Source organism: Narcine bancroftii, chromosome 7, assembly GCF_036971445.1.
Source record: "Narcine bancroftii isolate sNarBan1 chromosome 7, sNarBan1.hap1, whole genome shotgun sequence".
Lineage (NCBI taxonomy): Eukaryota > Metazoa > Chordata > Chondrichthyes > Torpediniformes > Narcinidae > Narcine > Narcine bancroftii.
The window spans coordinates 56,778,507-56,900,402 of record NC_091475.1 but is presented as its reverse complement, the minus strand read 5'-3'; the positions used below and the strand labels follow the sequence as shown (position 1 = coordinate 56,900,402).

The window sequence follows — 121,896 nt, the reverse complement described above, 5'->3', positions numbered from 1 at the left end:
TTGCGAAAAATAGGGAAACCCAAAAGTTGCAGATGCTGGAATCCTGAGCAGATAAAGAATTGCTGGGGAGAGGGGCTCAGCAGGTCAGATAGTGTGTGTGTGTAGAAATGGTCAATGTTTCTAGGCTGGACAGTATCAAAACTTGTGGGAACTGGATAATATTACACATGTAAATGGGGAAAGAAGCTGGGAGAGGGTCCCAGAAGTGAAAGGACAGAAGGGAGACTGATAGAGGAACAGATCACTATGAAAGGGCTTGGTGGGGGGTGGAAAGAGAGGGGGAAAAAAAAGTACAGGAGGAGGTGAAGAAGTGATGGAAATTGTGTAACCAGATGGGAATGGGAAATTTCCTAAAATGAGAAAAATTGCTGTTTGTGCTTTTAATTGTGCACTTTATTGATTTAAAATAAAATCTCTGTATTGCAGTTTGTTTACATTCATTATCTGTTTACATGTATATGCTGTGTAGTTATTTTTTGCACCTTTGAGAAATTCTGTGGTAATTCTGCCTTTCCCACAGAAAAAAAAAATCTCAAGGTGGTACTCTGAAAATAAATCTGGTATCAAATCAAACTCTGGGATCAATTGCATATTTATCATTGCTAACTGTAATGTGATTGTAACAGTCAATTATTTGTGCTGGTTCAAGCATTACATTGTTTTGTGCATCTTCACAGCGCTTTCTGATCATGCAAATTTGGCCAATTATGTTAATTATCCATGATCTATCCTTTACAATCGAGGCTCACTGAGTGAAAATTTATTTTTTTATTTCACTCCTCTATCGTGCTTTGAAGTTAGCTGAATATATTTTGGAAAGAAATATCTTCCTCATTTTGAACAGAAAAATTGGCGGGAAGGACTTGGCACACACGTCAATCAGGTGCAGCTGACTTGTTTCAAACATTTATTGTTTTCATTTGCATTTTTACAGTCAGTGTATTTCAATAAATAAAAATTACATTGAGGGATTGACTAATACAGTAACCAACTTAAAAGATCAATATGATGACAGAAAAACCATTCATCATGTAGACCTTCATGTAGTTCATGAAGTGAAGTGTGGATCAACATTTCAGTGAACATGATGCAAGAGCCTCAAATAAAATGGTCATAACATTACCCAGACAAGACAGCTCAAGGAAATCAGAATAGAGGCTGGCTTTTGGTCAACTTTTGGGGTGAAGAGAACAGGCAATTTATGTTCTTGTTGCTAAATGATCTGAAAATTGGAAAAGCTGCCATCCAGAAATCTTTGTTTCATTTTGGGACAAAACTTGAACAAAACTCTCTTCTCCATTTTCCGGGCTACTTTTCTAAACCGTGGTAACAATGAACTTTCATTACATTTTTTAAATTTCTGATTTTGCCTGGGCAACAATTTGGAGAATAAAATACAAGTTAGGTTGTTTTTTTTAAGTAAAGTTTTCTTTGCAAAAAACTTCACGATGAATGTAATTTTTTTGGTTTACATCTAAAAGTTCTGCATTAAATTAACTTGAAAATTGGAAGAGTACAGTACAGATTTACCAGCGTGATACTGGCTCTAAGGATCATATTCTGAGCAAAGATGAGGTTAAGGGTTGGTTTGATCAGTATTCCAGATCATTAAAGGTACATGGAAAAAAAGCAACAATTTCTTTTTTTAAAGCAAAATGCTTTTCCATTCAGGCAACAGCTATGAAGACAGTTAACATTTCAGGTGAATTCTTTCCATCAGAATGATTTTCTACTCTTTAAGAAGCTCAAGCTCAGGGAACAGACCATAAAAATTAAAGTCTATGCTTTTCAGTATTAAGTTAGGAAACATCTACACTGAACATCTTCAAAAGCAATCATCGCTCAGTCAGTTCATTTTAAATGGAATCGATAGCGTTTTGCTAACCATAGCAATTCAGAGAAATGGCCAAGAAGTATATGGAGTTACAGCACAGATCAATCTTATTCAAGATGTGACATGATTTATTCTTCTTTCATTTGCCGAGGCAGATAATAATGGCATTAAATATTAGGATTAATGAACTCTATTGGTATAAGTGGTAAACACCAGGTTAGTTTTATTTCTATTAGATTGGTTTTTATAGGATTCAAAATAATGAGAATATTCCAAGTCACCAGCAATTGCCAATAATTTGTATTGAATAAGTTTGACAGTATTCCAATTTTAAAATGGAATTTATTTCAATTCAAGACCTTCACAGGCTGAGCCCTTTGTTTTGTGTGATAATTGCTTTTAAGGGCAGTAGAACCCCCAGGTCTTGGAAAATCCTAAAGTAGGAATATCAGAAATTTAGAATCTTTTCTCATTGCGAAAAATAAACATTACTGATGAGTTCAAGGCCTTCTTTGTGTTTTCATAAGGTATAAATAGGTGAAGTGAAGCTATCAGCAACTTAATCAAAGATCAGTGTTGCGTTTAAACTAGCCATTCTGCAAAATAAACTGCATGGCGATACTTTTTTGTGTTACCAGAAAATAAGTACATATTTTGAATGATTAAAATAGCACAGCTACTTGTTTCATCAAGGTAGAAAGCTAAGAACAGATTTTGGTTGTTTTGGACAAACCTTTGAGAAATCTAATGCACATAATCCTCAGTCAACTTGGGCACAAGTAACAGAGCGGAATTTCAAATGATATAGGATTCCTTTTCTTTTTGTCGAACCAACCTACGATTTGCCACTTTTGACAAGTTGAATTTTTTTCAGCTTTGAGCAGTTTCCACATAAAACTGAATGTTCTACGATTCATGTGGTCGCAAGAGCCAAGGATGCTCTCCAGCAGATTTTGGTTCCATTTGGGTTACTACTTTGTATGTGTGTGAGTATTATTTAAACTTAATATAGTGATCACTGTGTCTCAGTCAAATGTGTTTTGTATTAAATTTGAAAGCAGTATCCATTTTGCCTTGTGTAGAAAAAGTTTAATTTTTTTTAACATATTAAATGGAATATTTGTTTAATTCTGCTGTGTTTCTGTAATTCCAAAGAAAGATCCAGGTATGAAACCCTGTTGTCATGTTCTCTGAATTTTGTAATAACATAAGGGCCATTTAATCTTTGGAAATAAAAAGAAATTGGCTCATGGGATATTTGGATTTATTTTCTTTTGGGCCAGCTTCAGCAGTTTCACTGTTCAGGGTCAGTGAAATGTTGTTGAAGGATTGGTGACTTTGATCAGTTGATGAAAAATGTATCGGCTTAGTATAATACCATGTCATAATTTACAAAAAGTAAATATAATGCTCCAACATTGTGATCAATTATTGTCAAAAATTTAGAATCAATTTGAAATGAGCAAAGTTTGATTTTAAAACCTTCGGACTCTAGTAGTTCATATACCCAGATGAACTTCCTGTTTTTCTGAAGGATTTCCAGAGTTTTTGAACCTATTAACTTCTTTACTGCTGTAAACAATCCCCTTTTTCATGGGCATCCCAGTTAATTGGCCATGCAGCGTCCAGGGATAGGAAGCCATTTCCTATCCCATCACCATTTCCACCAGGTCACCCTTAACTGGGACACTAATTGCTTTTCCACTGAACACAACTCATCTGGGGCTTGGAGTACTCTACCTGTAATGGGTGACTTCCTGCTGTCCCTTGTCCACTGGTTTTATCAGCACGCCACCATCAGCAAACACTGGGGATATGAGTGGAGGTAGAGATGTGAAATGATGTCATTTGACGCTGGCGTTGGGACAGTGTTTCTTTTCCACTGGACCCTGTCCCAGTTGATTCCTGGAGCAGGATGCCAGTGGAAAAGGGGCTCGTGTCAGTGATAATTTGGAAAAAAATGTTTGCACCTGTTGTGCTTGATGCTGGAATGTGCACGATCTGGACATGTGACATCCCTGTTATAATTCCAGAGCAGGCTACTTCAATACCCAGAAGCCACAATAGCACTGGTATGTTTATATTACTCTCATCCATTTTAATGCCTGCTGCTATTATGTATATTCAGCTTTCCCCTTCATTCAGAAGGCTAAGGAGGTGTTCAGCACCAGTCATTTCATAGATCAATACGAACATCTAATAAAATGTTCCTTGAATGAGACTAGCCATTTTTCTGATACTCTCTTTGTAAGAGAAAAATAGGGCATACCATCATAAATTAAAATTTTTGATTTAGAGGTGCAGCATTGTAATGGGCCCTTCTAGCCCACGAGCCTACATGGCCCAAATACACCCAATGAACTTGCCAACCTTGTATGTCTTTGGAACATGTGCAGTACCCGTGGAAAACATACAATCTCCTTACAGGCAGTGCCAGATTTGAACTGGTGCTGTAATAGCATGGCAATAACTCAGTAAAATAGAAATTGTGTGGCCAATAAATTAGACTTTGCCAACTGTGGGGCTGGTGTTCCATCCTAACTCACTGAACCACCACACAAATGTTGAAATTGAACATTTGTATTTTTAACATTTATCAATCTGGTCTTATTTCAGATTGATAATGAAGATTGCATCTGCTCCAAATTTACCTTCTCAAATAGTGCAAAATATTTCAACAATAAAGTAAACATGTTATTTGAAGTGTAGACCAAATGTCTAATTTTAAGGTTGTAATGAATTCCATCTCTCCACTTGTTTGTTACTCTTTCACTCCAGTTGACTGAAGATTGCACCCAACTTTTCTGTGTCCAACATCACAGTGCAGCAACAAACAGAGGGTAAGACAGTTTGTACATTTATATTGACACTTCTTTATCACTGAGAAGTAGTTTATACTTTATAGATACGCTAGTGATACTTGAATTAGGTCCTGTTCTGAATCTCCTGACAGAGGCCATTTCCGATTGAGTAGACTGGATACCATGAAAAGGATAACTCTCGTATTACTGCGAGACCAGAAGGTTTATATAAAAAGTGTTTTGAGAAAATGAAATTCTTGTGTCTTTACTTTTGATACCAAACATTACAGCATCTGATCTTGGATTGGTGGCCCAGAATTTGCTTGTATGGGATATATGCACTGTGTCCCATTTTCCCAATGTGCAAGAAGATATGAACCTCTATGATTCTGAAAAATGAGAGAACCAATATTTATTTCATTAAATATTCAGTCTCATTGAACCATCAAGTTAAGTGGCAGCAACAAGTGAGAAGGACTGGAACGCATTAGACAGTGTTCAGCTGATGGAGACCAGAGACGGAGGCAGCGGTGTGGTGAGTTGCAACGAGTGGAAATTTCTACTTTTACTTCCCAATTACTGAAATAAAAACAAAAGGCCAGGACTTTACATTGTAGCTGCTCGTGTGTAGAGATGAACAAGGACCATAGCAGTACTGTACTTGAAAGTGAGTTAGTACGGTCTCAGTCCAATTAATAGCTGGAGAACTTGATACCATTTCATGCTCCTCCAGCAACAGGGAGACTTGCAGGGGGTGTGCCAAGGATGTGTCGGGCTGCAGTTTCTGACTGATAGGTTGGAGCTGTGGATGGACTCGCATGGATGTAAGAAAAAGAGGATTATGGGTGCGAGGTCAGAAGGATTAGATTGTGGTGGAGTAGTTTTCATCGGTCGGGCCTGCAACTGCAACTGGCCCAAAAGAAAATAAATCCAAATATCCCGTGAGCCAATTTTTTTGATCTCCAAACATTCTATGTTTGATGATGAAGACACCTAATTTATTGAAGCTGGTGGGAAGCGACCAGAAAATGCAGGAGATCCCTGCGGCCAATCTCCCTCAAAGAGATGTAGCACGTTGATAATGTTGAGCAAAGACCAGGTGGCCTGAAGCAGCCAATGATCAGGAAACATTTTCAGACCAATGACAAAGCAAGAAAATGGGGTGAGGCCTTGTAACACAAATGTAATGAGTTAGGTGACAGATTAAAGAGCAGGTCCTTAATCTCTTGCAATACAGCTTGTGTCACCTATTATTGACCCTAGGTGCAAGAGACAGAGCTTCAGAATTTTGGATCATTTGTGGGAAGGTCTAATCTGTACAATTAGAATGAGTTGCACCAGGACCGAAACAGGGCTAAAGAACTTGCAGGGAGTTTTTTTCCATAAGAACTAGGAGCAGGAGTCAGCCATCCGGCCCACCATTCAATAAGATCATGGCTGATCTGATCATTGACTCAACTCCATCCACCCTTTTCCCCATATCCCTTAATTCCTTTTTTTAATGTAAAAATCTATCTATCTAAATTTAATGAAGTAGCCTCAGCCGCTTCCCTGGGGAGAGAATTTCACAAAGCCTCCCTGTAAGGGTAAAAATGAGGAAGGCAAGTCCAGGGAATCCTGGATGTCACTGGATATTGAGGATTTGATGAATAAATATTGGAAATGGCAAGTTTGAGTGTATGAACGAGGGACTTCAGGAGCACAGAATGTACTGGGGATACTTCAATTAAGAAGGCAAAAAAGGCCAATAAGATGAAGGGAAATTTCAAGGGATCTTGTGCACATCTTGGCCAAAGGTAACCAGGGAAAGAGAAGGGGCAAAGAGGGGTCAAAAGCACAACCAATGCATTGTAAACCAGTGGTTTTCAAACGTTTTCTTCCACTCACCCTTACTAATCACAGAGCACCTATGGCACAGGGATTACTTAAGGTGAGAGGAAAGAAAAAAAAAAACCCTGATGGAAATGATGTGAATAAAGTCTTAAATGAATTACCCTCAACAATATCCATGAAACACAGTGTATTTTCAGATTTCAAGGAGACAGGGATGTTCTTGAGCATGTTAAGATTAGAAAGAAGTATGTATTAGATGTTTTACTGAGCATAAAGGTGAACTAACCCCCAGAGGAGGATGAGATGCATCTTGGATGTTGTGGGAGTCAGGAAGGACATTTCTGGGGCCCTGACAAGATTTTTAAATCTTCACTGGTACCAGATGACTGGAAAACAGTAAATTACCTTTTATTCAAGAATTGTGGCATAGAGAGAAACCAAGTCATTAGAAACAATTGAGTCTAATGTGACTGGTAGAGAAATTATTGGGCGTAACTGTTAGTATGACACTGTTACAGCACCAGCGATTGAATCCTGCACTACCTGTTAGGAGTTTGTACATTCTCTCCATGTCCTCATGGGTTTCCTCTGAGGGGCTCCAGTTTCCTCCCACCGTTTGAAACTTACCAGAGTTTGTTGATCAATTGGGTGTAATTGAGCAGCACGGTTTTAGCATACCGTGCTGTCTAAAAAATTTAAAAAGGATTAATTGGGGAAAAAATAAATGATACAGAATGGTAAAAGGCCCTTCTGGGCCATGAAATCCACACCAACCCAATTAACTGACCAAGTATTTCTGTTTTGGAGGGTGGGAGATCACCAGAGCATCCACACAGCTCATGGGGAGAACACACAAACTCCGTGCAGGCCAACAAATTTAAACCCGGGTTACTAGTGCTGTACTGAATGCTACACTAACAGTGCCACCCTAAATCGACACTTGGAAAGGCAGGGATCAAACAGAGATAGACAACATTACTTTGTTACTAGAAGATCATGTCTCACTGCTTCATTAAATTTTTCGAAGTAGCAGCAAAATATATTGATGAGGTACTTGATGGAGTGTACATAACTTCCAGTAAGGTGTTTGACATGGAAAGTTAGAGCCCATGGGATCTAGGGAAAGCTGGCTGGTTATTAAGAAACAGAGGGTTGAGGTTGTGATTGGGAGCTTGTGATGAGTCGTGTTGATAATGAGAGGTTCAGCAGTTCAATCTTGACGAGTGCAAGGAAATGCATTTTGGGAGGTCTGAAAACTGGCTGGTCATACATCCTGAAGGGTAGGATGCAAAGGAGTGCTGAGGGAACTTTGTGTCCAAATTAATTGATCCCTAAAGATGGCAGCACAAGTAAGTAAGCAAATGAGATGAGTGTCTTTATGTGCCAGGTCATGAGTAAAAGATGTCATGATGCAACTTCATACAATTTCACCATCTTCCTATTGTGAGGTGGTAATGCACTGGAAATGGTGCGGGGGAGGTACAGTATATCAGGATGTCACCTGATGGAATTTTAATTTTGGTACACAGTACGGTAACAGGCCAATTCAGCCTCTCAGTCCGTGCTACCCAATTTACACCCCATCAACCTAGACCCTTGGTATGTTTTGAATGGTGGGAGGAAACCGGAGCCCCCGGGGAAAACCCACGCAGACATGGGGAGAATGAACAAACTCCTTAAGAGCGCAAGCTTTGAACCCAGTCCTTATCGCTGGCGCTGTAAAGGCGTTACGCTAACCGCTACGCTAACTGCTATGCCAACCGTGTCGCCCTATATTTGAGGCAAGGTTGGATTTGTTTTCCTTAAAGCGGAGGGTCTGAAGGAAACCTGATGGAGTTGTACAACATTATAAAAGGCACAGATTGGGAGGGAGAAGGAGACTTCTCTACACAGCAGATAGGTCTAGAACCAGAACACACATGTTAAGAAGATTTTTTTTCCACCTGGTTCAATTCTGGACTGCACAGAATAGGTGGGTGCTGGAGGGGGGAATACTCTAAACGTTCAAGGTATATCTGGAAGAGATCTCAAATCATCATGTCAGAGAAGGTTGTGGACGAAGAGCTGGTAAATGGTGTTAATGTAGATGGGTGCTTGATGGTCAGCATGGAGATGATGGGTGAAGAACTATGCTGTGTAACTATAATGCAAGAAAGAACATGATAAATTAGAGTTAAATTCAACACAGAAAGAAAAGTGAGATTTATGTAAAAATAAAACCCTCCAAGAACAATTTCCTATCCACAGGAATGAGATGAGTTTCATTTGTTCTTTTTTGGGTTTGAAAAGATTGGGGGAATTGGTGGAAAGTAAATACCACCAGAAATCAATCTGGAACTGAACAGGTAGCATTGTGCTATTGATCTGATTAATTTCAATACCACAAATTAAGTCTTTAAATTTAAATTTAGGTCATTTTTGGCCCACAAACACATGCCCCCCGATGCATTTTGATCAGTGAGTGGAAACCAGAGCCCCCGGGGAAAACATGCAAACTCCTTACAGACAGTCCCAATCGCTGGCGCTGTGACAGCATTGCGCTAACTGCACTTTCTTTCAGCATTTCTTGGAATTCTGAGGGAGTTCATAGCAGGCTCTTGTTTTCTTGAAGTTATTAGCAGAGTAGTGATTATCCACAAATCATGAAATTCCGTCATCACAGATTCCAGAGAAATTTAGAGGCTAATAAAAAGAGGGTTATGGGTATGAGGAAGGGAAAAATTAGATTGTTGTGAAGTAGGTTTATAGAGGTCAGCACAACATTGTGGGCCGAAAGGCCTGTTCTGTGGTAATCTTCTATGTTAAGAACTGAAAATAAATTTTAAACAACAAATTAATACAGATTCTGGGCCTATTTTCCACAATCAGATTTACAAGTTGCATAACTTAAAATTGAAGTAAATTCTATGTCTGATACAGTTAAGAATCTTTTTCTACCTACTCATTATTTCAGAAGACAGCAAATATTACACAGGAGTCCATTATGATTTTACTCATCTCTTTGTTGTCATTTTTATATATTTTGTAGACGGGTGACTTTTTAAAAAATAAATGTCAAGCTTGCCTAAGGTGTTTGTTGTTCTGAGTTAGGGCATTAACAAGTCTTTAAAAAGTCTTAAAATTTGCCTTTAGTCTTTGTGTATTACGTTGGCTTGTGCCAGTATGGTAATGATGCTTGTTTTGGCAAATTTTCAAGGTACCAGCTTGAGTCTATTTCCTACCAAATCCTCTTATGGTTGCCCTCTCAGATTACTTTGGTTTTGCATTGAGGGATATCTCGTAGGGTATTCTCCAGCAACGTGGGAGCCATTTATATTTTTGAATCAAGTATAGAGCTAATTCTGGAAATGGGGGAGTATGGTACAATCTAGTAACTGATATTTGTGATTGTGCACTAATAACTTGTAGTATTCGGATTCTCTATTAAGTGCCTGAGAAGGATGGAGAGCAAAAGTGAAAGGTCAAGGTTCGCCTGAGATTGTATCAGTGCTGATCCTGTTCGTATGCTCACGTGCTGGCCGTCCTCTTCAGTTTTCATCTTCCTCTCCATCACTGTTGCTGCTAACAGAGGCAGAAGCAGCTTTTGGGGAAGATGGGGGTGAGGTTTTACCAAATGGCCATTGGAATGTTGGCGATTGTGACCGTTCTCGTGTGGGGCTGCTTGAGGGACTTTGTCTTGGAGACAAAGCTTGAAGCATCCGACCTCCTCTCTCCTGGAAAACCTGTTTCTGTGAAGTATGAAAGTAAAAATTCTAGTAATTTGGGAGAGTTGTTGAATATAAATCATGAACATGCATTACAGTAGAAACTTGAAGCTAAATGCATGGTACTTGCTGTTCATTTAGAAAGGACTGATAAATTTGTGCAGCTAGAAGCAGAAATTGGCCTTTTAGCTAATGTCTTGATAATAAAGACAATGTACAAAAATGAGTCACAAACTCTGAGCATGAATGTCCCCATAAATCTATTTGATTTGTTGAACCAAGTACAAAATTTATGGCAATAATAACCTTTTGAATATTTGCAGAAATTCCTAATCTTCCTCTAAATGACAGTCCTGGACAAACTAATTCTCATTTTACTTTGTTTTTTACAAATCAATATTTTGTTATTTGCTAACAGAATAACCACAGTTGACTGATATAACAAAGTTTGCATGAGGAAGTGAAGATGATTTTTAAAAATGTTTTATTTAACCTGCATCATTTTATTTATTGTGCATTTGTTGGCTTTTTTTTTGACCTAACTTGCTCTGAAAGGCATTCACCGGACTGTCAGGATTCAAGTCTCAGCCTAAACAGCAACCTTCAGCAAGGGGTTAATGTGGCCAAGTTGAATACAGGTACTCCCCAACTTACGACCGTAATTGGGATCGAAGGATCGGTTGCATCTCAAAATGGATGCAAGTCAGAATTTTGCCTGCACATGGAGAACCAAAGTCTTAAAACAAACTTTTAAAATCAAATCTTTTCGTCATCGTAAATTTGACGATAACAACTTGAAGCTTCCTGAATTTGTCGATCAACCTTGGTAAATCTTTCCACATTCTGGTCCATGCTTATCTTGTTAGTCGGCGTCCTGGGGTCCATGGCTGAGGGAGCCATCTACCTGTGCACAGGCGTGAGTCTTTGGTTGGCGGATGTGTGGTGGGTTTGTGTATTGGAATTCAATTGGTGTTTACACGAAAGTTAAGTGGCCTAACGATATTGAATTCATGCCTTAACTCGCGTATGTGCCAACAGAACTCCAATATGTGAACCCACCACTCAAGCGCTACCAAAGACTTGCACAGGAATCAAGATGGCCGTGTCCAGCCTAAGGAGCCCGAAACACTGACTAACAAGGTTAAGTATGCACATTTTGGTCCTTACATGCCCTGTATCCCTGTTATAGTTTGTTAAATTCAACATAAACTGCGTAAATTTTATATTTTTTATTTATATTTTTTAAAAACTTTGATTGTATGTGTGGATGGGTCGCAAGTTGGGAAGTACCTGTAATATCTTCACCTATCATGATCTCTCACATTTTTATCAGGAGACACCATTGCAGAGAGAACAAAAGTGAATAATTTTCCCCCCACATATCATCAGTTAATCCAACATCAACTGAACCTGAAACATTCCTGGTTTCTGTGACTCAATCACTCCATGCAAACTTACTGAACTTTTGGAAGAAGTCCATGGCAATATGAACCATTCCAAATTCTCATTACACAACTATTCTGAACCCAAGATCATGCTTTTGCAATTATTTGTTGAAACTGAGAAGTAATTCTTCAAAAATGAGTAACATCAATATTTGTTCAAAAGTGTTTCATCCTTCAGAAAATATTTAATGCATATTTTTATGGATGATAGAACATTACCAGCAGAGTCAAGGCCCTTCACCCCATGATGCAACAACTGGTAACAAGCCACTCAACAAACTAAACCTTCCCTACCCTGCACCCATAATACTCTTTTTTTAAATATATATCAATGTGCTTAAGAGTCTCCTAAAACAAAAAAAACTTACCCTTGATGTCTCCCCTAAACTTTCCTCCTCTCACCTTGTTTGGATGTTCTCTGGTGTTTGCTACTCTTACCCCAGGAAAAAGGTGCTGGCTGTCCACCCTACCTATGCTTATAATTTTGTGGGACCTCTTATACTTCCTCACTCCAGAGAGAAAAGCCTTAGTTCTACTAACCTTGTCTCACAAGGCACATACTTCAATCCAGCCAACATCCTGGTAAATCTCCTCTACACCCTCACCACAGCTTCCACATCCTTCCTGTAATGAGGCAACCAGAACTAAACACAATATTCCAAGTATGGTCTAACCAGTGTTTAATAGAGCTGCAATATTACCCCGCGACTCTTGAACTCAATTCCTTTACTAATGAAGGCCAGCACACCATATTACACCTCAACTCCCCTCTCAGCCTGCACAGCAACCTGCAGAGAGTTATGTGGACCACACTTAAGAATCCTGCCATAACTCTGCACTCAAGTTTGACCTACCAAAATGCATCACTTCACAATGATGTTAAGTTACTTCTCTCCTGTCCAAAATGACTCTGACTTTAATTGGTCTTGTGGAGGAATCGATGGGCTCATTTTTTTATTAGAGCAACCGAAACAAAATCTGGTTCTGTGTTACTGGCAATGCTCATTGCTTAGTACCAGAACAGTGGTTGAAACTTCAAGGTTTCGGCCACAAAATCTTCCCTTCCATGGTACCCAAAACTAGCTTTCTTTTACTTCAAACAACAAACATTGCATGCTTTCCCTTTGTGCAAATTATGAGGAACCTCTTTGCCTTTTACTGGCCAGAGAAGCATTTTAATAGCAAACACAAACTCCATAATATTACATCATGAGGTGTCTGCTGAAAAAAACCAGGGGTTGCCACTGGCCTTCAATGAGCTGTTCCAGTTTGGCTCTTACTGCTGTGCTTGAAGCGTCAACTTTCAGAGCAGTAAGTGCCAGGAGGGTAGTGTTGGCCAGCACATCTTTGGCATTCTGGATTGGAAAATAAGTCTTATGAGGCAAGGTTAGCAGAGCTGGGACTTTTTTCCTTTGGTGTGTAGAAGACGAGAGGAGACTTGATAGAGGTCTACAAGATTATGAGAGGCATAGATAAGGGTGGACAGTCTGTACCTGTTTCCCAGGGCAGTATCAGCAAATATCAGAGGACATGAGTATAAAGTGAAGGGAGTGAAGTTTAGTGGAGACATCAGGGGTGTTTTGTTTAAACACAGAGTTGTGGGTGCCTGGAGTGCCTTGCCAGGGATGGTGGTGGAGGCTGGAACATTGTGGGCATTTAAGAGACTCTTAGACAGACACATGGATGAAAGAAAAATAAAGGGGTAAGGAGGGTTTAGTACTTGACAGGTATGAAGAAACCTTATTCTCTTTGGGAATTATAAAGATCTTAGCCATCCCAGTAAGTGCAGCTGATAATAAATTCCTGGTATTTAACCCATCTACCATTTTTGGAAGATGCATCAAAAACATACCCAAGTTCCATCTGGTCCAAACAGCTCCAAAAAGTTTCCAATAAATTCTCGTGATTTCTCTTCCCATTTTTGAATAAGATCATGGCTCTTTTCCTCTACTTTGTAAACAAATTCTTTTGATTTTTCTTCCACATTTTTCACCTTTTCTTTCATTTTGTCAACCTGATTTTGAAAACGATACTTCTTTTCCTGATGGAAAAAACACAATAGGTTCAGCTTAGTAACCGAAAGCAAGATAAATAGAAATGAGATATAAAGTTACCATGTAACCAATATAACCACTTACAGCACAGAACAGGCCAGTTCGGCCCTACTAGTCCATGCCGTAGCAAATCCCCACCCTCCTAGTCCCACTGACCAGCACCCGGTCCATACCCCTCTAGTCCCCTCCTATCCATGTAACGATCCAGTCTTTCCTTAAATGTAACCAATAATCCCGCCTCGACCACGTCTGCCGGAAACTCATTCCACATCCCCACCACCCTCTGTGTAAAGAAATTTCCCCTCATGTTCCCCTTATAATTTTACCCCTTCAATCTTAAACCATGTCCTCTAGTTTGAATCTCCCCCTTTCTTAATTGAAAAAGCCTATCCACATTTACTCTGTCTGTCCCTTTTAAAATCTTAAACACCTCTATCATGTCCCCTCTCAATCTTCTACGCTCCAGAGAAAAAGCCCCAGTCTGCACAACCTTTCCCTGTAACTCAGACCCTGAAATCCTGTCAACATTCTCGTGAACCTTCTCTGCACTCTCTCTATTTTGTTTATATCTTTCCTATAATTTGGTGACCAAAACTGTACACAGTACTCCAAATTTGGCCTCACCAATGCCTTGTTCAATTTCATCATAACCTCCCTACTCTTGAATTTAATACTCCGATTTATGAAGGCCAACATTCCAAATGCCTTCTTCACCACACCATCTACCTGAGTATCAGTCTTGAGGGTACTATTTACCATCACTCCTAAATCCCTTTGTTGCTCTGCACTCCTCAATTGTCTACCATTCAATGTATTTTTCTTTGGCTTGGCTTCGCGGACGAAGATTTATGGAGGGGGTAAAAAGTCCACGTCAGCTGCAGGCTCGTTTGTGGCTGACCAGTCCGATGCGGGACAGGCAGACACGATTGCAGCGGTTGCAAGGGAAAATTGGTTGGTTGGGGTTGGGTGTTGGGTTTTTCCTCCTTTGCCTTTTGTCAGTGAGGTGGGCTCTGCGGTCTTCTTCAAAGGAGGCTGCTGCCCGCCAAACTGTGAGGCGCCAAGATGCATGGTTTGAGGCGTTATCAGCCCACTGGCGGTGGTCAATGTGGCAGGCACCAAGAGATTTCTTTAGGCAGTCCTTGTACCTTTTCTTTGGTGCACCTCTGTCACGGTGGCCAGTGGAGAGCTCGCCATATAATACGATCTTGGGAAGGCGATGGTCCTCCATTCTGGAGACGTGACCCATCCAGCGCAGCTGGATCTTCAGCAGCGTGGACTCGATGCTGTCGACCTCTGCCATCTCGAGTACCACGACGTTAGGGGTGTGAGCGCTCCAATGGATGTTGAGGATGGAGCGGAGACAACGCTGGTGGAAGCGTTCTAGGAGCCGTAGGTGGTGCCGGTAGAGGACCCATGATTCGGAGCCGAACAGGAGTGTGGGTATGACAACGGCTCTGTATACGCTTATCTTTGTGAGGTTTTTCAGTTGGTTGTTTTTCCAGACTCTTTTGTGTAGTCTTCCAAAGGCGCTATTTGCCTTGGCGAGTCTGTTGTCTATCTCATTGTCGATCCTTGCATCTGATGAAATGGTGCAGCCGAGATAGGTAAACTGGTTGACCGTTTTGAGTTTTGTGTGCCCGATGGAGATGTGGGGGGGCTGGTAGTCATGGTGGGGAGCTGGCTGATGGAGGACCTCAGTTTTCTTCAGGCTGACTTCCAGGCCAAACATTTTGGCAGTTTCCGCAAAGCAGGACGTCAAGCGCTGAATTCAATGTATATGACCTATTTAAATTTGCCTTTCCAAAATGCAGCACCTCACATTTATCTGTATTAAATTCCATCAGCCATTTCTCAGCCCACACCTCCAGCCTTCCTAAATCATCTTTTAATCTACGGTAATCTACCTCACTGTCCACAACACCACCAATCTTTGTGTCATCCGCAAACTTGCTTATCCAATTCTCTACCCCTACATCTAGAACGTTAATATATATAACAAATAATAGTGGACCCAGGACCGAACCCTGAGGAACTCCACTAGTCACCGGCCTCCAATTGGACAAACAATTTTCTACCACTACTCTCTGACACCTTCCATCCAACCACTGCTGAATCCATTTCACTACCTCCTTATTTATACCTAATGCCTCCACCTTTTTTCCTAACCTCCTGTGGGGAACTTTGTCAAAAGCTTTACTAAAGTCCAAATAAACAACATCCACAGCTTTCCCTTCATCAACCTTTTTTGTAACCCCCTCGAAGAACTCAATCAGGTTTGTCAAGCATGATCTACCCCTGACAAAACCATGCTGATTACTCCCTATCAATCTTTGTATCTCCAAAAATTTGTAAATAGCATCCCTCAGAACACTTTCCATCAACTTGCCCACCACAGACGTCAGACTTACAGGCCTATAATTCCCAGGTTTGCATTTGGACCCCTTCTTAAACAGAGGAACCACATGCGCCACCCTCCAATCCTTTGGTACCACCCCCGTGGCCAGTGACATCCTAAATATCTCTGTTAATGGCCCCACTAACTGTCCACTAGCCTCCCTGAGTGTCCTAGGGAATATTTTGTCCGGTCCGGGAGATTTATCCACCTTTATCTTTTTAACACAGCCATCACTACCTCCTCGGTTATCCTTATATGCTTCATGACCTCCCCACTATTTTTCTTTACTTCAACTGGTTCAACATTTTTTTTTCCCCTAGTGAATACCGAGGCAAAGAAATCATTCAAAATTTCCCCCATTTTCTCAGACTTCTCACTCAGCCTACCCTCGCTATCTACAAGGGGTCCAATTTTATCTCTCACTAATCTTTTACTTTTAATGTACTTATAGAAACCCTTTGGATTTATTTCTACTCTGTCAGCCAAAGCCTCTTCATGCCTTTTTTTGGTCTTTCTAATTTCTTTCTTAAGATTCCTTCTACACTCCTTGTAGTCCTCCTTCAACTTCTCAGCTCCCTGCTCTTTATACCTCTTGTACACCTCCCTTTTTCTCCTAACCAAATTTCCAATATTCCTCGAAAACCAAGCCTCCCTATGACATCCAACCTTTCCTTTGATCCAGACTGGGACATAACTACTCTGTACCCTCAAAATTTCTTTTTTGAATATCCTCCATTTTTCATTAACATCCTTACCTGAAAATATCCTGTCCCACTCAATACTCCCCAAATCCCTTCTTATTCCTACGAAATTTGCTCTTTTCCAATTCAGAACCTCAACTTTAGGCCTCTCTTTGCTCTTCCTTAAAACTACCCCAAAACTAACAGAATTATGGTCACTAGACCCAATTGGTTCTCCAACATTAATGTCCGCTACCTGACCTAGCTCGTTCCCTAACAGGAGATCCAGTATTACACCATCCCGAGTCGGTCCTTCTACTAACTGATTTAGAAAACAATCCTGAACACATTTAATGAACTCCAGCCCATCCAGCCCTCTAGCCGTATGGGTATCCCAATCAATGTGTGGGAAGTTAAAATCTCCCATGATCACTACCCTATGATTTTCACACATATATGTTATCTTCCTACAAATTTGTTCCTCTAATTCCCTTGGCCCATTTGGTGGTCTGTAATACACCCCTATTAGCACCCTCTTGCCTCCTCCACCCCTCAATTCCACCCAAAAAGCCTCACTGGTCGATCCCTCCATACCATCCTGCCACCTCACGGCAGTAATGTCCTCCTTAACAAGCAGAGCAACTCCTACTCCTTTTTTACCCCCTGATCTATCACATCTAAAACAAATGTATCCTGGAATATTAAGTTGCCAGTCCTGCCCCTCCCGTTGCCAGGTCTCACTAATTGCCACAATATCGTGACCCCAAGTATCTATCCATGCTCTCAGCTCATCTACCTTGTTCACTATGCTTCTTGCATTAAAATATATGCATCTCAGAGAATGACCCTCACATATATTCTCTTTTTTTACCTTCTACCCTAATCTCCATCCTACCTTTCTTATCTAATTTTTCAAAGGAACTTCCTCCATTCTAATATTTCTTGCTTCCCCCCCCACCTCTCCTTTTCTGGTCCAATAAGTGGTACCATGGCAAAATAGTGGGGAACTTTTTTCTGGTTCGATCCAAGGATAATCTCTGATTAGATATACATCTTATTCTCTCCAATAGAATGTAAAGATTTATTCAGCGCCTTTCCAACTCGGCACATTTCACGCTGTCAGCAGTGCAGCAAGGGTCTTGGTGCACACTTTCTCCTGTCCTGATCTCTATTGCTTTGAGGAGTTCTGCAGAATCTGTGACATTAATACTATCAAACTGATTGACAGTGAATCACACTGTACAGACAGCAACTTGGATGTCAAAAACATTAACTTTTAACATTTTTAGAGAATGAATTTAAGATTAGACATTGTATTATAGCAGATGAATCACTTAAAAAATCTTGCACCCATTGAAATGTTTCTGTATATTTTTTTCCTTGGATCAGAAGTTATTTGAATTGAAGCTTGACTAATGAAACGGGTCCCTCTCATTCAACAAGGCACAACATTTTCAAAGTTTTTCCTTAAAGATAGAATATTCTGCAAAAGTTCAAAGCTCTCTTAACTCAGTGATTATATGGTTTCTGCAGAGAAGGTGCAATGAAAAAACATACACAAGGGAGACAGATCAGCTCGTTGAATGGTGTAATGACCTAGCCTTGCGTTCAATGACAGCAAAACCAAGGAGACTTCATCAAGGGCTCAGTTGTGGAGAGGGTCAAGAACTTCAAATTCCTGGGTATCAACATCTTGGAGGATCTGTCGTGGAGCCTCCATGTTGATGCAATCACAAAGAAGGCTCGCCAGCAGCTTTACTTTGTGAAGTGTTTGAGGAGATTTGGTATGTCACTGAAGACTCTCATAAATGTCAACAGGTGCACCGTGGAGAGCATTCTGGCTGAATGTATAACTGGTTGATATGGAGGTGCCAATTCTCAGGACAAGAATAAACTCCAGAGGGTCATTAACTCGGCCTGCGACATCACAGGCACCAGACTTAACTCCATCAAGGACATCTACATGAGGCGGCATCTTAAAAAAGCAGCCTCTATCCTCAAAGACCCCCACCACCCAGGCCATGTCCCCTTCACTCTGCTACCATCGGGGAAAAGGTACAGGAGCTTAAAGATGAGCACTTAGTGGCACAAGGACAGCTTCTTCCCTGCTGCCATCAGATCCTGAATAATTAATGAACCAAAGACACTGCCTGACATTTTATGCTCTATTATTGTTTTTGTATAGTCATGTTGTAGCAGAACCTTCCTGCTCCTAAATTCAACTATAATATGAATACTTTCATGATGCTACTGCTCCAAAACACCAAATTTCATGACAGTAGATTACGATCTTAACACGCATCCTGTGCAGGAGCAGGGAATTGCAGTTGCATCTTCTGGAGTTCATTGCTTGCTTTTGCTTACTCCAGCAGTCACTCTCACGTGTCCTTCATGGTGGTGAGTGTTAACAATCTCAATATTCCTCTATAACAATTTTTGAGGTACGGTGAAGAACTAAGCCCAACCTGACACAACTAATAAACACCAGTCTAGAACTCGAGTAAAAGTTGACTTAAGTACCAAAAACTAAAACTTTCAAAGATGACAAACTTTAAAAATCAAGTGATAAAGGCTTGCATGTAAGGGAGCTGAGTAAGCATGAACTAAGTGTTCATGCTTACGATCAATTCATTATGTTTGCTGATGACTTGGCCCAGAAGGAATCACGTGTTATGTACACGGGAACAAAAAGTTAAAAATATATGCCCTGTGGGTAGATGAGTTAGGGTTGGATGATTTTACTAGTCACAAGTCTTGGAGAGCTTTTGGACATTGTTTTTCAGCAGAAGAGTTTATCTTTTTGAGGCCACTGACAAACATTTGACAATCTACCAATATAACAATTTGCTTCACCACAAATTGAGCCAACCATTAATCATAGCTGCAGCTAAACAGGAATTTTCCTGGGGAACTGGTTAATATATCACAGCAGCATTAAAAAAAATCTTTCACTACCAGTCCTGATGAAAGTAATTGTCAGACACGTCTCAAAATTTCTTTGAGTGCAAAAGAGTCAGCTATTTGGCTCATCAGCCTGCTCCGACATTCAATAAGATCATGGCTGATCTGACCGTGGACTCTGCTTCACTTATCTGCCTGTTCTCCAGAACACCCAATTCCCCTATTCAAAAAGTGATCTGCTTTAAACATTGTACATGCATTGGGGTAGCCTCTAGTTTCCTGTAGGGTAGAGAATTCCACAGATTTTTGGAGCAATTCCTCCTCATGCCTATTTTAAATTTACTCCCTTGAATTTTGAGACAATGTCTTCAAGTTCTCATCTCACCTGCCAGTTGGACCAACATCCCTGCTTCCATCTCATCTATTTCTTTCATCATTTTTAGTCTGTCTTTATTTAAATCCCCCCCCCCCCCTTCATTATTGTGAACTCCAGGCTGTTCATGAGGTAACTTCTTCACTTTCAGAATTTGCCTGGTGAATCTTCTCTGCACTGCCTTCAAAGATAGTATGTACTTCCTCAAGCAAGACCAAGTCATTCTGCAGACTCCCTGCTTCCCTGCCCCTCTAGATTTGTATCAAGCCATCAATTCCATCATCTGTATCATTTACATGCAGTGTGAAAAGTAGTGGAGCCAACACCAACCCCTGCAAGGTTTGCATAGTGGTGAGCATCATGGTGTTACTGCACAATGAACCTGGGTTCAAATCCGGGGCTATAAGGAGTTTGTACGTTCTCCCTGTGTTTGCATGGGTTTCCTCTGGGTGCTCCGGTTTCCCGACCTCCTTTCAAAATGCACAGGGGTTGTAGGTCAATTGGGTGTAATTGGATGGCATAGGCTCATGAGCTGGAAGGGCCAGTTACCATGCAGTAAGTCTAAATTTAAATTTAAAACTTTGCTGGTCACCAGCAGCCAGCAAGAAAAGGCCCCTTTGTTCTTACTCTTTGTGCCCTGCCAGTCAGCTAATCTTCTATCTATGCTTGTACCTTTCCAGTAATACCATGGGCTCCAATCTTGTGTGTGGGATAAAGCTCTTCTGACTGAAAATCCAAGTAAACAACATCCACTGGCTTTCCTTTGTCCATCCTGCTCATTACTTCCTCAAAGAATTCTAACAGATTTGTTGGGCAAGATCTTGACTACAGCCTATTTTATCTTGTGCTTTCAAGTACTCTGTAACTTCATCCTTAAAGGACATGATAATCTTATCAACTACACATTAGGCTATCCAGCCAATAATTTCCTGTTTTTTTTTGGCTCTCTCCCTTCTAAAAGAGTGGGAGTGATATTTTCAATGAACAATGCTGTACAGTGAAGACTGACAGAAAATATCTACTCAGTTCATCCACCATTTCTTTGTTCCCCAAAACCATTTTTCCAGCAGTTCCATCTCCACTCTTGCTTCTCTTTTACTCGCGAGCCAACATGGCAGTCACCAAGACCAGCTATCACTCTCACAAGAGACGTTATTTTGCATTGATAAGGCCAATTTTCACCGTAATCGAATAAGTTTTATATTTTTTCTTTTTTTTTTTTAAAAAAGTTTTGGTTGTATGTGTGGATTGACGCAAGCCACATAGATTGCAAGTTGGGGAGTACCTGTATCTGAAAAATACTTTTGGTATCCTTTTTCATGTTACTGGCTTGTCTGCCTTAATATTTCATCTTTTCTTCCCTTTTGCTTTGTTTTTTAAAGTTGCCTTCTGATGGTTTTCAAAGCTACCCAATCTCTAACTTCCTGCTTTTTTTTTGCAATACGGAATGTTGTCTCTTTTGCTTTGATGCTGCCTTTGACTTGTCTTCCACAGTTGTCTCACCCTCCCTTTTAGAATGTTGCTTCCTGATTCTTCCAAACTCCTGCCATTGTTGCTCTTCCAATCAACTTTAGCCAGCTCCTCTCATGTCTCTGCAGTTACCTTTATTAAAATGTTACACTGACACATCCGATTTTAAATCTTTCAAACTGCAATGCGTTTTACCATATTGTGATTACTGCCTTCTCTAGGTTCCTTGACCTTAAGCTCCCTGATCAAATCCAGGATTGTTTTTTTATCCTTATGGGCTTGATGACAAGCCAGGGTCTATCTTGCAGGAATTCCACAAATTTCTTCCCTTAGGATCCAGTGCCACCTTATTTTCCCAATTTGCATATTGAAGTCCCCCATGACTCTATAGCTATTTGTATCTAGCACTATTTTTAAACTTCTGGTTGGATGCTAATTGTATTTCATTGGCTTTACACAAGGGCAATAAAGTTGAATCTAATCTAATCTTTTTTGTATTCCTTTTCCAACTCCTGTTTCAGCATATATCATGGCTACTATTTAGAGATCTGTTGGTAACTCCCATCAGGGTCCTTTTCCCCCTCTAGTTTCTCAAATCCACCCACAAGAATTCCACATCCTTTGTACCTTCTTGCAAAGGATTTGATTTCCTTATTTAAAAAAAAATCAACAGTCACCCCCGCCTCCACCTACCTGTCTTTTTGATAGGAAATGTATCCTTGAATGTTTAGCCCCCTAGCTGTGATTCTCCTTTAACCTTGGCTCCTTAATTCCCAAAATATCATACCTACCAATTTCTAAATGCATCAACCTTGTTTCATACACTGCATGCAATTAAATACAACACCCTCAGTCTTGTGTTCACCACTCTTTTCACATTTATCTCCATGTTGCCCAAGATTAAATTCTTATTATTTTGTAAACTTTCCTATTTTAATTCTAGAGATTTCTCCTGCAAGCTCTTCCCTTTAACTTTATCCATACTTTTACAATTTGTTGAATTCCCCATCCTGCTATTTAGTTTAAAGCCCTATATGCAGGTTGAGTTAAGTAATTCACCAGGACCATGGACCAAGCATGGTTCAGGTGGAGTCTGTCCCATCGGTGGAGCTCCCTCCTTCCCCAATACTGGTGCCAATGTCCCACAAGTTCAAACCTACTTCTCCCACATCAGTCTTTGAACCGCATGTTTAACTCATTGTCTGTCAGGAGCTGTAGCTGGACAAACAGAGGAACAGGTAGCATCCAGGACTTCCCACTTTGCACAGGAAGAGAGGGGTGACAGCTCACATGCCATGACTAAAATCTTTGAGAGGAAACAAAAGCTGGCTGTGAAAGTTGATGCTTTACCTTGATCTTATCCAAATTTTGTTTGCCTCATCATACGAACCAAACCCTGTGCTCAGGCAACCAGCAGGACTTGGACCCTTCTCCTACTGGGTGCTCTGCTTTCATAGAAATATAGAAACAGAAGATAGGAGCAGGAGTAGGTCATTCGACCCTTCGAGCCTGCTCCGCCATTCAACGAGATCATGGCTGATCTTAAAGTTCAGTACCCCATCCCCGCCTTCTCTCCGTAACCTTTAATACTCTTATACTGAAGAAATATATCTAATTCCTCTTAAATATATTTAATGAACCTCCCTCTACTGCCCTCTGTGGCAATGAATTCCACAGATTCACCACCCTCTGGGTAAAGAAATTCCTCCTCATCTCGGTTCTAAATGGTTTGCCTATTATCCTCAAACCATGGCCCCAGGTTCTGGATTTTCCCATCATTGGAAACATCCCATCTGCATCCACTCTGTCCAGTCCTGCCAGAATTTTATATGTCTCTATGAGATCCCCTCTCAATCTTCTAAACTCCAGCGAGTACAATCCCAATTTGCGCAATCTTTCCTCCTAAGTCATTCCTGCCATTCCAGGTATCAGCCTGGTGAATCGCCTCTGCACTCCCTCCATTGCAAGAACATCCTTCCTTAGATAAGGTGACCAAAACTGCACACAATACTCCAGGTGTGGTCTCACCAAGGCCCTGTAAAGCTGCAGTAAGGTATCCTTGTTCCTAGACTCAAACCCTCTTGATATGAAGGCCAACATACCATTTGCCTTTTTAACCGCCTGCTGTACCTGCATGCTCGCCTTCAGAGACTGATGTACAAGTACCCCTAGGTCTCTCTGCACTTCCCCATCTCTAATCTATTGCCATTCAAATAGTAATCTGCCCTCCAGTTTGTATTACCAAAGTGGATAACCTCACATTTATCCACATTGTAGTGCATTTGCCATGTATCTGCCCAGTCCCTCAATTTATCCAAATCACACTGGAGCTTCCTGACCCCCTCTTCCGTGCACACAACCCCTCCTAGCTTAGTGTCATCTGCAAATTTGGAGATATTACATCCAATCCCCTCATCCAGATCATTAATGTAAATTGTGAACAGCTGGGGTCCCAGTACAGATCCCTGTGGTACCCCACTGGTCACCGCCTGTCACTCAGAAAACGAGCCATTTATCCCAACTCTCTGTCTTCTACCTGCCAGCCAGTTCTCAATCCACATCAATACTTTGCCCCCCATCCCATGAGCCTTGATTTTGTAAGCCAGTCGTTTATGTGGGACCTTATCGAAGGCCTTTTGGAAGTCCAGGTACCCCACATCCATTGGCTCTCCCCCATCTATTTTACCTGTCACCATCTCAAAGAATTCCAATAGATTTGTCAAGCACGATTTACCTTTTGTAAATCCATGTTGACTCCGTCTGATCTCTTCTCTGCTAGTCATATGCTCCACTATTACATCCTTAATAATGGATTCCATCATTTTGCCCACTACTGATGTAAGGCTCACCGGCCGATAATTCCCCGCTTTTTCTCTACCCCCCTTTTTAAATAGTGGGGTAACATTAGCTACCCTCCAATCCATGGGTACTGATCCTGAGTCTATCGAGTTCTGGAAAATAATTCTTAAAGCATCTGCTATCTGAATGGCCACTTCCTTGAGTACCCTAGGATGGAGATTATCAGGCCCTTGGGATTTATCTGCCTTCAATCCCATCAATTTCCCCAAGACCATGTCCTTAGAGATACTGATTTCTTTCAGTTCCTCCCTTGCATTAGTCTCTATGTTTCCCAACATCCTTGGGAGGTTATTTGTATCCTCTCTTGTAAAAACAGAACTAAAGTAAGAATTTAATTGGTCTGCCATTTCCTTATTCCCCTTTATATATTCCCCTGATTCCGACTGCAAAGGACCTACTCTGGATTTCACCAATCTTTTCCTCTTGACATATTTATAAAAGCTTTTGCAGTCGGTTTTTATATTTGCCGCAAGCTTACTTTTGTAATTTATTTTTGCTCTCTTGATTAATCCTTTTGTCCTCCTTTGCTGCATCTTGAACTGCTCCCAGTCTTCGGTTGCGGTACTTTTTTTGGCCAATTGATATGCTCTCTCTTTGGACCCAATGCTGTCTCTAATTCCCCTTGTTATTCACGGATGAGTCACCTTTTTTGGTTTATTTTTATGCCAAACCGGTATAAACGATTTTTGCAATTTCTCCATTAGATCTGTGAATGCTTTCCATTGTCTATCCATAGTCAACTCCCCCATAAACACCACCCAATCAATCTTACTCAACTCCCGTTTCATACCATCATAATTCCCTTTATTTAAATTCAGGACCTTAGTCTCGGTTTTAATTTCATCACTCTCCATGTTGAGTGAGAATTCAATCATATTGTGATCACTCCTACCCAAAAGGCCTCGCACAACAAGATTGCTGATTAGCCCCTTATCATTGCATAATACCCAATCTAAAATGGCCTACTCCCGAGTTGGTTCCTCGACATATTGGTCTAGATAACCGTCCCATAAACATTCAAGGAATTCCTCCTCCTCTGTATTTTTACCAATTTGACTAGTCCAATCTATATGCAAATTAGGCTCCCATGATGACAGCTGTTCCCTTATTACACGCTTTTCTAATTTCTCTTTTAATGCCTTCCTTCACCTCTTCACTACTATTTGGAGGCCTATATACCACCCCCACTAATATTTTCCTCCCCTTGCTATTCCTCAGTTCTACCCATATAGATTCCGCATCTTCTGAGTTAATATCCTTCCTGTCAATCGTGTCGGTCCCTTCTCTCACCATTAATACTACCCCACCACCTTTTCTTTCTTGCCGATCCCTCCTAAATATCGTATATCCTGGGATGTTAAGTTCCCAGGCTTGCCCACCCTGCAGCCATGTTTCTGTAATCCCAATCAAATCATATTTGTTTATCTCAATTTCCACAGCTAATTCATCTACCTTGTTCCGAATGCTTCTTGCATTAAGATATAAAGCCTTCAGATTTGCTTTTTTTCACCCTCCTTGCTCTTTCTGATTTTTTACTTTCGCTGCCTAACCTAACTTTTCCTGTTTCATCTTTTCTGTCCTTTGCCCTATCATACAGGTTCCCACCCCCCTGCCAAATTAGTTTAAACCGCACCCGACGGCTGTACCAAACCTAGCTGCCAATATATTGACCCCTTTTGGGTTTAGGTGTAACCCATCCTTCTTGTAGAGGTCATGCCTTCCCCAAAAGAGATCCCAATGATCCAAGAAGCCAAAACCCTGTCCTTTACACCAGCCCCTCAGCCACACATTCATTTTTCTTAACGTTTTATTTTTGTCCTCAGTTGCACTTGGCACAGGTAGCAAACCAGAGATCACCACCCTGGCTGTCTTAGTTTCTGTCCTAGCTCTCTGTAATCCTTTTTCAGTACTTCCTCCTTTTTATCTATGTCATTGGTACCCACATGTACCAAGACATCAGGCTGTTCGCCTTCCCCTTTTAGAATACCCTGGACCCGATTTGAGATATCCCGCACCCTTGCACCAGGGAGGCAGCATATCATGCGGGCATACCTATCTGGCTCACAGAATCTCCTGTCTGTATTTCTGACAATGGAGTCCCCAATGACCACTGCATTTCTCTTTACCTTTTGGTCCACCATGCCAGGCTCAGTGCCAGCGACCTGGTCACTGCTGCCAGCTTCTGTCAGGTTATCTCCCTCAACAGCATCCAACAAAATTTACCTGTTATTGAGAGGGATATTCACAGGTGTGCTCTCCATTTTCCTGGTATTTTTCTTCCCACCCCTGACAGTTACCCACTTACCTGACACATCTGGTCTTGGGGTAACTATGTCCCTGAAAGTTGAATCTATCAACTCCTCACTCTCCCTTACCAGCCGTAGGTCCTCAAGTTGCAGCTCCAGTTCCCCAACTCGGTCCTTAAGGAACTGCATCTCGGTGCACCTGACGCAGATGTGGCTATTTGGGAGGGTGGGACTCACCTATGGTTCCCACATCTGACATCCAGTACAAAACACTAACCCCATAGGCATGACTGAGCTAAAATAATGCCACTTACCCTTCTCCTCGCCTGCTTTTGCCTAAGCCTGTTGAGCCAAAGGCTGGAAGTCCCACTCCTTCAGTACCCCACTCACTCAGTGCGCCGCTCCTCGCTGGCCACTCCCTCCCCTTTTACTCCTTTTACTGGCCCCTTGACTAATTAACCTTGACCAATTAACCCAGTCACTCTCTCCAAGCTCCTACTCCTCTGACTCAAAGCTCAAACTCCAGCTGCTGCCTCCTCAGACTCCCAGCCTGATTTGAGTAGGCCCAAGCCCCAGTAAGCCCTTGTATTTAACTGCTTACCTCCACGTCACTCTCTCCGAGCTTCTCCTCCTTCGACTCCCAGCTTGAATTTCGGTGCCTCCTGCAAACTAACAAGCACTTTGCAAGGTTCCTGCTCTACAGCTCCTCCTTGCAGCTCTGGTCAAGCACTCAACAAGTGCTTTTGTAACCCTTGCTAATCATCAGTGGAAGTTACAATTGCCTCAGGTTTGCACACAGCTAGGAGGGAGAGAATGGAGTTGATTGCTTGCTTCAAGGGCCCACAGTCCTCTAATATGATCGGCTGCCACTGATCATTTCCAGTCTCAGAAACAATCAGAATTGTCTGGCAGAGACTAATCAGTTAAAACTGTTCATATATAAACTTTCCATTATACAACAGATGGAAAATAATATTTTTAGAAACTTCTTGTGGAGATTGGAAGCAGAAGAAACTGACAAAATCTTCCACCACTTTCATACTTCAATTGAGTTGGCCTGCACCGATGGAGTAAAGAGTACAAGAGCGCAAAATATCTGGCTGAAATGCTTGTAGTCATCTTCAATCAGAAGCGTCACGTGGATTATTCCTTTGGCTTCCTCCTTGAGTCTCCAACATCACGTCAGTTTGTTTGCAAAGATGGAAATGAATAAAGGGCGTGGAATCCAGCAGAGGCTTTGGGAACAGGTGTCATTCTGCAGGAAGACAATCATGATCCCAAACTAAACCCATCTCCAGCCATGTTATAGCTGTTCCAGTGGAACTAAAACACTGCTATGCTTAAACACAAAGTTCAACATCCACCCTTTCGTGGGTTCAACATGTTCATACCTCAGACTTCTAAATTCCAAAAATGACAGATTTAACTTTTTTTTAAGCTGTTCATGATAAAATAACCTATCGTACTGTTAATATTCAACAGTTTTTATAACTGTCATACCCTGCACAAGTAATCTGCTGGGCATTACCACAGTCCAATTACTTATTTGCACCATACTGTGAATTTTTAAACATTAATACGTGACGAGGACATTGAATGCAAGGACACTCTTCATTGTCCTCGAGAAGACAGCAGAAATGTGTTGGAGAAACTCAGTAGGCCACGAAGCATCCATATTGAACGGTCGGAAGCGGAGTATTCTGCATCAAAGGCCTCCCTTGATCTATGTTGCAAGGAGCTCATCCTATACAAGTGGGTCTCAACCTTTTTCTTTCCACTCACATATCACTTTAAGCAATCCCTACGCCATCGGTGCTCTGTGATTAGTAAGGGATTGCTTACGGTAGTACGTGGGTGGAAAGAAAAAGTTTGAAAACGACTGCTTTAATCGTACCTCATTGACTTGTCATGTCCACCGTTTCATTACTCCAAAGGAAATGGGGCAATTACTATGTTTCTCAAGCCAACTTTTTCAATAACAATTGGGTCTAGAGCAGTGATTCCCACCCACAGACTATCTTAAGCAATCCCTTACTAATCAGAGAGCACTGATGCGAAAAGCATTACTTAAAGTTTGATGTAAGTGGAAAGAAAAAGGTTGAGAACCACTGGACTACATAAAAAACAAAAATAAATTGCTGATTTCATTGCCTCCCCCCCCCAAATGTGATCTAGTCCCCATTGAGAATAGCTGCTCCTGACCTGCAATAACTCGTGAAGATCAGGGATGCTGGTCTTGCAGGTAATGCTCATTTCTTGAAGGATCAAATGACCTTCAATTGCCAGCATCTTTGACCACGAGAGTAAATCACAGTGGCTGAAATCTCGATATTCTCTGCCAGTCAAAGCCATGGCGTGCTGCCTGTTAGTTGGAAAAGTGGTTCAAACACAACTGCAAAGGCAGAGGAAGGGTAAAAAAAAAATTGGCAGAACATCCTGGTCAGTCGAGGAATTGTACTGACAGTTGCACAAGTGAAGTGATGAGTCGGCAATCAAGGACCAAAAAGAAGAAGACCGCACAGCAACACCATCAAAGAAAACAAGGAGAAATCAAATTAAAATAAAACTGGAAGAATGTCCAGTGAGAGCTCACTCCTTTACCCAGATTCAATGGCAGCAACGTTACTTTCCCTTCTTTGAGGGTAATAACATGAAGTCAGAATCATTCATCAAATTGTGTGCAAAAGGTGACAGCTTTTTATTATTGCTAACAGGGAGTCTGTTGCCAAGCGCCACTGAATCTTTGCAGGCAAGCAATTTGCATTGTAAGCAAACCCTTCAAAGTGTGAGCAGACAAAGCCAGCATTCAGTTGGAACTCTGTACAATAGTCGTCTCATGGTTGGAAAGGTCACAAGATAATAGGAGACTCACATTTATGAAACTAACATTCAGCTCTTTGGCTGTGTAACCTCTCTGGAGGTTACGTCGGGCATAAACATCATAATCTCGCACAATCCTGGTAATTAGGTCAGAGGTAGAAATGCCCTCTGTTCTTTGTGTCGGAACAAACATACCTAAAAAAAACATTAAAATAGATTGCAATGTCAATAAACAGAATTCAAACACATTATCTATCAATTGCAATACATTGGAGAGTCCCAAAATATGGTTCAACAACTGAGACGACTTAAGATATTTAATTGTAATAAAGCATTTTGAGTGTCTGATTGGGTGCAGATCTCTTTTTATCTTTTTTTTTACATGTGTTCAAACAATTACAATCCCCAAAGTGTGTGGTAAATAGGTGTGCCGATACCATATGTGCAATGTTTGGGTATCATATCTGTTTTTGCTCTGTTGATACCAAGCTGCTAAACATGTTTTTCCAATGTTCAACTCTCTACAGTACCTTTTTTAAAAATCATTCAACGGTGGGGTCTGTGCCTAAGATGGCAGCACCTGTGCTGAGCAGTGGACCCAAGGTTGCAAGGGGCTCAGCAACTGAAGGACCCCACACAGGTTGTGGGCTGCTGGAGACTGGCTCATGGGGAACAAGTATTGAACCAAGATTCGGAAGGGCACTGAGGGCAAGAAGGGCCTTGGACGCTGAAAGCTTCCTCATCATATTGGATGTGGAGCATGGGTGGTGAGTGGATGGAACTGGGATCTGTTTGACTAGGGAGGCTGTGGGAACACTGGTGGCATACCAAAGACACCATCTCTGAAGGAACTCTTTTGCTGCTCTCATTGATAGGGGTGCTGGGCAATGCTAATGTTGACTCTTTGTTTGCCTTACAGCAGGCAAAATGAAATTTCATGGATATTACATTTTTTGTATCTTTAACCTTGGTAACCCAAAGACAAAACCAGGTGGCACGAATGGCGCAGCGATTAGCACAACATCTTTACAACACCAGCGATCGGCACCGGGGATTGAATCCCGCACTGTCTGTAGGGTGTTTGTATGTTCTCCTCGTGTCTACATGAGTTTTCCCCGGGGGCTCCGGTTTCCACCCACACTTCAAAAAGTACTCGGGATGTAGGTTAATTGGGTATAAACTGGGTGGCACAGATTCGCGGGCCAAAATGGGCCGTTAGCATGCTGTACATTGAACTTCTTTAAAAATTGTACTCCAAGCTGTGGCATCTTATGCAATGCCTATGTGCCCTCTGCTGGTTGATCACAGTGCTGCACTGTCAGACACTGGCATAAGCTAAAAGTTTTAATTCTCCTGACAAGTCATCTGTAAAATGGGGGAGGTGGGCAGGATCAACTAAGATTTCAATAGAAAAATATAACATTGCACTTTCCATATTAGTCCACTCATGTTTCACTTCAGCAGATTTCTGATTCCTTCCCCTATTCTGTCATGAAAGTCTTAATAAAGGGCTTGAATTGTATCCTCCATTAAGATGAACATGCTCACATTGGGTCAGTTCCACGTGTCCACAAATGAGGTGAAATCAACCTCTTGCCTCTGCTGTGAACTGTTCCACCTGAACTGTAAAATTATTTTTAAACAAAATTGGTCTCCATGAATGGACCTTTTGACCCAAAATCCACACCACCTGGATCATCCTGATTTTCAGAACATCTTTCCTGCCCCGGTTCATTGACGCTGAACCATTCGACCTTCCAAATAACTTTGATTCTGTGAACTCCATAGAACCAAGACAAAATTCTGCAATTTATAAATGTGTTGGAGAAACTCAGTAGGCCACGAAGCATCCATAGGAAGTATCTGACAAAGAGCCCAGTCCCAAAACGTTGGTCTCCTTGTAATTCCTGTGGATGCCACACGACTTCACCAGCACGTTATGTGTTACACTTGACCCCAGCACTTGCAGCAATGAAGACAAAATTCTGGTGCTTGAACCTTGCCTATTTGCAGATTGGCACCTGTTCCCAACCCACCTATCCCTTATTAAAAAAACTTGGTAATCCAATTTTGATAATTTCCTCAAACTCTGCAAAATTTCTAACTCTTCATTCATTCACCTGGACACTGGTCTCTTCTATATCCCTCATTAGCAGCCACATCTTCACTGGTAATTTCTCAACACCACCCCCCGCCACCACCCATTTAATTCTCTCCCACACTTGGTACCTCTCCACCTCTCTAATCTCTGCCTTAACTCCAAAGCACTTTGGACCATATCTCTACATTGAAGATAAATGCAAATATATTAGGAACAAATGCATCAAGACAAACACTTGAACAGAGACATCCACCAGTGCATTTTAGGCATATTTGATTTCACTTGTGATCAGATAACAAACTTTATCAAAACTTAGAGTGGGATTGTCGTCAACATACCAGCTTCCTTGATGTGTTTGTAGACATCATCTGATCCAGCAGAGGAGTACGGAATGTCATCATGTGCCACAAAATCAATCTGAAAAAGAGAGTAGTGACAAGTTGGAATATTAATCATTTCAGATCAGTTAATCAAAGATTCAAATGCACTTTGTTTCGGGGCTGGTTTTCCATTATCGTCCAGCACCATAAGGAAGGTTGGCCCTGTCCAGGAGAAGCATCCTGCACCAAGGACACAATCTCCACATCCAGAACCACAGTGTTGCAGAGTGTAGAAACAGGCCCTTCAACTCATTTTGTTCATGCCAACCATCGCCTCTGTCAGAGTTGCTTGCATTAGAACATCCCCCGCACCTTGGCATTCCAGAGGCTGCGTTCAAATTTATTATCATCTGACTGCTCATATACAACTGGACGAAACAGCATTTCTCTGGACCACAGTGCATCCACATATTGTCTCCAGCACAACTCCAGCAGTTCAATCTAGACACCAACTAAATTTGTGTATTAAAATTTATCCCTCAGATCTCCTTTTATTCTTATCCCTATCATCTTAAACTTAAGACGCCAGGTTCAGACACCACAACATTGGAAACAGACATTGGGCAACTAGCCTGACTATGCTTCTCATGATTTTATTTACCGCCATCTCGTCACCTCTCAGCCTCCTTTGTTTCAGGGAATGCAAACTTAGTCCATTCCATGTCTCCTTCCAACTAAAGCTCCTTGATGCAGGCAACATCCTTCTGAATTAATCTCATCTTTCCTGTAATGTAAACTGCACACAATACTCCAAATATGGTCTAACCAATAATTTGTATAAGTGCGACATGAATTCTTAACTCTTGTATTTGATGCTTTGGTTTAAGATGGCAAGCAAGTCAATATGCCTTTGTCACCAGTCTATCTATGAAAAAGCAATGCACTCATACCCTGAGGTCTTGTATTTACAAAACTCACCCTGCATTCGCCATGTGGGTCCTCCCCTGGTTCAACTGGTCAAAATGCATCACTTCACATTTGTGAGAAATAAATTCAAAATGCCATTCCTTTTCCCACTTTCCCAGTTAAGTTAGATCCTGTTGTACCTTAGAGCCCCTTCTTCAATGTCTATGCTACCACCAATTTTGGTGTTATCTGCATAATTACTGACCATGTATGTACTATGTACTCATCCACATTATTAATTGGTACAACCAATTGTTGATAGTCAAAGTGATTATCTCCTCATTGTGGAACTCTCTGAAGTTTCATTGCAGGAAAGGGGATCTGCAATCTACTTGGTTAAACTATGCTAAGTCACAAAAGGCTAAAATTACCTTCTGTTCCTTGAGATGACGATCATATTTACAGTTTTGTGACTGATTCAAAAGCATTTTTTTAATGTAGTGGTTGTTGATTTGAGAGCAGGAGGGGCTGGTATTGGAAACCTAGTCAACCTGGGCTACCTGTGTACATCCCCTGAACTATTTACGGAACAAGTTGTACTGGAAATCTAGCTCGGTCAGTCAGTACTTGAAAGACAGGAGTGGTGACCATTACTCAAGACCAAGAGGCAGGCATTTTGACAGGTGAAGCTCTAAAAGGTCTGGGGCTGAGGGAAAAACAGAGCGGAGGCACAAGCAAGCTAACATCCAATTCAATGGCAGCATTGTCCTGAAGACTGAATGGCCTCCAAATGCCATGAAACAGAGTGTAGAGCAACTCATTAGAAAAGGTTCAGTACACACTGATGTAAATCTACTGGCGCAGTTCAAAAGCAACATAACCATTGACTATTGTAAAAGATTGTGAAATGCTCTCATATACTTCAACAAGGGGAAATGGTTTTACACAACAGTGAGACAATTAGAACATTAAAGGTATTTTACGTTTCAGGTTGTAAGGTCCAGAACAGAACTGAGGTGTCCACACACCATGCCTCAAATGACAGAATGGTGAAGATGAGATGCACAAGAGGCCAGAGGTGGAGAACAGAGTGCTGCTTGGATGTAATTCACCTGGCAGAAATTGAAGACTGGAGTTGGGTAAAACCTGAGAGACTTGGAACCAGGACAAGGATGGTGATGAATTTATTGTGGGGCATACCGTGTGCTTTAGAACTTGGGAGAAGTTGAGATTTTAGGGAGCTGATGAAATCTTAGTTCCAGTGGCATCCTCTGGTCTGACAGTCATGGGATTCATTGGACCACCCCTCCCTTTCAGTTGGATTTCTACTGATATGTTTTTGGACCCTCTTCCTTGTCTGGTCTGCCACTATTTACTGTAGAACTTTGATCAAATCTATGGGCCATGAGATCAGTGGAGGGATCCAGAGTTTTGAGTTTGATGACATTTCTTTTTAATTAGTTTTGCAACGTGGACTCTATTAGTGAAAAAGATTTAGCATTTCTCTGATACTTCCTTACAATTAAACATTTGTTTGGGGAAGCAACCCACAAGTCGACATTAAAGAAAAAAAACTCTGACCAGGGAAAAGTGGCCGGAGTTTGATATGGAATATTGGAGAGCGTGGAGCAGCATGTACCATTGTGACATCTGGTGGTGGAAAGATTTGCCTCCATATTGTGAAAGGCAGATAGGATTTTACACATCTCATGGCTTTTTAGATTGTCCTTGATTGCTTTACAATGAGGAAATACATTCTGAAGTGTTGTAACTTCTGTAGGGAACACAGCAATTATTTGCACACAGGATCTTATGAAAGCAACCAGGTCAAGAGAGAAATATTAGTCAGGTACCAAGGTATCTGCTCTCTTCAAAGGGACTGCAATTTTGCCATGGGATTCTTTGTCGCCACATGAGAAAACAGTGGAGGATTTGCCTTTAATGTCTTGTCTGGGAGATATCACCTCTGATAGTGCATCAGGACACTGAACAGGCTAAAACATCAGCCCTAGTTTTTATTGGTTGGTAACCAACCAATTTTCCCTTGCAACCGCTGCAACCGTGTCTGCCTGTCCCGCATCGGACTTGTCAGCCACAAACGAGCCTGCAGCTGACGTGGACTTTTTACCCCCTCCATAAATCTTCGTCCGCGAAGCCAAGCCAAAGAAGAGTTTTTATGCTTATGCTCTAGACTCCAATTTTAATCTTACGACAGAGGCACTTCCCAACAATACTATATCATGGCCAGATTTTGTCCTTCAAATTGTTTATGACATTAAATTGATATTATCTATGTTTGTGTCTGGGGCCTCATCATGTACAATTGGTTCTCTAAGGGGTCCTCAAATGCTCCTTGAAGTTTTGACCCCAATGGTGACCACAGAGCAGGAACTTGGTCTGCAGTATGAGAGTGCCAGGAAGTGAGGTTGAATGGCAGTGGGGAAGAAATCTGATTGACCATCTCAGAAAGAAAGCAGAAAGATTTAGGAGCTGGGAAAGGAAATATTACTATGTAGTGAGGAGTCAGTGCTGGGGAGCATTGGGCACCAAGGATGAGATCAATGTGCAGCATCTAAATCCTGACTGGATTCTCAGATGATGTAGGAGGCAGCCTTAAACCTGGCCAATGTTATGTCTACTTTCTTAAATTTGTGGGTACCACCAAACAAAAGAAAACAAAGTTGCACACAGTTGGGCAATTCTTGCTGCATCACAACCACTGGTAACTCAGATACGATGTGCATGGGGTTTTACATTATATTAAACGGATGAAATATCTTTCATATCTTTTCCATCATAAATGTTGGCACAAAAACTAATAGCAAACTCCTTACAACGCGAAGTGAGCATGGTTTCGAGGAACTACAAAAAAAATTAATTTGACCGATGATTCTCGTAAACTTCTACAGGTATACCGTGGAGAGCATTCTGGCTGGTTGCATCACTGCCTGCTATGGAGGTGCCAACTTTCGGGACAAGAATAAACTCCAGAGGATTGTTAACTTGGCCTGCAACATCACAGGCACCAGATTTCACTCCCTCGAGGATATTTACATGAGGTGGTGTCTTAAAAAAGCAGCCTCTATCCTCAAAGACCCCACCACCCAGGCTGTGCCCTCTTTGCTCTGCGACTATTGGGGGAAAGGTACAGAAGCCTAAAGACGAGCCCTCAGCAGCACAAGGACAGCTTCTTTCCCACTGCCATCAGATTCCTGAATGATCAATGAATCAAAGACATGGCCTTACTTTTTGTGCACTTATTATTGTTATTTTTCGAGTAATGTGGAAAGGTGGTAATATTATGCATGTTAATATGTATGTTAATATTATGCATGTTAATATGTATGTTAATATTATGCATGTTGATATACATGTTAATATTATATATGGTAATATTATGAATGTTAATATGTATGTTAATAATCTTCGTCTGCAAAGTCAAGCCAAAGAAAAGAAAAATATGATGTATAGTAATATTATGTATGTTTGGACCATGATGCTGCTGTCAGAAAACACTGAATTTCGTGACAATAAATCCAGATTCTGATTCATATGGGATATGAGCAGAGGATATTTGTTTTAGCAACAGACCACCTACAATTTGGAGGAACAACATCTCATCTTCTGACTGGGCAGCCTCCAACCGGATGGCATCAGTATTGACTTCTCCGGCTTTTGTTAACTCCCCCGCAATTTCTTTCCCCCATCACCTTTCCCCAGCTCTGTCTCTCTCCCTTTTCCCTGTCTCCTTTCGCACAGATATCATCAGTTATCACCTCTTCCCTTATCATCCAATGAACACTTTTAGTTGGTCTGGACTCTTCCCTCTGCCGGCACTTTCTGTATTTGGAGATTTCCTGTTTTTTGCTTATGCTGTTTATTCCTTGAAAAGGGGCTCAGGTCTGGAACATCAGCAATATATCTTTGTCTCCTATGGACACTGAAAGACCGGCCAAGCTCCTCCAGCATTTTGGTGTTTTAAACTACAGTCACAGCATCTGCAAACTTTGTGTTTCACTCATGATTGGGTAAACTCCCTGGCAACGAATGGGACTGATTTAATGTACAAAATTAATTTGTAAATGTTTTTCACTCACTGCATTTCTCTGGAGAAATTGAACTACTTTTACTGAGAAAAGTTGCAATATCTTGTTTCTTCTGCTCTGTCAAAAGAATGTAATATGAACTGCGTTTGCCACGTTAGACAGTTTGTGGTGAATCACACAACCATTTAATTGATTGACACAGCTTTGGCAATATATATTGCTTCTAATATTGTTGAAAGTCCAAATGAGTATTTAAATGCAGTGGTGCTTCTGAAGGAATATTGCATTACAAATTTACAAAATCAAAGGCATAAAAGTTATAGCACATAGACCCTTGACAGAATTCAAAAGGACAAGAGAGAAACATACCTTGTGTTTTTCCAGAAACTCTGGAGATAGCGTCCACGGCGCATCTCTGATAACCTCATCAACATAACGGCAATGCGTCAGGGCATCGTACCGCTCAATTTCATTCATGACAGTGAAACCTTTGTATTGGTGTGTTAGATCATCACTGCACACTGAAACAAAGCACATAGAATCACGGAACCATAGAAGATTACAGCACCGAAATAGGCCCTTCGGCCCTTCTATTTTGTGCCAAACTATTACTCTGCCTAGTTCCATTGAACTGTGTCCAGGCCATAACCCTCCATACCCCTCCCATCCATGTACCCATCCAATTTTTTCTTAGATGTCAAAATTGAGCCTACATTCACCACTTCACACTCCCAACACTCTGTGATGAAGTTATCTCTAATCTTCCCTTAAATCCTTAACCCATGTCCTCTAAATTCTTGTCTCATTCAATCTCAGTGGAAAAAGCCTGATTGTATTTATTTTCTATATCCCTCAGGATGTGGTATACCTCTGTCAAATCTCCTCTCGTTCTTCTGCACTCCTGGAATAAAGTCCTTAAGATTTTTTTTCAAAATATGTACGTGTTAAGAATTCTAGATCAAAATAATTGCCTTTCAATTCAATGGCATTGCCACAGTAACACATGGTACTAATGGGATATTATACCACTCACTCATTATTTCTCACTTGTATTCCCAGACGAAGCATTGAGGCATTAAATGAAGATCTGTTTCTTATGTTTGGGAATAGAAAGAAGAAAGTCAGGGACTCGGTTTCACGCAAATGTCCAGATGAACAGATGCAAATATGGATTGGAAGAGCTTAGGATTCTGGACCAAATGCAGGCATGGCATGGATGAACAAGTGTGGCTAAATAGCCTGTATGTCTCTTTTCAGCTTTTGGTTAAAAAGGAGTGGTGTGGAGTGAGTGAACCAAAGGTTAGATGCAAAAAGAATGAGGGTTTATGTGGTCAGAGGGATTAAAGTGGGAAATCGTGCAAAATAAACAGACTGTTCAGAAACAGTAATCTGATTTCATAGGCCTTCTATGCAATCTTTCTTGTCCATGTAAATCTTAAAGACCAGTTACATAGCAAATAATCTTCATGTCTGCTGTGGCAGAACTCTTCCTTTGCCTTCATGTCGGATGTTTTGGGTACAAGATTGATTGTGTGTGCTGTTATTTAACCATCACTTGCAATGAAAGATCTATAACTTTATCTTACCATCAAACTATTAATATACCCAATGGTACTTTATCTTGTCATTAACAATAATGTATTCCTTAATACTTGTATCAAAGAAAAAATTGCTGTTATAAGAACATTTTGATTTATGGGCAATGGATCTGTAGGAGGATATGAACAGAACTGTCAACACTGAGCAAATAATAGAAGTGACATTTGCAGAGAGAAAGAATGACACAGATTGCAGAACCATTTAAGAATTCAAAGCTCTCCTCATCTTCCAGAGAGGCATCATCATCAATGGCTATATTTTTAATCCAAAAACTGAGTGACACTTGGCAAATATGAGTTTGGGAGCTGTTGTGTCAGGAGAACATCAAGTGCTCAAGATCAACGATGTAACGGGATTAATATGCAAAGCGGGCACATTTGCTAACAGTTTTAAACTAATGCACTATTCACATCTGGAATATTGTCAGTACATGATGACTGAGTGAGACAGGGGAATGGAGATGGAATCAGAATTAGCACTGCTTCTTTCAGGGAAAGACAGAGCCCTCAGCCAAGGCTGACAGAAATCACAGAAGGGTTTGTGAAGCAGACAGCGTTGCCCTTCGAACAGAACCTGTCAGCAGGCCCTTTCAAATTGCCTCGTAAAATGGAGTTAAGCGAGCAATTTACTAGGTTGAAGACCCAAATGCAGGACTATTTGAAAGGTCTGAACAGGGCAAATTTAGACAAAATCGACCTGGGTCCCAGATCTATCTCGAAGGTGGTCAGGGGAACCCAATAAAACTTACCTGGGTGTCTCCCTCTGCCTATTTGAAAGGGGAAATGGCTCACCTGATTACTCTGGAATTTTAAACAGAAAGAACACAGGGATCAGGGGATTCCCTCTGGCTGTGTGACGCGTCACTCACAACGTCATCGCAAGGGCAGGATCCCCCTTAAATTGCCCAGTTGGCGATTTAACAGGTAGGTTAGGCCACTATTTGAAAGGTGCAGGAGGTACCTCACCTGGGCCCCAGGAGGGCTACCCAGGTGCTACAATTTGAAAGCACCTAGTGAATGGGGGTGCTGCAGAATCCAGGGTGAACAATTGAATCTGAGGTGGGCAGCCTCCAGTTTCCAAATGCCTCCATGGGTAAGTACTTTACTGAGTACAGTTTTAGTCTCTTCAGCTGAAGCATTTTCTTGCTATTGAGGGAGTGCAGAAGAGGTTCCCGTGATTCCTGGAAAGGCAGGAATGACATTGGGGAAAGACTAGGTAATACTCATTGGTATTTGAAAAATGAATGGGGATCTCATGCAAAATTCTGAAAGGGTTAGACAGGTTAGATGCAGGAAGAATGTCCCGATGTTGGGAAAGTCCAGAGCAAGGGTTCATAGTTTAAGAATAAGGGGTGTCTTGAGGGGAAACCTCTCCACTCAAGGAGTTGTGAAAATTCTGGCCAGAGGAGGTTATTGAGGCCAGTGTGTGGGATATATTCGGAAGTGAGCTGGATGGAGCCCTTATGGTTAAAGGGATCAAGACGTATAGGGATAAAGAAGTGCCAGAGCTGCTGTAACAGCAGTGCTGCCATTGGAACCAGGAGATTAGAGAGCAGAGACACAGCGCTAGTCCGAAAGGTTCAACTGCCCGGTCGTAATGCTGGCAGCACCATACAGGCTTTAAAAAGAACTGTTAATAAGGGAGCCAATAGCGCATGTAGAGGCCTGTGCCCAAGATGACAACGCCTGTGCTTGGCAGCGGCCACGAGGGATTACAGACTCTGGGGGAGCAGCTGATCAGCGCAGAGCACCAGAAACGGGGAGAATACCCCTTTATGAGAAGCAGAAGCAGAGGAGATGACCCGAGAGGATAGTGACCACAGCGGCGGATGAGCGAAGGGCTCAGCGGATGAGAAACTCACACAGACGACTTGCAGTCAGGGCTGCAGAAGACTGGCTCATGGGAGCCAGGTCTCATATCCAGGATTTGAGATGGGGCAGAGGGCAAGAAAGCTCCCAAAGGGCCTCGGGCCCTGAAGGTTTCCTGGTCATGTCGGAGGTTTGGATCTGGAGCTCGGGCTGCTGATGATTTGAACTGTAGACTGTGTGGCTGCAGAGGCTGCGGGAGGTGAACCCAGAGATAGTCAGTGACTCTGAAGGGATTCCTTTTTGTCTCTATTTTTCCTATTGCTTGGGCATCAGGCTCATGGCGACTCTTTGCCTTGCAGCAGACAAAAGTTGACATATATCATGTATGTTGCATCTTAATGTATTATTACATAACAATAAAAGGAACCTTGTATCAAATGGTGGTGCTGGCTCAGTGATCTACTCCTGCATCTGTTCTCTGTAATCCTGTAATGCCCAGGAATAGTTTATCTTCAGTTGGCTTCCCTCTCCCCTCCCCCCCACCATCGTTAATTTTGAGTGGATTTCCCCTCTTGTCCAATCAGTTCTTACCTCCCACCAATAAGTAAGTGTTCGGGAAGAGGTTTTTTGCCTGCATAAGAGCCCGGGCGTGACCTGAGTGAAAGAGGTCGAATATTCCATCTGCATAAACTCTCACTGGTCTGTCAACTGTGAAGGGTTAAAGCAGCACAGAATTAGAAAGATACACAGAACAACCAGCCATTAAACAACTTGCATTAAATAAATGAACAAACTACAAATAAAATTCAGTAATGTTTCAAGCAAAATAATAATTTGTTTTAAAAAATTTTATAATTAAAATTTAAAGTTAGACACTCAGCACGATAACAGGCCCTTTCAGCCCACAAGCCCGTTCCACTCAATTTACACCAAATTGACCTACAACCCTCAGTAGGTTTTGAAGGGTAGGAGGAAACTGGAGCCTCCAGGGGAAACCCAAGCAGACACGGCGGGAACATGCAAACTCCTTACAAACAGCGTGGGATTCGAAACCCAGTCCCGATCGTTGGCGCTGTAACAGCATTGTGCTATCTGCCTCGCTAACTGTGCTACCCACATATTTCTTTTGCCAACACCCAAGTCATGGGCGAGGCCATATTGGATAGCCTTTGAAAATGGACAGAGATCACACTTCACGCAAAAACAAGGTAATGCAGCGTCTTACTAATGTCAGCGGGGCCAGTGGTATTCTGTGGCTGAGAGTTCATGGAAGGCCGGACGAGCTCACAATTTCAACCCAGCAGAAATCGCACAGCCTTCCCAGCATGGTAGCCACTATAAATGGCACCTAGAGAGGCCCGATGTTCATTGGAGAATTGCCACAAGACTTCCTTTATGCTGTACCAACTCAGCAGCATCAGCAAGTATAACCTGATGCACAGGCAGCTCATCAGTTATAGTTTAGAACAGATACAGACCCTGAGCAACAGATCATCACAGTGGTTCAGGCAAAACTGGCAAAGAATTATGGAATGACACGTATCGATCCATGTTGTAGAATACATTTTGGATATGCTGTATATAAGACATGCAGAACACGATGGGGCCAACAAGACAAAATGCAATAAAGTAATACAGCGTACTGTGCTGCATGGAATTGATTTACTTTACTTGGAGATATTTGACAGCAAGCTTACTTTATGGATGATGGAATTGCTTGGAGCCACATAACTATCCTGGAATCGCTAAAGGAAGGGAAAATGGTGGATGAATGGTACAGTCTTAATGGGTGATGACAAAGGAGGAATGATCCCCATATTATGTCTTATGCAACTATGCCACCAAATAAATTGGTACAGCCATGGCCAGTAGCACTGATGCCTACTGCCAAGTACAGATTTGCCAACTGTCCACACAAGGAATGATCCCTATTGGAGCACCATACATTTCTGCTCCACAAAGTGTGTACAATGAACAAGACCTCAGATCTATCCAGGGTATGTTCCCCAATATGGACAGAGCAGTGATCCACTCAGTATTAGAAGCACAGAGAAGGATGCAGCAATTAATTCCTTGCTTCAGATGAACAAAGAATTTTAGGAATATATGCTGTCATTTTTGCCAAGATCCCTTTGCTGCCAAGACTTTGAGCTTTCGCTCTGCAGACTTATCTGGTTGAAGAACCCACATTGTACAAAGTTTGAAATGGTATTAAGCATTAAAAAAAATTCCATAATCTTAAGCATATACTGTCCCTACATTCAGATCACAGGCTAATGAACTCACTTTGTGGATATTGCTTATCAAAAGGTTCCCACCGTACTTTTAACGATTTTTTTTGCAGTGGGTCTTTTGTACAACATTGTACATGTTATTCACCAGTCAAATGCTAACAGAATTGTTTCAAGAATTTATTTTTTAAAAAACTGTTTTTTAAAAAAATTCTGTTCCACTTTTGATCGTGATTGAATGTAGAACATAGCACAGTACAGGCCCTTCAGCCCACAATGTTGTACCACCCAATGTAAACCTACTCCAAAACTCTCTAATTTTTCCACCCACACCCATTTTTCTTACATCCATGTGAGAAAAGAGGCTTTTAAATATCCTGATTGTGCCAGCCTCCACCCTCACTCCCAGCAATGTATTCCAGGCACCCACCACTGTCTGAGCAAAAGCTTATCTCTGACATCTCCCCAAAACTTTCCTCCGCTCACCTTAAACAGACGTCCTAAGGTATTTGTTATTGTTGCCGCAGGAAAAAGATGTTGGCTGTCCACCCTATCTAAACCTCTCATAATCTTAAATATTTCTATTAAATCACTTCTCATCCTTTGTTGCTCCAAAGAGAAAAGCCTCAGATAACATTCTCCAATTCGGTCAACACCCTGGAAAATCACTGCACCCTCTCCAAAAGCATCTACCTCCTTCCTGTAATGAGGTAACCAGAACTGAACTCCTTGTATTTTTTTTTATTTTTCTTGAAGTGTGTGAGGTCTGTGCCAACTACATTGATTAGCAGGGTCTCCCAAAGTGTGAACTGCCAAAGCTACTGAAAGCCAGCAGAATCTCGAAGATTGAAGGTAGGCTGCAACACCCTGAAAATAGTGTGTGCAGAGCATCTGGCCCATGGGAAAGGGGAGAAGGGAGATGAAAGAAAGCAGCCAAATGGATTTTCTACACTTAATGGTTTGGATGGAAAAGAGAGGGCTGTTGTGTTCCTGTAAGGGTTGGGAAACCATTCTGAAGACAGCATATGGGGTTAATGTCAGGACTGAAGTCCAAGGATGTGGATGCAGTGTCACAAGGACTTGAATGACTTAACATCAGTTACTAAACTCAGTCATGACCAAATACACCATTAACTCCAGAAATTTCCCAATCTGTCCCCACTCCCAAGAACCTATACCAAATAGATCTCTCGTCCTTCATCTTCTCAGCACTTTACATGCACCTGTTCTGTTTCCTCCTCTTCAGTTTTAGGGAGAAGTGGTGTCAAGAGTTGTAACTGCACAGCAACCAGCTCTCACAAGCAGAGCCCCACAAGTTCTGAGATCCGTCTTCAGAACAGCCAACTGCACCATGACAATCCAACCTTTGGCACCACTCCAGACATACATGAAGCGTTTCCCAATTCGGATTCATGGTGGAGGAAGGAGCTGATAAATTTGAGGACCTCTCCTTTATTTTTTTTCTATAACTATTTTGAAACCATCAGCATTATGGTCATCAATCCTGAAGTGCTTTTCCACTGCCACTTACCCACCCTTATTACCTCAGAAGGGGATTTAAGGTCATTCCTTCTCTGGTCAGGCCATCAGAAAACTTTCCTGGGCACATTTAGAAAATATCCACATATATTTGCACATATATTTAGGGACCTTTGGTGAAATTCCATCAAAGTGATCACCTCTTTCTGATTTCTAAGATCTACACACATAAACTCACTGGACACCCTTATGTTCTCCTTTATTAATAGTGCAACTCCCCCTCTCACCTCTACCTCTGTCACACTGGCAGCTTTAGTACCCTAGAGCACTGAGATGCCAGTCTAGCCCATACCTTCACCCAGTGTGCGTATTAGGTCCAATATTTCCATCTTGTGCGCTGTTTCATTTCCTTGAGTACAACAGCCTTATCTGTGAGGCTTCTTACACTGGGACGCAAGGACAGCATCTGGAGATCATTGGAACTGATGAAACAATTGCTGAAGAAATTGTAGTTCTTATTACACAGGTAAGTGTAAACCAACAAACACCAGCTTCACCGATTTGGGAAATGGAGGAGGGTGGGGGTGTGAAGGATGATGGTCTGGTCACAATCAGGAAAACACATCAGGGTTGGTCATTGAAATTTTTGGTTGAAACTTTGATCAGGATCTTCCAGGAATAAAGGTGCGAAGAAAACAGTGCTGGAGAAACTCAGGAGGACATGCATCATCCTCAGGAAATAGAAAGCAATCATGGTTTCAAGCCTGGAGCTCTTCATTGGGAATCTGGAAAAACAGGTACACGGCTGAATGAAAAGATGGATCCAGCTGTTTTTCCAGATTAGTGATGAAGGGCTCAGACCCGGAAAGATGATTACATTCTACTTCCTGTGAATCTGCAGCTCTTGCTTAACTCCATCAAGGTGTGAAGACCCTGACTGGATAATGTCAGGATTCAAGTGTGGGAATTGGCATCATCTGTTGGGACAGTTAACTGGACAAGAGTGTTGATGGGAGGACTTGGCCTGATTCACATTAGAGTCTGAATGGGCAGCTGACTGTATAAACATCAGCATTCTCAGTGGCAAAGAATGACGTCTTTACACTGTCACCAAAGGTGAGGGTCGCGAGAAAGGCTCCAGGAATTGAGATTAAATAAAAGTAATCTTTTCCCTCCAATGCGCAGAAATTATCATGAAATTAGATGGTGCAGTGAGATCACAGTTTGTAAGAGCCGGTCATAAAGATTGCCTCTAGAGAATATCAGGAAAGGCATAAAGATCGGACATATATTTCACTCATGGTTGTTTCCATCTGCTCTTAACATGTCAATTTTTAAAAAAATTCAGATCTTATTCTTAAAGCCCTACTTCCATCAGCCCATATTAACTGTTAACAGCTAAGAAATTAAAGACTAACTTGGTGTTCCAAAGCGGGCCTGAGCAATCGTCAGCCTTTCGTGAGGAGCTTTGCACTGACAGCTCGTTTCATCTGCAAATGCAGCAGGTTCAGTTAATGTCTGCAGAGAAAAAAAATAAAAAAATAGAAAGATTAGGACATGCCTCGAGTGCCTTTGCATGGATTATGCCTTGAATTACATCTGACAGCTGTATAAAAGCTGCACAATACCGAGTGATTTGTTCAATACATTGGAGGCTTTTCTTTTGCAGAAAATCTTTGGTTTAAATCACAGAAGAATATTCTCCTTTATAAATCTAATGCATGCTACAGAGAAAATTGAAAACTCTATTTAATTCAGCATAATTTACAAAAATAAAATGAAGATGAAATAGCTTTAATGGCCTTAAAGAATTACTAGGAAATTTACATTATTTTTTCATTGATGTAATGAACGTCTTCATGAATTTTTATTGTAACAGTTTTTCGAATGAAGCAAATTATACTGAGTGTTCCTGCCACAAGCCAAATGCCTCGTGCTCTTGGAAGAACAAAGTGGATGCAGTCCGTAGCATTTGACCAGAAGTCGCCAGTCAGCCTTCCAAGCCTTCTCCGGTTTCCACTGAGACCACAACTCAACTCCGTTCTCTTCCCCTGCTCCATCTTTGCTAATGCACAGAAGAATTGTAGCTCGGAAGGAGGAAATTTGCTCCTGTCACCTCAACACAAGTACAATCTAGTTACTCCTCATCCCATAACCGCCCACCAGTGTAATGCATTTCTTTCCATTTCAACGGTAACAGGCCCTTCCGGCCCATGAGCACCATGCAAATTCACCCATGTGACCAATTAACCTACTAACCCTGCAAGGCTTTGGAATGTGGGAGAGAACCCATGCAGACACAAGAAGGTACAAACTCCTTACAGACTACAGTGGATTTGAATCTGGGTTGTTGGCACCCTTTTCTTTCCAAGAACTTAACCAGCCCCTCAGAACATCATAGCTGCATTTGCCTCCCCTCCCCTTTCTACCACTCTCCATTTTATCATTCTGTAAATAAAGACTTTCCTTGCCCCACTTTCACTTATTCTGGCAATTAGCTTGAAACTACTTCCTCTGCTTCTTGAATTTTCAGTTAATGGTACAGGTTCTCCATCTCCATGACTTTCAACTGCCAATTGTCCAAGAAAAAAAAACTCCAGCAATGATTACTAGTCAAGCTTGTATCTATGCTGATATGGAGATCTTGATTTCTCTTGGCTTCCGTGATCATTCCGGAGAAAAAAAATTCAAACTTCCATTAGCATTGATATAAAATAGTGCTTCCTGAATGTCACTTCCGAATGGCTGGTCTCTCATTTAAGTAATATTAATTCCTTGCACATATCTATTGGATAAATTGCTTCTCTTTATGTTCTGTCAAACCATTTTAACATTTTAAACAGCTCCAGTTCAAAGATCAATCTCTTGGAATTGAGGACATAAAATCTGACATCTTAACTCAGGGGTCTCCAATGCGATCAACATCAACCCCTGTGGGTTGATGGGACTATCCAAGGGGCCAATAAATCCCAAGGGATTGAAAGTGGGTTGATAATGCTGGTGGGGGGGGGGGGGGGGGGGTGGGGCTCGATTTAACTTTTGTGATGGAAAGCAGAGGTGGAGCAACAGAAAACACCTACAGCAGTGGTGGCCAACCTCTGGCGAGAGCAGGCCTTGGTGGCCGCCATGTTGTATTTGGCTTTGGCCTTTAATAAGTTGTGAGTGAAGAGGAAGATGGACTGAATGTAGAAGAAAGGTAAGTATTCTTTGTAACTTTGGTAGTGACACCAACCCCACCCCCTGTCTAGTGCCGCCACCACCCCCCCCCTCACCCAGCTCCAGGATTCCATGCCTGGGGGTCGATGATGGATCAAGTATTCCATAAATGGGGTCAATGGTCTAAAAGGTTTGGGGAATCCTGTACTTAACCTGCCAAGACTTCGCTCTTGTTGCTGTGTGTCTGTGCCACAGGTGACGTTCAGTTCCATTGAAAAATAAGTATTTGGGCATCTGATGTGAGAGCATCAATTCTCAGTGGCATGAGAAAATGGTCCACTACTGTATTTCTGGGGATTATTCTGGGGAATTCAATCAATAAAGGCATCTGACTGCAGGAAGCTATAATGAACAAATTGTCTTAAGTTTTCAAGGTTGAAGTTTTTTTTAAAAATATATTTGACTGTGTAAAACAACAAATGGTGGTGGCAATTTGTCTTGTGTTCCAAAATGTGCATGGTCATTGAACTCCATTTCTGAAATTTGGTTCCTTTGACCTCAATCAATGAATTTCTCCCAGAAGAGCATCAGACATGGGATAGCAGTGGGCCATTCACCTCATAAAGCCACATCCATCATTCAGTGGGATCATAACTGATGATCCAATGTTCCTCCTCCTTAGCAACTTAGTTGCTGTTTTCCCACAACCCTGGACACCTTTACAAAATCTATCTCAGTCTTGAATATATGTAGTAGCTGACCACAACAGTGCTAAACACACATAACCTTCAGAGAAGAAATTGTTCCTTATCTCAGTCCATATTAAGGACTCCCTTATACTGAGACTAAGTTCTCATTGGGATGTTCTTTTGCTGAGAGTCATGAATGACCTTTTTTTTTTTTTAAACGTACAACAGAGTGGAAGCTAAATTTTAGCCATTGAAACCCATGCTGCCCAATTACACCCGATTAATCTACCAACCCTGCAAGGTTTGGAGGTTGACAGGAAACCTGAACACCCAGGAAAATCCCACGCTGATCATAGGGACAGCGTACAAACTCCTTGCAGACAGCTCCTGTTTCAAACTGGATTTCATGTCCACTTTCCTGCTTAACCACTAAATTATCTGCTCAGTTCATTTTTGTTGACTCTATACTCATTCCATTGTAATTCCCTTTATTAAAGAGGTTTCCAAGACAGGATTCGTGGTTTCAAATTATATACAAGCTTATATGAAGCTGGGAGCACAATTTCTGAGGAGAGCTATTTGTTTGAAGCCACTTATGCAACTTGATCTGATTTCCCACGACCAGGTCTGTGGTCACATCCATGATGTTTTGCATGAGGAAATGATCCTGAATCCGTTCCATGAATTGATTCTTACAACCTCCCTCCCAACTTCATTAACCTGATCTATATGAAGATGGATGCCTAACTCAATTATTGCACTGAACATTTTACAAGCCCACCCCTCCCTCACCATCAGTATTTTATAATAATGGTGACTGTACAAATGGTGTTCTGCAATGAATACAGTATGTTTCATTTATAGTTGCACACTCAGCTCTACATTCCACCATTTTAAACTTAGTCCAGCAAACAAATCCTCATTCTACCTGAAATTTGGTTCCTTGATCTTCAATCGATGCATTTCTCTCAGAAGAGCATCAGACATGAGATAGCAGTGGGCCATTCACCTTGTCAAGCCATGTCCATCATTCAATGGGATCACAAGTGATTCAATGTTTCCTCTTCCTGATACATAAACTGTTCTGCCTTTCCAGTAAATATCTGAAAATCTTCACTTAAAGTGATTTAGTTTTTAATACTGTTGGGAAAATATCCCAAGGCATTCCGAACCACATTCACTACCCGTGTTGCCACCTATGGGCTTGTTCTCCAATGTTCCTGTGTTCCTCTGTACTTGCAAAGTCCCTTCCATTCCTGGTACAGTAAAACAGTATCTGGCACTTTTGGGGATTGGTAGATGATGATATCCTAATTTTTCTGTTAATTGAGACTCTTACAATGCCTACCTAATTACACCAACATTTTTAATGGAATATTTTATTTTAATTTTCATAGGCTCGTAAGATTCAAACAAACATTAATATTTTGCCAACATTTATGAAACATACAGAGTCTGTATTTACCCCCCTCTCCCACACCCGTACAACTGAAAATACAGTCAATTACATTACATTGATACAAATTCCAGTGGGGTCAAAGAGTCCTACAGAAACCTAGGAAAAAAAAAATCAGAAAGGCTAAGTAACAAAGGATAAAAAATTAAAATAATTTAAATTAAAAAGAAATTTAAAAAACTCAAAACGAAACTGAAAAAAAACCCGTCTCCTGCACCATGTCCCACTTCCTTGATCACATTCATTTCCTTGCTGGGATGGATTGCTACAGCACTCCTATTTCGAAAGGAGGGGGGCTAATCAATCTGTGTGCCAAACTGTGTCGTCACACCTTAACGAATGTGCCATGTTTCTTCCTTAGATTGTATGTGATTTTCTCCAGGGGAACACAACTCTGCATTTCCACATTCCATCGTCTGGTATTTAGTTGGGAGTTGGACTTGCACAAAACTGTTATACACTTCCTGGCTACTGCCAAGGTGACCTTCACAAGCAAAATTTGGTATTTGGACAGTCTAAAACTCACGTCTTAATGTCATCCAATGGATCCTGTGGAAAATCCACTTTTGTAATTTTTTTTAGTTGTCCCTCAAGTCTTCCCAGAAAGATCTTACCTCTGTACATAGACAGGTGGAGTTGACAAAAGTTCCAACCTCCACACTACATCTAAAGCAAATTTCTGAAATGTCAGGCTTTGATTTGTGTAATTTTTGTGGTGTGAGGTACAGCTGGTGCAAGAGATTATATTGCAATATCCTGTATCTGGCACTGATGACTTCAGTTATGCTATCCAGACACAGATCTTGCCAACACTCTTCATTGATTGTTGTGCCCCAGTCCGACTCCCATCTCTCCCTCGACCTGTGTAAGCCCAGCTTCAGGCCCTCACTTTGGAATATGTAATACACCTTAGAGATAAATTTAAATACATTCCCGTTGAATTAGAATCTCCACGTTACTACATCTAAGTAGGTTGGTCATAAATGGTCCCAATTTTTCCCTTGGGAAGCATCTTATTTGCAGATAGCAGAATGTTCTGTGAGACAAATCGTATTTGATCCTCAACTGCTCGAATGACATGAGCTGCCTTCACTTGTAACAATTCTCAATACATTTGGTCCCATTCTGGCACCAGTTGTCCAGGATTTTATTACCCAAAGTCAAGGGTATTAAATTATTCTGGGTCAAAGGTGTTTTTGGAGACAACCCTACTTTCAATCTAATACATTGATTCATTCTTTGCCATGTCTGAAGTACATGCTTTAGTATGCAGTTATCAATTTTCTTTGAAACTAATTTAGTGTCCAATTTATAAATAAACTCTCCTGCTATCTTTTCACCTACTGCATGTAGTCCAATTTGTGCCAAGGAGGGGGAATCCCCTCCCTTAAAGAGTGAGGTGATAAACCTTGTTTGGGCTGCCCAGTAATATTTTTTTTGAAATTGGGTAATTTTAAACTCCCCAAATTATAGTCCCCCGTCAACTTTTTCATGGAGATTCTAGCCACTTTACCATTCCACAGGAACCTTCTGACACATTCGTTGAGTATCTTAAAAAAGCCCTGGGGCAACAAAATGGGTAATGACTGAAAAAGATACTGGAGCCTTGGCATTACCTTCATTCTGACACAGTTAACTCTGCCCATCTGTGTTATGGGCAGAGTCCTCCATCTAGAAAGGTCCACCTCAATCTTCCAGAGCAAAGGGAGATAAATCTTTGTCTAGTTTTATCCACAAATATTTAATACCTTCTTTGCGGCCATTTAAATTGACTTCTCTGTTGATGTTGTCTAATTCCAGTTCATCAAAGGCATAATTTCACTTTTGTCCAGATTTAACATACCCTGAGACCTTCCCATAATCCTCCAGTGTGGTCCTCAGCCTAGATGGCGTTTCTCCAGGGTCATCAGTGAAAAGGTTGATTTTGTGTTCCACCTGGCCCAACCTGAACCCATTTTTGTCTGGATTCTGCCAAATGGATTCTACCAGCGGCTCAATTGACAGTATGAACAGCACTGGGACAATGGACAGCCCTGCCTACTGGACCTGCTGAATGGGAACACTGGAGTCATCTGCCCATTTGTAGTAACTTTAGCTTGCTGTTTACAGTAAAGTTTCCTCACCCAATTAATAAATGTTTGACCCAATCCAAATATCTCCAGTGCCTTGAACAAAAACTCTCACTCCAATCTGTCGAAGGCCTTCTCCTCATCCAGAGCAACGGCCACACCTGGATACACCCGATTGTGCCAAATGTTCTATATTAATCAATCAAGCTATGTTGTTTGTCAATTGTCTCCTTTCTACAAATCCAGCTTGATCTGGATTTGTTAATTTTGGCAAATATTCTGCCAACCTATTGGCCAGTGCTTTTGCAATGATTTTATAATCTGTGTTTAATAACGAGATGGGTCTATACGAAGTGGTATTCAATGGGACCCTGCCTTTTTTTTGGGATCACCATGATAATTGCTGTTGAGAAAGACTCCAGGATGGCATGTGTCAGAAGGGGCATTAAAAAATCTATGAACTTGGCGGGGAAGCCATCCTCCCCCGGTGATCTGCCAGCCTGCAAAGAGCTCAGGATCCATGCAATCTCCTCTTTAGAGAAAGGGGCACTCAGGCCCTCTCGCTCTTCCTAATCCATATTTGGTAGTTCCAATGAAAGCAATAAATCATCTATTTTGGTGGGATCACCCCCTGACTCAGATTTATACCTTATAAAACCTTCCAAATATTTTCTTTATTTCTTTTGGTTTGTTTGAGATCTTTCCTTTCCCTACTTGAATCGCATTGATTGCTCTTGAGGCCTCTTCCGCCCTTACCTGCCAGGACAAGTCTTTATGGGTCTTCTTCCCCAACTCATAGAACTGCTGTCTAGATCTTAAAATCAACTTTTTTGTCTTATATGTTTGTAATGTATTATATTTGATATTTTTATTCACCAGATTCATGTATTTTTCTTTTGTGCCCGTTCTTTGATAATCCTTTTCCAGCTGAGATATCACCTGTGCCTTCAAGTGCCCTTTTTTAATGGTATATCCAATTATGTGGCACCTTAAATAAGCCTCAGTGCATCCCATATTATGAAGTTATCCTCGGTAGAGAGGCTGTTCGACTCAGAACAATTCTATCCGAGCTCTAACAAAGTTACGAAATTTCAGTTTTCCCAACAGTGATGTATTCAGGTGCAATCTATACACCAAGGCCTGCTTATTTGGCATTATAATGGATAAAGTCAAGAGAGAGTGGTCCGACAGTAGCTGAGCCGTGTATTCGGTTTTCACTATCCTACCCTTAAATTGGGCTGATGCCAAAAATAAATCAATTCTAGTGTAGGAATAGTGTTGTTGAAAATAAAAGAATAATCCCTTTCTCTTGGATTCAGCCTTCTCCAAACATCTATGAGATTCAATTCTTTCATAAAGGCTAGTGTACACTTAGCAGCCTTAGCCCTTGTTAGTTTACTTACTGACTTGTCCATGACTGGATCCAGACAAAAATTTAAATCCCCTCCAATCAAGACATTCTCATACCCTTCAGTTACTTTAATAATTTTTTGTATTCGAACTTCAGGGCATATATATTGATATGCATCCTGAGTATATTTGACAATGTATCATCACAAATCCCCCAGCTGGTTCAGTGACCACATCGGGAGCATCAATGGAACATTCTTCCCTATCAGGATAGCCACTCCTCTGTCTCTGGAATTAAAGGAGGACAACGCCACCTGACCTGCCCATCCATCCCTTCTTCAACTTTATGTGCTCTTGACTTGTAAGGCGAGTTTCTTGTAAAAATACAATGTCTGACTGGATTTTTTTTTTAAAGGTGTGTCAAGACTCTCTTTTTCAGACCATTCATCCCATTCATGTTAAAATCTGCAAATTTAATTGTCTTAGCCATTGCCCCATAGTCTTTCTTTCATTCCCCTCCCCTTCCTTTTTTTTCCCTGATACTTATCTTCCATCTCTCTTATTTGTCGTAGATCTCTGGCGCAGACAATCGAGCTCCAAACCAAAACTAAACAAACTAAAAGAAACTAAAACCCACAATTCATTAAAAAAAACCCGCCAAATAATTCCTCCACACCACCCCCACTTCTCTTCTCTCCTTCCTGGGGCCAATACCCAAGATATTGGTGCAAACTCCCCTTCCATTTTGGGGTATGTACATTGCACCAATCTGCATCTTGCTTGTTCCCTCCCCTCCTTCTTCAAGCGCCCTGTAATCATTCTTCATTTAACTTGAACAGTTACATTTAAACAATAATACAACAAACACATTCCCCACTATATTCATAGTGCTTACATTATGTACAGACAGTCTTTCCATTAACTTCCATTTATCCCTTTATTTATATTTAGTCCTGAGATGGTGGTAGGATTTTTACATAATTCATTGCCTCATTTTCTCCCCTTCAGAGTTGCTGGGTGAAGGAGGGTATACTCAATTCCCTTTGGCCTAAGATTTCTTTTTACTAAATCAAATTCCCCCCCTGCGCTTTAAGAGCGCTGCACTAAAATCTGGGTAGAATTTTTTTTTTTAACTCGCTCAGGTACCACCGGACCCTACCTTTCCTTCGCTCTCAAAGCTGCTGCCCGTAAAATTCACTCTCTTTCCCGGTAGCGAAGGAATCTAACTGGGACCCGAGCAGGGAGTGGTGGGGGGGGGATGGGGAAGGAGGAAAAAAAGACCGGTGGGCTCCCTTTAATTCCAAATACACCCACATTAAGAATAAACAGTTTAAAAGACAAAGGAAATGTAAAGTAATTTGAAAATAAAAATCAGTATTGTCCTTAATTATGTAAAGATCACTTTAATCAGGTAATTCCCATAACTTACAAAATTTTAATTCAAATCCCAGTTGCTGGTGCTGTAACAGCGTTGCGCGAGCTGCTGTGTTACGGTGCCACTGTTATAATAAATCCTCCTTCAAAGTTTACAGATAAAACTCTACTAATATACCTAATCTTTCTTTGGCTTGGCTTCGCGGACGAAGATTTATGGAGGGGGTAAAAGTCCACGTCAGCTGCAGGCTCGATTGTGGCTGACAAGTCCGATGCGGGACAGGCAGACGCGGTTACAGCGGTTGCAGGGGAAAATTGGTTGGTTGGGGTTGGGTGTTGGGTTTTTCCTCCTTTGCCTTTTGTCAGTGAGGTGGGCTCTGCGGTCTTCTTCAAAGGAGGTTGCTGCCCGCCGAACTGTGAGGCGCCAAGATGCACGGTTTGAGGCGATATCAGCCCACTGGCGGTGGTCAATGTGGCAGGCACCAAGAGATTTCTTTAGGCAATCTTGTACCTCTTCTTTGGTGCACCTCTGTCACGGTGGCCAGTGGAGAGCTCGCCATATAATACGATCTTGGGAAGGCGATGGTCCTCCATTCTGGAGACGTGACCCACCCAGTGCAGCTGGATCTTCAGCAGCGTGGACTCGATGCTGTCGGCCTCTGCCATCTCGAGTACTTCGACGTTAGGGATGAAGTCACTCCAATGAATGTTGAGGATGGAGCGGAGACAACGCTGGTGGAAGCGTTCTAGGAGCCGTAGGTGATGCCGGTAGAGGACCCATGATTCAGAGCCGAACACGAGTGTGGGTATGACAACGGCTCTTTGTGAGGTTTTTCAGTTGGCTGTTTTTCCAGACTCTTTTGTGTAGTCTTCCAAAGGCGCTATTTGCCTTGGCGAGTCTGTTGTCTATCTCGTTGTCGATCCTTGCATCTGATGAAATGGTGCAGCCGAGATAGGTAAACTGGTTGACCGTTTTGAGTTTTGTGTGCCCGATGGAGATGTGGGGGGGCTGGTAGTCATGGTGGGGAGCTGGCTGATGGAGGACCTCCGTTTTCTTCAGGCTGACTTCCAGGCCAAACATTTTGGCAGTTTCCGCAAAACAGGACGTCAAGCGCTGAAGAGCTGGCTCTGAATGGGCAACTAAAGTGGCATCGTCTGCAAAGAGTAGTTCACAGACAAGTTACTCTTGTGCCTTGGTGTGAGCTTGCAGGCGCCTCAGATTGAAGAGACTGCCATCCGTGCGGTACCGGATGTAAACAGCATCTTCATTGTTGAGGTCTTTCATGGCTTGGTTCAGCATCATGCTGAAGAAGATTGAAAAGAGGGTTGGTGCGAGAACACAGCCTTGCTTCACGCCATTGTTAATGGTGAAGGGTTCAGAGAGCTCATTGCTGTATCTGACTCGACCTTGTTGGTTTTCGTTGAGTTGGATAATCATGTTGAGGAACTTTGGGGGGCATCCGATGTGCTCTAGTATTTGCCAAAGCCCTTTCCTGCTCACGGTGTCGAAGGCTTTGGTGAGGTCAACAAAGGTGATGTAGAGTCCTTTGTTTTGTTCTCTGCACTTTTCTTGGAGCTGTCTGAGGCCAAAGACCATGTCAGTAGTTCCTCTCTTTGCGCGAAAGCCGCAATGTGATTCTGGGAGAATATTCTCGGTGACACTAGGTATTATTCTATTTAGGAGAATCCTAGCAAAGATTTTGCCTGCAATGGAGAGCAGCGTGATTCCCCTGTAGTTCGAGCAGTCGGATTTCTCGCCTTTGTTTTTGAACAGGGTGATGATGATGGCATCACGAAGGTCCTGGTCCCAACAAAGCTTGAAAAACTCATGCAGAGTTTTGCCGCCAGCCTTCCAGACCTCTGGGGGGGATTCCATCCATACCTGCTGCTTTGCCACTTTTCAGTTGTTCAATTGCCTTATATGTCTCATCCTGGGTGAGGACCTCATCCAGCTCTAGCCTTAGGGACTGTTGAGGGAGCTGGAGCAGGGCGGAATCTTGGACTGAGCGGTTGGCACTGAAAAGAGATTGGAAGTGTTCTGACCATATATACCTAATAATACACTAATAAAGATAAAGATGCTTCATTACCTGATGATCTGAACACTTTTTATGTCTGCTTTGAGAAGAACCAAACAATACCTATTAGAATCCGTGAAAAGGCTGAGGACCCATACTACCTGTTTCTGAGGGTGACATCAGAACACTATCAAAAGAGGGTGATCCCTCACAAGGCATCAGGCCTTGAGAGTGTACCCAGCAGGGTACTGAAAATCTGCACCAACCAATCAGACAGAATGTTCATGGACATTTTCATCCTCTCACTGTGGCAGTCAGAGGTTCCCACCTGCTTCAAAATGGCATCAATCATCCTGGTAACCAAGAAGAGTAGCGTGAGCTGCCTCAACGACTACGGCACTAACTTCTATGATGAAATGCTTTGAGAGGCTGGTCATGGCCAGAATTAACACATACCTAAGCAAAGATCTGAACCCACTGTAAATTCACCTATCGTCACAATTGCTCTGCAGCAGATACTATATCACTGGCTCTCCACTCAGCTCTGGATCACCTTGAAAACAACAATTCAATTGACTAATTTGACTACAGTTCGGCCTTCAAAACCATTATTCCCTCAGTGCTGGTCAAGAAGCTACAAACTCTAGGCCTTTGTACCCCCCACCCCCCGCAACTGGATCCTTGACTTTCTCATCAGAAGACCACAGTCATTACGAATTGGAAACAATATTTGGATTAAATTCCACCAGTCATTTTTCAATCCATTTCACCAACATGTTGATAATACTCTTGCAGCTTTCCACACCATCCAATCTTCATATCATCCTAAAACGTATTGACCTTTCCTCCTACATCCACATCATTCACACATGTTACGACACCAAGGGTCCCAGCATCAATCCTTTTTGGACATGACAGACATCAAAGTATATCTCTGTCTCCAATTACCAAGTCAACTTCAACTCCAGCTTGACAACTTGCCCTAGATCCTAGGGGCTTAACATTTTTCAATCAATTGCTGTTTTCTAATCAATTAGCATCTCACTGTGTCCAGTGAAAATTTAAAAATCTCAGCCAGAGCCTCAGCAATTTCATTACTTCTTGAAATACATTACACCTTTCAATTTCACAATTCAACTATTCTTCAAACAAAGATATTTCTTCTGAATTCTTTATTCAGTTTAATAAGTCTTTCTAATACATTTGTTTTGCATTCCCACAATCTCCATGTCTATCATATCAAAAGTCACCATTTCCTCAAGACTGATCAGCAAACTCCAAGACCTGGGACTCAACACTCCACTGTGTAATAGGATCCTGGATTTCCTCACCTCCAGACCACAATCAGTTGGGATTGTTAAGAACATCTCCTTCACAATTTTCCATCAGTATTGGAGCAGGACAGGGCTGCATTCTTAGCCCCCTGCTCTACTCGCTTTACACCTATGACTGTGTTGCTTAGTACAACAACAACGCCATCTACAAATTCGCTGACGTTACCACAGTAGTGGGTTGTATAAAAAGGGGTGATGAGTCAGCATACAGGAAGGAGATTGAAAACTCTGTTGGATTAAGGAGCTGAATTTTGTACTTCAGGAAGGGTAAACCAGATGTTTGTAGAGGTTTGGTATGACACCAGAAACCCTGGCAAATTTATTCAGATGTGTGGTGGAAAGTGTGTTGAATGGCTGTATCACGATCTGATATTGGGATACCAATACCCCAGAGTGTAAAGTCCTGTAAAAAGTAGTAGACACAGCCCAGGATATCACAGCCAAAACCCTTTCCACTATCGAGAACATCTACAAGGAACTCTGCCATTGGAGGGTAGCAGCGATCATCGCAGATCCACATCACCCAGCATATGCTCTTGTCTCACTGCTGCCATCAGGAAAGAGGAATAGGTGTCACAAGACTTGCACCACCAGTTTCAGAAACAGCTGCACCCCCTCCACTATCAGACAACAACAAACTCAATCAGGGACCCACTTAAGGACTCTTACTTATGCACTTTGTTTTTATTTCTCTCTTATTGCACAGTCAGTTGATTACATTTCTTTATTTGTTTACATGTGCACATTATGTACAGTTTTTTTTGCACTACCAATAAGTGGTAATTCAGGCAAAGCTGCTGCATTGTGTGGGTTCCTTTGGTATGAAAGAACTTTACACGCGTCTCCCTCAGAGGAGCTTTGGACGTTCATGTAGTAAACCATTATTGAATATAATTGTCTGATCAGGCATACCTATTGGCCGATTGTACCTGTGGTCCCCACAGGTTCCTGTATAAAGGTGACTGTTCCACAGCCCCCTCCTCAGTGTAGGACAGTCGAACAGTATGGATGTGCCTTTGTTCTTAAGTGAATAAAAGCCTATTGGTTTCTCATCCTCAGTCTTTTGAGTTATTGATTGTGCATCAGAGAATATAGAGAAAGGAGTAGGCCCCAACCTTACATGCAGTTGGAGCTCAACAACAAATGATCTTCTCAGTCACATCCTTGCACTTAATGAATGTTTGGTTTTTGTGAAGATAAAATTAGGAACTACATTTTTACTGGTTATAGCATTTTCAAGACAAAAGAAAGGCAAAGAATGGAAGTATTAGCAAAAAAAATCATTGGTGAAAAAACCAGGTAGAGGTAAGAAATAAGTCTATCTGTTAACAATCTATTCTGTGCAACAGCCTGATCTCTAATCACGGGCAGCACCAACTCCAACCCAACATGACTGAAGGCTTTTATGACCTTTCTCCAGCATCCCCAACCTACTAAATTTCAGAATCCCAAGCAACTCAATACAACATCCCCTCCTGCATTACTCAATGCAATCAGACTAACATGTTCCTACATTATCCCAGAGAAACACGTCGTTAGGATGAGTAGTGGCTTCAATGCTATGTAAGTGCTTGTGAATTGTGAGTAACTCTGTGTGTGTGTGTTCCTGGACTGGAAATACAGAGGGCCAGAGAAACGATCGAGAAATTTGAGTTGAAATCCTGGTAGAGTGGCAGGGGAGTTTTGATTCAATGAATTAAATAATCTGGAATTAAAAAAAAATAAAAAATAATGTCTGAAACAGCTATATGTTACATCCATTCTTTTGGGGAAAACAAACCTGTTCCTTCAACCTATAACTTCAGAACTGTGGCCGACCACTGGCTGTTTGAAAGGATGTAGGAGGCCATGTAGTTGTACCAATTCACTATAAAAATCAATAATAAATGCATAGATCAATAGGCACAAGCTGGACATTGAATGTCAGTCTATCTAGTATAGTCCCTTTACATTAACAAATCAGGCCATGCCTAACATTGGAAATGGCTGGTCAGAAATTTTTCTGACCTCGTCGCATTCACAAATGCATTCTTTTCACATTGCAACATTAGATGTGCCCTGTCTCACTGGCATACCACAAGGTCTGGCAGGGTTTCCGGCCAAGAACTAAAAATGTATTGATCAACTGGCCAATGTATTCAAGGATACCTTCAACATCTCACTCTGGCAGGGCGTGGTACCTAACTATTTCAAACAGGCCTCAATGGTACTGGTGGCTAAGAAGAGAGGAGTAACCTTCCTAAATCACTACCAATCAGTGGCACTCACATCCACAGTGATGAAGTGTTTTGAGAGGCTGGTGTTGAAGCACATCAGCTCCTGTTTGAGAAGTGACATGGATCTGTTCCAATTTGTCGACCACAGCAAAAGGAGTGCAGCAGATGCCACCTCACTGGCTCTACAAAAAACCCTGGAACACCTGGACAGTAAAGAAGCAAATATCAGGATGCTTTTTATCTACAATAGTTAGGCATTCAATGCCATCATCCCCCAAAAACTGATCAGTAAAGTCCAAGACCTGGACCTCAACACACCACTGTGTAAATGGATTCTGGATTTCTGCAATTTCAGACCCAAATCAATGTGGATTGGTAAGAATATCTCCTCCACAATCTCCATCAGCATGAGAGCACCACAGGGCTGCATACTTAGCTTCCAAGCTACTTGCTTTATGCCTATGACAGTGTGGCTCAGCACGACACCAACACCATCTATAAATTTGCTTATGATACCTGCATTGGGTTGAATAAAAAGGGGAAATGAGTTGGAATATAGGAGCTGATTGTGGACTTTAGGAAGGGAAAGCAAGAGGTTTATATTGGGGGATCAGAGGTGGTGATATCGAGTAAATTTAAATTCCTGGGATTCACTATCTTGAATGACCTTCCCTGCACCCAACACAATAATGGCATCATGAAGAAAACATGTCAGCACCTCTACTTCCTCACGAGTTTGTGGAGGTTTGGTACGACATTGGAAACTTTGGCAAACTTTTACAGACATGTAGTGGAAAGTGTACTGACTGCATCTCTGAGTGGAAACCTCTGCAAAAAGTAGTGGACTCAGCCCAGGACATCACAGGCAGAACTCTCCCCACCATTGAGAAAATTTGCATGGAACACTGCCATGAGAGAGTACCAGTAATCATGAAAGATCCACACCACCCAGGACAGGCTCTCTTCTTGCTGCTGCCATCAGGAAAGAGGTATAGATTCCACAAGACTCACACCACCATCACTCAGCAACAAACTCAATCAGGTACTCATTTAAGGACTCTTTGCAGATTATTTAATATTATTTATTACTGATTTTTTTTTCTGTATGGTAAAGTCAGTTTCTTTCTTTGGTTAAATTTCTCTCTTTTGTAGACGTATATTTTCTTGAGTTTTTTTTTGCACTACCAATAAGTAGAAATTCTTCCTGGCCCACAGGAAAAAAAGAATCTTAGGGTTGTATGTGATGTCATAATGTAAAGGTTCCATTACTGTCAAGTAATACTACATTTAGAATGTAACATACATGAAATTCTTTAACTTTTGTCTACTGTAAGGCAGACAGAGAGACACCACTTTGTCCAGCACCCCTCACTGAAAGCAGTCTCCTTGGTCAGTTCTTGTACTGACCAAGCCAGATTCTGCTTAGCTTCCAAGATCAGACAATCTCAGGCATATTCAGGCTATTAGGTACTCTGAAAGGTCAAAAAGAAAGGGTCCTGGGAGTCTTCAAAATTGATTCAGGACTCCATGATATCTCAAAGGATGAGATCTAACATTGTCCAGGAGTTTCATTGGGAGCATTGCTGAAACAGGGGGCATTGAGGACCCCCACAATGCAGTACTCAGTATCTTTGACCTAATGCCATGAAGATGGAGATACGGGAGCATCAAAATGAGGACTGCCAGGCTGGGAAATAACTTCTTCCCACAGGCTGTGAGATCGATCTTATAATCTTCAGTGCCTTATAAATGAAATGAGTAAATTATTCCAAAATATTTATTTTATATTAGATCTTTACGCTTATATGTGAGCATTATGTGTGTGTATGTGAGTGCATTGTGGTCTGGGGAAACTCTGTTTCAGCTGGTTGTATATGCACAGCCAGAGGACGATAAACTCGAACTTGAGAAGTGGTGCTGATTCCTACCTGACGCCCTTCCTCAGCAGTGCATCACTATGTTGAAGTGCAGAGAAAAACAAGGGTTCATGCAGTTCATTCCATTGTTAACAGTGGCAGACTATTAACACAACAGGACAATTCCTGTCATACACACATCAGCCTACCCGATCTGTTGGGATTAACATGAGGAAAAAACTTTGAGCTTGTCCTTCTCAATTTATTTCCTGCAATGCATTGCTCATGAAGGCACGAGGAGGTGTGACTATGCCTAGTGCTTGTGGAGATGTACACAGGGTAGAAACTCTGCATTAAGTTTGCTGGTACCTTCTTTGGCTTGGCTTCGCGGACGAAGATTTATGGAGGGGTATGTCCACGTCTGCTGCAGGCTCGTTGGTGACTGACAAGTCCGAGGCACGGTTGCAGCGGCTGCAAGGGAAAATTGGTTGGTTGGGTGTTGGGTTTTTCCTCCTTTGTCTTTTGTCAGTGAGGTGGGCTCTGTGGTCTTCTTCAAAGGAGGTTGGTGCCCGCCAAACTGTGAGGCGCCAAGATGCAAGGTTGGAGGCGATATCAGCCCACTGGTGGTGGTCAATGTGGCAGGCACCAAGAGATTTCTTTAAGCAGTCCTTGTAGTTCTTCTTTGGTGCACCTCTGTCTCGGTGGCCAGTGGAGAGCTCGCCATATAACACGATCTTGGGAAGGCGATGGTCCTCCATTCTGGAGACGTGACCCACCCAGCGCAGTTGGGTCTTCAGCAGCGTGGATTCGATGCTTGCGGACTCTGCCAGCTCGAGTACTTCGATGTTGGTGATGAAGTCACTCCAATGAATGTTGAAGATGGAGCAGAGACAGCGCTGATGGAAGCGTTTTAGGAGCCGGAGGTGATGCCGGTAGAGGACCCATGATTTGGAGCCAAACAGGAGAGTGGGTATGACAACGGCTCTGTACACGCTGATCTTTGTGTGTTTCTTCAGGTGGTTGTTTTTCCAAACTCTTTTGTGTAGTCTTCCAAAGGCGTGATTTGCCTTGGCGAGTCTGTTGTCTATCTTGTTGTCGATCCTTGCATCAGATGAAATGGTGCAGCCGAGGTAGGTAAACTAGATGACCGTTTTGAGTTGTGTGCCCGATGGAGATGTGGGGGGTTGGTAGTCATGGTGGGGAGCTGGCTGATGGAGGACCTCAGTTTTCTTCAGGCTGACTTCCAGGCCAAACATTTTGGCAGTTTCCGCAAAACAGGACGTCATGCGCTGGAGAGCTGGCTCTGAATGGGCAACTAAAGCGGCATCGTCTGCAAAGAGTAGTTCATGGACAAGTTGCTCTTGTGTCTTGGTGTGAGCTTGCAGGCACCTCAGATTGAAGAGACTGCCATCCGTGTGATACCGGATGTAAACAGCGTCTTCATTGTTGAGGTCTTTCATGGCTTGTTTCAGCATCATGCTGAAGAAGATAGTAAAGAGGGTTGGTGCAAGGACGCAGCCTTGCTTCACGCCGTTGTCAATGGAGAAGGGTTCGGAGAGGTCATTGCTGTATCTGACCCGACCTTGTTGGTTTTCGTGCAATTGGATAACCATGTTGAGGAACTTGGGGGAGCATCCGAGGTGCTCTAGTATTTGCCAAAGCCCTTTCCTGCTCATGGTGTCAAAGGCTTTGGTAAGGTCAACAAAGATGATGTAGAGTCCTTTGTTTTGTTCTCTGCACTTTTCTTGGAGCTGTCTGAGGGCAAAGACCATGTCAGTAGTTCCTCTGTTTGCGCAAAAGCCACACTGTGATTCTGGGAGGACATTTTCGGTGACACTAGGTACTAGTCTATTAAGGAGAATCCTAGCGAAGATTTTGCCTGCAATGGAGAGCAGCATGATTCCCCTGTAGTTTGAGCAGTCTAATTTCTCACCTTTGTTTTTGTACAGGGTGATGATGATGGCATCACAAAGGTCCTTAGGCAGCTTTCCTTGCTCCCAGTAGAGCATGAAAAACTCATGCAGTTTGGTATGCAGAGTTTTGCCGCCAGCCTTCCAGACCTCTGGGGGGATTCCATCCATACCTGCTGCTTTGTCACTTTGTAGTTGTTCAATTGCCTTATGTCTCTTCCCGGGTAAGGACCTCATCCAGCTCTAGACTCAAGGGCTGTTGAGGGAGCTGGAGCAGGGCGGATTCTTGGACTGAGCGGTTGGCACTGAAAAGAGTTTGAAAGTGTTCTGACCATTGATTGAGGATGGAGATCTTGTCGTTGAGGAGGACTTTGCCGTCTGAGCTGCGCAGCGGGCTTTGGACTTGGGGTGAGGGGCCGTACACAGCCTTTAGAGCCTCATAAAAACCCCTGAAGTCCCCAATGTCCATGTTGAGCTGGGTTCATTTGGAGAGGCTAGTCCACCACTCATTTTGGATCTCCCAGAGTTTGCGCTGAAGATGGCTGCATGCGCGACGGAAGGCTCATTTCTTCTCTGGCCAGGACAGCTTTGCAAGGTGAGCCTGGTGGGCAGCTCGCTTCTTTGCCAGCAGCTCCTGGATTTCCTGGTTGTTTTCGTCAAAACAGTCCTTGTTTTTCCTGGAGGAGAAGCCCAGTACCTCTTCAGTGGATTGCAGTATGGCAGTCTTCAGCTGATCCCAGAGGGTTTCAGGGGACGAGTCCGTGAGGCGGACTGCATTCTCGAGCTTTGCTTGGAGGTTTTCCTGGAAGTTTCCTCTCACTTCATCTGACTGCAAGTTTCCAACATTGAACCTCTTTCTGGGGGCTCCACTGTTCTTGAACTTTGGCTTGAAGTGAATGTTGAGCTTGCAGCGAACAAGCCGGTGGTCAGTGTGGCATTCCGCGCTGGGCATGACCCTGGTGTGGAGCACATTTCGTTTGTCTCTTCCTTGCACCAGAACGTAGTCCAGGAGGTGCCAGTGTTTGGATCGGGGATGCATCCAGGTAGTCTTCAGGCTGTCTCTCTGCTGGAAAAGGGTGTTAGTAATGACAAGCTGCTGTTCTGCGCAGAGCTCCAACAGGAGGTGCCCGTTGTCATTGCACTTGCCGACACCATGCTTGCAAAGGATTCCTGGCCAGGTTTCTGAGGCTTTGCCGACGCGAGCGTTGAAGTCGCCAAGGATGACAACCTTGCCGGCTGTAGGCGTGCGTTGGATGAAGTTGCGCAGATCAGTGTAGAACTTGTCCTTTTCTGCTGGTTCCGCCTGAAGGGTTGGAGCATAGACACTGATGAGAGTGATGCGTCGCTTGTTTTGAAGGGGGAGTCGCATGGACATGATCCGGTCAGAGTGGCCTGTCGGGAGGTTTTTGAGTTTGGAGGCAATGACCATGAAGCCAACACCAGATAGGCGTCGTTCAGCCTGAGCCTTGCCAGACCAGTAGAGTGTGTAGTCCGCGCCGTGTTCTTGGAGGTTGCCTACATCTGCAAGGCGGACTTCGCTGAGAGCGGTTATGTCGATGTTGAGTCTGAGGAGTTCATGTGTGATGAGGGCAGACCGACGTTCAGGTCGGTGGCTGTCAGACTTGTCTAGCATGGTTTTGATGTTCCAGCATGCTAGCTTGAGTTTGTGTGCATCTTTTGAGGGGGAGGATGTGGACCTGTTCTCGGGCCTGCGCAAAGGAGCTTTTAGGTGGAGTGCAGTGTGCACAGTACTAGCCCCACCCTTTACACCCATGGTTCGTGTGCCATGGCCAAGCAAGCTGGGACGTGGCGGCGAGGTCCTTGGGTCGTAGGTTTTATATCAGAGTGTCCTTCTCCTATGTAGGTTGCTTAACCGGGCTGAAGAGGCCTGCCTCCCCTTTTAGGTCGAACCATATCTGGAGATCTACGACCGCTTTCCACAGTTATGATAATGCATAGATGAAGCAGAATGAAATTCAAGAACTCCTTCACAGAATTTTTGCAGACAGATTGCAGAAAGGATTCACGCTTGGACATGATGGCCACTTCTCTGCATCAACCAAAATGATTTGGTACCACCATTGTTCTAAATAGGACAGATTCCAACATACTAAGCAACAGCAGTAGAGGTGTACTTTAATACAATCCAAAAGTCATGCCCCACCATGCCCCTTGATGTACTATCAATAATCACAAAAGGCTAATATTGTGAAACTATCAGGCTTTTATTAACTAAAGACAGGAATTACCTACAACCTCATCAACTGATCAAAGCAAAGAGAAAGGGGGACATGCAAGGGGCTATGGGTAGGATCAGTCTTGGAAGGCATGTCCAGTCAGCAGCATGGCACAATGGTGGCTTATCACACCCCTCACTTCACTATTGCAGCTGAAAGATGGGACAAACCTTGTACAGAAGGAGATACCAGCTGAACCCAAATATGAGCGACCAACTTGGTGAAGCTACAGCTTATACATACTTAGAAGAAGTAGCACAAACAAAGCTAATATTTCCACATCCAGAACAACAGATCTCAACTGAGGTCTTGCTAAATCCAGGCTTGGTACAATTTGTAGCAAACTTCATAAACCTACAGCGTTTGTAGGTCAATTGGTGTACAGATATTTGGTGGCACAGGTTATTCGGCCAGCTACTGTGTTACAGGTCTAAATTAAAAATTAAATTAAAATAGGAGGTCATTCAGAGACCTAGGTGGAGAACAGGCAAGATGAAGAGATATTCAAGATTTAATTTAAGATTCAACATTCAAATTATTGTCATAGTAATAAAATCATGTCCTATTATATGAAATTTCTTTTTGCCTGTTGTAAGGCAGATAGATTTGCCACCGGCAAGAATTGCCTAAGTGCCTCTTAGTCAAAATTACAGTCCGTCAAAAAGAGAAGCAGAGTCACGGAGTGACCATAGATTTGCTTCTGCAGCCCCCGCAGCCACAGAGTCCAGTCCAACCACTGGCCACCTGAGCTCCAGATCCAAACCTCCGACATGGTCAGGAACCCTTCAGTGCCCTTGTCACCTCCTCGCATCCTGGTTCTGAATCCGTTTGAGCCAGTCTCCAGCAGCCCACGGCCAGGCGTGAGTCTCCCAACCGTCTAGAGCAGCCCACAACCTCTGTGGGTTCCTCACCAGCAGTCGCAGAGCCCCCTCCCTGGTCCGCCATCCGATTTCTAGATGTAGAATTTCTACATCAGATTTCTAGATGCAGATAAAATTTCTAAGCAAACTCTGCAAAGACAACTGATTTCTAGAGATAAAATTAGGTGATTGCCCTTGTTGTCAAGGTAGCATTTGACCATATGATATCAAGGAGCCCTGGTAAATGGACACTTAAAGTCAATGCAGGTCAATCATCACAGCTGCAGGATGCTGCACAAGGAGTTTGTCAGGACAGTATCCACCTTTGCTGCTTCACTAATGTTCATCCCTCCCTCACAAGAAGGCGGGTTGTTTGCTAACAATCAGTTCAAAGGTTGTCATGGAACAAAATTGAAGTACATCACATATATCACATTTTTAATGTATTATTAAGTGGCAGTAAAAGGAATCTTTGAACTTTTCAACCTTTGAACCACTGACCAACTCGCACACAATGTAGCAGCCTTTGCCCATATGTGGCAAGACTCACAACATATGGAACTGCGTGGCAGGGTGGGTGGGTGGAGGGAACAAATAGTGAACAATATAACTCCAGGCAAGGGCTACCGAGAGGGAACCTAACGACCCCACATTGGCATTCGGTAACATACCATTGCCGAATTTCCAGCCATACCATCAGCAACTTGAAAATGTAGATTTCAATTTTCATCAAACATTTTTCAGAAAAAGTCTCTGGGATCCAAATTGGTTATTCCCCTAACTAGTTGCAGGGATCATGGGGTGTGAAGAACACTAATCTGTCCTTGCAATATATGTAGTTCACTTACTTAATTCTGCCTGTGCACTTACATGATAGATGCCATCAATGCTAACTAAGCTGTTCAATGGTTCTGTATCTCAGAATGTGGCTAATACCCTACATCGGGGGTGGATATCATTGTGGGGGTGGCCTGGATAGGGAATAATGACATCGCAGAACAGAAGGCAGGCCCAGCAGTTCTGATAGACACACTCCCATTGCTCACTTAGTATTCGTCTCTTTCAGTCAGGAATATCCTTTTGTATCCTCACATACTTAACCATTATTTTGATTTTAGGAAGGTGAAGAAGAGGACCACACACCTGTCTGCATTGATGGGATGGAGATGGAGAGAGGTGGAATATTAAAATCCCTGGGAGTCCATATTCCATAAGACCTGGTGGCAGCAACCATGACGAAGGCACGCCAACATCTCCACTTCAGCATGTCATTGAAAACAGGTGCACTGTGGAAAGTATACCAACGGGTTGCTTCACAGCCTGGTTTGGGAATTCAAGTGATCAGGAAGGCTCCAGAAGGTAACAAACATAGTCAGGTTCATCACAGCCTCTGACCTCCCATCCATTGAAGATATGTATGTGCAGCGCAGCTTCAAGGAGACTGCTAACATCATAAGGAACTCCTGGTGACCCTTGGTCACAACCTCTCCTTACTGTCACCTTCAGGCAGAAGCTACAGAACCCAGAAGGCGAGCACCTCTGGGTTCAAGAGTGGTTTCTTTCCAACAGATACCCTATTCTTGAATCTCCCCTAGGTACACTAATCAGGGATTGCTCTAACACCACGAAAGGACTATCGGCACCATTCCAAAATCACTTTTATTTCCACTCCGATAACAGTGACCATTTATTGATACCTATTTCTATTATCACTTTTTAAAATTTCATTTAGTACACCATTGTAGTTTTTTTCAGTACTTTTTGGGTTTTTTTGTGAAGTACCTGTTCAGCTGTTTCAAGTAAGAATTTTGGTGCACATATACATGGTACAATATTGCACAGTTGGCATAGCGGTTAAAGCAATGCCGTTACAGGGCCAGTGATGGGAACTGGGGCTCGAATCTCATGCTGTCTGTAAGGAATTTGTACATTCTCCATGTCCATGTGGGTTTTCCTTGAGGGCTCCGGTTTCCTCCCATTGTTTGAAATGTACAGGGGGTGTAGGATAATTGGGTGGGGTGGGCTCATGGGCCAAAAAGGTCTGTTACCGTGCTGTACATCCAAGTTTAAAATTTAAACTTCAAACATTTCTGGCTTGAGCCATATGTCAGGATGGTGGAAAAACAGGCAGGTGCCTGAATTAAAAAGGTGAAGGAAAAGGGATGGGGGAGGAGGAGAAAAAGAAAGGAGCACAGCTAACTAGAGATAATCTGTGTGGGTTTCCTCTGGGGACTCCAGTTTCCTCTTACCATTTGAAATGTACTGGGGGGTTGTAGGCTAATGGAGTGTAATTGGGCAGCATGGGCTGGTGGGCCAAAGTGGCCTGTACCGTATCTAAATTAAAAAATGACAACAAACTAGATACAGTCGAGATACAATGTGTTGTTCCTTCACAACATGGCACTATCCAGAGGCAGCAAAGCCCTCACTGACACATTTCCCTCGTTTCTACACAGAGAGAACAATCTGGCAGGCAGAACGACTGTGTCACCTCCTCTCCACGGAGTGTTAGGATACCTGTTGCAAGTTTTTTTTGATTAATTTTGTGTTGTGACGTGATGGAGGAGAGCACAGGAATGGTTGAGTTGTTGGAGAGCTGGGATTGTGAATTAATCAAATTCAAGTCTGTCGCATGTGCACGGAGTGAGAAAGTTTGTTTGGTGAGCAGTCGAGCTGGTAAGATCAGCAAACAAATTTCTGAAGGAACTCAAGGGTCAGGCACCATCCATGGAAGGCAACAGAGATTCAACATTTGGATCCAAAATCCTTCAAGATTCCTGATGATTTTGGCACAAACTGTTGACTTCAATTGATACTTCCTGACTCACTTTCTTCCAGCAATTATTGTGCAGCTCAGTTTTCCAGTATCTTCAGGCAGTTAGGGGAATTGTTTACCGGTGTGCAGCCTGGCTGGAAAGGAGAAGTCTAGTTGCCTCTGGAGATAAAGCCTTTTTCCTTTTTAAATATTTTGATTTGATTTTTTATAAATGAATACATACAGAAAAAGAGATTGATTCATTACAATGATACAACTGTAACAAAGTAAACTCACTATAACAGAATTTGTTTTACATTATGCAACACTATTAATTCAAATAAAAAAACCAAAAATAATAAAAATAATTTTGTAATCCAAACCATTCTAAAGTTGCATGGCTAATATAGAGAGTACACTACTAGGAAAAGTTAACACAAATCCATGAAAATCACAGATTACTTAATTATCATTACCAATAAAGGTCATGAAAATAATTCAAAAACGAACCCCAAAGATTTAAAATTTTTAAATTTAAAACACTTGAACATCTAATTTTCTCCAAAGTTAAATATGACATCAAATCATGTAACCATTGATTATGAGTGGGTGGGACAGCATCTTTCCTTCTGGTCAAAATAACACATCGTAATAAGAGAGGCAAAGGGCAACATAAAATGTTGAGATGAAGACAATTTCACTACCTTCTGTTCAATCATTCTAAACAAGGCTATTAAAGAATCTGGTGTTAGGTTTACATTAATAATTATTGATAAAATACAGAAGAACTCTTCCCAATATTTGACAAGGGTCGAACAATACCAGAACATATTAATTAGCGAAACGTCCTCATTCCTGCATCTGTCACAATAAGAGCTGATATTAGGATAAATACAAGCTCATTTAACTTTTGACATACAAGCTCTATGGTCAACTTTAAATTGTAGTAATGAGTGATAGGTACATAGAGATGATGTGTTAACCAATTTAAAAATGGAGTTCCAAAAATTGAAATATAGAGATCCTGCTCCTATGTCTTTCTAATTTTATCCAATGAAGCTTGCCTTAATTTCAGCAAAGTGTCATATACAAAAGATATTAACCTTTTCTGAGATGATTTACCCTTGTAAATTGTTTCTATCAAATTCATAACAGGAGCTTGAAAAAGGTTGATAGTTGAGAATGGAGAAAGTCCCTAATCTGCAAGTACCTAAAAAAAATGAGAATTTGGTCAATTAAATTTGGTAGAGAGTTCCTCTCTGGAGATGAAGTCTTCCAGTCCATGCTGCCCAAATATACCCAGGAGGCCAAATACCAGTAGAATGTGGAAGGAAATTAGAATACCCGAAGGAAATCCAAGTAGACATGGGAGAACATGCAAACTCCTCACATACACCACCGGATTCAGATCTGGGTCACTGGTGCTGTACTACTGCTACTACATGAACCTTGCCACCCCTGCTAACTGTGCATTTCTCCCTCTATTTCTCTCCATGCTTCCTTGGTTTCCTTCTTCCTCCCTTAGCACTGCAGATGGACACTGTGCAGGCGATGGCAAGGTCTATGCCCTCACTACAATAAAGCTGTGCTGCAAGGCCGCTGTCAAACCCTAACCACATTTTGACACCATCTCGATTGAGAGCTGCAGATTTGAAGGAATCAGAATAATTTTTTTCAACACACCAGTGATGACACCATCATAATTTGTGGGCAACATGCCTTAAAGCTAAATAGATGACTCCCTCCTGCCTGTGATGGGTGAACCCACACAGTCAGCCCCTCTTATTTAAAAGTCACTCTATTGGCTTGTAACTGTAACATGCAGGGGCCCAGGGCAAATGGAATTATTTTTTGTTGAGATACATCACAGTGTCGATAACCAGAGTCAGTAGATGAACAGTATCCTATTGTTCTAGGAAAGCTGCAATCCTTCAAAGTCTTGTGCTTGCTTCACCTGCTGCACACAGCTCACAGCATTTTACAGAATGGAAATAGGCCATTTGCCCCAATTTGTCCAAGCTGACCAAAGTGTCCACAATCTGCTGGAGAAATTCAATGGGCCTTGTGGGAGAAAAAGAATTTCAGGCAGGAAGTCTTCATCAACACTATCCCAGAACATTTGACAATCCTTTCTCTCCCACTGCTCCTGCTTGACCCACTCAGTTCCTTCAGAAGATTGTGTTTTGGTCCTGATTCCAGCATTTGCAGCCTCCCCCGTGTGCCCTTTCTACTCAAGCTCATCACATTTGCCTGCATTTGGCTCATATGGCCACTGAAACTTTCCTGCCCATGACTAAATGTCTTTTAAATGTTGCAATTGTGGCAGCACTTATTAATTCCTCGGCAGCTCATTCTATTTGCTGACCACTTTCTTTAAAAAGGGGGCTCTTAGTTCCCTTTTAAATTTACCCTCATCTCAAGCCGTCTAATTTTAGACTATCCCACCCTGGGAAAAAGACTACCCACTCACCTGATCTATACCCCTCATGATTTTATATTCCTCTATAAAATCCACCCCCCCCCCCCAGCCTCCTGACCAAAAAGTTCCAGCTGCTCTTTATAACTTGAGCACATTGGTCCCAGTAACCCTCGTAAATCTTTTCTGTCCCTTTTCCATTTAAGCACATTTTTCCAAAACCTTGGTGATTAAAACTGCACACCATACTCTAAATGTGGTTCAAACAATGTTCCATACATTTAGAACAGAACATCCCAGCTCTTGTGCTAACCCTTTTAAAGAACTATGTATGCACCGAACTCCCCGAAGTCTCTCTCTGCTCAAACAACACAAGCTCTGAGAGACTGAAATGTACACTGGTCTCTTGAAATGGAGATCGATTTGTGCACCAGCAAGACGTTGCCACCATCTCCTGCCTTTCCTGACATCAACTGAATGGATGGAAGGTCATATCCATAGTGATCCCAATATTCACAAATAATGCAGTCCCTGCCCTCTCTGGGCTGCCTGTAGTTGAGGAGAGAGCAGTGACAGATTTCAATTAATGTTAATACAATTTCCCTCCTCAATGACTTAGACAGATGCAACATCTACTGCAATCCTTTCCTTCTATCTTTCTCTTCCCTTTTCAATCACTTTGCCTGCTCTTCACATTCTCTGTTAACTCTCCCAGTCATGCTCAAAGCCTGTCTCCTCGTACATTTCAATACATGATGCCCTCCTGTCTGAGGTCTAGGACATGTTGGCGCCCATAGTTTGGCCCTGGACATTATGGCACTGGATATTTTGGCCCACCACTCACTGACTGCTGGTCTCCATCCCACCAGCTGTCCTGTGACAGCCCTGCCAGCCACCATGTTCGGCGCTGGCCGCATGGAGCTATGCCAAACATGAACCTAAGTATAACAATAAATCCCAAAATGTTTCTGAAACGCAACGCTGGGGGTTGCCAGGCCAGCGCCAACTGTAGGCGGCAGAATGTCCGAAGGCCTATGTCATTTTTTTTCCACCAAAGTGTCTAATTCCGTGCTGTCTGTGGTGAACCCACACAGTCAGCCATTCCCATTTAAAAGCCACTATATTGACTTGTAACTGTATCGTGCAGGAACCCTTAGCAAATGGAATTGTTTTCTGTCGAGATAGATCTCAGTGGCAATAAGCAGAGTCAAGCACGCCAATGTCAGGGCATAATTGGTTTCTGCACAAATGTACAAGGAGGACAATATCCTTCAGTACCAGACCAATCCCATCATGTGGGATGAAACCAACTTCAAAGCACTCTTGAAACAGTCACTTGGATAATCACAGCAGTAGTCTTTTGAAACCAATCACCTGCCTGTTTGAAGTTAGCAGTCTCTTTTAACAACCTATGAGGATTGGGTGGGGAGGATATGGATTGATCCTGACATGGGTTCAACTGTGTATCATCACGAAAGGGCATTTGTTGGGAATGTTAAACTCTGAAAATGGTAGCATTCTGCCAGAGAACAGTTAACAATGTTATAATGTTTGAATTCTGGCAGATGATAGTGCATGGTCAGGAATAGGCTGTTTACTCCAAAAAAAAGTCTGATTTGAGTTCCTTAATGGATTTAATTTGTCTAATGTAGCTCTCAAACCACCCCTGTGAGAGAGAGCGACATTTTGTAGCCTGAGTTGCAATTGGTTGGTCCCTGTTAGCAGGTGAGTTAACCACTTCTATTTGTTTCTCTTTGTCAACAGATTCTTTCTTCAGTTAACTCCCGGGATCTTGAATTTTTAAATAATGTTCCAGCCAACGTGTCCAGGCTAAAAATGTAACCATTGTTATGGATTTGATTTTTTTTTAAAAATTATTAATGACTAATTCTATGCAGAATCAGGCGATTAGCAGCCTCCTTTTATAAATCACGCAGCTCATTCTTAATGCTTCCATTCCCAAGGCAACCTTTTTAAATCAGTTTCAATTTTGGCAACAAAATATGGGTGAAGACCAATGTGACAGATGCAGCGAGGGCAATTCTTGAAAAAAAATATTAGCAGGATGACAAGAATCAGTGACCCAAGCGAATAAAGGGGCTCTTCCCTTGAGGGGCTTGAACCATATTCATCTCCCCTCCCTTTCCTCCCAAGCACATCCTGATGCAGGAGCATCCAAAGATGCTGCCTGAAATAGGCACCTGGTCAAATTTAACCAATGCACCACAAAGGGCCAAGGGGGGAGGGGGGGATGAACTCTTGCTTGAAAGCCCCTTTGAAGGATCAAGCTAGGGCTGGGGCAGGTCCACCCCCCCCCCCCCAAACACACATATATACACCACCCCTCCCTCCTTTGCCCACCCAATTAGAAGTATCAGTGATGTGACCTACCGTGTGAGGCTGAGGACAGGTGTGTTCTATCTCCTCCATAGTCTTTGATGGAAGCTTGTAACAGGAGGATTTTGGGATATCTTCTCGTGACTCAGCATCAAATTTAAGTACTGGCATGACTGAAGAACAGCTTGCTGCCTCCACGACGCCACCGAGCACTTTCTTGCCATCAAACAGCCCTTCCCCGCGCTACCGGCAGCCGAGCGCTCACCACCCCCACCCCCGCCGGCGCCGTCCCCTCCAACCCCGGGAGATGCCAAAGCTCTCGGCTCCGGCTGGAAAGGCAGGACCCCTCAGCCCGTTGCCATGACCACCATTCAGCTGGCGGGTTTCATTTGCATAGCGGACGCTGGTTGGCTGCCTTACCGTCTCCCTCCCGCCCCGACTCCAAGCGTCTGGGCTGTGCCCCGCACACGTGGGAGTCCGCTGCAGCCTGATCCAAGGGCTATGACCCGCATGCCTGGGGCGTCGGAACCTTGGCTCAGGGAAACCCGAGGGTCAGTTCTCCCCAAATTACTGGACCACCTCTGTGAATTGGGCTCGAGGAGAAATTTGCAAAGAATAGCCTTATGTTTTGTGTCCCGATTACTGAAACATCCACCCATTTAAATACCACACGTTGTGCCTTTAACACCTTAGGGCTCACGTCCACTCAAATACCTGCTAAAAAAACAAATCTTAGCCCATGCATAATGAATACGTCCCCTCCCCCTTCATTTACCATATATCTGAATCTTGAAACATTTAAGAGTCCTTCCTTTGCTACTTTGTTACTGAAGGGATTAAATATTATCAGGGTGTGGGGATTGCTGGCAAGATCTTGTTCATTGTCTCTCCTTCAAGCCTGAGTACGCCTGAGATTGTCCGATCTCGGAAGCTAAGCGGGCTCAGGACTGGCCGGTACTCAGAGGGGAGACCAGGTGCCGTAGGGCGCTGGACGTAAGGGCTGCCTTACCGTAGACAAAAGTTAAAGAATTTCATGTTTGTTACATTCTAAATATTGTAATACGGAGTGGGCGTCAGAAATTTTAGCCCACGAGCCAAGCCGCCCAATTAACCTACCCCCCCCCCCCCCCCCCGTACAGTTCAAATGGTGGGAGGAAACCGGAGCATCCGGGAAAACCCCACACACACATGGAGAGAACCTACAAACTCCTGACAGACAGCGCGGGATTCAAACCCCGGTCCCGATTGCTGGTGCTGTAACAGCGTTGCATTAACCGCTCTCCTCGCCATGCTGCTCAGATGGAACAACTTCTGGAGCTCCTGCTATTCCAATGGTAATGGAGGCGCACCTGTTACCCACTTTGCTTCTCAGTGTTTCCTCCAATGGGATTTCAAATGGGAAGACCTTTGATTCATTAGCTGGGGTGGGGGGGGGGGGGGGGGTGAAATGTGATAAATCAGCCACAGATTGTTCCGCCTGTGTTTGGCGTTCCAGCATGAGACTTCGTGGAGGTTGTCGTCGCACTCACCCACCTTCTGGTGCAACAATATATAACCAGAGGTAGTCTTGGAGGAATCAAAGACTTGATATGATTCTGCAGTGCAGGAAGATGGAGTGATACCTATCAAGTGAAAGCAGCAGAGTTTTATCTTGAAGTGGACATCGCGTTCAGCACCAACACGTAGGCAGAAGGGCCTCTTCCTGTGCTGCACACTTGCATGTTTTAGGACTATTTCTTTAGTTTATCTTTGGCTACATACTTCTCCGTTGGCCTGGTTTGACTTCCTCCTCATCCAATACAAATCCTAGATTGGAGCAAAGTTGGCTGTTTTTTTTAATTTGTGTATAGCTTCTGATGCATCTCCAAACAGATGTTGCCTTTCATCCTGATTTCCCCCCCCCCGTCCTGTAAAGTGTGTCCCTGGCACTGGACACCTCAGCCAGGGCGAGCAACAACCTACCATCACAAACGCTACAGGAATTTTGCATGTTTCCTGTGGTGTCGCGGGTAGCGCAATGGTGCAACAGCACCAGCGATTGGGACCGGAGTTCAACTCTCTGTGAGCACATTTGTACGCCGTGTTCTGCGTGGCTCCGGTTTCCTCCCACTGTTCAAAAATACCGGGAGCAGGAGTTCATGGACTGAAAGGGCCTTTTTCTGTGCTCCATACTCCTACGACACTGAGTCAAGGGATGTTTTCCAACTTCATTCCTGGAATGCTTGAATCTGTCTTTTCAGATTAGATACTATTTATTGTCATGCAATAAAACAGAAATGCGATATGACATGAAATTACGGCAGATAAAGATTTGCCATTACCCAATAAGCCTTACAGTCAGAAAAAGCGAATGTCCACCCACCCCCCCCCCCCCCCAAATCACCGTACCCATGGATTCACCTCTGGCGCTCCCGCAGCCACACATGACTCGAGTTGAGTTCAAACCAATGGCAACCAGAGCCCAGATCCAAATCTCTGATCCAGGAGCCCTTCTTGCTCTCGAATCCCGGTTCTGATGAGCCAGCTTCCATCAGCCTGCAGGGAGTCATTTGATGTCAAGCCACCAGCAGCCAACCGCCTGTGTGGGTTCCTCACCTGCAAGTTGCCAACAGCTCATTGCCCGCACGTGTCCGTCAGCCACAGAGCCTCCTCCCTGGTTCGTCGCCATGGTCGAGATCCCAAAAAATTAAAATAGTTCTTGAGGTTCCTGAATATCTTATTAGGATATTAATGGGCGGCACGGTTAGCAATGCCTTTACAGCGCCAGAGATCGGGACTGGGGTTCGAATCCTGCGTTGTCTGTAAGGAGTTTGTATGTTCTCTGTGTCTGCGTGGGTTTTCCCTGGGGGCTCTAGTTTCCTCCCACCGTTTGAAACGTACTGGAGTTGTAGGTCAATGGGTGTAAATTGGGTGGCACACTCATGGACTGAAATGTCGTTACTGTGCTGTATGTCTAAATTTTTTTTTAAATTGAATATAAAAATTTTGATTATCTCTTGATCTTTATAAATTTTATGAATAAAGACCTAATGTGTTATTACTTCTAATTTAACTTAGATATGGGGATCATCAGAATTTATTGTCAAGAGCATGTCATGAAATTTGATGTTATGCAGTAGCAATCGTAGTGCAAACATTCATATTAAATATTACCATAAAAAAGTAAAAATAACTGCAAAAAAAGGTAAGGCAGTGTCTATGATTCATTAATTATCCAGGAATCTGATGGCAGTGGGGAAGAAGCTGACCTTATGCCATTGAGTGCTCGTCTTTCAGCTCCTGTACTTTTTTCCCGATGGTAGCAGAGTGAAGAGGGCATGGTCTGGGTGGTGGGGTCTTTGAGGATAGAGGCTGCTTTTTTAAGACACTGCCTCATGTTGATCTCCTCGATGCAGTGAAGTCTGGTGCCCATGATGTCACAGGTTGAGTTAACAAGTTTATTCTTGTCCTAGCAGGCAGTGATGCAACCAGCGAGAATGCTCTCTATAGTAGTACACCTGTTTAGTTTTCTCTATAGTTTATGAGAGTCTTCTGTGACATACCAAATCTCCTCAAGCACCTCACAAACTATAGCTGCTAGTGAAATCATTCAGGGAATATTAAGGCTACATAGCCAAGAATACTTCAAATAGTCCAGGTATTATCAAACTTGGGTATCATTTCAGATTTATTGTCAGAGTACTCGGATGATATCATGTACAACCCTGAGATTCTTTTTCCTGTGGGCAAGGCAGAATTACCATTTATTGGTAGTGCAAAAAAAACTGAACAAAGTACACATGTAAACAAATAAAGAAATGTAAACAAACTGACTGCAATACAGAAAAGAATAAAATCAATAATGTGCATAAGTAAGAATTCTTAAATGTCTCTGATTGAATTTGTTGTTGAGGAGTCTGATAGTGGAGGGATAGCAGCTGTTCCTGAACCTGGTGGTGCGAGTCTTGTGGCACCGTTACCTCTTTCCTGATGGCAGCAGCAAGAACAGAGCTCTGGTGTGGATTCATGATGATTGCAGCTGCTCTCTGACTGCAGCATTCCCCGTAGATGTTCTCAATGGTGGGAAGGGGTTTACCTGAGATGTCCTGAGCTGCATCCACTACCTTTTTCAGGGCTTTGTGCTCAGGGGTATGGACGGTCAGGGCACTTTCCACTACACATCTGTAGAAATTTTCCAATGTCATACCAAACCTCCACAAACTCCAGAGGAAGTAGAGGTGCTGACGTGCTTTCTTCACGATGCCTTTAGTGTGTGGTGTCCAGGAAAGATCCTCCAAGATAGTGCCTCCTAAGAACTTAAATTTGCTCTCCCTCTCCACCTCTAATCTCCCAATGATCGTACACACCTGGTTTTCCCTTCCTGGTCAACAATCAGCTCCTTGGTTTTGGTTGTTGCATTGAGTGCAAGGTTGTTGTTGGTCCACCGTTCAGTCAAGTGTTCATTTTCCCTTCTGTATGCTAACTCATCACTGCTTTTTATACAACCCATATCATATATCTATTTTTTTCTTACCAGTTCTTCAGGATTGAGGACTATTTACTTAACTCTTGTTTTGTAAGTTCTAAGGAGGCTAATGAGACCAATGTAGGAACTGCAAACTCTCCCACAGATGAGCAGGCAATGGACAGATGGGTAGTTTTGAGGTGGGGCACCTGGTGAATGGCAAGTTTCTCAAACCATCCTGAATACTCCATCTCCCTTTGTTTCTCCTTCTTCCAGAGATTCCCACAAGTTAGGGAGACTTTGTCAATTTCTTCAAAATAAGTTTGAGCCAACCCATGAATTTTCATGTGTCAGCATATCAAATGCTTCACAAGATAGAGTGTGCCTGTTTGAGAGTCCCTGGTCAGGCATGTGAGTGGCATGACTGGCCAGCTGTATGTAACCAGAGGCTCAGTGCTGGAGATGTGTCCTGGGAGAAGGCACTAACATTGTTTTCCTTGATCTTCTGGTGAATTGAGATTTAAGGGACAGTATTGGTAAGTCACTTTTTGTACCTCAAGATGTCTCACTGACATCAAGATCCTCTAGCAGTCTATTTTACCAGGATCTTGCCTGGATTGGAAGATATGAGCAACACAGGGAAATTGGACAAACTTAGGTTGCTTTCTCTGGAGTGTTGGTGGCTAAGGGTTGAATTGATAGAAAATTATAAGAGGCATCGACAGGGTATCACATACTAGAGAGCATGCATTTTAGGTGAGGGGAGTGGGAGCAGTCAGTTTAAAATGTATGGTTTTTTTTTTACACATTTACTGGTCAATGCTTGGAACGAGCTGCCAGGAGTCGTGGTGGAGGCAGATAGAGTAGAAGTGCTTTGGAGGTTTTGACAAAGACTTGAAAATATGCAGGGAATCGAGGAATATGTATAATGTTCAAATTTCCATTTAAGTTGGGCATCACGTTTGATGCAGGAAGGTGGGCCTGGGATTGAGGATCACGTTTGGTGCAGACAGGTGGCCCAGGGATTGGGAATCACGTTTGGTGCAGACAGGTGGGCCAGGGATTGAGGATCACGTTTGGTGCAGACAGTTGGGCCAGGGATTGAGGATCACATTTGGTGCAGACAAGTGGGCCAGGGATTGAGGATCACGTTTGGTGCAGACAGGTGGGCCAGGGATTGAGAATCATGTTTGGTGCAGACAGGTGGGCCAGGGAGCCTCTTCCTGCGCTGTACAACGTTCTATACTGATTGGCCTTTTTGAACTTTCTCCCGTTCAGCTTCAGAAAGTACTGTACCCTGCCCCTTAACTCTAGTGGATGACTCGTATTAGTCCATATTGAAATCGGCCTGTCAAGTTCTGTCCATTCTCGGAGGAGGAGTCACGTGATGGAGTAGTGGCCGGACGGTGAACTCCAGCCCTCTCCAGAAAAGTCGGGAAAAACAAGAGAAAATACAAAGGCACAGAAATACAAGTTAAAGAAAAGTGAGTATAAAGGTGGAAAGAAGATGGAGACAAAAGGAGAAAAATCAAAATCAACGGAAAGAAGAGAGGAAGAGAAGACAACGGAGGAAAAAGGTGAAGGCCTTACCTGTCCGAAGAGGCCCGCTGTGGAGAGAAGACCCCACTACCTCAGGTCGGTAGAAAGAGAACTACAACAATGGCTCACAGAGCCGAGTAAAAGTGCGCAACCGCGCATGCGCGACTCCTCGCGCATGCGCGATGCGCATGAAAAAAAACACACCGACGGGAGGGGGGACCAGCTGGGGAGTCGATCTCCACAGCCGGCAACGACAGCTGCAGAACACCTGCAGCAAGAAGAGACCACAGAAGACAATGGAAACAAGAAAGAAGAGGAGGAAAGGGCAGCAAAGAAACAACAGATGGTCAACCTAGAGGAAGAAGAAGAGGAAGAGGAAGAGTACAGGGAAATAGAAGAAGAAAAGATAGGCAAGGTAAAGGAGGTACTTGCTCTTGTTAGAGGATACATGGAGTCATTTAAAGAATGGCAAACACAGGAATTCAATGATTTAAGAAGAAGAATAAACAACACAGAAAAGAAAATAAATAAAATGGATATGACCTTAACAGAAATGGGGAAAAAAATGGACAAGATGGAAGAACGGGCAATAGCAGCAGAAATGGAGGTAGAAGACTTAAAAAAGAAATTGGAGGAATCTAATAAAAAAACTAAAGAGACACAAGAATTACTAGCCCAAAAAATAGATATAATGGAAAATTATAACAGAAGAAATAACATAAAGATAGTGGGCCTTAAGGAAGATGTAGAAGGCAAGAATATGAGGGAGTTTATAAAAGAATGGATCCCTAAGGCCCTAGGATGTCCAGAACTACAGCAAGAAATGGAAATAGAAAGGGCACATAGAGCATTGGCCCCTAAACCACAACCACAACAAAAACCAAGATCTATTGTAGTAAAATTCCTAAGATATACTACAAGAGAAAAGGTACTGGAGAAGACAATGGAAAAAGTAAGAGAGGGCAACAAACCACTGGAGTATAAAGGGCAAAAAATCTTCATTTATCCAGATATAAGCTTTGAACTCCTAAAGAAGAGAAAAGAGTTCAATGCAGCAAAAGCGATTTTATGGAAGAAAGGATATAAATTTACACTGAAGCATCCTGCGGTATTGAAAATATTTATTCCAGGACAACAAAACAGACTATTCTCGGATCCAGAAGAAGCACGAAAATTTGCAGAACAATTACAAAAATAGACTGAGGGATGAAGACGGGTAATGAGAGCAAAAATTATCACGATTGATATGTATGTGGGTAAAGACAAAAATAGACTGAGGGATGAAGACGGGTAAGGAGGGTAAAAATGACCACGATTGATATGTATGCGGGTAAAGAGGTATAAGAGTGAATAGAGACAATGGGCATATGTGAAAGTATCTGTAATTAGAGGAAAACATAGAGAGTATAGACAAGAATTAATAAGGGAAGGTAATGGAATAGAGAGAATAAGGAGGGAACTAAAAGAGTGACCTTTGTGACATATAAAAAGCGAAATCTTTTCTGGGGGGGGCTGGGTGGGGGAAAAGAGCGGTCACTGCAAAATCAGTTGACGCTTGCGAGTGGATTCGCAAATCCAAATGGAGAGGGGAGATGTGGTTGTCCGACAAGGGATAAAGGGCAACTCAGGAGGGGAAGGGGAGATTGGGGATAAAGAAGATAGAAATAGGAGAATAAGGAAAATGTTGGATGTTGTAGGAATGTTGTCTGGTAAAGAGTTGAAAATAAGAAAACAGAAATGGAAAAGGAGGAAAGGTAATGATGGAAAAACGGAAAGAGAAGATAAACAAAATATAAAATGGCTACGCTGAACTATATGACTCTAAATATTAATGGAATACATAACCAAATTAAAAGGAAGAAACTACTAAATTTACTGAAAAAGGAAAAAATAGATATAGCATTTGTCCAAGAAACACACTTAACTGAATTGGAGCACAAGAAATTAAAGAGAGATTGGGTAGGACATGTAACAGCAGCATCGTATAATTCAAAAGCAAGAGGAGTGGCTATATTAATTAGCAAAAATGTGCCATTTAAAATAGAAGAGGAAATAATAGATCCAGCAGGGAGATATGTTATGATAAAATGTCAGATATATTCAGAGCTTTGGAATCTACTTAATATATATTCACCTAACGAAGAAGATCAAAAGTTTATGCAAGATATCTTTTTGAAGGTAGCTAATACGCAAGGGAACATACTAATAGGAGGGGATTTCAATCTGAATTTGGATCCAAATATGGATAAAACGGGGAAAAAAATTAACAGGAAGAACAAAGTAACCAAATTTATAATTAAATCAATGCAAGAAATGAAACTTGTGGACATATGGAGGAAACAAAACCCAAAAGAAAAGGAATACTCATACTACTCGACTAGACATAAAACATACTCAAGGATAGACCTATTCCTGATATCAGCCCACATACAAGGGAGAGTTAGGAAAACGGAATATAAAGCTAGACTATTATCGGACCACTCACCCCTGTTATTGGCAATAGAGCTAGAAGACATCCCTCCAAGAATGTATAGATGGAGATTAAACCCCATGCTACTTAAAAGACAGGATTTTAGAGAATTTATTGAAAAACAATTAAAAATGTACTTTGAAGTAAATACGGAATCAGTGGAAGATAAGTTTATACTATGGGACGCAATGAAAGCATTCATTAGAGGGCAAATAATAAGTTATGCAACCAAGATGAAGAAGGACTATAATCAGGAAACAGAGCAGTTGGAAAGGGAAATAATAAACATAGAAAAAAAATTAGCAATAAAGGAAGATACAACCAAAAGAAGAGAATTGGCGGATAAAAAAATAAAATATGAAACATTACAAACATATAAGGTGGAGAAGAATATAATGAAGACAAAACAGAAATATTATGAACTAGGGGAAAAAACACACAAAATCCTAGCATGGCAGCTTAAGACAGAGCAAACTAAGAAAATGGTATTGGCAACAAGGAAAAAAGACAAACAAATTACATATAATCCAAAAGAAATTAAGGAAAACTTCAGAGAATTCTATGAACAATTATACCGAACCGAAAACGAAGGGAAAGAAGGGAAAATAGAGGAATTTTTGACTAAAATTGAACTACCAAAACTACAAATAGAGGAACAAAATAAATTAACAGAACCATTTGGAACAGTAGAAATACAAGAGATAATAAAAAATTTACCAAATAATAAGACACCAGGAGAGGATGGACTCCCAATAGAATTCTACAAAACATTTAAAGACCTAATAATACCGCCCCTCCTGGATGTAATCAACCAGATTGATGAGACACAAAACTTACCAGATTCATGTAAAACAGCAATAATTACAGTGATACTAAAACAAGGGAAAGATCCACTCTCACCAGCGTCATATAGACCAATATCTCTGCTAAACACAGATTATAAGATAATAGCTAAACTACTAGCGAACAGATTAGCAGAACAGGTACCGAAAATGGTAAATTTAGACCAAACTGGATTTATCAAAAAAAGACGCACAACAGACAATATTTGTAAATTTATTAACTTAATTCATGCAGTAGAAGGAAATAAAGCACCGGCAGTAGCAGTTGCTTTAGACGCAGAGAAGGCCTTCGACAGAGTAGAATGGAATTACTTGTTCAAAGTATTGCAAAAATTCAGTTTACCGGAGAAGTATATTAATTGGATTAAAGCATTATATAAGGGTCCGTTAGCGAAAGTGACAGTAAATGGACATGTATCAAAGCAATTTAACTTAAGCAGGTCAACGCGGCAGGGATGCCCACTATCACCATTATTGTTTGCGCTAGCTATAGAACCACTAGCAGAATCGATAAGAAGAGATAATAATATAAAAGGAATAAAAATAAAAGACAGGGAATATAAAATCAGTCTGTTTGCGGATGATGTGATAGTGTACTTAACAGAACCAGAACTATCAATAAAAGAACTATATAAGAAATTGAAGGAATATGGAGAAGTGTCGGGATACAAGATAAACGTAAATAAAAGTGAAGCAATGCCTATGAATAACGCGGATTTCTCAAAATTTAAGGAGGAATCCCCATTCAGATGGCAAACGCAGGCAATAAGATACCTAGGTGTGCAAATAAACAAAAATCTAGGCCAATTATATAAACTCAATTACAATCCACTAATGAAAAAATTACAGGACGATTTAGAGCATTGGAAAGAGCTACCACTAACACTGATAGGAAGGATAAACTGTATTAAAATGAACATTTTTCCAAGGATACTATACTTATTTCAGGCATTGCCAATACAACTGACAGAAAAATTCTTCAAAGAGCTAAAGAAAATAATAAGGAGATTTTTATGGAGAGGGGGGAAACCGAGGATAGCACTAGACAAATTAACAGAATGGTATAAACAAGGAGGCTTACAATTGCCAAACTTCAAAAATTATTATAGAGCCGCACAATTAAGGTACCTATCAGATTTTTATCAAACAAGGGAAAAACCAGACTGGACGAGACTAGAATTAGATAAAATAGGGGAAAAGATACCTGAACACATATTATATAAATGGGACGAAAAATTGGTACAACATAGAACTTCTCCAGTATTACACCATCTCCTCAATATATGGAAGAAGATTCATGTAGAAAGAAATAAAATAAATTACCAAATACCAAAACTAATATTGACGCAAAATAAGCTACTCCCTTTTACAATAGACAACCTTGCCTTTAGAAAATGGGAAAAAAAAGGGATTAAAAGAATAGAAAATTGTTTTTCAGGAAGTAGATTCTTATCCTTTGAACAAATGAGAGATAAGTACAATATAACGGGAGATACAGCGCTGGCATATTACCAACTGAGATCCTACTTGAAAGATAAATTAGGAAGCAACTTGAGTTTACCAGAGGGAAGTAACCTTGAATATGTGATTACAGATACAATGTTAATCAAAAGATTTATAAAAACTTTGTATATTAAACTGCAAGAAAAGGAAAATGAGGAAACAAATGGTAAAACTAAACAAAAATGGGAACAAGATTTAAATATAAAGATAAAAAAGGAAACATGGGAGAAGTTGTGCTCTGGAACGATGAGAAATACAATAAATACGAGGCTGCGTATGATACAATATAATTGGTTACACAGACTATACATTACACCGCAAAAGTTAAATAAATGGGACCCAACAGTATCTGATAGATGTTTTCGATGTAAAAAAGAAAGGGGAACAACAATTCATGCAATCTGGACATGTGAGAGAGTAGAAAAATTTTGGGATGATCTCAATCAGATATTAAATAAAATAACAGAAAACAATATACCAAAGAATCCAGAGATCTTTCTCCTAAGTAACATAAAAAATAAAGAATTTGGAATTGACTTGGAGGATGCACAAAAAAGATTTGTTAAGATAGCCCTAGCCGTAGCAAAAAAATGTATTATGTCAACCTGGAAATTGGAAGATAATTTGAAAATACAACAATGGTATATAGAAATGAATAAATGTATTCCATTAGAAAAAATAACATATAGTTTAAGAAATAATATTGAAATATTCGAACAAGTATGGGAGCCTTACATTAAATACAATAGCGAAAACCTACCGGGAACAAACATTACCTAAGTTGATGGAAGGAGAAGAAAAGAAAAGAATGGACTCAGTAGAATTTCTGGTGTATTTTTGTTGAATGACAACATTGTCTAACTGAATTAATGCAACCTAGATTGTATAACTAAAATGGATGAGAGGGGGGGGGGATGGGGGGGTGGCTTGGGAGGAGGGAGGGGGGAGGGAGAAAAAGTCACTGTAAATGTGTGGAAAAGAAAAAGTGTATATCATGGCTATTGTGATTTATGGTGTGAAAAATAAAAAATTTAAAAAAAAAAAAAAAAAGTTCTGTCCATTCTCTTAACTGATAGAAATTGCTTTGTAGTTTAATGTCTTTGGCTATACTGCTTACTTTACCACCTATCTTTGTGTCATTGTAGAACGTGGATATTCAACTTCCTCTCCCATCATTTAACCCTTTGCTCTCCAGCCATTTTTAACATTTCATAATATATACTCTGGACTGGCTCTATGGGTAAACTATGAACCAGCTGGTCCCAGAAAACGGGAGTATATGCGTTTGTTGATAGTTCCTGTACCCAGGACATGGAATATATTCACTTGTAAGTAGACTCTGAAAACTAGGATATGGAGTCCAGAGGGTTAAGTTATATTCTCCAATGAGACTATCCGCTCGTGATCCCTCCTCTGCCTCCCGATGGACCTGCAAATTCCCAATCATATTATTGTTTGTCTGCAGTTCCATGAACAACAGCTTTATTTAACAATCTCCCATGAGGGCTTAAACAGAAGTTTTATGCAAATCCACACAAATAACATGCTTAAAAATTCCACTATTTAATACTGCCTCTTCAAAAAATTCACTCAGCCTTTACAAATCTCCACTGGCTAATTCTGACTAGTTGAAAATTTCAACAAGTTCAGTGATTCATTTCCCACTGAAAACCTCAGTACAATTTCTCTCAGCAGCTTTTTGATGAAGTGGTTTCCAAGTCCCAAGTCTTTTTTCCTCAGAAAAGCAACTGGAGATGGAGGTTTCCTGCATATTTTATCAATATTGTGAAAAAGAAAGACATTATCTCATATTGTAAAAGGGCTGGATAGCTTGGAGTTTGTCAAATATGTTCAGAAAAGTTTATAGAGGTACCAACTAGAGAGAATGCAATCCTGGATCTCCTTTTAGGGAATGAGAGGGGACTGGTGACAGAAATATGTGGAGGGGAACATTTTGAGTCCAGTGATCATAATGTCATTAGTTTCAAGTTAATTATGGAGAAGGGTAGGTTTGGGCCTCGGGTTGAGATTCTAAATTGGAGAAAGGCTAATTTTGAGGAAATGAGAAAGGATCTAGAATGGGATAAGTTGTTTTCAGGCAAGGATGTGTGGAGGACCTTCAAAGGTGAAATTTTGCAAGTCCAGAGTTTGTATGTTCCTGTCAGGATCAAAGGCAAGGCTTGCAGGCATAGGGATATTGGAGATCTAGTTTGGAAGAAAAGAGGTGTATAGCCACATGGAGCAATGAGGTACTTAAAGGAGTATTAAAAAAAGTAAGGAAATCTTCAAGAAAGAAATCGGGAAGGCAAAAAAAAGACACGAGGTTCTTTTGGCAGACAATGGGAAGGAAAATCCAAAGGGTTTTCACAGATATATTAAGAGCAAAAGAATAGTAAAGGACAAAATTTGTCCCCTTGCAGATCAGAGTGGTTGGCTTTGTATGGAGCCAAAAGAGATGGGGGAGATGTTAAATGTTTTTTTTTCCCTCCATCAGTATTCACTCAGGAAACAGGCACAGAGTCGTGGGAAGTATGGAGAAAAAGCAGTGAGGTCATGGAACCTATAGAGATTAAAGAGGAGGGAAGGGCTTGTTGTCTTAAAGCAAATAGGGTGGATAAATCTCCTCAGACCTTAAGGGAGGCAAGTGTAGAAATTGCAGGGGCTCTGGCAGAAATATTTTAAAAATCCTTAGCCACAGGTGAGGTGCTGCAGCATTGTTTTAAAAAGGCTCCAAAAGTAACCCTGAAAATTATAGGCCAATGAGCCTTACATCAGTAGGAGGTAAATGTTCTAAGAGACCAGATATACAATTATTTGGATCGCCAGGAATTGATTTGGTTTAGTCAACATGACTTTATGTATGGTAAGTCATGTTTAACCAATCTTATGAAATTTTTAGAAGAGTTTACCAGGAAAGTTGATGAAGGAAAGGCTGTGCTTGTTGTCTATATGATCTTTCATAAGGTCTTTGACAAGGTCTCACATGGGAGGTTAGGAAGGTTCAGATGCTAGGCATTCATGTGAAGTAGTGAACTGGAGGAGCTAGGGAATAGTGGTGGATGATTGCTTCTCAGACTGGAGGCCTGTGGCTAGTGGTGTGCCTCAGGGATCAGTGCTGGAACCGTTGTTGTTTGTCTTCATATCAATGATCTGGATGATAATGTGGTAAATTGGATCAGCAAGTTTGCAGACGACTCTGAGATAGGAGGAATTGTGGACAGTGAAGAACATTTTCAAAGCTTGCAAAATGATCTGGAACAGCTGGAAAAAATGGGCTGAAAAATGGCAGATGGAATTTAATGCCGGCAAGTGTGAGGTGCTGCGTTTTGGAAGGACAAACCAAGAAAGGACTTCCATGATAAATGGTAGGGCACTGAGGAGTTCTGTAGAACAGAGGGATACATAATTCCCTGAAAGTGGTGTCACAGGTGGATAGGGTTAAAAAGAGAGCTTTTAGCATAATGGCCTTCTTAAATCAAAGTATTGAGTACAGGAGTTAGGATGATAGGGTAAAGTTGTATAAGACATTGGTGAGGCCAAATTTGGAGAAATGTGTGCAGTTTTGGTCACCTAACTACAGGAAAGATATCAATAAGACAGAAAGAGTCAGAGAAGATTTGCTAGGACGTTGCCCAGACTTCAGGAACTGAGTTACAGGGAAAGGTTAAACAGGTTAGGACTTTATTCCCTAGAGCATAGAAGAATGAGGAGAGATTTGATTTTAAAAAATGGTTCAGCTCAGACTAGAAGGGCAAAAGGGCCTTTATCTGTGCTGTAGTGTTCCATGGTTCCTCTGTTTGCGCGAAAGCCGCACTGTGATTCTGGGAGAATATTCTCAGCGACACTAGGTATTATTCTATTTAGTAGAATCCTAGCGAAGATTTTGCCTGCAATGGAGAGCAACGTGATTCCCCTGTAGTTTGAGCAGTCTGATTTCTCGCCTTTGTTTTTGTACAGGGTGATGATGGTGGCATCACGAAGATCCTGAGGCAGTTTACCTTGGTCCCAACAAAGCTTGAAAAACTCATGCAGTTTGGCATGCAGAGTTTTGCCGCCAGCCTTCCAGACTTCTGGGGGGATTCCATCCATACCTGCTGCTTTGCCACTTTTCAGTTGTTCGATTGCCTTATATGTCTCATCCAGGGTGGGAACCTCATCCAGCTCTAGCCTTAGGGGCTGTTGAGGGAGCTGGAGCAGGGCGGAATCTTGGACTGAGCGGTTGGTACTGAAAAGAGATTGGAAGTGTTCTGACCATCGGTTGAGGATGGAGATCTTGTCGCTGAGGAGGACTTTGCCGTCTGAGCTGCGCAGCGGGCTTTGGACTTGGGGTGAGGGGCCGTACACAGCCTTTAGAGCCTCGTAGAAACCCCTGAAGTCGCCAATGTCCGCGCTGAGCTGTGTTCGTTTGGCGAGGCTAGTCCACCACTCATTTTGGATCTCCCGGAGTTTGCGCTGAAGATGGCTGCATGCGCGACGGAAGGCACTGACATGGTCTTTGCCCTCAGACAGCTCCAAGAAAAGTGCAGAGAACAAAACAAAGGACTCTACATCACCTTTGTTGACCTCACCAAAGCCTTCGACACCGTGAGCAGGAAAGGGCTTTGGCAAATACTAGAGCGCATCGGATGTCCCCCAAAGTTCCTCAACATGATTATCCAACTGCACGAAAACCAACAAGGTCGGGTCAGATACAGCAATGAGCTCTCTGAACCCTTCTCCATTAACAATGGCGTGAAGCAAGGCTGTGTTCTCGCACCAACCCTCTTTTCAATCTTCTTCAGCATGATGCTGAACCAAGCCATGAAAGACCCCAACAATGAAGACGCTGTTTACATCCGGTACCGCACGGATGGCAGTCTCTTCAATCTGAGGCGCCTGCAAGCTCACACCAAGACACAAGAGAAACTTGTCCGTGAACTACTCTTTGCAGATGATGCCGCTTTAGTTGCCCATTCAGAGCCAGCTCTTCAGCGCTTGACGTCCTGCTTTGCGGAAACTGCCAAAATGTTTGGCCTGGAAGTCAGCCTGAAGAAAACTGAGGTCCTCCATCAGCCAGCTCCCCACCATGACTACCAGCCCCCCCACATCTCCATCGGGCACACAAAACTCAAAACGGTCAACCAGTTTACCTATCTCGGCTGCACCATTTCATCAGATGCAAGGATCGACAATGAGATAGACAACAGACTCGCCAAGGCAAATAGCGCCTTTGGAAGACTACACAAAAGAGTCTGGAAAAACAACCAACTGAAAAACCTCACAAAGATAAGCGTATACAGAGCCGTTGTCATACCCACACTCCTGTTCGGCTCCGAATCATGGGTCCTCTACCGGCACCACCTACGGCTCCTAGAACGCTTCCACCAGCGTTGTCTCCGCTCCATCCTCAACATCCATTGGAGCGCTCACACCCCTAACGTCGAGGTACTCGAGATGGCAGAGGTCGACAGCATCGAGTCCACGCTGCTGAAGATCCAGCTGCGCTGGATGGGTCACGTCTCCAGAATGGAGGACCATCGCCTTCCCAAGATCGTATTATATGGCGAGCTCTCCACTGGCCACCGTGACAGAGGTGCACCAAAGAAAAGGTACAAGGACTGCCTAAAGAAATCTCTTGGTGCCTGCCACATTGACCACCGCCAGTGGGCTGATAACGCCTCAAATCGTGCATCTTGGCGCCTCACAGTTTGGCGGGCAGCAGCCTCCTTTGAAGAAGACCGCAGAGCCTACCTCACTGACAAAAGGCAAAGGAGGAAAAACCCAACACCCAACCCCAACCAACCAATTTTCCCTTGCAACCGCTGCAATCGTGTCTGCCTGTCCCGCATCGGACTGGTCAGCCACAAACGAGCCTGCAGCTGACGTGGACTTTTTACCCCCTCCATAAATCTTCGTCCGCGAAGCCAAGCCAAAGAAAAGAGTGTTCCATGGTTCAATAACTTTTTACTGTAGGATCAATTAACAATGGCAACATTTCAGAACAAGTTTGCAAACTGCAGAAAAAAAATGCAACAAATAGTCTTGTGTCTGTAAACTGAATAAATTAGTACAAATTTTGAAGTTTGATGACTGAAGTTAAAAACTTGCAGAAATCGGATCATGCTCAGACTGTGGGTGGATTGAAATAAATTGCGTGTATTGCCAACACAGCAGATGTACATTAACTACCCCCACAATCAGCTGATAGTAAAATTAATCAAAAAATAGCCTTCCAAGTCAGAACTAAGTTACATCATAGAGACCCATAAAACAATCCAATTCAATCCACGTAACAAAACTTCCCTATTACGTGGCAGTCTCACCATTGATTTTCTGACACTTGGAAGTCCAAAGTTCCCTTTTCCCTCCATCTCCTTTCTGCTGGAGATACAGAAGTTGAGGTAGTCACTATTTCTTTGAGATATTTCTTTTGAATGTATTTAAAATTTATTTAGAATTTCTTTGGAGAAATTCTCAACTTATATGTGAACTCAAAATGTGAGCATTTGGAGGTGATATGACCAAAGAGGGAATTGGAGACAATTCTGATCCTGCTCTTGGGAGCGGCACAGTTAGCAAAGGGGTTGGCGCAAGGCTGCTACAGCATCAGCGATCGGGACACGGGTTCGAATCCCACAGTCTGTAAGAATCTTGTACATTCTCCTCATGTTAGCGTGGGCTTTCCCTGGGGGCTCTGGTTTCCTCCCACCCTTCAAACCATACCGGTGGGGGTGGGGGAGGGAGGGCGTAGTGCAGGTCAATTGTGTGCAATTAGATGGTTCAGGCTCATGGGCTGAAACTGTGCTATATGCTTTAATTTGAAATTTATAAAATGAAATCTTCCTCAAAATCCATGAATCCAAATTTTGGCTCGGATCCTTTCACTCTCCAGATTTGCTGGGGTGAAATGAGGCATGTTAAAATGAAGGGTAAAATCTTGAAGCTTGGCTCAGATGACGGAGTTGTATCAAATACTCAAGATTAAACACGACCCTGAGGGGTAACCTTTTATGCACAGGGTGGTGGGTATGTGGAACGTGCTGCTGGAGGAGGTGGTTGAGGCAGATATTGTTGCATTAAATCATTAAAATAATTGGATGGAAGCATGGGTAGGTTTAGACCGAGAGGGAATATGGGCCAAAAGGATATGATCAAATTCTGTGACGAGAGTCGGTGGGAGATTTTAGGCGGCATGGGTAAGTTGGGTTGAAGGGCCTGTTTCCATTCTCTACGACTCCATTTATTTTTCTCTCACTTTTTATGAAAAATATAAACAAATAAACTGGACATACTGGCCATTATTGACCACTCCATTGAAGCTTGATTTAATTTACACATTTTTAAAAAACAATGCATCAACGATACAAGGCAGGTCAAAGAACAGCACAGTTCAGAAACATACTCTTTGGCCCACAGAGCAACAAAATCTTTGGAGGATTTTCACACTTTTCTTTTGAAGATTGGTGAGCATTTTTTTTTAAAGAAGCATGCAGATACAGGTATCCCCTTTCATAAGCAGAAATGTATCCCCAGACCCAAAAAAAGCCTATCAAGTAACACCTAAAACCTAAGTAAACACTAAGATATAGTAAAAGCAGGAATAATCTGATAAATACACAACCTATATAAAGTAGAAATAATGTATGTAGAGTGTAGCTTCACGTACCAGAACCTGGAAGTCAGCGAGCACTCTGGAAGGCTGAGTGTAGCTTCACTTACCAGAATCTGGAAGTCAGCGAGCACTCTGGAAGGCTGAGTGTAGCTTCACTTACCAGAACCTGGAAGTCAGCGAGCACTCTGGAAGGCTGAGTGTAGCTTCACTTACCAGAACCTGGAAGTCAGCGAGCACTCTGGAAGGCTGAGTGTAGCTTCACTTACCAGAATCTGGAAGTCAGCGAGCACTCTGGAAGGCTGAGGTGGCAGTGGTAATGATGATATGTTAGGCTGAGTCATCAGAGGTTGGGGTGGTGGGAGGTACAGTAGACTGGTGTGTAGGGGAGAGAGAGAGGAAAAGGATCATCTACTGCATTAACATCTCATCGCCATCTGAATCAATCAGGGCAGGCAGGTCACTAACATCTATAGATCCTATACCTTCTTCTATGTATGCCTGCCTCGATGTCGAAGGTCTGAGTGTAGTTTCCAGGGAAGGAGATTAGCGGCCCCATTCTTACTGATCAGGGTGAGCCCTGCCTCAATAACGGCTCGCTGCAAAACAAATGCTGAAGGCCATTTTAGCCTTTTTTGGTAAAAGCAAAAAATCCCCTTTCAGTTCGTGAAAATAGGTACAAATGTAGGTCGTTTGTAAACGTGAAGTGGCATAGTGTGAACTTTTGAAAAGCGGAGGAATATCTGTATTTTATTTCTGAGCCCTTTCAAACATGCTGTGGTTGGGGCTCGTCTGAATGTGCACAGAATTTTGATTACATTACACAGGAGACGGTCTCTGCCTGCACAATGCTGGTAATATGTTTCTGGCACTGGGGAGGACAGGACAATGAGGAACTCATTGGTCTTGGTCTCTGTCCCTTCTCTCCCTCTGCACATTTATCTTGCATCCAGCTCCTATTGGAAGTTATTGTTATATCTACACCCACCAGCAATTTTGGATCTTAGCAACTCATTGTATGAATTTTTTTTCTTCCTCTCCTATGCGACTCTTAAATCTCCATTGTTAGGTCATAGATACACCCAACGGTTCAAAAACAGCTTCTTCGCCTCAGATTTCTGAATGGACAATGAACCATAGACACTACTTCACTTTTTCTCTCTTCTTTTGCAACAATTTATTTCATCGAATGTAATTTATAGCAAATTTTGCACCTGTAACGCACAACAAAGCTGCAAAACAACAAATTCCATGACACATGTTCATGTCAATAAATTCTGATCCTGACACTCATCAATGTTCAGTGCCGGATTAATGCAACTGGAGGCCTGGGGCTAGGAGACCTTTGGAGGCCCAAACTTAACAGCATCTGATCATGAGAAACAAAACTTCATTCTCTTCTTTATCTACTCAATGAAAGTAGAACATTGCTGGCATTGATAAAAAGATTGTTTATAAATTTATAACCTTCAATAGGTTTACAAAAGTATGGAATTAATGAAGACATTTACATAGAACATTCATAGCTATGTTTCAACATTACACTTTACGCAAAGTCAGAATAGTTTCTTTTGGGCTATTTTGGATGCAAACTTATCAATTAAGTCATTAAAATCAATAGCTGCAGTTTATCATTTTCTATGCAGAGAATGCTCAGATCAGACAACCAATCTTGGGACATTGTTGACCATAAATTATATATTATTGTGATTCACAATGATATATAAGAATCCTCATTTGTTCTCAAAATGCACCTTATAATGACAGACAATGAATGATCTCAGAGCTCTTGCCAACACGCGTGATTGCAGGGATCCCGCAAAGGATTCAGAATTCCCTCAAGCTGAGAATCGGCCATGCAGGAAAATCCCGCGTGAAAACTTGTGCAACTATTATACATGCCTGTTTAATGTTACTAAGCAACTGGGCCTAGATAGCAACATCAAGGGTGAGGGCATTCAGCAGTCCCATCAATATGTTCCTGAATTTTGGATTTGCCCTTGCTCATTATTTTGACTTACGTAAGCCCCTGATTTTAATCGTTACAAGTGAAATAAAATTAATGGAATATTTTTTTTAAATTTTTGGACAGGAGGCCGAGGCACCCCCCTAGATTAAAAGGCCCTGGACTGCAGCCCACTCAAACCATAAGCAAATTCGGCCCCATGGACAGAGATTTCCCAACATACGAAATCAAATCTCTTCATTGTTTTTAAATTCTTCTTTAACCTCCTCTGCTCTGAGTAAAACAATCTCTCCACCCTTATCAGAACTGCAATGAGATGGAACTGTTTTATTTCTTTGAAGCCTCCCAATTGTTCCTTTGATTTGGATCTGCTGCTTGTTGCCATTTGTAACATTTGACAACACATGCAAGATCGCTCACTCAGCCCTTTCATGGCACAGAAAGCCTTTTGTGTGGGTTAATTGTTACAGATGCAGTTGACTGAAGGTCGTTGCACAATTACAGGAGGGAAGAAGCAGGATAAAAGTATCGAAAGTTGGAAAGGCAAATGCAAGAAAGGCTCGAAATAAATTCTTTTCAAGTTCAAGCAAAACAACATGTTAGTCAGACCACAGCTGTTAAGGCAAGGGAAGGGACAGCAAAGATTCACTAATCCACAATATTCCTCAATCAGTGCCTTGAATCAGGAGCTCTCCAATATTGGGCTCCTGGGAGAATAAAGAATCTTTCTGCAGAGTTAAAAGGAATATGGCATCTAACAATAAGATTTGTGGGATTAAAATTTTTAGAATTACTCTCTGAATGTTAATAGGTTTAACTTTGTATTGTCAGACACTATGCTGCAGGAGAAGGTGGACGTTTTTCGTGAAATATCTCAAGGCCAGCAACTAGAAGCTAGTGTATGGTGATGTCAAGGATATTGATTGTCCATTGCTCAACATATCAGGTCACTCAAAGTAACCCAAGACTCTGCTACAATTTGAAAAATGATCTGTGCTTTAGTTCACTTTGTGGTGTGCTTAGGTAGCACCAAACAAGCACAAAACTCAAAAGACTGTACAACAGGCTTTATTCCAGAAAAAGTTTGAACACCAGTTCATGCTTCAGTGGCTCCCATGTGACTGGCTCAGGAGGGACTGGCTGAGGTTTATTTTCAGGTCGGCTGATTGACAGCTAGCCAGGCAGAGTCAGCCCTCTAGGAGGTCTATTCAGGTCAGCTGATTGACAGCCGGCAGGTGGAGTCAGCCCTTTAAGTGGTCTTCCTGCAGGTACAGAGATTGCCCCCTGCAGTGTGGGGATATCACCACACACTTAAAATTTGATTATCTTTAACTTTAGTGATAAAAAATACAAGACTAGAAAAATGATTTTAAAATGAATTACATCTGCACTCAAGTCTACTCAACTCCTCCTTAACAAGCTTCATCTGAAGATTACATTTATTTTTGAAAATGCATTAAGAGGTAAATTATCCTGATATTAAAATTAAAATAAATAATTGTAAATTCTTGATAAAACATTTCAGCCACATGAGAAAGAGCTGATAATGTCCTTGGGTGTAGCCACACAGAAAATAACAAACAACTCTGTCTAATGTGTCTAAATGCGCTTGATCACAACATAATCCATTCATCAAAAACCACCAGCAGTGGAGAATGTTTCATGAGCTGCAACAGCTAAAGCACAAACTGCAAGGAGAATGACGTAGTACCTTATATTGGGGCAGCACAGTTAGCATAGCGGTTAGCGCCACCCCTTCACAGTGCCAGCGATCAGGACTGAGGTTCAAATCCTGCGCTGTCTGCAAGGAGCTTGTATGTTTTCCCTGTGTCTGCGTGGGTTTTCCCCGGGGGCTCTGGTTTCCACCCACCCACTATTCAAAACATACCGAGGGTGTAGGCTAATGGGGTGGAAATTGGGCAGCATGGACTCGTGTGCCAAAATGGCCTGTTACCCTGCTGCATGGGCAGCACGGACTCGTGGGCCAAAATGGCCTGTTAACCTGCTAGATGCCGAAATTTAATACAAATAAAATATTGCAAAGTTAAATAACAGCTTAATGAGCTTTGCTCTTGCAGTTGACGACATCAGCTAAACCTTAAGAGAGTGCCACCTGCCTGCTGCAACTTGTAATTTTATGAGACCATGGATTTTATGAAAGTCTTTAGACAAAGCTTGGATTCCTTGATAATGAGATGTTAAACAAAAATGAATGGAAGAAATAGGAAACAAACTCCAATTCTAGAAAGACGAGATTAGAAAGGACTACAAGTACCCAAAATATTACAAAGTGCTGGATGACAAATGAGTTTGAATGAACTAGAAACCTAAAAGCACATTTTCTCTTTTATAAGAGAACTGAGTCCTACACTTTGACAGAATTTTATGCTGTTTATATGATAATTTCATTTCTTAAAACCTCCATCATTTTTAAACAGATATTTATGAAACAAAGACAATAGGACAATTACATTTTAAAGTTTGACCAGAGTTCAATTACTCCTGCACCTTACTATAACTGCTCCCCACCTTTCCTACCTGGCGCAGAGACTTGACTGCATGCATGTCCCCTTCCTGCATCTTGCGCTTTCTATCAGACATTTTCTCGTGTCGTTGTAATGAAGGCCTTTCCTCCATCAGGCAGCTTGGAAAAGTGCAGTTACAACAGAAGTGAAGTGCCCTGGTACTAGCCATGGGACAAAGTTCATCTCAACTTGCTCTTTCACCCCATGTAAAAGATCACTCCTCCTTGATTTGAGATGCTGAGATTAAGGTGCTTATTTGTCATGCTTCCTTTCTGTGCAACAGTCTCCTTGTAACTGTATGTAATTTTGTTGTGTTAAGGCTGGCCAGAGAGATTTTCTCGGATGAATGGATGCTAATGGAGATGATAGGAATCAAATTCCTGTTGTCTAACAAGATGATACTGAAGAAGCACAATTGGCACAGGGCGATGAATGTAGAAAAAAATGTATTTCTGAATATTTCTTGAAACAAATAAATAAAAGCCAGATCAGTGCTGTGCTTTTCCAGTGAAATTACAAAAAAGAACCCTGGATTTATAACATTGTTTTGGAACAGATGTTAAAGAAAATTGCTTTTAAGTATGTGTGTACATATATATTTTAATATATCACAGCTTGGTTCATGAACAAAGATTTAGGAATCCCTGCTGCTGATGAGGCCAATGCAAGATAGACATGCCCGGCCGCAGAGGCTGCCAGGGAAATTCTGTTCTAGGTTTGGTGCTGCTGTGTCACGGTTCTTCCTCCATCTGCTTTTGCCCTTAAGGCCAGCCCTGCATGCATTCTCAAAGGAGGAGACAGACTGGTGAATGGTGTGTTACCAGGCCACACAATCAGAGGCTCCACTGGCGATGGTCAATGTGACAGGCACCAAGAGATTTATTCAGACACATCTTGTACCTCTTTTTCGGAGCCCATCTGTCATGGGTGGTGGGGGACTGGACAGTGGAGAGTTCACCAAACAACACAATCTTGGGCAGACGATAATCCTCCATCCTAGAGACATGCCCTGCCCAGCGTAGCTGCATCTTCAACAGCACGGTCTCGATGCTGGTAACCTCTGCCCGTTCGAGGACTTCAATGTTGGTGATGAAGTCACTCCAGTGGATGTTGAGGATGGTATGGAAGCAGCGCTGGTGGAAAGTTGTCAGTAGTGACGGTAGGTAACCCATGACTTGGATCCGTTCAGGAGGGTGGTCAGTACAATGGCTCTGGACACACTGATCTTTGTGCCTTTCTTCAGATGCTTGTGGTTCCAGACTCTTTTGTACAGTCTGTCGAATGTGCTGTTTGCCTTTGCCACTCTATCAATAATATATCAATATATACATATACATACAGTATACATATAGAATATATACATATACGCACACAAATAAATATATCTTTGGCTTGGCTTCGCGGATGAAGATTTATGGAAGGGTAATGTCCACGTCAGCTGCAGGCTCGTTTGTGGCTGACAAGTCCGATGCGGGACAGGCAGACACAGTTGCAGTAGTTGCAAGGGGAAATTGGTGGGTTGGGGTTGGGTGTTGGGTTTTTCCTCCTTTGTCTTTTGACAGTGAGGTGGGCTCTGCGGTCTTCTTCAAAGGAGGTTGCTGCTCGCCGAACTGTGAGGCACCAAGATGCACAGTTTGAGGCGATATCAGCCCACTGGCGGTGGTCAATGTGGCAGGCACAAAGAGCTTTCTTTAGGCAGTCCTTGTACCTCTTCTTTGGTGCACCTCTGTCTCGGTGGCCAGTGGAGAGCTCGCCATATAACACGATCTTGGGAAGGTGATGGTCCTCCATTCTGGAGATGTGACCTACCCGGCGCAGTTGGATCTTCAGCAGTGTGGATTCGATGCTGTCGGCCTCTGCCATCTCGAGTACTTCGATGTTGGAGATGAAGTCGCTCCAATGAATGTTGAGGATGGAGCGGAGACAACGCTAGTGGAAGCGTTCTAGGAGCCGTAGGTGATGCCGGTAAAGGACCCATGATTCGGAGCCGAACAGGAGTGTGGGTATGACAACGGCTCTGTATACGCTAACCTTTGTGAAGTTTTTCAGTTGGTTGTTTTTCCAAACTCTTTTGTGTAGTCTTCCAAAGGCACTATTTGCCTTGGCGAGTCTGTTGTCTATCTTGTTGTCGATCCTTGCATCCAATGAAATGGTGCAGCCGAGATAGGTAAACTGGTTGACCGATTTGAGTTTTGTGTGCCCGATGGAGATGTGGGGAGGGTGGTAGTCATGGTGGGGAGCTGGCTGATGGAGGACCTCAGTTTTCTTCAGGCTGACTTCCAGGCCAAACATTTTGGCTGTTTCCGCAAAACAGGACGTCAAGTGCTGAAGAGCTGGCTCTGAATGGGCAACTAAAGCGGCATCGTCTGCAAAGAGTAGTTCACGGACAGGTTGCTCTTGTGTATTGGTGTAAGCTTGCAGGCGCCTCAGATTGAAGAGACTGCCATCCGTGCGGTACCGGATGTACACAGCGTCTTCATTGTTGAGGTCTTTCATGGCTTGTTTCAGCATCATGCTGAAGAAGATTGAAAAGAGGGTTGGTGCGAGAACGCAGCCTTGCTTCACGCCATTGTTAATGCAGAAGGGTTCAGAGAGCTCATTGCTGTATCTGACCCGACCTTGTTGGTTTTCGTGCAGTTGGATAACCATGTTGAGGAACTTTTGGGGGCATCCGAGGCGCTCTAATATTTGCCAAATAAATATATACATGTCATATATATATTAAAAACACATATATAAAAATATATTATACAATACACACACTCACACAAATATATATATAAAAACTCACCTGTGATGTGGCTGTTAAATAAGCAAGTTTGCAGATGTTGGGATCGAGTGTAATACAGAAACTTTCTCCAGCACATGTGCATGCTACATTGCACATGGCTGACTCTTCCTCTTGCATTGTTACTGGAGGAAGATCACCTTTCCCCTCAAAATGGAGGTCGCTGTTTGCTTAAAAATCAGCCATGCAATTTTAAGAAAGGACATTTCCCCATGAAAATGTTGAGTCTGGCTGCTAAATTAACCAAAGACAACAAAAAAAAACCCACCTTGGTGTTTTGCGGAACATTCCTTCATCTACGAATAAAAGTTTGTGGCGCACTTGGGACTTCATACCTATGTTGTTTAAGGGTTCCATGCCAGCTGGTAGGAACAGGTTTCCTGCTAGTAATACTGTATCAAAGTTGCTGAAGGAAATCCAGGTTAGAGTTGGTTGCAAAATGAATGTCCCCTGGAACTGTAAGGACCGTGCCATAAACCATCTCTGCAGATGATGCAGACAAATCTTCCTTTAGGGCTGTGTGAACTCCCAGGAGAACCTATGGCAACTAATCAACCCAATTGAGTTGGGCCTTAAGTGCAGACTTTAGTTGCCGGTGGACACGTTCCACAAGGCTGTTGGACTGTGGATGATAGGCTGTAGTGTGGTGCAGATGTGTGTCACAAAAGCACGCAAAGGCAGACCATAATGCAGACCATAATGCAGAGGTGAATTGTGCTCCTCGGTCTGAAGTTATGTGCGTCGGGACACCAAATCTAGCGATCCAATTGATGATTAATGCGCTAGCACATGTTTCAGTGTCACTGACTGGCAACGGGATGGCCTCTGACCAGCGTGTGGAACGGTCCACCACTGTTAAAATATCTCATGTTCTGAGATACCGGCAATGGCATCGTGCCATTGCACATATGCACACGTTCATGTGTTCGAACCTCCCGCGTCCCGTTGGAAAAGACTGAAGGGCAATTACAAGAATTGAATGAGATAAAAAGAATTAAGAGTGCAGAAGAAAAAATGAATAAAATAGAAATGGTCATATCAGAGATAGGAAAAAGAGTGGATAATGTGGAAGAACGTGAAATAATCGTAGAAATTGAAGTAGAGGACTTAAAAGAGAAATTAGAAGAATCTAATAAAAAAGTTAAAGAGGCACATGAGCTGTTAGCTCAGAAGATAGATATAATGGAAAACTATAATAGAAGAAATAATATAAAGATAGTGGGCCTTAAGGAAGATGAAGAAGGCAAGAATATGAGAGAATTTATAAAAGATTGGATCCCCAGGGTCCTAGGAAGACCAGAATTACAGGAAGAAATGGAAATAGAGAGGGCACATAGAACACTAGCCCCAAAACCACAACCGCAGCAAAAACCAAGATCCATTTTAGTAAAATTCTTAAGAAATACAACAAGAGAAAATATATTGGAGAAAGCAATGAAGAAAATAAGAGAAGACAAAAAGCCACTGGAATACAAAGGTCAAAAATTTTTTTTCTATCCAGACATAAGTTTTGAACTCCTGAAGAAGAGGAAGGAGTTCAATACAGCAAAAACGATCCTATGGAAAAAAGGATATAAATTTATGTTAAAGTACCCAGCGGTACTTAAAATAGTTATTCCAGGGCAACAAAACAGACTATTCTCAGATCCAGAGGAAGCACAAAAATTTTCAGAACAACTACAAAACAAGCAGAGAGATGAAGACATGTAATGAGAGTAAAAATGACCACGAGCTATATGTATGTGTGTATATGGGTATATATGTGCATGTATATATGTGTATACATGAGTGTATCCGTATTTCGAGGAAAATATATAGAGTATAGATAAGAATTAATAAGGGAATGAAAGGGAATAGAGGGAATAAGGAGGGAATTAAAAGAGTGACCTTTGTTACATATGAAAATTGAAATCTTTTCCGTTGGGGGGGGCTGGGTGGGGAGGAGTTATGGTCACTGCAAAATCAGTTGACGCTTGCGAGTGAATTCGCAAATCCAAATGGAGAGGGGAGATGTGGTTGCCCGACAAGGGATAAAGGGCAACTCAGGAGGGGGAGGGGAGAATGTGGTTAAAGAAGTTTTAAATAGGAGAAAAAGGAAAATGTTTGATGTTTTAGAAATGTTGTCTTATAAAATGTTCAAAACAAGAAAGCAGAAATGGATAAGAAGGAAAGGTGATGATGAGGAAAAGGAAAGGGAAGATAAACAAAGTATGAAATGGCTACGTTGAACTGTATGACTTTAAATATTAACGGAATACATAACCAAATCAAAAGGAAGAAACTGCTAAATTTACTGAAAAATGAAAAAAATTGATATAGCATTTGTGCAAGAAACACATTTAACTGAAATGGAGCATAAGAAATTAAAGAGAGATTGGGTAGGACATGTAACAGCAGCTTCGTATAATTCAAAAGCAAGAGGAGTAGCTATATTAATCAGTAAAAATGTACCAATTAAAATAGAAGAGGAAATAATAGATCCAGCAGGGAGATATGTAATGATAAAATGTCAGATATATTCGGAGTTTTGGAATCTACTTAATGTATATTCACCTAATGAAGAAGATCAAAAGTTTATGCAATATATTTTTTTGAAGATAGCAGACACGCAAGGGAAAATATTAATAGGAGGGGATTTCAACCTTAATTTGGATTCAAATATGGATAAAACTGGGGAAAAAAATTAACAGAAAGAACAAAGTAACCAAATTTATAATTAAATCGATGCAAGAAATGCAACTTTTGGATATATGGAGGAAACAACACCCAAGGAAAAGGAATATTCATATTATTCGGGTAGACATAAAACATACTCAAGAATAGACCTATTTCTGTTATCAGCTCGTATGCAAGATAGAGTAAGAAAAACAGAATATAAAGCTAGAATATTATCGGACCATTCACCCTTGATATTGACAATAGAGTTAGAGGACATCCCTCCAAGAATGTATTGATGGAGATTAAACTCCATGTTACTTAAAAGGCAGGATTTTATAGAATTAATTGAAAGACAAATTAAAATGTACTTTGAAATAAATACGGAATCAGTGAAAGATAAGTTTATACTATGGGATGCAATGAAAGCGTTCATCAGAGGGCAAATAATAAGTTATGTAACCAAGATGAAGAAGGACTACAATCAGGAAACATAGCAGTTGGAAAGGGAAATAGTAAATATAGAAAAAGAATTAGCAATGAAGGAAGACAAAACTAAAAGAAAAGAATTGGCAGATAAAAAAATAAAATATGAAACACTACAAACATATAAGGTGGAGAAGAACATAATGAAGACAAATCAGAAATATTACGAACTGGGGAAAAAACGCACAAAATTCTAGCATGGCAGCTTAAGACAGAACAAGCTAAGAAAATGGTATTGGCATCAAGGAAAAAAGATAAACAAATCACATATAATCCAATGGAGATTAATGAAAACTTTAGAGAATTCTATGAACAATTATACCAAACTGAAAACGAAGGGAAAGAAGGCAAAATAGATGAATTTTTAACTAAAATTGAACTACCAAAATTACAAATAGAGGAACAAAATAAATTAACAGAACCATTTGAAATAGTAGAAATACAAGAGATAATAAAAAAACTACCAAATAATAAAATACCAGGAGAGGATGGATACTCAATAGAATTCTATAAAACATTTAAAGATTTATTAATTCCTCCCCTCCTGGAAGTAATCAACCAGATTGACAAAACACAAACCTTACCAGATTCATGTAAAACAGCAATAATTACAGTAATACCAAAGCAAGGGAAAGATCCACTCGCACCAGCATCATATAGACCAATATCATTACTTAACACAGATTATAAGATAATAGCTAAACTATTAGCAAACAGATTAGCAGATTATGTACCTAAAATGGTAAATCTAGACCAAACTGGATTTATTAAAAAAAGACAGACAACAGACAATATTTTTAAATTTATTAACTTAATTCATGCAGTAGAAAGGAGTAAAGCGCCAACAGTAGCAGTTGCTTTAGATGCAGAGAAGGCCTTTGACAGAGTAGAATGGAATTATTTATTCAAAGTATTGCAAAAATTCAGTTTACCAGAGAAGTATATTAATTGGATTAAAGCATGAAATAAGGGGCCATTGGCAAAAGTGACAGTAAATGGATATATATCAAAACAATTTAATTTAAGCAGATCAACAAGGCAGGGAGGCCCACTATCACCCTTATTGTTCACGTTAGCTATAGAACCACTAGCAGAATTGATAAGAACAGAAAATAAAATAAAAGGGATAAAAATAAAAGACAAGGAATATAATATTTGCAGATGATGTTATAGTATACTTAACAGAACCAGAACTATCAATAAAAGAATTATATAAGAAATTGAAGAATATGGAGAAATGTCGGGTTACAAGATTAACGTAAAATAAAAGTGAAGCAATGCCAATGAATAATACGGATTTCTCAAAATTTAAGAAGGAATCACCATTCAGATGGCAAATGCAAGCAATAAGATACCTAGGTATACAAATTAATAAAAATCTCGGCCATCTATATAAACTCAATTATTATCCACTAATGAAAAAATTACAGGACGATTTAGAGCATTGGAAAGATTTACCACTAACACTAATAGGAAGGATAAACTGTATTAAAATGAACATTTTCACAAGGAAAATGTATTGGCATTGCCAATACACCTGACAGAGAAATTCTTCAAGGAGTTAAAGAAAATAATAAGGAAATTTTTATGGAAAGGGGGGAAACCGAGGATAGCACTAGATAAATTAACAGAATGGTATAAACAAGGAGGCTTACAACTGCCAAACTTTAAAATTATAGAGCCGCACAATTAAGGTTTTTATCAAACAAGAGAAAAGCCAGATTGGACTAGATTAGAACTAGATAAAATAGGGGAAAAGATACCTGAACATATATTATATAAATGGGATGAAAAATTGGTACAATGTAGGAGTTCTCCAGTATTACATCATCTCCTCAATATTTGGAAGAAGATTCATGTAGAAAGGAATAAAACAAATTACCAATTACCAAAACTAATATTGATGCAAAATCAGTTACTCCCTTTTACAATAGATAACCTTTCCTTTAGAGAATGGGAGAAAAAAGGGATCAAAAGAATAGAAAATTGTTTTTCAGGAAATAGATTATTATCCTTTGAACAAATGAAGGATAAATATAATATAACTCAAGATACAGTGTTGGCATATTACCAACTGAGATCCTACTTGAAGGACAAATTAGGAAGCAGTCAGAGGTTACCAGAGGGAAGTAACTTTGAATATGTAATTACAGATACAATGATAATCAAAATATTTATAACAAATATGTATATTAAAATGCAAGAAAAGGAGAATGAGGAAACAAATGGTAAAACTAAACAAAAATGGGAACAAGATTTAAATATAAAGATAAAGACGGAAACATGGGAGAAGTTATGCTCTGGAACGATGAGAAATACAATAAACACAAGGTTACGTATGATACAACATAACTGGATACACAGGCTATACATTACACCTCAAAAGTTAAATAAATGGGACCCAACAGTATTTAACAGATGTTTTCGTTGTAAAATAGAAATGAGAACAACAATTCATGCAATCTGGACATGTGAGAAAGTAGAAAAATTTTGGGAAGATCTAAACCAGATATTAAATAAAATTACAGAAAACAATATACCAAAAAACTGAGAGATCTTCCTCCTAAGTAACATAGAAAACAAAGAATTTGGACTTGATTTGGATGGTGCATAAAAAAGATTTGTTAAGATAGCTCTAGCCGTACGTAGCAAAAAAATGTATTATGTCAACCTGGAAATTAGAAGATAATTTGAGAATACAACAATGGTATATAGAAATGAATAAATGTATTCCATTAGAAAAAATAACATATAATTTAAGAAATAATATTGAAATATTTGAACAAATATGGGAGCCATACATGAAACACAATAGAGAAAACCTACCGGGGACATCTACCACCTAAAATAATGAAAGGAGAAGGAAATGAAAAGAATTGACTCAGTGGAATTTCTTGTTTATTTTTATTGAATGACAACATTGTTTGACTGGTTTAATGTATCTTAGATTTTGTACTTTAAATGAATGGGGGGGGGGAGGTAGGGAGGGTGGGATGGGAGGAGGGGGGGGTAGAAAATGACACTGTATATATTTGAAAAGGAAAATGTATGTATCATGGTCAATGTGGTTTATGGTGTGAAAAATAAAAAAAAATTTTAAAAAGGCTGAAGAGGTGCCTTGATGTGCCACTGAATATTGGCCATCTGGCAGGAGGCCCATGTACGTGCCCATTGAGCGATGCGTTTTCTTAGTCCTTGCCATACATATTTATTTGATATGAGCTTGACTGACATTCTGATGGATGGATGAGACAAGCCGTGTATCTGGTCGATAAGACATTGCCTTCATGATGCCGGAATCAATGGTCGAGGGTAGCCCAAAGGCACGTCACAAAGAGTTGGGCCGTCCTGTTGTGGTGCCACCCGTTGTATGTCCGGGTTACTAATGGCCGTACTATATGTCTGAATATCAGGGTCTATGGCCTGTGCACTGGCCAATTCAGAAATATCGATTCCACCCTGAATATGATATATAGTAGGTCTGGACAGCATATCCGCGACGAGATTGTTCGTCGTGAATTCTGAAACATATGATAAGTGACACTGCTGTCTTGCCAACCATGGATCGTTATTTTGCTGAAGGCAAAAATGAGTGGCTTATGATCCGTAAACAGAGTGAAGTGGCGATCTTTCAAAATATATCGTCAGTGCCGTGTGGCAAGGTTCAATGCCAACAGTTCCTGATCAAATGTACTACATTTCACTTCCGCTTGCCTTAAATGCCTGCTGAAGAGAGGGTTGATAATGGCCATTGACGTACTGCTCAAGAACCACACCCACGGACATACTCGAGGCATCCCAGTGCCAAGGTAGCCTCAGGTTTGGGATGGACAAACATTGCTGCCTTGGCCAATGCTTCTTTGGCAGTCGCAAACGCAACTTTCGCCTCTGATGTCCAGGTAACGTCCTTGTGCTAAGTGGAGACAATCTGGAACCGTGGCTGAAGAATGTGAGCAGCTGCTGGAATAAACTGGTGATAGAGTTTGTCAGGTCCAGAAATTTCTCCAGTTCCTTAACCGCGGTAGGTTTGGAAAAAGCACGGACTGCATTCACCTTGTGACACCATTGTGACAGTAGACTCAGGCTTCGGCTGAATCTTGCAGTCGTGGTCACCAATTGGAGTGGCTACTATGGTAGATCTAATACGGTAGAAGTAATACAAAAAACACATGCCAGACTAGTCAACTGAAGACTAGTTTATTCAGGGTTTACAGGCTTCTTTTATATACTGCATGTCCCGGGCTCTACAGGACAAGGCGGGATGTCACTATGAGATTGCTGTCGATCCACGGGACCGGCAGGTTTAAATGTAGCCTTCTAAGTGTCCCGCGCCTTCCAGCAGGAGACTCAATAGCTCAACGTGCCGTTCCTCTGAACTCAGTATCTCTTGCATGCGGTGAGTATGCAGCGTCCGTTTTATGGTTCTGCATACCCGCAGAACCGCACCGGCGACAGTTCACGTTGCCGTGCTGTGCGCCCACTCGGCCCACTACAATAATATGTATATATACACACACACACACACATATATATATATTATACATATATATGTATTTATCATGTGGCGGTGCACATCTCTGTGAGCGAATCGGCCCCAGCGCTGGCGGGGCAGCTGCAGAAGATGGCTCCGTCAAGGCTTACTCATTGCCTCGTCTCTTAGGCCACTGTTTGGACCCTGGGCCACGTGAATACATTACCACTGCGCGGGGAAGAACTCCCATTGGCCTTAAAGGAGCATGCGCGAAATTCAAATAAACAGATCTCCTGGAAACCCCACCTAGTTCAGTAGTGTGTTTCTGTGTTGTAGCAGCCACTACATTGGTGACCCCGCAGAGCCCAGACATTGTCTGGTCTCCCAACATGGATTCATTGGCAATCAGTGCTGTCTCTGTGAAGCTCCTCCCCTTTTGGACCCATGGGCCGCGCACGTGGTTCGGGCAGGTGGAGACGCAGTTTCATCTGAGGCAGATCACCTCGGACTCCACCATGTTCTACCATGTGGTGAGCATCCTCGATGAGGAAAGGGTGGCCAGTGTGGATGACCTGATCGACGATCCTCCTGAGGAGGGCATGTATATCACCCTCAAAACCCTCCTCCTTGGCACCTTTTGTCTCTCCTGTTGGCAGCGTGCGGCCAGTCTGATGCATCTCGATGGTCTGGGGTACAGAGCCCCGTCCGCCTTAATGGATGAGATGCTCGCACTGGCAGAAGGTCACAAACCCTGTCTGATGTTTGGGCAAGCCTTCCTCAAACAAATGCCGGATGACATTCAGCTCCTACTTGTGGATGAGGACTTCTCGGACCCCAGGAAGGTCTCAGCCCGCACCGACATGCTGTGGCAAACTAAACAAGAAAATGAGGCCACCATGAACCAGGTCACCTGCCCTAGACCCAGCCGACCACATCCCGCCCCCAGACTGAAGACAGAGGAGCACCAATCCACCTGGTGCTTCTATCACCAACACTGGGGAGCCCAAGCCCGCAAATGCCGCCAACCCTGCTCATACACATATACACACGCGCTGATGGCTGCGACAGCTAGCCACAAAAACAGCCTCTTACACGTGATAGATAAGACTAATGGTCAGTGTTTCCTGGTGAACACCAGAGCAGAGTTGAGCGTGATGCCCCCGACTGCCCTTGAGTCCCTTATGAGAGCACGAGGCCCCACCCTGCGGGCAGCGAACGGTACCGACATAAAGACCTTCGGCACACAGACTGTTCAGGTACACCTTGGGCAGGATAAATACCGCTGGAAGTTCCGACTTGCCACCGTGAGAACTGCGCTGTTAGGAGCAGACTTCCTCCGAGTGCACAGCCTGCTGATTGACCTAAAGAGCAAGAGGCTTATGCAAGCCCTTACCTTCCAGACCCTCTAACTCGAGCCATCCAAATGCACAGCCCGGTGATAGCAACCGTTTGCATGTCCAGGGACAAGAACTCCCGCATCCTTGATGAGTTCCACGCCATCTTATGACCATAGTTCACCGCCACTGTGCCTCAGCATGGTGTCCACCACCACATCGCCATGCAAGGCCCTCCACTCCACACCAAGGCCAGATGACTGCCGCCGGAGAAGCTGCAGTTAGGGAGCTTGGCATAGTCCGCAGGTCGGACAGCTCCTGGGCCTCTCTCCTGCTCATGGTCCCAAAGACCTCCGAGGGTTGGTGCCTGTGCAGGGACTAACGCTTACTCAATGTCGCAACCACGCCTGACCGATTCCCCATCTCCCACATCCAGGACTTCACGGCCAACTTGCACGGCGCCAAGGTTTTCTCTAAGGTTGACTTAGTCAGGGGCTACCACCAGATCCCCGTACACCCCAACGACATTGGCAAAACTGCCATCATCACCCCGTTCAGCCTTTTCGAATTCCTTCGGATGCCTTTTGGGCTGAAGAATGCAGCCGAAACCTTTCAGCGGCTCATGGACACAGTGGACAGCGACTTGGATTTAGTGTTCATCTACCTTGATGACATCCTCATCGCCAGTCGAGATCACAATGAGCACAAGTCCCATCTCCACACACTGTTCGCCCGCCTGGCTGAATTCAGCCTCACCGTCAATGTGGCCAAATGTCAGTTCGCAAAGGAGTCGCTAGAGTTCTTGGGCCATACTATCACCATGGATGGGGCAGCACCATCACAAGACAAGATCAAGGCCATACAACAGGCCAGACACCCTCAAAGGCCTGCAAGAGTTCACCAGGATGGCCAATTTCTACCACCGTTTCATCCCAGGGGCCACATGCATAATGCGCCCACTGTTTGCCCTGATCTCCACTAAACAAAAGACGCTGAAGTGGTCGACAGAGGCCGAGACAGCCTTCGCGCAGACCAAGGCCGCCCACCCACAACCCAACGCCCACACAGCACTCTTGGTGGACGCGTCTGCCTCAGTCATCAGGGGCATCCTTGAACAAGAGGTCAATGGGCAGTGGTGTCCCCTGACGTTCTTCAGCTGGCACCTCCGACCACCCGAGTGAAACTACAGTGTGTTTGACAGGGAGCTCCTGGCCTTGTACCTCTCGATCAGGCACTTCCACTACTTCCTGGAGGGCAGACCATTCACCGCCTTCATGGACCATAAGCCGCTCGCTTAGGCCCTCGCCATGGCTAAGGATCCCTGGTTGGCGCGCCAGCAGTTACATCTTTCCTACATCTCGGAGTTCACCACCGACATCCGACACCGGGCGAGTAAGGACATTATCATTGTTGACTCGCTTTCCAGATTGACCATCTGCAACTTGTCCCCCAGCCTGAACAACGTCCAATTAGCTCAGGTCCAGAGGGACAATGAGGAGACGCAAGCCTTCTGAACTGCCATCACCGGCCTGCAGCTCGAGGACCTGAAGCTGCCAGGCAGCCACAACATGGTCCTGTGTGATGTTTCGACTGGCACGCTGCGACCAGTAGTCCCCCCGCAGTGGAGGCAGTTAGTATTCTGGGCAATCCATGACCTGGCCCACCCCTCAGTCAAGACATCGGTACACATGGTGGCAGAACGTTTCGTCTGGCACTGGTTAAAAAAAACAAGTTGCCCAGATGGCGAGGAACTGTACGCATTGCCAAGCATCGAAAGTCCAGCGCCATGTCAGAGCCCTGATATAGCATTTTGATCCTCCAGCCAGGAGGTTTGACCACATCCATTGATATAGTGGGCCCCCTACTGGTGCCCTGGGATGCCCATTACCTCCTGACTGTGGTCGACCAGATGACGAGGTGGCTGGAAGCCATCTTCATCAGGGACAATTCTGCCAAGACCTGTGCAAGAGTCCTGCTCGCTAAATGGGTCGCCTGTTTTGGCATTCCAGCCCACATGATCAGTGACAGGGGTGCCCAGTTCACCTCCGCCCTCTGAGTGCATCTGGCAAACCGCTTGGGGGATCAAACTCCACCACACCACTGTCTACCATCCTCAAGCGAATGGACTCGTATAACATTTCCACCAACACCTCAAGGTGGCTCTTATGACACGACTAAAAGGATTCAACTGGACAGATGAGCTGCAGTGGGTCCTGCTTGGCATTTGAATGGCTCCGAAAGAAGACCTCCAGGTTTCAGCCGCGGAACTCTCCTACGGTGCACTGCTGTCGCTACCAGAGAGTTTGTCAGAACAGGCGCCAAACCTAAAGGTGAGACCCTGGCTCTTCTTGTGGACCTCCGCAACAGGCTTGCTTCACTGTGTAATGTATATCTTAAATATACATTACATACACCTGTGCTTAGTATTAGAGGGGGGATTTTGTAGTTTGAGTTGTTAAGTAGGTTAAGTAATAAGTTAAAGTTTAATTCTATTTTATTGTTCAATTATAATTAAAAACTATTTTTGTTTAAGTAACCCTACCGACCCACCATGGCAAGCACCCGGCGAACATCCCCAAAGAGCTGGCCTCAGCAGAGTTCATATTCGTCCACATGGCCCACACCCAGCCCCTCTGCAGCGCCCGTTCGAGGGCCCATACAAGGTTTTCCATCGATCAGGAAAGACTTTCACTCTGGACAGTGGGGTCAGGGAGGAATTTTTCACAGTCGATTGACTGAAGTGGGCGCACGTGGACTTAAACCAGCCCGTGCAGAAGACCCAATCTAGACGCGGGACGCGTAAGCCGGTTTTAAGGAGCAGGCGAAGATGGTGCTGTCAGGGCTTGTTCATTGCCTCGTGGCTTACGCCACAGCTTGTGCCCTGGGCCACGTGATGACGTTACTGCTGCGTGGGGGCAAAACTCTCGTTGGCCTTAAAAGGGCGCGTGCAAAATTTAAATAAACAGTTCTACTGGAAACCCCATCTAGTCTAGTGGTGTGTTTGTGTTCTAGCAGCCTCTACACACAATTAATATACACATATAGATACACACACATATATACATTTAACACATGTATATAGATATACACATGTATATATATGTATATATATGTGTGTATATGTATGTATATCTATATATGATTGTATATCTATATATGTATGTATTGTGACAGAGCATTTAGAGGTGGTTTGGGAGGAATTGTTAAGAGTATTTTGCACACACACATTTTAAAACACAGAATATTTGCAGGACTTTTGCAGAATGCTTTTTGCAGAAGGCAATAAAGTATGGAGAGTTGCTTGCCTGGGAGAGCATGTGATCTTTGCAGGCAGGGGAGAAGTTTTGCTCTAAGAGAGAGGGTGTGAAACACAGAGACAGAAATCAATTGGCAAACTTTGGAAAGCTGCCTGGTCAACGGAGAAGACTGGTCATCAGCAAGACTGATTGAGAAGGAATCAGTTGAGGATGTCCTGGAAAAGGAATGTCTCTGAAAACCAGCAAGAACTCTTCTGAGTGGTAACCATTTGCCTGTTAAGCACCAAAGACTGGTGAACTTTGTTAATGCTAACTTCTGTGTACAGTAAAAGAATTGCCTGCAACCAGTGAGATTGGACTGTGATCCAAAGAACTTTTCTAATATTAAATATACATTACACACACCTGCGCATAGTATTAGAAGGGGGATTTCGTAGTCTGTGTAGTTAAGTAGGTTAAGTAATAAGTTGAAGTTTAATTCTGATTTATTGTTCAATTATTATTAAAAATTATTTTTGTTTAAGTAACCCTGTGTTGTGGTGCATATCTATTACTTTTGGTTTTTGGGGTCCACTGGACTCTGTAACAGTATGTATATACCGAAAGAGATATGTGTGTGTGTGTGTCTATATATGTGTGTGTATGTGTGTATTAGTGACTATTAAACAAGAAAATTTGCAGATGTTGGGATCGAGTGTAGTACAGAAACTTTCTTCAGCACACGTGTATGCTGCATTGCAAATGGCGAACTCTTCCTCTTGCATTGCCACTGGAGGGAGATCACCTTTCCCCTCGAAATGGAGGTCGCAGTTTGCTTAAAAAAACAGCAATGCAATTTTAAGAGCCGGCATTTCCCCATGAAAACGTAGAGCCTTGTGTTTTGCGGAACATTCCTTCATCCACGAGTAAAAGTTCGTGGCGCACTTGGGACTTCACACCCAAGGTGTGCAGGTTTCCTCGGTGCAATTGTGCTGGACCTCTCGAATGGCTCTTTACCCGTGTTCTGGGAATCCGGACTGTTCTGGAGACTTCATTCATTCGAACAAAGGGCGTTCATTCCTTCCACACAACGAACTCCCAGAACTGCTGAGGTTTCCTTGACGAGGACTTTCACATTGAAGTTCAAAGCAAGGCTTCCCACGTTTCAAGAGAAGCCTGTAGCCGGCACAACTGAAAACTCGACGGCACCAACACCCAATGCTATCAATCACGGAAACAGTCTGCCTTGATAAAAGATGGCGGAGGCCGGTGCTCTCCCTTCCGATTGGTGCGCGGCTGCGTGATGTATTTCCGAGCTTGTCATTTCAATATTCTCACTTCCGCCGGTTTCGCGCCATATTTCGGTATGAATGAGCAACGGAGGATGCGTCCGGAGAGAAAAGCTGCGGACCAGGCACAGGAGCAAGGTGATGGGGCAGCTGCACCGGCCGGCGCAAGGGGGGGGGGGGGAGGGAAAGTGGGGGGGGGAGGGAAAAGGGGTCGCTGTACCGGCCGGCCGGCGCGGGAGGGGGCAGGTTTAGGTTGTGTGAAGGGAAACCGGGGACGGGGCCAGTGACAGGGGGACGGGGCCGGTGACAGGGGGAGGGGCGGGGGACAGGGGGAGGGGCGGGTGACGGGGGGAGAAAGACCCCCTGGGGCGACCCGGGGGGGGAAGGAGCAACCCGGGGGGGAAGGAGCAACCCGGGGGGGGGAGGAGCAACCCGGGGGGGGGAGGAGCAACCCGGGGGGGGAGGAGCAACCCGGGGGGGGAGGAGCAACCCGGGGGGGGGGAGAGGAGCAACCCGGGGGGGGGAGGAGCAACCCGGGGGGGGGAAGGAGCAACCCGGGGGGGGGAAGGAGCAACCCGGGGGGGGGGGGAAGGAGCAACCGGGGGGGGGGAAAGGAGCAACCGGGGGGGGGAAAGGAGCAACCGGGGGGGGGAAAAGGAGCAACCGGGGGGGGGAAAAGGAGCAACCGGGGGGGGGGAAGGAGCAACCGGGGGGGGGGGAAGGAGCAACCCGGGGGGGGGGATGGAGCAACCCGGGGGGGGGGGGAAGGAGCAACCCGGGGGGGGGGGAAGGAGCAACCCGGGGGGGGGGGAAGGAGCAACCCGGGGGGGGGGGGAAGGAGCAACCCGGGGGGGGGGGGAAGGAGCAACCGGGGGGGGGGGAAGGAGCAACCCGGGGGGGGGAGGAGCAACCCGGGGGGGAGGAGCAACCCGGGGGGGGAGGAGCAACCCGGGGGGGGGAGGAGCAACCCGGGGGGGGAGGAGCAACCCGGGGGGGGAGGAGCAACCCGGGGGGGGAGGAGCAACCCGGGGGGGGGGAGAGGAGCAACCCGGGGGGGGGAGGAGCAACCCGGGGGGGGGGGGAAGGAGCAACCGGGGGGGGGGGAAAGGAGCAACCGGGGGGGGGAGTAAAAGAAGGAGTATCAATGGGTAAAATGGGGAGATCTCTGTGTTAACGTCTTGTTGCTTACTCTCAATCCTGACCTTCCTGATCTTGGATTGCACAGTTGGATGATGTGTTTAAATGTGATTCAAAAGTGGGGACTTGGTTAATCACAGGAAGTTTGACTTATGTGACCTATGACCCCACAATGAGCTCATTCCGTAAAATTCCTGGTATTGAGATGTAAAATATGGCCATTCATGTTTTAAAGTATTTGTCTCCCATCTGAATAAAATCTATATTGACAGCTGATTTGTGTAATAGATATATTTAAATTGCATTAAGTATCATTGGGCATATTAAATGCAATAATGAATGCCTAGCAGTGAAGACATTAGGCCTTCAAGCTGCCGTATAAATGGAGTTAACTGGGCAATTTGCCCAGTTAGCGCCCCACTCATGCGGCAGCTTGAAAGGGTCAGTGCAGTCGGTCCACATCCAACCAGGTCCCTGATCTACCTCAGAGGTAGTCGGGGAACCCAGTTAACCCAGTTAACTAGGTCGTGTCTGCCAGTGACTTGAAAATGAAAATGGCTGATCCAGTTACTCCTGTGATGTCAGCGCTTGTGTGCTGGTGTCACAGGGAAACCCCTGGCTAAAGTGTTGCCGCGATCGAGGAGGGAGGGGTCACTGCCATGATTGGGGGGTGGGGAGAGGGGTCGCTGCCGCGATTGGGGGGTGGGGAGAGGGGTCGCTGCCGCGAATGGGTGGGGGTTGGGGGTTGGAGGGGAGAGGGGCCAGTGCTGTGGTGGGGGGGGGAGGGAGGGAGGGAGAGAGAGAGAGAGAGAGAGAGTGTAGGGTGCCACAAACTGCTGCTGCTGTGAACACCACTTTGGTTCGCAGTGACAACTTAAAGTTTGTGGCAGTGGGATGTTGCTTGAGTGGGGGTGGCGTGGTTGGTGTTGATTGATGGTGGAGGTGGTGATTAACTGTGGGTGGTGACTAACAAGCGGGGGAAGATTGTGAGTGCGTGACGCATCACTTACTGCATCATCACAGGGGCGAGAATCCCCCTTAAAATGCTGGGTTGGCGATTTAACGGGTTGCTTTTCCCCTGCAGTTTAAAAGGTACTCTAGCACCTTTGCCCCAGTAATCGCACCTGGGTCCCAGGAGGGCTACCTCAGGTGCTGCAGTTTGAAAGAGCCGACTGACTGAATATTTGACAAGCAAGAGTCTGAGGCAACACATGGACAGCTGTTCTGTTTGATCTAGTCATGTAATGCAAACTTATAGAGAGCAACATACTTCAAATTGGGAGACAATTGATTTTTTTTTCTTACTGATTCATTGAAAACTGTTAGATGAAGCCCTTCAACTAATGGATAACTGTCTGAAAATACATCAAAGCATTGCAGCTAACTTGTGATGTTGCAACCTTCTGACTGACAGTAGAATTTATTTCCTGTGACATGGCACTGAAATACAGATTTGAATGGATTTGCCAGCAGTGAACCCTGCACAATCTTGATACTTAAAGCTTGTTGTGCCTTCAATCTTCCTCTGCAGTGTGCAACAGGAAAGTCTTTGAAAGTACGGCTTCCTAAGATTTCCTTCTCCATGGGTACACAGCTCCATATCTCTGCAGCCCATCGAGCATTAAGGGGAGAGTTGGATTTCCAAGTGATTGCTCAATACTTCCAGCCAGAGCTATTGTAACCAAGCATATTTGAAATTTAGTCAGTTTGTAGCTCGCACCCATAAGGCTACCCAGAAAGTATGGCTCTGGGGGTTGCGTGGAAAGGTCACTTCTGTTACTCTTGTTAGTGTTTTAGCGATGTGACGGAATGGTCTTACCTTTGCACGTGACTAGGTAGACTATAGAAAGGTTCCTATTTTAATGCCACATCTAAAGCACATTTCAGAGATTTCAGAATTTGATTTATGTAGTTTTTGTGGTGTGAGATATAATTGATGTAGAAAATTGTATTGAATCTCTCTTTTTTCTCTTTTCTCTCTCTCTCACACACACAGCTTTCTTGCAAGAAGGATTTTAATTGAATGAAGCAGTGAAAGGTTCAGTTCGACAAATCATATTTGTTCAAAGGACTTGAATAGTCCTTCCTCGTAACAATCCTCAATATGCCTAATGTTTAGAATTCTATTGCCCAAATTAATGGGTAATAATTCATTCCTGCACAGTGGCACAGTTTGACTCCTTTATAAAATTATGTTCATATCGGAAGATCTTACAAACCTGCGCCATGACACTACTCTCCCCATGCTTCACCCATCCCCTTCTTTGCCATCCCTGTAGTGGTGTCTGCAGATGATGGGATTGTGGTGCTGGAAAAACTCAGCAGGGCACGCAGCATCTACAGGAATCGGTCCATAGGGTAACCAATATTTCGGGCCTAAGCCCTTTGTCAAGGTATGAGCATATATAAAAGTGCTGGAGAAACTGTAGTGGTACTAGGATTGTCAATTTATTTGGAAGGTTTCATTGTTAATCAAATTGAACTTCAGGGTTCAGTCATAAAGGACAGAACTTGTACAAAATTTGGCTGAACGTTCACTCAGATCCAGGTGGACCTGAATGCCTCAACACTGCAGCTTATTTATTCCATCGCCTTGATAAAGGACCCCTCTTTGTGCCAAAAGTCCAGTTCTTGTATATTGATTGTATTTACTGTTTCAGATGATGCATCCTCTTGTGGCTTGGCAGCGACACGTTCAAGACGCGATCGCAAAGAGAAAGGAGGACGACTAGCAGCACTGGAATGCTTAAAGAAGGCCAAGGCTGGCGAGAAAATAAAATATGAGGTAAAGCAGCCCACTTCACGTTTTGTGAAGTTTCGGCCATGGTCAAATATGAACCAAAAATCTGATCATTCAACTTTTGCAGCACTTAGTGGGAACTAACTAAAGTAAACAAATTCATGAGATTAATGTCATCTACTTAGTTGGAAATTGGTGGATCATTACTGCAGTTAAAACAGGAATGCTGGAGGAACTCAGCTGATCTCGCAGTGGGCATAGAAGGTAAAGACACAATGTTTGGGACAAAGACAGTTATTTCCCCCTTTATTTACCCCAGTACTGCACAGTTTTAAATTTATAGTCACGTAATTCACGTGATTAAAGTGCACATTCCAGATTTTATTCAAGGTTATTTGTACACATTTTGATTGGACCATGTAGAAATTACAGCACTTTTTAGACATAGTTCCCCCATTTCAGGGCACAATAATGTTTGGGACATTTGACTTCATAAGTTGTTGTGAGTACTCAGATATGTTTAGTTGCTTCATTGGTGGAGGTATAAGAGAGCTAGGCTTGCTTCTGAGCTTTTGATCACCTCTGTAGTTGCCATTTTTCAACACGAGGACCACAGTTGTGCCAAGGAGAGTAAAAAAAATCCACTATGAGGCTGAAAAACAAGAATAAAACACCCAAACCTGAGGATTACCAAAATAAACTGTTTAGAACATCATTAAGAAGAGGGAGTGTACTTATGAGCTCAGTAATCACAAAGGAACAGGTAGGCTAAGGAAGATCTCCACTGCTGGTCAGTAATCACAAAGGAACAGATAGGCTAAGGAAGATCTCCACTGCTGGTGACAGAAGAATTCTCATCATAATGAAGAAAAATCCCCAAACAACTGTGCAACAGATCAGAAACATTCTTCAGGAGGCAGGTGTGGATGTGTCAATGACCACTGTCTGCAGAAGACTTCATGAACAGAAATACAAGGGCTACACTGCAAGATGCAAACCATTAGTTAGCCACAGAAACAGGATGGCCAGATTACAGTTTGCCAAGAAGTATTTAAAAGAGCCTGCTGAAGAAAAAACTTAGGGGGACAAGTCCCTGAAACAAGCAGAAGCTGAAGATGGCTGCAGTAGAGGCCTGGCAGAGCATCATCAGCGCCTGGTGATGTTTATGAATCACAGACAGTCATTACATGCATGTGCAACAATGTACTAAATGTGACTACTTTAATATACAAACCATTGCCTTGTCCCAAATATTATGGTGCCTTGAAATGAGGGGACTGCAAGTGCTATAATTTCTATATGGTCAAACCAAAATGTATACAAATAACCTTGATTAAAATCTGGAATGTGCACTTTAATCACACGTGAATTGTTTGATTATAAATGTAAAACTGGAGCACTGAAAATAAAAGAAAAAGTGTCCCAAATCTTATGGAGGGCACTGTATTACTGACATTTTGGGTCTGAGCCCTCCCTCAAGGTCTGAGTGAAAAAAGTCAGGTGTCTGAATTCAGGGCTGGGGAAAGAAAGGGAGGGGAAGGAGTACAGACCAACAGACAAAAGGTGTTAATTGTTCTTGCCGTTAAGTAGTTGTGTCAGGATTTGTATCCCAGAGAGTCCACTTTCAGAATGTCAAGGAGCAAAATTATAGATGAAGCTGAACTGACAGGACAGTAATCTTTGGATGGATTCCATTGTCACACTGGACAAAGATTTCCTTTGTCATTCCTGTATAAGGTTGACGGGAATGTGCATCTAATGATAAGACCATTGGTAAGTTGAATACCTCCCGACAAATATGAATCACACAAATCAATTTTGGAATATTCTCTGCAGAATAATAATTTTTAATGAATTCAGCTTGATCTACATAAATCAAAGATGGTAAATATTTTGCCAATCTATTAACTAGAACCTTCGTTACAATCTTATAATCAACATTTAACAAAGAGATCTATAAGAATCTTAGTTATGTGAGAAGGTAAAAATTCAGCTTGATCTACATAAATCAAAGATGGTAAATATTTTGCCAATCTATTAGCTAGAACCTTCGTTACAATCTTATAATCAACATTTAACAAAGAGATCTATAAGAATCTTAGTTACGTGAGAAGGTAAAACCTTTTTGGATGCGACTTAAAAAAAATTTTTACAAGATTTTTTAAAGTAACATTTTCAATGGGACCATCAATATTTTTGTTAGGTAATATTAAAAGGATATGTTTGGAATTGAGGTGTATTAGATTTCAAATTGCATTTTTGAGAGTAGCAGTAGCGAGAAAATGTATTGCGATTACTCGGGGAAAAATGAAATTGATTTGAATTTACATAGGTGGCATATGGAGTTGAGATCTTGTATACCATTGGGAAAAAATAATGTATCATTTAAGTGATCATTACCTTTTTATTGGAAAGTTTGGAGCCCCTATTTAGATTATACGAGTAAAATTTTGAATTCTTCGGCCATGCTGTAGTGGTGTTGCTCCAATCCACGGTAATTAATTATATTATTGTAGTTTATATCTCTTTTTGAGGGGGGTTAGATTAGATGGGTTGGGGAGGTTTGCGGGATGGTATATAGGAGAGGATGGTGTAGTGGGGGAGGGTTGTCATGATAGTAGGGTGTGGTAGGCAGGTTTTTGGGTTATATATCATGACAATATATTTTTTTTTCTACTGTATGTATCAAGGTTTTAAAATTTTAAATAAAATATTCAAATCAAAAAGAGAATGTGTCTGATTCCTGGAGGACTGGGCCCAGGGAAGTTCTTGTAGATGGCATGGGCTTCAGCTAAGCAGTGGGGTATCCTTGCGCAATGTGTAAGTGGGGTAAGAGGAAGAGAAACAAAAAAGAACAATTAGGAAAGATAAAACCATCTGCAGTATTGAAACAAAGGAGAATGACACCAACTGAGCCTGGAATACGAGGAAACAATTATTTGGTTCAAAAATGTGTGCAATGTAAGAAATTAGAAATGCAAATTAGAAGCATCAGTTTAATTTAAAGGGTGTTATTAAGTAGCCACAACATGGACCTAATTATAGTGTATGCATGGTTGTGAGCTATATATTCGAAGCAAGAGTATTTTTAGAGAAGATGGGGGGAGCTTGAATCGAAGGGAGATTGGAAAATGGATGTGACGGTGCATGCAGTTGGGCAGAGGAAGTATAGCTTGAGTGAAAGCTCAGGAAAGAACATGAGATTCTGATGGAATTTTTTTGTATATCCCCTCCCCCCCCCCCCCAGTGGTAATGATGTAATGGGAAATAGAGAAGATAAGTAAAGTATGAAGCAAAAATAATGTCTTTCAATGTATTTTTAGAAATACTGTGGTCCCCCTTATCTGCAGTTTCAGTTACCCCTGGTCAACTGTAGTCCGAAACTGATCCCCCTGCCCGCGCTCTCCCCACGCCGGTCCCCCTGCCCGCGCTCTCCCCACGCCGGTCCCCCTGTAATATGTATCAGTTAAAAATAAACTAACATCTGCCAATAAATAGTGCTCATTTAGAAAAAAGAAAGTGACACAAGATTTAATTAACACAACTTTGGAAATCCTGGTCTTAAACAGTAGGCGCGTGGCTCATCCAAACTCAACTGCAGCATAACACGTGCTTGTGCAAGGTTAACAACCGTCATCCAGAGTTAATCAATGCTTCTAAAAACAAAACATTATTTTCTTCCTGTGAGCTACTCGTGGCAGAAAATTAAATTCTGGACCATTTTTTGACAAACCCAGACTACAGACATTAGGAGCAATCTTGCCTCACATTCCACACCCAGGAATTGAGCACAAAATCTTCACCAATACTGCAGGGCAATGGCAAGATAATGCAGTCAGGGAGTCGAGATTCTAAATACGCAGGCCCTGCAAACCTCGGGTTAAGTTCAAGATGCACATGACAGTTTGAGTTACTACAATCATAAAGCATAAACTTATCTACTTATGGATACATATTTTTTAATTTTGCATTTGACTATGGTCTAAAATTTTTTAAATAAAATATTCAAAAAAATGCACGGCTGAGAATAGCAGGAGAGAAATTGGAATTACATTCGCTGCTCGTCGTCATTTAAAACCTTGTGCATTGAAAAACATACAGTAGATTCCCCCTTATCCACAGAAGATATGTTGCAAGACCCCAGCAGATGCCTAAAACTGTGAATAGTACTGAATCCTATACAAGGTATGCGCCACATGATGCGTTCTGTGAAATTAGACATCATGTGATACGGACATTGTGCAAACATAAATCAATATGGGATACTGTAGTGTACCTATAAACTGTTTTATTTCTAAGTAGGGATCAGTGTGGCGACTGACACAGCACTGTGGGGAGAGCGCGGGCAGGGGGACCGGCGTGGGGAGAGCGCGGGCAGGGGGACCGGCGTGGGGAGAGCGCGGGCAGGGGGACCGGCGTGGGGAGAGCGCGGGCAGGGGGACCGGCGTGGGGAGAGCGCGGGCAGGGGGACCGGCGTGGGGAGAGCGCGGGCAGGGGGACCGGCGTGGGGAGAGCGCGGGCAGGGGGACCGGCGTGGGGAGAGCGCGGGCAGGGGGACCGGCGTGGGGAGAGCGCGGGCAGGGGGACCGGCGTGGGGAGAGCGCGGGCAGGGGGACCGGCGTGGGGAGAGCGCGGGCAGGGGGACCGGCGTGGGGAGAGCGCGGGCAGGGGGACCGGCGTGGGGAGAGCGCGGGCAGGGGGACCGGCGTGGGGAGAGCGCGGGCAGGGGGACCGGCGTGGGGAGAGCGCGGGCAGGGGGACCGGCGTGGGGAGAGCGCGGGCAGGGGGACCGGCGTGGGGAGAGCGCGGGCAGGGGGACCGGCGTGGGGAGAGCGCGGGCAGGGGGACCGGCGCGGGGAGAGCGCGGGCAGGGGGATCAGTTTCGGACTACAGTTGACCAGGGGTAACTGAAACTGCAGATAAGGGGGACCACAGTATTTCTAAA

General features: G+C 42.6%; 2 protein-coding genes and 1 pseudogene across 9 annotated transcripts in view; 2 read left to right on the top strand and 1 right to left on the bottom strand.

Annotated features, from left to right (window-relative positions):
• Nucleotides 1–884: 884 nt before the first annotated feature.
• Nucleotides 885–74,252, bottom strand: LOC138738953 (choline-phosphate cytidylyltransferase B). Of its 6 annotated transcripts, XR_011341900.1 has the most exons (11): nt 73,993–74,252; nt 45,324–45,423; nt 40,787–40,903; nt 37,158–37,309; nt 36,840–36,905; nt 31,855–31,933; nt 29,468–29,610; nt 13,470–13,658; nt 9,980–10,196; nt 8,972–9,150; nt 885–5,024 (listed from the first exon to the last, which is right to left on the bottom strand). XR_011341900.1 is itself a non-coding variant. In XM_069890185.1 (10 exons), the coding sequence occupies exons 1-9, from the start codon at nt 74,107–74,109 to the stop codon at nt 9,996–9,998; spliced, it is 1,164 nt and encodes a 387-aa protein (XP_069746286.1). In that variant the 5' UTR covers nt 74,110–74,252; the 3' UTR covers nt 885–5,024; nt 9,980–9,995. The 6 variants fall into 6 exon arrangements, 5 of the variants coding, with proteins under 5 accessions (XP_069746286.1, XP_069746284.1, XP_069746285.1 ...); XM_069890185.1 differs by lacking the exon at nt 8,972–9,150; XM_069890183.1 differs by lacking the exon at nt 885–5,024 and having other exon boundaries at nt 5,033–9,150.
• LOC138739726 (toll-interacting protein pseudogene) lies at nt 41,557–42,295 on the top strand (annotated as a pseudogene).
• A 38,888-nt stretch (nt 74,253–113,140) lies between the features above and the next one.
• pola1 (polymerase (DNA directed), alpha 1) overlaps nt 113,141–121,896 on the top strand; it is a 382,614-nt gene continuing 373,858 nt past the window's right edge. The window contains exons 1-2 of one of the 3 annotated variants that reach the window (XM_069890180.1): nt 113,141–113,212; nt 116,872–116,996. In XM_069890180.1, the coding sequence (XP_069746281.1) occupies nt 113,152–113,212; nt 116,872–116,996 (186 nt within the window). In that variant the 5' untranslated portion in view covers nt 113,141–113,151. Of the gene's footprint in view, nt 113,213–114,560; nt 114,702–115,038; nt 115,304–116,871; nt 116,997–121,896 lie in introns of those variants that run through there. The other 2 variants (XM_069890179.1, XM_069890181.1) reach the window with 2 other exon arrangements.

Bases quoted from the DNA above. Each gene is read 5' to 3' on its own strand.
- LOC138738953 (XM_069890185.1), bottom strand. From the start codon at position 74,109: ATGCCAGTACTTAAATTTGATGCTGAGTCACGAGAAGATATCCCAAAA. The intron at 37,310-40,786 runs GTAAGAACTGAT...GCTTTGTTTCAG, and splicing joins CACTTACTTATTGGTGGGAG to TGTGCAGTGATGATCTAACA. The intron at 13,659-29,467 runs GTGAGTCTCCTA...TTTTTCCATCAG, and splicing joins TGAATGTTAGTTTCATAAAT to GAAAAGAAGTATCGTTTTCA.